The sequence below is a fragment of the Carica papaya genome, chromosome 4 (genome assembly GCF_054855325.1).
Source record: "Carica papaya isolate Zhongbai chromosome 4, ASM5485532v1, whole genome shotgun sequence".
Classification (NCBI taxonomy): Eukaryota; Viridiplantae; Streptophyta; class Magnoliopsida; order Brassicales; family Caricaceae; genus Carica; species Carica papaya.
Window position 1 is genome coordinate 22,830,754 of NC_142312.1, and position 144,179 is coordinate 22,974,932.

At 33.5% G+C, this 144,179-nt stretch overlaps 3 protein-coding genes across 6 annotated transcripts; 1 reads left to right on the forward strand and 2 right to left on the reverse strand.

The window, feature by feature from the left end:
• Positions 1 to 13,560: 13,560 nt before the first annotated feature.
• Positions 13,561 to 70,471, reverse strand: LYK3 (protein kinase family protein / peptidoglycan-binding LysM domain-containing protein). 2 transcript variants are annotated; one of them, XM_088218176.1, is made up of 11 exons: positions 69,527 to 70,466; positions 57,015 to 57,092; positions 49,151 to 49,450; positions 48,237 to 48,382; positions 48,065 to 48,154; positions 47,861 to 47,966; positions 36,454 to 36,605; positions 36,261 to 36,358; positions 36,031 to 36,181; positions 14,674 to 14,781; positions 13,561 to 14,026 (listed from the first exon to the last, which is right to left on the reverse strand). In XM_088218176.1, exons 1-11 carry the CDS (start codon positions 70,116 to 70,118, stop codon positions 13,862 to 13,864), a joined length of 1,986 nt encoding a protein of 661 aa, XP_088074302.1. In that variant the 5' UTR covers positions 70,119 to 70,466; the 3' UTR covers positions 13,561 to 13,861. The 2 variants fall into 2 exon arrangements, with proteins under 2 accessions (XP_088074302.1, XP_088074303.1); XM_088218177.1 differs by lacking the exons at positions 13,561 to 14,026; positions 14,674 to 14,781 and adding an exon at positions 14,801 to 19,122 and having other exon boundaries at positions 69,527 to 70,471.
• Positions 70,472 to 84,975: 14,504 nt separating this feature from the next.
• Positions 84,976 to 88,133, forward strand: LOC110826292 (auxin-responsive protein IAA26-like). Its single transcript, XM_088218178.1, has 6 exons — positions 84,976 to 85,141; positions 85,279 to 85,746; positions 86,317 to 86,576; positions 87,381 to 87,528; positions 87,791 to 87,855; positions 87,945 to 88,133. The coding sequence occupies exons 1-6, from the start codon at positions 85,116 to 85,118 to the stop codon at positions 87,977 to 87,979; spliced, it is 1,002 nt and encodes a 333-aa protein (XP_088074304.1). The 5' UTR covers positions 84,976 to 85,115; the 3' UTR covers positions 87,980 to 88,133.
• A 26,613-nt stretch (positions 88,134 to 114,746) lies between these two features.
• Positions 114,747 to 139,746, reverse strand: LOC110818450 (hexokinase-1-like). 3 transcript variants are annotated; one of them, XM_088218181.1, is made up of 10 exons: positions 139,386 to 139,746; positions 136,750 to 136,793; positions 136,496 to 136,646; positions 136,217 to 136,399; positions 130,956 to 131,030; positions 130,719 to 130,874; positions 130,492 to 130,590; positions 130,260 to 130,390; positions 116,218 to 116,299; positions 114,747 to 115,690 (listed from the first exon to the last, which is right to left on the reverse strand). In XM_088218181.1, exons 3-10 carry the CDS (start codon positions 136,511 to 136,513, stop codon positions 115,343 to 115,345), a joined length of 1,092 nt encoding a protein of 363 aa, XP_088074307.1. In that variant the 5' UTR covers positions 136,514 to 136,646; positions 136,750 to 136,793; positions 139,386 to 139,746; the 3' UTR covers positions 114,747 to 115,342. The 3 variants fall into 3 exon arrangements, with proteins under 3 accessions (XP_088074307.1, XP_088074306.1, XP_088074308.1); XM_088218180.1 differs by lacking the exon at positions 136,750 to 136,793; XM_088218182.1 differs by lacking the exons at positions 130,719 to 130,874; positions 136,750 to 136,793.
• Between the last annotated feature and the right edge of the window lie 4,433 nt (positions 139,747 to 144,179).

Here is a 144,179-nt window from a genome sequence, read left to right on the forward strand (position 1 = left end):
AAGTAGGGGAACGACATGGCCTTCGATACAAAGATTCATATGGGGCTATACCGATGCTGGAATGATACCTGTTATTTTAAGTTAATGCAAAAAGAAGAAGATACTCATACCAGTTATCACCAAAGCCAAGAACGCAAATACACAATATGTCTTCCAATGTCTAAATCATACACTCTGATTGACCATCCGTCTGGGGATGATAAGCGGTGCTGAAGTACAAACCAGATCCCAGAGCTTTTTGAAAGCTGTCCCAAAAGTGAGAAGTGAACCGAGGGTCGTGGTTGGACACAATGGATGAGGGGACTCCATGAAGTCGAATAAGTTCATCAACATATAGGCGGACCAACTTACTGGTGGAGTCTGTGGTTCGAATGGGCATAAATGGGTAGTCTTAGTCAACCTATCTACAATAATCCAAATAGTATTTCGACCATAACAGGTCCTGAAAAATTCAGTAATAAAGTCTATAGTCACATGCTCCCATTTCTATTCGGGAATCGAAAGACCTTGTAGCAAGCCATCAGGTCTCTGATGTTCTGCCTTTATCTGTTGACAAGTGAGGCATGGGGAGACATAGTCAACTAGATCATTCTTCATTCCTGGCCACCAATATTATCGCTTCAAGTCCCCGTATATTTTGGTACTCCCGGGATGAATAGATAACTTGGAAGCATGGACAATCTTGAGTACATTCGTATGTACATCAATGAGGACCCAAATTTGGTTCTGGAATATGAACAATCCATCATTCAAGATTCTGAAATCAGAAGATTCATCAGAAGTGAACTTACCTAGATTCTTGGTGAATTATGAGTCTGTGGCCTGTGCTTATTAGATCTTCATAAAGAGATCCACTATGGCTCGGATCTGGGTGAGATAGGTGTCCTTGCCATAGTAGTTAAGGAGGAGCGATTGTATAATGTCCATTATCTTCCAATTGGAGGCCATGGTTTGAGCTAACATAGCAGGCTTCTTTCAGCTCAGTGCATCAATGACTACATTCCCTCTTTTGGGGTGATAGATGATCCGGTAATCGTAATCCTTTAGAAAATCCATCCAGTGCTTTTGCCTCATTTTTAACTCCCGTTGAAAAAAGATGTACTTGGAACTCTTATGGTCAGTGTTGATTTCAAAAGTCTGACCATATAGGTAATGCCGCCATATCTTCAGGGTAAAAATAATGGTTGCCAATTTCAGGTCGTGGGTAGGGTAGTTCTACTTATGAACTTTGACTTGTCAGGATTTAAAGGCGACTATTGTGTCATGCTGCATCAAGACACACCCCAAACTAATATGAGATACATCGCAGTAAACTTGAAATCTCCCAACATCATTAGGGAGGATTAACACATGAGCAAAGGTGAGATGGCACTTCAGTTCCATGAAGCTTTCACAGCACTCATAATTCTAGACAAAGGGTACTCCCTGTCGGGTAAGTCGGGTTATAGAGGCAGTAATTTTGAAAAACTCATCAATGAATTATCGGTAATAGTTTGCTAAGCCAAGGAAATAACGTACTTCGGCCACATTGGTGGGTAGACTCCAGCTGATTACCAATTCCACCTTGGACAGGTTTGCAGAAATGTCTTCACTTAAGATTACATGATCGAGAAAAAAAACTCGATCCAACCAAAAGGAGCACTTACTCAGTTTTGCATACAGTTGATTTTTTCAGAGAATCTCCAACACTATAGCCAAATGTATAATAAGTTCCTCACTTGAGATTACATGACCGAGAAAAGAAACTTGATCCAACCAAAAGGAGCACTTACTCAGTTTTACATATAGTTGGTTTTATCGGAGAGTCTCCAACACTATAGCTAAATGTATAATGTGTTCCTCACGACTTTTGGAGTACACTAGAATGTCATCAATAAAAATAATGATGTACTGATCTAGTGCGTGCTGAAAATCTCGGTTATTTAGGTACATGAAGGCTGTTGGGGCATTGGTCAATCTGAACGACATCACCCTGAACTCGTACAAACCATACTTGCATTGGAAGGAAGTTTTTGGAATATCTTCTTCCCTAACTCTCAACTGGTGATACCCGATCCTGATATCGATCTTAAAGAAGATTGTAGCTCATTATAGTTAATCGAAGAGATTGTCGATCCGGAGTAAAGGGTACTTACTTTTAACGCTCACTCGATTGAGTTCCTTATAGTCCACGCAGAGTCAGAGGGTACCATCATTTTTCTTTACGAGCAACACCGGAGCGCCCCAAGTGGAATGGCTAGGGCGAACGAATTTTCGAGTGATAAGGTCAGAAAGATGATGTTCCAGCTCTGTTAACTCAACGCAACTCATACGATATGTAGACTTCGAGATCAGCTGGGTTCTAGGCAACAATTCAATCAAGAACTCTACCTCACATGGGGAAGGTAGACCAAGAAGTTCAATAAGAAAGACATCTAAAAAATTACAAACAATTAGTGTGGAACAAATAGTAGGATCAACGTCCATATTCAATCATTAAGAAAATGATAACAATAACTTTTTTTTTTTTTTGGGATCGTAAAGTTACAATTTTACTTTCATAGTCTATTACAACTCTATATTTTTCCAATCAGTTCATTCCTAATATTACATCAATCCTAAAAAATCTAATAGTATCAGGTTTACACATACCTCTAACCCTGAAGTTTTTATTCTACAGTCCTTATATACACAATGAGCTTTTAGTAGTCCTTTAGAGGGAGGTTCCACCACTAACATTTTTCTTAAAACTTTTGGTTTAAACTCTAGATTACAAGCAAATGTATAGGAAATAAAAGAGTGAGTTGCACCAGTATCGATCAAGAAATTGGCATGAGTATTATGAATAGAAAGCATACCATGGATGAGGACATGAGCAGGAAGGGCATCAGATTCATCTAAGTGGTACACTTGACCTTGTACTATGGGTTGAGCTACATCCTCTGATCGTTGAGGGTAGTCTTTTATAAGGTGCTGGGTGCTTCTGCACCAATAGCAGGCGTTATTGATATGCCGGCAGGGCAAGTCACCATACGAGCGACCACAATACTGACAGGGTTGGTTAGCTTGGGCAGGTGGAGCTGTAGGTGGGGGCAGGGCAGGAGGAAGGGTAACTCTGGTTAGCTTGTTTGGAGGGTTACTTACTGGGTTAAGCAATCTTCTTCTAAACTGTTGGGGTTATTATTAGGTACGGACTCGAGCAATGCATTGGTGTTTGACTGAGATAAAATCTTCGGTGAACTGGGCCTGTTCGAGCACCTCCGTATACGAGCTGGGTCTCAGCATCACGACCCGGTCATAAATGTCAGCACGAAGACTCTTAAGGAACTTTCTAACTTTTTGACTTTTGGGGTGACATCAAATGGGCAAACCTAAACAGTTGAACAAAACATGTTACATATTAGGCTACAAATAGGCTTTCTTGGCAGAGGTGCTGAAATTTCTCCTCTTTTTTTTCTCAACATAAGTAGAGAAGAAGTTATCAAAGAAAACATCCATGAAAATTTTCCAGGTAGTAGGGGTAGACATGACTTTTTTCTTGAGCCGCCACCAGTATTCAGCTTCACCATTTAATATGAAATCTGCAAGAGGGACCCTTTATTTTTCGGTCAGGTCTATGACAAAAAAGAACTTCTTTATTTGTAGGATTTAGGCTTCAGCTACTAAAGGATCAGGGCCACCTTAAAAATGTGAGGGGTTAAGTTTCCTAAACTTTGGTATATTGTGGGAGATAGACCGATCTGTGTTACGGAATTCAGGGGCACGATGTGAACAAGGGTTGACCTGCTTCTGTACTACGGCTGCAGTTAATCCTTGGATGGCTCAAAAACATTTCATAGATTCAGCCTTGATCGGATGATCCAGGGCTTCAGGTTGCTTAGTATGCTCTACGGATGGTTTTCCTCGCGTCATTGCTATAAAAGAAAGTAAAACACGAGTTGGAAGTTTTCATCTTGAAAAGATGGCTTATTTCTTTCCTAGATTCTAAAGGGTTCATCTACATAAAGTCTCAGTGCAAGGGATTTAATCAGTGAAATTCCGCTATGAGACTATCTGTGACATCCCAAGTGCTAATTAAGGCAAATGAGTATTAGATACATATTCAAAATAACGAGTGCATGAAAAAATTTATGCAGTGGAACAAATCATTATAAATCACTTACAAATATATATGAGTTTCAATACATACATATACTGAGGTTAGAAGTGCCTGCAAAATATAAAAATAAAATAAAACTTAGAGCCACTTCTTTTACTATGCTATTGGACTCATCAGAGTGCGAGAACAGTCATGCACTTAAACTTGTGGATCCATGGGATCCTCATAAACTTTCAAGGGTAGGTCAACCTGCGGTTCCTCACTTTCTTCCTCATTTGGGGAGGGGGAGCATAGAAATAGTGAGTTCTATATGCTCAGTAAGGAAAACAGTATTAAATTAACATTGTAAGGAAAAATTAATTATTTTATCTTACCATTTAATTACTTCTCTCACATTATGAAAAACTATTTATTTGTCAAGAAAACAATGCGTTAATACACAAAATCAAACATACATCATGCCAAATAATAGAAAAAATCAAATAACTCATAAAATACTCAGATTTTCATGTCATACTTCACGAATTCGTTACAACTTTCATCTCTGATGGCTAATATAGATTTTTAACTATCCAAGTGGAATGACAGATCAGATACAGATACGGAATTTTGCTCAGGCCCATTTCTAACTGGCTAAACCATGGTACGATCTATAATCACGGCCATACCAACCATAGTGGCCCTAACAGATATCTATAGTCACGACATCACTTAGCCACGTGACCCCTACAGATAGTGCGACACCACTCTCGTCAGAGAGTATGTCGTTATCCACTAGGAGTGGTCCTTTTACATCTTTTCAGATCAGATAAGGGAGGGAGAGACAGATACTCCTCAGAGATAAAAAATCTAATGAGACACTTGATGCAATATGTATATCAATACGGATACACTTCGGACCATACAGACTTCATTCCACTTTTTTCTTTTTCTTTTCTTTTATACTTTTTACTTTCACCAATTGCATATTTTATTTATTATATGCAATTTCATCAAATGTCTACAATTCACATAGTGTGCTTAAAAATAAAAACAATTCGACTTATGTGAATATAGAGGAATACATAATAGACAACATAACAATCATATTAAATTATTTTATCTAAAAATACTCTTTAAGATGTTGAAAGAAATACTAGATTACTTACTGAAACCTCGATATTTTTGCCTTCATTGTTCTCATTTCTTTCTCTTCTTCTCTAATTGGACTACTATCTTTCTCTCTCTCTAAATCTTTGAAAAATAGAAGAATGAAAGTGTGGAAAGGAAGGGAAGGGAGAGGGCAATTTATAAAATTTTTGAACTGTTAGATTCGTACTAAGTGGCTAAATCTGGAGAAGATAGAGGAAAAAAGATTTGGCATAAAAAACGGGGGAGGAGGGCTTCCTCCACCGACGACAGTGCACTACCTGAGGTGGTAGTACTCTAGCCGGCGCGATACAGGCTAGCCTGCAGGTGCACAGGTCTCTTGTCGCGCAGGCAGGCCTATTGTCCGCAAGCCCCTGGCGCATAGGGCCTATCCCCACAAGCCTGCTGCGCGGATGATACATGCATAGTGTGCGGCACTTATCAGCGTGCAAGGCGACAAGTGCAGGTCCTGACCCCGTGCCATGCGTACGAAGGGGACGTGCTTGTTGTGCACACGTCCCGTGCTTGCGTTCATACAGACGGGATGTGCGCAAGTCCCGCTGCCACTGTGAGCGCTTGCGCGTGCGCATAATGCCCAACACCCGCGCAGGCAACTAGATTGCTTGCAGGATTTTTTTGCGGGATTTTCTTCACGATTCACTTTTTTCTAAATTTTTCTCAATTTTTATATTTAAATTAAATGCATTAGGATAAAATAAAATTAAATAAAACTTAAATAAATAAAAATTAATCAAAATTATGAATTAAGATAATTATTAAGCAGCGTAAATTAATTAAGTATAACGCGGCCAATGGCCCGAATAAATAAGATTTTCTAATTATTTTAACACAGTAATTAGCGAGATGTTAAACACTTCGAAGGAGACCCTAACCCCTTAACCGCAAAAGTCTAGATCTAATAGATTGAGAAACTTTTCTCTATCTTAGATTTGACAAAAGAACAAAAGGTTCCCATAGCAGCCTTCATGTTAATCGGAGAAGCTGAACATTGGTGGCGGTTTAACAAAGATGTTTTACCCATCCATAACACCTGGGAGGTTTTTATGCACGCTTTTGTTGAAAATTTCTTTCTTATTTATGTTCAAAAAAAGAAAAATGAGGAATTTTAGGACCTCCACTAAGGAAATATGATAGTTGTCCAGTATGCAGCTCGATTTATCCAACTGTTTAGGTTTACCCTTCTAATGATCACCCCTGAGAGTCGTAAGGTCAAGAAATTCCTAAAGGGCCTTCGCGCCGACATTTACGATCGGGTCGCGATGTTGAGACCCAGTTCTTATGCTAAGGTGCTGGAACATGTCCAGTTGGCCTAACACTAACACATTACTCACATTCGTACCCAACAACAGCAACACCAACCCCAATAACCAAGAAGAAGATTGCCCAAACTAGTTAATAGCTACCCCGATAAAAGACTTCGAGTTGCTCATTCTCACATTTTGCCTCCACCTACTAGACACCCTACACAACCTACCCAGCCATGTCAGCATTGTGGACGCTTTCATGGTAATCAACCTTGTCGGCATTTAAACAATATCTGCTACAAGTGCAGAAGTACTCAACACTTCGTTAAAGATTGTCCCTAGCAGTTATAAAACATGACCAGACTAGTAGTCCAAGGACATGTTTACCATCTTGATGAGCCCGGTGCCCTCGCCACTCTAGCTGTCATTCAGGATATACTTTTTATTCACGACACCACTGCTCAAGCCTTGATTGACACTTGTGCTACCCACTCTTTTATTTCTTATTTTTTTACTTATAAATTAGATGTTAAGCCTGAATCTTTAAATGAGGTATTACTAGTAGAGACTCCCTCTCGAGGTCTTTTAGAATCTCATTGTGTGTATAAAAATTGTACAAAAAAGCTTCAGTAATTGAATTGTTAATAGATCTTATACTCTTAAATTTCTTAGGATTTGATGTCATCTTAGGAATGGATTGGTTAGAGAAATATAAAGCAATTATTAATTATGAAAGTAAACTTGTAACTCTTTGTTCACCAAAAATGAAATAAAATTTTATGAGTTTTGCTATTCTCTAACCTTTGAATAAACAGGAATATGGATGTCAATCTCGTCATATATACAATCCCTATGGTTTTTAACTTTCCGGATGTCTTTCTATAGGAACTGCCTGTCCTACCTCCTCCACAGGGGATAGAATTCTCTATCGATCTATTTTCAGGAACTTAACCAATCTCAAAGTCTGCTTATTACATGAGTCGCACCGAACTTGCTGAACTTGAACACCAACTCTCCGAGCTTCTTGGGTAAAGATTCATTCACTCCAGTCATTCCCCTTGGGGTGCCCCGATGCTGTTTGTAAAGAAAAAAAAAACGGTTCTCTCCGATTGTGTATTAATTACAGGGAACTCAACTGAGTAACAGTAAAACATAAGTATCAATTACCCTGTATTCATGATCTTTTCGATCAGTTGTAAAGTACTACAGTCTTTTCAAAAATTTATCTCAGATCAGAGTACTATTAGTTAAGAGTTAAGGAATAAAATATCCCTAAAATGACCTTTTGATGCCGATACGGTCAGTACAAGTTCAAGGTTATACCTTTTGAATTGACTAATGCTCCTGCTGCTTTCATGAATCTTATGAACAAGGTTTTTTAGCATGTATTTAATGAATACATCATCGTATTCATTGATGACATCCTGGTGTACTCATAGAGTTGCAAAAAATATGCAGACCATTTGTCTCGAGTATTGGAGACCCTCCGTCGAAATCACTTATATGCAAAATTCAACAAATATTCTTTCTAGTTGGATAGAGTATCTTTCCTTGGCCATATGATTTCTGGAAAATGAGTCTCTATTGATCCATTCAAGGTTGAAACTATAATTAATTTAAGCCGACCATCAAATGTTGTTGAGGTGTATACTTTTCTTGGTTTGGCCGATTTCTATCGGCGAATCATTAACAGATTTTCAAAGATTATAACTCCATTGACCTGCCTCACTAAGAAGGGTGTAGCTTTTATTTGGGATTAGGAATATGAAGAAAGTTTTGCTAAGTTGAAGTATCGCCTCACCTCTAGCCCAGTGTTGATCCTTCTTGACAACATTGGATGATTTCAGGTTTTCTACGATGCATCTCACATAGGTTTAGAATGTGTGTTGATGCAGCATGGTAGAGTAGTTGCTTATGGATCTAGATAGCTAAAACTCCATGAGCGTAATTGCCCCACGTACTACTTGGAGTTAGTTGTCATTATCTTTGCCCTAAATATATGACGCTACCATTTGTATGGCCAGACATTTGAAATTTACACTAATTATAAAAGTTTAAAATATATATTTTCACAAAAAGAACTGAACATGAGGCAAAGACATTGGATGGACCTCCTGAAGGATTATAATTGAAAAATCCTTTACTACCCCGGTAAAGGTAATGTGGTTGGTGATGTTTTTAGTCAGATAAAATCCACTTTGTTAACTCGAATGACCTCTAATTAGAAGCTAGTTGATGGAATGCAAACACTCCGCCTTAATCATTATGGCAATAATGCCTACCTCACCTAGATTCAGAATTTGCCTGATCTTTTTATGAAAATTTGATAAGCTCAATCCACCGACCCAGAGATAACTTAAAATCTAAGTAAATTTACTTCTAAAGAAAGTAAGTAAGCTCAATCTGTAGTCAGAATGGATGTTCTCAAGGCTGCCCATACCTCTAAGTTATTCATCCACTCTGGAAGTATCAAGATGTACCCGAACTTCAGACACCATTACTGGTGGACTAGAATGAACAAAGATACTGTTGATTATGTCTCCCAATGCGTTACTTACCAAAGAGAGAAGGCCGAACACCAAAGACCTGGTGGTTTATTATAAGGTCTCCTTATTCCAGAATGGAAGTGAGAGTATGTGGCTATGGAGTTTATCACCGGTTTACCTATAACCTATTCCAATCGCAACGCAATATGGATCATTGTTGACAGGTTGACTAAGACCACTCATTTCCTGCCTATCAGAACAACAGATTCTACTAGCAAGTTAGCCCGTCTCTACATCGAGGAGATTGTTCGACTCCACGAAATTCCCTCTTCTATTATTTCAGACAGAGATCCCCGATTCATGTCCCATTTTTAGGATAGTTTTCAAGAAGTCTTTGGTTCGAGATTGTACTTCAGTACTACCTATCACTCTTAAATCGATGGTCAGTCTGAACGTACCATCCAGATGCTCGAGAATATGTTACGCGCTTGTGTTCTCAACTTTGGTGACAACTAGTATGAGTATCTTTCTCTTTGTGAATTTACTTATAATAACAACTATCATTCCATTATCGGCATAGCTTCATATAAAGCCCAGTATAGTAGGCTCTGCCATCCTCCACTTGCTGGAACGAAGTTGGAAACCAGTGTTTCTTGGGATCGTACTACATTCAGTAGACCATTAAGAAAGTTGCCATTATTCACAAAAACCTCGCCACTGCTCAGAGTCACCAGAAAACTATGCTGACAACCGTAGAAGACCACTGGAGTTTGCTGTTGACAACTATGTTTTCCTCAAGATCTTCCCTTACAAGGGCAAAATACAGTTTGCTAAGAAATGAAAGCTGAGCCCTCGATACGTGGGACATTTTCTGATCATGGAATATATCAGACCCATGGCATACTGCTTCGCTCTACCTCCAGAGTTTGCAGGTTTGCATGATATATTTCATGTCTCCATGCTTAAAAAGTACCAACCTAATCATTCTCACATTATTCCTCATCAAGAGATGCAGGTCCAAGCGAGCATGACTTAAGAGGAGTTTTCCATAAAAATCTTTAATTAGATTGATAAAGCTTTGCACAACAAAAGAATCCCAATGGTCAAGGTGCAGTAGCAACATCACACTCCATAAGAAATGATGTGGGAGCTGGAGAGTGAAATGCGAGAGAAGTTTTTTCATTTATTTATAACAAATTTGGATGACCAAATTTTTTAAAGGCGGGGGAGAATATAACACCTCGAAAATTTTTGTGCTTAATTTTTTTTGTAAAGCCTCTATTTATTCGGGCCCTAAGTCCATTAACTATTTAAAGTTTATTTTGTTTCAAATTTCGGATGAAAATGGGTTTAAAAATATTAATTTTATATTCCACGGACAAATTTAATTATTATACATTTATTTTTTCTAAGTACATATTTATTTTTATCATTTATTAATTTTAAAATTTTTAGAAAAAACAGAGAAGAAAAACAGGGAAAAATCCCGTGGCCCCTGTTTTCCATGTCTGCGGGGACCTCACGAGCCATGTGGCCAGCACGAGACATGCGCTTGTGTACACATCCCATCCACACAAGGGGTTAAGCGCATAGTTTGTGCGCAACTCTCCGCGCCCTGTGCGCGTGCAGGCCTTCGGTCAGCACGCGTAGGCCCTTGGCCAACGCGCAGCAGGCTTGGGCGGTATGCTATTGTCGTTTAGACGACGTGCCTTCAGTTTTTACAGTACTGTCGCATCGCCGTCTTCACGTCGATTATCTATCAGTCGCATCCGTTAGTCGTCGAATCACATCAAGTCACTTTTTCCTTCTCTCTCTCTCTTCACAAGATTTCGCTACTTAGCAAAAATCCAACGGTCCCCAGTTTCTATAAATAGGAACAATTTTCTACCCTTTCTTCACCACTCCAACTTTATTCTTCCATTAACTAAAAAAATTCTAGAGAGAGAGAGAGAGTTAGAATGATAAGAGGAAGGAATATAAGAAGGACATGGAAAAAACTTCAAGTTTCTGTAACGAATGTAGTATTTATCTTTACATTCTAAGAAGTATTTCAAGAATAATTAAATGAAATATTAATCGGCTGGTTGCATGTTTGATTATTGTTATGATTTAATATCACTTATGCAAATGTTATGTGTTAATGCATGTTTATATTTTATGTATAGATAAGTAGATAATGTATATGTGATGGCATGATAAAATAATGGAGTTTGATGTTATATCGTAAACATGAAAAATAGTCATCGATATTGGCATGCATGATTTATAAATGACATAATTTGTTAGACTTTTTATCTCTAAGGAGTTCTATTTCTTCCCCATCTGTTTTGAAAAGACAAAAAAAAATCACTCTCTGTAGATGAGGGCGTACCTTTTGACGAAAGTGGTGACGCGATATAATTGTAGGGGTCACCTTTGGCGACGAACGGTCGTGAGTATAGTTTACATGCATGACCACTATGGTTGGCACGACCATGATCATATATCATATCATGGTTTGGTAAGCCGTAAATGTGTTGATGGTTTAACAAGCTGTTAATTGCTAATATAATATAAAATGAATAGTTCATTCTGCGTGACTAGTCAGGAATCTGTATTGCCCTCAGTAGATGGAAGCCGAAATAATTTCAAGCAAAGAATAAAATGAAAAATAGGACCAAAACATGACATAATTTGTTTGATTTTCTTTATTTAATTTATGATATGATTGATCGATATGATATGATTGATAGAGTTTGATATGATTATGATATGATCTGACATGATTGACTTGATACTTACGTTTTCTTTAAATAAAGTAATATATTTTCATAATTATTAAAATGAACTTCCGATACGATTTTTGATATTAAGTAAATAATGTATCTTTTTTTTAAGTTTAATTACTTTTAAAATATTAGTGATGTTATTTAAATATATTTTTTTACTAAATATGTGTAATTCACCCCTTTCTATGACTCCCTTCTTAAATGAGGACGATTGTGAGGAATCAATCGTTAACCTACCTATTGAAGCTTTGAGAATTTCGAGGATCCGTAAACTTTTACGAGTGCATGTTTTGTCACGTACTCTGATGAATCCAACTTTTATAGAGATTTGTATTTAATTTTGTTTAGCCTAAGTTTTGTAAGATTTGGAACTTTATTATTATTTTATAAAGGATTGTAATATTTTATTATACTGCATACAATTATCTTAAATACACTCGTATCTATTTCTGTATCTAATACTCTTATACTTTAATTAATATTTGAGATGTCACACGCAGGCTACAAATGTAATACACCTATTAATGAAATATACTATTTAAATACAAAATTCAAACAAACAATTTTTAATCTTTTTCGAAGTTTACTCCATTGATGGTAGTTCATTTGAACCGTGTGTGACCACTCTAGTAGGAATAAGGCAATAGTAATATATTATCATATTATTCAATAAATAATTATTAAAAAGTTCAATAAAACAATTTTCAATCTTTTTCTACCTAAGTTTACTCCATTCATGGTGGTTCACCTTAACCATGTGTGGATTACCTTTTTAGGAATAAGGCAATAGTATACTGTTCTTATATTATTTTACAAATAAGTGTGAAGAAAAGTTTTTACTCAGCATAACTTCTATCGTGAGAAATGTGCTTCCTATTGTCAACAGGATTTGAAGAAGATCTAAAAGCTTTGAAATATCTTATAATGTAAAATATGAAAATTGGAGAAGAAAAGGTGCAGCTTGAAGATATAACGAAAGTTGAGGAAGAAATCAGTTGTGGAAAGCCATAATGACAAGAAGACTCTGTGACAAGCTTTCTTTCAATGAACTTAGAGCATTAAACGCAGGGCATATAACTTTTCTTAAACTATGACTTTTGAAGTATGGAGTAAAAGATGAGGAAGAAAAGTGCAGGAGAATTTAGGGGACATTAAATTTTCTAGTTAACATAGCATTTACGTGGATATCAAATGGGCAAATCTTCAAATGAAATTGTCCAGAAAGACATGTCTACATGTACATTAGATTTAACAATAATTAGACTATTGTTTATTATAAAAGACTGATTTGAAAAATTTTGAAAGTACCAATTTCATTGACCATAAATTCACAGCTAATGGAATTCTATTTTTATTTTATCTCTAAGGAGTTGCTAATACACAAACACACACACACATATATATATATATGTATGGATGTATATGTACATTGTAGCTACGGCACCACTAATGAGGTCAAGGCTCCATGAATATGATAAACTTCACATGAAAAATATGCTTTAAAATCCAATATCATCAATGCTCTGATTAACGCAAGACCTAACTCATGAGATATTCTCATTATATTATTTTATAAAGATTCTAGGAACATTCTCCCAACTTATTTCTGAAGAATCTCAAAATTATAAGAATTATAAGCTCTTTGTAGAAATTAATTTGATAGCTGATGTAGATTTTTTTAAAAAAGTCAAAGTAATTTAGTTGACATCTACTTACTGCCCCATTAACTTTTAAGTTTTTTCACATATCTTTATACCGTAGTACTATTCAATATTTATTTACGGCTTAACAAAAAAAATTAAAAAGAAAAAAGAATTACTCGTAAAAATATCATATTTTAAATTTAAAAAATATAATATAAATAAATAATCAAACATGTCAAAAGAAAAAGTTTAACAATCAATCCAAACCATTGGTCACATACACTATTACATTTTACATCAAAATTTTTCCATATAAATGAACCTAGAAAAGAATACAACATTAATAGAAGGCAGCCGGCCAATGGTAAATCACAGATAGATATAGGAAATTTAGGCACTACTATTCACACATGATTGAAACTGTAAAGAAACAGACAAGTTGAGTAGAGAGGAAAAGGAGGAGAAAGCAGGAGCACAGATGCTTGCTCCATCACTATCTTCCTTGAACAAGCCCACTGAAAACTTGGCTATTACCGGCAAGAGTAGCTTCCCACTCCACCGAAGATAACAGGATTTGGGACAAGGAAATCACGACTTGCTTCATGTCAGGCCGCAGGATAGGATCCTCATCGACACATTGCTTCGCAAGCATGGCCATCTACGTAAAAAAAAAAAGTACCAGAAGAAATTAAGAGGTGACTCAATATCTTCAAACTGCACTTCCAACAGACATATAGAGGTTTTCTTGCCAGCAGCAAAACCTGGCTAGCACTATAACTAATAGATATAGAAGTGAAACTTAGAGGGACTACACATTCAAGTTTCTCCCATGATCATAGTAATACTCAAGTTTCTACTTGTAGGTTGCAGATTTTGCTTCTTCTCCCACCCTAGTTAAAAAAAAAGGAGCAATTAAACTTTCTTACTAAAGCATTAATATTTCAAGTCCCAATTATCACTGCAGAAATGGATGATAGTCCATTCTTTTATTCCGCCTAAAAATAGTTCTCCACTTGCAAGTGCTAAATTCTTAGATTGAATTTTTCTCTATGTTTCCATTACTTTACTGATGAGGTATTTATACAAGAAGATCCAACTTTGGGTAGGACGCAAATAAGGAAAGAACTCAAAAACATTCCAAACTGGTATATTCTGAACATAAATTATATTCTAAATCTGGGACAGATATTCTGTTTCTATCAATAAGACTTCTCCTAACACCTGTAAGTTTTATATTCCACAAGCCCAAGCAAAAAAAATCTATCTCTTGCCAACAAACACATGGAAATAGATATTGAAAAGTACCTTGAACACACAATCATGGGGATACAAATCCATCATATTAGGATCAACATAATCTTTCATGCTTGACATGCTCATAGAGTCAGGGGAATTCCTAAGAGCTGCTAACATCTGCATCCACAATATTGACAGACATTAGGTTAAATGATAATCAATAGAATCAGTACTGACTTCTTCGGACTTGCAACAAATGAACACAACATACTGTACCAATATGAACCATCAACAAGTCAAACATTTTATAGAATGAATATGCGCATGATACATGAACTACCTCTTTCCTTTGGTAAGGGAGAGCCTCAGGGTAAATGGCAGTTCAACAAGGCATCATTAGCTCACCCACATATAGAAAAAAATGAGGGGGAGGCACTAACCTCCAAGAAAAGAGTTGTAGTGAATCAAGGATTTATCACTCCATAAATATTTTTATGCATATTAACTAAATACCAAATATGAAGGATAAGTGTAGGCAAAACTCATTTTTGCATTCCAGGAATATGAGCTTGTAAGTCAGAATATGATATCTCATGGCATCTGCAACTTTTGTGAGTTTCTAATGTCAAAACAAGATTCATGCTAAGAAGCAAACTTTTTGCAGCATGCACTACAAAAATTCAAGCATCTTTTTTGAGAAATACATGACATTTGTACAAGTTGAAGTCCTGACGAATTTGATGCTTCAGCTAATAGAGCATCCAAAAGAAAGAAAAAAAGTAAAAGTAAAACAAGCTTGGCCTTCATATTAGTTTAATCAGCATTTTATATATCTTTCTCCTTCCTCCAAGCATTCCTCTGTCTTCCCCTTCATATCCACAAGAAAACTGAAAACAAAGGATAGAGGATGCTGCAAAAACGAGTATCTCAAATTTTCGACCTTATTTTCATCCTCTGAATACCAAAGATACCTCCCCCATACTCCCAAGTGAAAGAAGTAGATTTACTTTTTTCGGGTTTTAAGACATCTATTAATCATATTTGCATGCGTATTGCATTATGTGCACACATTTTTGCTTTTCATTCATACATGTATATATGCATGCATGATTTATATACACGTGGTCATCTATATTTCATGATTTTAGGTCATGTTTGGGAGCAGAGGGTAAGGAGATCTTCTCAATGGCAAGGTAGGCAGGCCACTGCCGTAGCCATATAGGTACTTATTCATGAGCCAGGTGAATAAACACCAATCTTTTGGGTAGTATAAGAATATTATAAACATCACCATTAGCTACAATTATCTTGAGAATCTTCTCAATATTTTATTGTGTGATTCATCTACCAGATACCTAGGTATGATATTTGGGTTTTTCCCTAGAATCCCTAGTAGACAAATTAACGCATTGCTTGTAACTCTATTAATTGGCCTACAAGAAAGAGTCCTTTCACTATCGGTTATGGTTGACCACCCATGCACCTACTGATCTGCTCACTTATGATGCCCCTCTTTCTAGACCTGATGACTTCCTCCAACATATGCAACTTTTGAATACTGAGAATAGATGTCAAAAGTGCTACGAGTAATTTATTAGTTGATATGCATCACATAGTTAAAGACTTTATTGTGGTGATTATATCACAACCTTATTCCCTACTAAAAGCATCCAAGATTTGTTTACCTTTGAAGAAGACACTCTGGTTCAGTGAAATTATGTCATCCAGAACCACACTAAATTTCAAAGGCAGCACCTTAATGATTATCATGTACACACTTGTCATGAAGCTGACTGGATGATAGTCTGAGACCTTTTTTAACTTGTTCTTTAGTATGAAGTATTTGAATTGAGGAAAAGGGACTCGTCATGAAATTATATTTTGTAAAAGCATATGATAGGGTTCATTCGAGATTTTTAGATGGGTTCATAGAGCGCAAAGATTTTGTGTCAAGATGGTATAGGTGGATCAAGGGATGCCTATTATCTGTCTCATTTCGTGGTGATTGTGAATAAAAAAGTTGCAAGGGTAGTTTTAGGCATCAAGAGAATTGCAGCAAAGGAATCCACACTCACTTTTTCTGTTTACATTAGTAGTAGATGTGCTAAGTAGGATTTGAGTAGGGGTTTGGAGAGAAAATTACTACAGGGATTTGTGGTAGGAAAGAAAAAGGTAGAGGTCTCACATCTTCAGTTCACTGATAAACTATCTTATTTTTGCAACATGATAATCAGTTCATCAATAGTGCACTTGCACTCATTAATGTGTTCGAGCATATTTCATGATTGAAGACAAAATTTGGTGATTTTGAGATAAACGTGGAGAACAGAACTGTAGCGTAGTTAGTGGAGTCAAAATGTGTGCACATAATGCAATACACATGCAAATATGAGGTCTTTGAATTTTAATTGAATAATCTCCACTCATATCAATTCCATGATACTTGATTTATATATCCGTTTATTTTATTTTTTTGAAATAAAATTTATATATCTATTTGTTAATGGAGTAATCAAAAAAATAACTAACTTGAGTTGGACATGAAATTCTTTCTTTCCTTTTGCTATTCGTATTAAAAATTACTCTAGGAGAAATATTTGTATTTGGTGCAGACGATTTTATAATTACCTTAGTAGCTCTAGAATGTTTCAATTTATTCTGATATTATCTAGATATGCCAAGAGAAATGTACAGTCTAATGACGCTACTACAAAATATTTACTCATACATAAAAATGTTATCATCTCCGAACTCAGCAAACCTGATTGCCCGAATCAGACCTGAAGCCATTTTCCCCCCCAATATTATCAGGTTCAGGTCGGGTTCAGGTTGAGTTAACAGGCATCCAGTAATAGGGTGTGGCAGGCTTAGATTTAACCTATAAAGATCCACCTGAACCCAGCCCAGTTAAATATGATATATATTTTTAAAAATACAAATACCTGAAAAATAAACCCTAACCTAATTTTCCTATAGTCTCCATCATCTACTGCATTCTCCACTCTCACAGCTGCATGCAAGTTCTGTTATCCTCTCTGCAAGCACCGTATCATCTCTGATATATAATCTTTTTTGGCTCTTCTCCACTACAATAAGATGATATTTATTCGTCAAATCTTTCAGCAACCCCTGCTTGCTTTTGTTCAGTCTTCCTCTTCCTCTTCAATTTTACTGCATGTTCACCATGTCCTCCATTCCTCCATTTCTGATTGGCATGAAACCAGAGGTTGATCTATAAACATATAGATAGCCTGTTTATTCCATCTCGCTTGACTACGGCACGACTTTGCTTCGTACCTTACTCTATGACTTAACCTTAGTGGGTCTAACTGACTGGCACGGAAAGGAATGGAATTTATCTAAGCTTAACTCCTTTATCAGACTGGTTGCAACGCGTGGGGATAACTAAATGTGAATATGCCTCAACTAGTTGCCATTGCAGCAACTAGCACAGCCAGATCATCAACCATCTGGCTCAGTGAAACCGGCAAGGAGGAAGCATGATAAGTCAACCAAAGGAATTAGCCATATTGGAAATATCCAGCAAGTTTCACATCTAGGATTCTATGATCACACCCTAGCGAAAGGCAACCTTTAATAGCCTAAGGGGCATAGCGGTAGATGAAAACAAAGGCCGTGTGAATCTAAATGCCAATGACATTTGAACCATGTGTGACCAATCCTTGCGGACAAGGAGGTATGGAATCATTGCGTGCCTAAGTACACAGAATACTTGGTGAAATGGAAAAATCCGCCGGGTAGTGAGGTCTCATGGGAGCAAGAAGATTTATTATGGCAATTCACCTACCCTATCCAATGATATAAAGAGGAGAGCGTGCTGAGGACATCGTGCGATCCAGCGGGGGAGAATGTTACGCCGGCGCGCATGATGCACAGCCAAGCCTTAGACAAGTGCCGAATGCATGCGCGCACAAAGGTCGCCTAGCGCACGTGCAAATATGCTGCCTAGCCGCAGGAAAAATCCCACGGCAAAGGGAAAATTCCGATCCCACGGGAATTCTATGGAACATACAGGAAAAGTCTGGAAGCTTACAGAACATGCCAAATAACACGTAAACGGGCCAGAACATGCTAGAAACCTCCGGAAGCTTGGGGACAATTTTGGAAAGGGTGAGACAAGTCCGGAAGTCTCTAAAAGCCTGCGGAAGCTGATTGCTCAAGGAAGTTCTGGACACTTCCAATCTCTTGTAGGCTTTTGTACATAGTTTTAGAATTATCTTGTAAATTAATGTACACAGTTTGATCATGTAAATCCTAGCCGTCTATTTTGAAGATCTCCTACTATAAATAGGCCTCTCCCCTCATTTTGTACACACATAGCAACACAAGCATATTTTGTAAGATTCTAAAACTCTCAGTAAAAGTTCTCTTATTTCCTCAAGCTCGCTGCTTTCTCTTGCTCTTGCTAATTCTCCTTGCTCACTAAAGCCTCACTTGCTTAATCTTAGCCGCACAGATTGAGTAAGTGCCGCACGGGTAGTCTCGAAAAGATTTATCCTGTGACATTGAAGACATAACTTTTTCAACACAGTAGAGAAGGATGTCCCAATTAAAAATGTACTTCAAATGTAGAGATAACACTAGAGCACGTAACTGATCGAGATACCCAAATATAAAAAATGTAAAGACCATATGATATATTTTTTTTACCAATAATCTACTTTGTCATAAGATCTTAAATAACAGTGATCAGGAAAAAATTTAATACAACAATTCAAATTTTTAGTAAATTTACTCACAAGAATCATATTGAGTGTAAGTTTAAGTAGACTTAATACAAATGACAGAGTAATAGATGACTTTAGTTATGTGGTTCCCGAACACAATAATATTATAGATCGACCCATCAGCAATAATTAAAGGAAAAGATGTTTTGTGTAAATGAAACTAGAAAAAATATTAAGATTACCTGTCATATAATCTGTAGCACCATAATCAATCACCCATTTATTTAAGAAAAAGATAAAACATTTTTTTCTGATTCAGTAAGAGCAAAAAATTTATTCAAACATTCCTGATACTGAGTGAATTTAGCATACTCGCCAGCTGAAATCATAACAGTTCTTTCAAAAGATGAGTTAGCAGTAGTAGCAACAATGTTAAAGGTCTTTGTCCTCCGATTGAGATTCTACAATATCTTATAGTACCGCTTTATATGCCTTTATTCACGGTAATAATAACAAACAATATTATCATCCATTTCAATCCAAGAGTCATAAAAATATGCCACTCAGAATATTTAAAATATAACAATCAGCGACACCTGAAAAACACTGCAAATAAATCAAAAAATCTGAGAAAACATAATACTTCTTCACACACGGAAACCCAAGAGAACCACATTGTCACCACCAGAGCTCACGCACCACCGCACGCGCCGCCGCCGCCGAAAAGCCACGCGCCGCCACTGAAAAGCAACGTACTGCCACCGGAAAGCCATGCGCCACCGCCGGAAATCACCAAAATGCCTCTTTTCGGCCGTAAATCACCACAGAACCATCAAACAATCGAAATCCAGAAGGGGCTTGCAAAAAAAAAAACCTTAAATTACACCAGAAAATTTCAGAAAACTTGTTATCACGCGATCTACTCCACCGCGACTTTTCTCTACTCCGACCTTCTGGTTTCTTGCTCAAAATAGGAAGACCGAACGTCTCTTCATATCCTGACCTCGTGCAAAACTCGACCTGCACGCAAACCAGTCTTCTCCGATCCAACCAACGTGTGAGGATTCAAAACTGCTGGAAAATGGCTTCCTCCACCTCTTCTGTGTGCACCACTATGCAGATTGCGATTTGAACTAGTCGCAGAATGGTGATAGACTTCCTTCGATGCTGGGAATGAGTTGTTCAACTCTTATTAGTTTAACCCCTAAAAGCTCTAACCCTAACCCTAGCTCTAATACCACATAAAGGGTTAGGGACGAAAAATATTGAGTAATTTTTGTATCTTTATCGAAATGAAAGTCGGAATATATATACATGTACAGAGATTTATCCTAATTATTTTCTTCCTAATTACGCTTACATATTTGGAAAGATAATCATACTATTATATATAGGGAATATATATAGTATTATAACAGAAGGAAACCTTAAAATTAGAACCTTAAAATACCTTTATTAGACTCTGATATCATGTCGATTTTAAGAATAAAATTAATAATTTTTTTTTTTACCCTTTACATTGTTACACTTAGGGTATTTATACAACTTTTATTCTACTGAAAAAAAAATTCTTACTTCTATTCTACTAAAAAAGAAATTCTTAGTTTATTATATTTCTAATTATACGAGATTATTATTTTTATAAAATTCTAATTACACAATACAAAATAATAAACTAAAATAATTAAATAATAAAATATGCTACTCAATACTCCCCTTCAAGTTGGTGCAGGGATATCACACATATCCAACTTGCAAACCAAGTTCTGAAAAATAATCCTGCAGTTTATCAATGCCAAAGCATGCCAAAAAAGTGCAGTAAACTGGAACCAAATCTATGAGGCAGTAGCTCGACTCAACCCGACTTAAAACGGCTCGGATCGACTCAAAATAGCTTGGCCTGACTCAAAACAACTCGATCTGGTTCAAAATGGCCTGGGTTGAACTATAAAACGACTCGACCTCGGCTCTAAAATGACTCGGGCTCCACTGGAGTACCACACCCGCTCTCATGCACCGATGGACGCCCAGTCACCAAACCACCACGCGCCACCACCGGAAACCGCCACGTGCCGCCGCCGGCCACCATGCACCATAGCAATATGACTCGAAAACACCATAGAAACTGTTTCACGCTTAGATCCAGCACGTATCTGGTGAAAACACGTCGAAAAACATCAGAAGAAGCTGGAAATCTGGCCTCGCACGATCTAGTTGCCAGTGTGCTAGTTCGTCTTCTTCGGCTGTTCGTGTGCTCTTTCTCTAGTTTTTCGGTCTTCAACTTACACAGACCTCGCTGAAAAACGGTTTTGTAGCCTCCAATCTGGTTGCGCTGATAAGATTTTCTTCTCTTATCGCGATCTATGTTCCTTCGCGCAGATCAAGAAGAGTTAGCCGCCAATCGACACACACGGGCCGTTCACCAACCCATATCTACCCGGACAGGCCGTTCGCGTGCTATGCCTTTCCGGCTAGTCGCCACTCACGCGTGGATCTGGTCTAATCCGCTGCCCACTGCTGCCGTTGTTTCCTCACTCTCTGATCTGATCTATGATGAGGCTCCAATGCTGTTTAGGGTGATGATAAGGATAAATTTGGATAAATTAGTTCTAACTCAATCTATTGTGCTATTTTAGGGTTTGAAGGAAATCCTAAAATTAAAACCCAAAAATAGTTTTATTTTGATCTAATACCATGTTGATTTTAGGAAAAAAAATCAATAATTTTATTTCTTCCTTTCTAGATTGTTACAGTTAAGATATTTATAGAATTCTTATTCTACTGAAAAATAAATTATTATTTTATTAAATTTCTAATTATATGAGATTATTATTTTAATAGAATTCTAATTACACAATACCAAATAATAAATTAAAATAATTAAATAACAAAATATGCTACTCAACATTTCCAAAATCTAGGTTCGGTGAATTAAATGTCAAAGTTGGGTCCTGACAACTTAGTATCAAAGCAGCTCGATCTGACGAAATTCTTGCAAGCTTCATAGCCATGCTGAAAAATAAATGCAAAGTTACGACGTCCGAACCGCAGAAAATACAAACTTTTGAGGGAAATATATATGAGATAGATAATAAAATTTTGAACTTTAGATCCAAAATATATAAATCACAACAGCAAATCTGAACCATAGTGGACCAACGACTGACTATGTTTGTCAAACAGCTAGAAAGACTCACTGAAATCTTGCAAAACAACATGTGGATTGGTGAAACAACTCGCTCAGGTAAGTTCCTCCGCCTCTGCTTTAAATATTGCTAGAGGAATGTTACCGAACCCGATAACTAAAGAAATTGGGGTTGGTAGTTCGGATCAAAGTGGGAATCAAAATGGTAACCCTATCTCAAAAATTGAAATTTCTATTTTTGATGGGTAAAATTCTAGAACATGAATCAGAATATCCAACAAGTATTTCCATGTTTTCAACATCCCAGAAGAGAGAGTAAAATGGAAACAACCTCAATGTATCTTTGAGACAAGACAGAGATCTAGTTTCATGGGTTAGCAAATAATCCAAATATGTTTGAATAGGAAGTGTTCGAAGTGAAACTACATAGAAAGTTTGAAGGATTAGCTGAAGTTGATATTGCAAAGGAATTCAACAAATTGATTCAGGAAGATATTGTCCTCCAGTATCAAGGAAAATTTGAAGAAGTGATGTCTCCATTATTAACAGAGAATCCTGAACTTTTTAAAAAATATTTCATCTCCAGTTTTACAAGTGGTCTGAATAATGAACTTCAACCGATGGTAAAGATGCACAGGTCGCGTACCTTAACTCAAGCATTTGAGTTGCTTTTATTGTAAGAACAATAAGTAGATGTCATCAACCGATACAATTAGTTGAAGCACTCTACAACTTCTTCTAAAGGTAGTGTTCCCATCATTGAAAATTCTTTTAAAATTCAAAATTTTCAAGAAACAACACTTTTGAGGAGTTCAAATCATACGGAATTGAGGAGAAACAATCTTTACTACAGATGTAGAGAAAAATACGCTCTAGGGCATTGGTGTAAAGAAAACTTAATCATGGCAATGGAAACATGTGAGAAAGAAGAAGAAAGTAAAAATGATCAACCTCCAAATGGCAAGCATAAGAATATGTAAAAGATCCAAAAGAGTCCTTCGGTAGCACAGTAAAATATATAAATACAGATATATATATATATAATATACCTATAATTATAATAAATAGTAACAATATTTTTGAACACCAAAAGTTGGAAGCCGAATCTCAACCTTGGGGACAAGGTTGATATCCAAGTGGAGAGAATTGTCAAATCCCAGAAAGATTAGAAAATATATGTATATATATATGGCTGGAAAAATGGGTGCATGAAGAGGATTGTGGAACTAGGCATAAAGGATCTTGGCTAACCCTAAAAATTGAGTTTCGCTAAACCACTCCTTCATTCAAGTGAACTGCCCAACTCTCTCTAAACTGTTTCTTCTTCACACAGTCGATTGTTCATCTTCATCCTCCATGTGATGCGATCGACGGGAAGAAAAGGCTCCTCTGAATGACAGCTCCCGACGCATAATAACGATTGACAATTCGAAAAGACGATTCATGTACTATTTCATATCTATAAATAATAGATTGTAAATCAAAATCAGTATCTTGTAATCTTTTAGAAATAAATCTCAATTATTCTTTTTTTCCTTTCTGTATTCTTCATCTTTATTCTCTCTCTCTCTATATCTGTCTATCTCTCTTATCCTCTCTCTAACAGCTTCTTTCTCTATCTATAGTGTCTTTCTCTCTCCAAAACATTCTCTCTCACATTTTGTATTCTCTCTCAAAAATATTCTCACATTCTCTCTCTACAAGACTCTTCTCTCTTTCCAGAAATCTTAATTTCTTTTCTGAAATTTTCAATTCTGCCCCACACTTCCTTAATTCTAAATTTTACCTCAATCTTTCAAATATCTCAAAATTACTCCCAAATATTTAGACTTTCATTTCTGTCCTTACTATTTCTTTAATTTTCAAATTATCTTCCATATTTACTTAAACTTAATATTTTTCCAAAATCTGAGTTTGGTAAATTAAATGTCAAAGTCAGATCCTGATACAAGAAAATCCAAACCCATATAGAAAACTATTTAAATATCGATTCAAAAATTGATAAGATCTCCCAAGTCCTCATAAGAATAAATAGTATAACTTTAAACTAAAAAAAAAAATTAAGGTTTGGAACCATTTATTTTGAAACTATCAAAGTTTGCGTTTGTACCTTCAAAGGCTCCCTTACTTCTTTCTTTCCAAATCACTAAAATGTAGCCAAAGATATGAGCCTTGGGAGCACTTATCTTGATACATTTCTCTCTAAGCCCGAATCTCATCTCTCACTAAACATGTGATCACCCGGCTTACTCCCAAAAGACTATATGCTAGAGTGCAAAGTCGATATACAAACAGGTGCCACAGCAGAATGTGATTGAAGGATTCCACATCTCCCTTACCTAAGTGAACCCATTTACCAAAACTATCCTCTCTTTATCAGTATGTCCAGGGTTAAGATCCGTTCTCTCGCTGCTTTCCATGCGAAACAAGCCACCCTTGCCGATGCATTTATCTTCCAAGTTTGTCTCGAACCAATCTCCTCATAAGTTCCCATGCTCCTAACTAAGTGAAAATAGAAAGACTTCACAGAGAAATCCTCTGAGTTTAGACTCCAAATCTGTTCATCTTCAGCCTCATTGGAAGACTCTTGGGTAGATATTGGAAAAGCTTTTCATACTCAACAATCTCCAGCTTGTTAAGATTTCTTGTCAAATCAATAATCTCCATAAAGAATCCTTAACCATGGCGCTACTATAACGAGTGACAGCAAAGACCAACGGAAATTGTTACCTAAGTGCCCCTCCTTCAAGGACTAAAGTCACACTAATCATGCCAAAAACTCCCCTCTTTGTAATTCTTCAATCCCACATCGAAAAGATATATGAGCTTTATACACTACTAATAACTTGAATTTGAGACTTTAAGAGTCAATGATTTGGGTTTAAACTGTTGTTGGACTTGTGGTGCTTATCTATGAAGTTTTACTCTTGATAAGAATTTCATGCTAAGTAGAATAGTATATTATTTAGATTTCTAATAATATAATTATATCCTATAATTAGAGTTCAAATAGAATAAGAATAACCAGTCTATATATATCTTCTAAATGTAAACAAAACATAAGTAATAAAAATTAAAAATTTATTTTCTCCAAAAAACTTCATGATATCAGAGGCAAATAAAATTATTTTAGGAATCTAATTTTAGAATTCTTTCCAAACCTTAAAATAGCACAATATGCTGGGTCGGTACCTTTTTATCCAGATATACTCTCATCACCACCCAAAACGGATTTGAACCCGTCGATGTGTTCTATAGTATTTACGGTGATTTTAAGCGGCAGTGGAGATGCTGGTAAAAAGGTGTAGCCGCACTCTAGAAGCGCTGGTAAAAAGTGCAGACACACTCTGTAAGCGCTGGTAAAAAGTGCAAACGCACTCTGTAAGCGTTGGTTAGAAGTGCAGCCGCACTCTAGAAGCATTGGTAAAAAGCTATAGCCGCACATTCATAAACACTAAAAAGGTACAACAGCACACTGGAGGCGACGGTAAAAAACTGCAACCACACATCCTCACGTGCCGGTAAAAAGTGTTGCACATCCCAAGCACCAGTAAAAAAGGTGCAGCCGCACATCCGGAGACGCTAGTAAAAAGTTAAAGCCGCACATCCACAGGCACTAGTAAAAAATTACAGCCGCACATCAACAGATGTCGGTAAAAAAGAACATACCATTACCTTTTTCTGCGCATGTTGAGAGATCTGTCCGGAGAAGACGAGCCAAGCCAACTTTGAGCCATTTTAGAGCCGAGTCTGAGCCGTTTTTCCAAGTTTTTTTTGTCCTCTTTTGGCTTATTGGTGCAAATAGGACATCTGTTATTCATTACTGGGTATTTTTTCTTCTTATTTTTAATATTCTAAAATGACATAAACAAAAAAGATAAGTGTTACTAGCTTTAATAATTCTTCATTTCAAATCAGTCCCGTAAAACTTGATGAGACTGATTATCTTATTTGGTTGAGATCTTATTTATTGTTCATCAAATGTAAAGGATTGCAGGGTTACATTACTGGTAAGGTGAAAAAACCAGATGCTGGTAGTTTAGAATATAATAGATGGGACTCTGAGAGCTCATTGGTAATGTCATAACTCATAAATTCCATGCAACTTCATATTGTCAGAACATATCTGTTGCTTAACACTACTGAAAAAATATGGAATGCAACATCTCTTACATATTCACAGATGGGTAATGATGTCCAGATTTATGAACTTTAGAATAAAGTTCATGGCACAAAATAAGGAGAGATGACTATTTCTCAATATTTTTCTAAATTAAATGGATTATGGCAGAAGTTAGATTACTATCAAGATTTTTAAGCAGATTATTCTGCAGATGCAGTTAAATTTCAGAAATTGATAGAAAAAGAACGAATTTATAATCTTTTAACTGGTGTGAACAACGAATATGATCAAATACGGGTCCAAGTACTTGATAATAATCCATTTCCTCCATTAGAACAAACTTATATTTATGTTCAGCAAGAAGAGAGTAGAAGAAATGTCATGCTTCACATTAGACTAGTTGAAAAGGCTGGATTAGTTGCTCAGTCTTATCAATCCAGAGATATATGAAAGTGTGACTATTGTGGCAAGCCAAGACACACTAGAAAAACTTGTTGGAAGTTGTATGAAAGACCAATTAGAGGTCAGGGAGAAAGAAAAGGTGGAACCACAAGAGCTCAAGCAAATTTTGTTGAGGTTAGGAAAACACCTGGTTCACCATCAGTTGGAGCATTTTTCATAAAAGAAATTTAAAATTTGAAGCGTCTTTTGAGTCAATTTAACTTTTCATCAACTGTTGGCATATCAAATATGGTAAAATCGGTATTGTTCATCCTATTTCCACTCCTGATAATTTGATCATAAACTCTGGAGCTAACAAACACATGACAAGCTATTATAAAGAATTCTTAACCTATTCTTTTTGTACTGAAGAGAATAATGTCGTATAGCAGATGGGTCATACACCCCCGTGTCGAGAACATGTTCCATTAATTCTACTCCTATTATTATACTGTCTTCAGTTTTTCATGTGTCTACTTTTTCTGACAATCTTTTATTTATTATTGCCATAACTAGAGATCTCACTGTAAAATTGAATTTTTTCTTGATCATTGCATCTTTCATGATCTTCAAACCGAGAAAAGGACTGACACTGGTAGACTACAAGATGGCTTATATGTCTTGAATAGACATCCGACTTTAATTGGAAATCAAGCAACTATTAGAAATAAAAAAGTCAATATGGATATACTATAATGGTACCGACGATTGAGACATCCTTCATTTTTTGTTTTAAAAAAATTATATTCTAAATTATTTAAAAGAATTTCTATGGAGTTTTTGTTTTGTGATGCATGCGAACTTGCTAAATATAAGAGAAGCTTTTATTATTTAAGTAATAATAGAAGTATTAATTTTTTTATAACTATTCACTTTGATGTGTGGGGACCTACTCAGAATACTTCTCTTTCTAGTTATAGATGATTTGTTACTTTTATTGACTGTTGTACTAGATTAGCATGGATTTATCTGTTAAAAACAAAAGTAATGTATTTTCATATTTTCAATCTTTCTACAAACTGATATGTATACAATATGGTGCTAAAGTTAAGATTTTGCGAACTGACAATGGTACAGAATATATGAATAGTGAGTTTCGTGCCTACTTGAAGTCAAATTAGATAATTCATCAAAAAGTTGTGCTTACACCAGTGAACAAAATGGGGTTGCTGAAAAAAAATAGACACATATTAGAAGTAATTCGGTTACTAATGTTCACAATGAATCTAACAAAGAGTTACTGGGGAGATGCAGTTCTCTCAGCTGTCTATCTTATCAATAGAATGTCTTTACAAATTCTGAATTTTAAAAGTCTTATGGAGGTTTTGCAAGACAAAAATTCCTACATTGTTCCCCCAAAAGTGTTTGGATGTGTGTATTTTGTTCTTATTAGAAATGTGGATAAGCCAGAACCTAGAATTCTTAAGTGTGTATTTGTTGGATATTCTTCTATTCAAAAATGGTACAAACGTTATCATCTACCATTTAAAAAATATTTTGTAACTATGGATGTTACCTTTAGAGAGAATGAGTTTTACTTCAACTTAAACCCAACAACTCTTCAGGGGGAGAATGAAAAGGAAGAAGTGATAACTAATTGAGTAATGATTGAGAATCATATTCACGGGGAGAATTTTATTATAGAAAGTCTAAGTCAAGAAGATAATGTTGGATGTCTAGATAAACTAGACTTGAAAATGTATTCAATGAGAGATAATTCTGAAAAAGCTGTCATACATTGTCCCAAGTCAAGAATCTTCTCTGATTCCAGAAGATACTGGTGAGTTATCTTTTTCTTGTGATTTATCATATAAACTTGTGATTTATTATATAAACCTATTGTTATTAAAAAGTGAATGAGAACTTGCACTAAGCACCTTATATCAAACTTTGTTTCCTATGACTCTTTATTTCCCTCCTATAGAACTTTTGTCTTATCTGTTTCCTTTATGTCTATTCCACAGGATTGGAGAGAAGCTCTAGGAGATCCCAAGTGGAAGAAAGTCATGATTGAAGAAATAAGAGCATTAACAAAGAATGAAACATGGAAACTTGTTTCACCTCCACAGGGAAAGAAGACAGTTAGTTGTAAATGGGCATTCACTATAAAACACAAAGAAGACAGATCGATCGAAAGGTACAAAACTAGATTGGTGGCTAAAGAATTTACTCATACTTATGGGATTGACTATTAGGAAACATTTATACCTGTTGTGAAGATGAAGATAATTAAAATACTTTTGTCTTGCGCTGCTAACCTTGATTCGGATTTACAGCAGTTTGATGGAAAAAATGCATTCCTCCATGGAAACTTAGAGAAAGAAGTGTACATAAAAATTTCATCTGAATTTGAAGATGAGAGGACGTAAAGAAAAGTTTGCCAATTAAAAAATGCCTTATATGGATTGAAGAAGTCTCCAAGAGCATGGTTTGAATGGATTGAAGAAGACAGTTAGCTGCAAATGGGTATTCACCGTAAAACACAAAGAAGACGAATTGACCGAAATGTACAAAACTAGACTGATGGTTAAAGGATTTATTTAGACCTATGGGATTGACTATCAGGAAACATTTGCACCTGTTGCGAAGATGAAGACAATTAGAATACTTTTGTCTTGCGCAGCTAACCTTGATTGGGATCTATAGCAGTTTGATGGAAAAAATGCATTTCTCCATGGAGACTTAGAGGAAGAGGTGTACATGAAAATTTTACCTAAATTCGAAGATGAGAGGACGCAAGGAAAAGTTTGCCAATTAAAAAAGACTTTATATGGATTGAATAAGTCTCCAAGAGCATGGTTTGAATGGATCGAAGACAGTTAGCTACAAATGGGTATTCACCATAAAATACAAAAAAGACGGATCGATCGAAAAGTACAAAGCTAGATTAGTAGCTAAAAAATTTATTTAGACCTGTGAGATTAACTATCAAGAGACATTTGCACATGTTGCAAAGATGAAGACAATTAAGATACTTTTGTCTTGCGCGGCTAACCTTGATTGGGATCTACAACAATTTGATGGAAAAAATGTATTCCTCCATGGAGACTTAGAGGAAAAGGTGTACATGAAAATTTCACCTGAATTTGAAGATGAGAGGACGTAATGAAAAGTTTGCCAATTAAAAAAGACCTTATATGAATTGAAGAAGTCTTCAAGAGCATAGTTTGAATGGTTTAGAAGAATTATGATTTCTCTTAAATATCAACAAAACAATGCAGATCATACTTTATTTATCAAACATTGTGAGGTTAACGTCACTCTTCTCATTATTTATGTGGATGATATTGTGGTGATTGGAGACGATACAAAGGAGATGGCTCGGTTGAAAGAACTTCTTACTCAAGAGTTTGAAATAAAAAATTTAGGAAAATTGCAATACATTTTGGGAATTGAAATTATCAAATCCAATAAAGAGATCTTCATTTCTCAAAAGAAGTATATCTTAAACTTATCAGAAGAGACTGGTATAATGAGTTGCAAGCGGGCATAATCACCCATTGAGAGCAACCACAAATTACAAGCAGGTAGTGGTACATCAATTGACTTGAGAAAATACCAGAAACTAGTTGGAAGACTCATTTATCTCTCACATACTATACCTGATATAGCATGTGCAGTTAGTCTTGTGAGTCAGTACATGCATGATTCTCGTGAGACTTATTTACATATTCTCTTCCGCATGTTATGATACTTGAAGTTTACACCAGGAAAAAATCTGCTCTTTTCTAAGCATGGTCACCTTAAAATAAAAACATTTGCAGATTACTGCACACTTGTAGGAGACAACTTAGTCACATGGAAAAGTAAGAAACAAAATGTGGTTGCTCACTCCAGTGCTGAGGCAGAATATGGACCAATAGCCCAAGGAGTATGTGAAGTACTATGATTGTAAAAGCTAATGAGGGAGTTGAAACTACTTAAAGATGAGAAACTATCCCTATTTTATGACAATAAAGCAGCAATTAACATTACTCATAATCGAGTTCAACATGACAGAACAAAACACATTGAGATTGATCGACACTTCATAAAAGAGAAGATGATTTATGGCTCTCTATGCTTATATCATATATCTTCGGACGAACAGGTGGCTGATATTTTCACTAAAGGACTACGCAACAAATCTCTTCAGAACCTAATTTGCAAGTTGGGCATGTGTGATATCTTTGCGCCAATTTGAGGGGGAGTGTTGATAAAGATTTCATGTTAAGTAGAATACTATATTATTTAGAGTTCTAATAGTATAATTATATCTTATAATTAGAGTTCAAATAAAATAAGGATAATCAATCTATATATATCTTTTAAATGTAAACAAAACATAAGTAATAAAAATTAAAAATTTATTTTCTCCAAAAAACTTCACTTACAAATGGTATAAGAGCATGTCTCAGCTTGGTAACTCCGAGCTAGTGCGGTTTAAGATCTTATGAATCTTTGGATTGTAATTTATAATTGTGATATGTGCACCTAGTAAGGATGCTGAAGATTTGAGATAAAGTCACACATGACTAATAACTTGAGTTTGAGTTTTTAAAAGTCAGTGGTTGGTCCAAAAGATTGTTTGGCTTATTTTGTTTGAGCCCAGGGCGCTACACTCTCTCCCTTCCTCACCTTTCACTTAATATATTGTTGAAAATCCCCTCTCCCCTTGCAAATTCTCTTCCGTATCCTTACATCATATGGGTAATTATGCATTCTTCTGTACCAAGCTCTTATCTTCCTTTTTGAATTTATTCACAATTGCTCTCCTCCATAAACTATCATGCTCCTTCATAAGCCTGCATAGCCACTTCCTTGAAGAGCCTTGTTTAACTTAGTGAACAATCTCATTTCCAAACCACAATTCTAAAGAGGTTGTTTCACCATATTCCAGCGCATAAGGTAAAACTTATTTTTCTCGTCAGTATCTACCTAGAGAAACCTACATTGAGTGTTTTTTAATCTTCTTCCACACAAACTGTGACTATTAGCTTTTAACACATAACATATGGGGATAATGATCAAACTGCTTTCAATGAATGACAATCTTTAGTAGGCAATAGATTTCTCCTCTAACCTGACAAGTGAGATTCAAATCTCTCAATAGTGGGATCCCAAATTGATAATCTTTATACTTGGCCACCAACAATAAATCCAGGTATTTAATTAGGTGAGTTTTTTACATCCCAAGATACTAACAAAAGAGCATGTGTCCCTACTACCACCCAACTACACTAACTCTAACTTTATTAAGTTAATGTTGAGATCGGATATTACTTAGAAACTTAGTAACACACATCTATCATTGACGAGGGATATGGGATCTGGGACAGAAAATAGTAATATATCATCTAAAAGAAATACATGTATCACTTTTACTACCCCTTAGCTTTGTCCAACCTTTGAATAGCTCAAGATCTCTTGCCCTTCTTAACAGTTTATTGAACGCCCACATTAAAATTATAAAAGTAGAAGGGATAAGGGATCATCTTGTGTTAAACCCTTGGAGGCCTTAAAGAAAGGCAATGAGCCCTCATTCACCATTGTTGCAAAAAGAGGAGGAAGGAATACAGGTCTTCATCCATAGGCACCATTTTTCTCCAAATTCCATTTTATTCAGTATGCAAAATAGAAAATTCCAAGCCATATAATCATACACTTTCTCCATATCAAGTTTATATAGTATCCTACAATAAGTTATCAACCACTTTATTAACAATCAAAGTTGCATCCATAATCTGTCTCCCTTTGACAAAGGCATCTTGACATCCCCCACCACCCTTCCTACCACCTTTATCAACCTTCTAGCTAAAGCATTTGTAGTAAGTTTATAGATATATCCCACAAGACTTATTAGGTCAGAAGTCCTTAATGATTGAGATCTCTCGACCTTGACCTATGTCTTTTTTAGTATTTTATTCAATGTCTTCATAACAATAATAAAAATATAGGAAGTACGGAATTACCTTACCTTAGACCCCTGGTGGCCTTGAAGAAAGATGATAGGTCCTCACTCGTCATTGTTGCAGAAGAGGGGGAAGAAATACAAGTCTTTAGGCATTATCTTTCTTCATAATTCATTTAATTCAATCTAGAAAACAAAAAACTCTAAGTCCCATATTCATACGCCTTCTCCATGTGAAGCTTGCATAGCACCCCATTCACACTCTAATTCAATAAGCTATCAACTTTCTCATTCGTGATTAGAGCAGCATCCATAATCCATTTCCCTCCAACAAATGCATCTTAACGTTTTCCCACCACTCTTCCTACTACCTTTATTAGCTTCTAACTAAAATTTTGCAATAGATTTGTAGACACATCCCACAAGACTAATTGTCCTGATGTCTTTAATGATTGAGACCCCTCAACCTTTCGAATAACCACAAAAAATATAGAATTGAAGCTCTTCACAAAAAACAGTGGAATTCTTTAAATAATTCAATTAAATCCTCTTTTAATGTTCTCCAAAACTACTGAAGAAATCAAATATTTAATCCATCCAAACCCAAGGTCTTATCGCCCTTATAGCTCATAAGACCTTCATGGATCTCTTCCTCCAAGAACTCATGTTTTAAGAACACTCAGTCCTGCTCACCCTCTTGCTGAAATATAGCTCTAGAATAGGTCCAAAAGAAGTATCCTCAGTTTACAATCATTCTGTTGACTACCATAATTTATTATTTAGTATTATATAATTAAGATTTTATGAGAATAATAATCTCATACAATTAAAAATTTAGTATAATAAGAATTTTTCTATCAATAGGATACGAATTCTATAAATACTCCAAGTATAACAACATTAAAAGTGAAAAATAAATTTTTTTTAATTCAAAAATCAACACAGTATCAGAGGCAAATAAAACTATTTTAACCTTTTAATTTCAGGGTTTCCTTCAAACTCTAAAATAACACAATAGACTAGGTTAGTACTCATTTATCCAAATCTACCCTTATCTCCACCGTAAACAGCATCGAAGCCTTAGCACAGATCAAATCAAAGAGAAAGGAAACAGCAACGGCGGTTGGCGGATCAGAGTAGATCTGCGCGTGAGTGGCAAGCAGCCAGCGAGGTATAGCATGCGAACGACCTATCTGGGCAGATATGGGTCAGTGAACGGCCCATGTGTGTTGATCAGCAGCCAGCTCTTCTTGATCTGCGTGAAGGAACGCAAATCGCGATGTGAGAAGAAAATTCGATCGGCGAAACTAGATTGGAGGCCGCGTAACCTTTTTTCGGTTAGGTCTGTGTAGGTTGAAGGCTGAAAAATCGGAGAAAGAACGCGCGAACAACCTAAGAAGACGAACCACGCGCGGCCGTTCAATTGGGATCTACAATAGTTTGATGTAAAAAAATGCATTCCTCCATATAAACTTAGAGAAAGAGATATACATAAAAATTCCACCTGTATTTAAAGATGAGAGGACAGAAAAAAAAGTTTGCAAATTAAAAAATGCCTTATACAGATTGAAGTAGTCTCCAAAAGCATGATTTAAGAGATTTAGAAGAGTTATGATCTCTTTTCGATATCAACAAAGCAAAATTGATCATATCCTGTTTATCAAACATCATGAGGGTAAGATCACTCTTATCATTGTTTATGTACATGATATTGTGATTACTGAAGATGATACAGAGGAGAAGGTTCAACTAAAGAAATTTCTTATTCAAGAGTTTGAAATAAATGATTTAAAAAAATTACAATACTTCTTGACAATTGAAGTTGTCAGATCTAAATAAAGAGATCTTCATTTTTTTAAAAAAGTATATCCTATACTTACTAGAAGATACTGGTATAATGGGTCGCAAACCACCAGAATTACCCATTAAAAGCAATCACAAACTACAAGCAGATAGTGGTACATCAGACAACTTAGGAAAATATCAGAGATTAATTGGACGACTCATTTATCTCTCACATACTATACCTGATATAGTATATGCAGTTAGTCTAGTGAGTCAGTACATGCATGACTCTCGTGAGACTCTGGTAATTGCGTGCGGTGGTATTTTCGACAGCGGTGCGTGGCGGTTTCATGCAGTGGCGCGTGGTGGTCTAGTGACTAAGCGTCCGTCAGCGTGTGGTGATGCATGAGCTAGTGTGGTACTCCAATGGAGCCCGAGCCATTTTAGAGCCAATTCTAAGCCGTTTTAGAGTCGAGACCAAGCTATTGTGGACCTGCCCGAGCCGTTTTGATGCCGAACCAAACTGTTTTGAGTCAAGCTGAGCCGAGCTGCTGTCTGACATATCTTATTTCAATTTGCAGCACTTTTTTTGGCATCCTTTGTCACTGGTAAACCGCAAGACGACTCTTCAGAGCTTAGTCCGCAAATTGGGTATGTGTGATATTTCTACACCAACTTAGGAGCGGGGTGTTGATTACTATATTTTATTATTTAATTATTTTAATTTATTATTTGATATTATATAATTAGGATTTATAAAAATAATAATTTTATATAATTAAAAATCTACTAAAATAAGAATTTTTTTATCAATAGGGTAGGAATTCTATAGATACTACAAGTGTAACAACATTAAGGGTAAAAAATAATTTTTTTTTTTCCAAAATCAACACATTCGAAGAAGGATTTAACCCCTTCCCTCAAGGTATCTTTGTCATTCATCACGTAGTCATGAATTTTCAATTCTTCCATGTAGTTTATTCTTATGTAATGATTTGTCATGTCATAAAAGAACTTGGTGTTTCTATCCTCCTGTTTTATCTATTTGACTCTTGATTTATTTCTCTAAGTAATCTCCTCCATCTGAATCATACTTTCCAACTTGAGATATATTCTTTCTTTTATTTTGGTCCTCTAAAGAAAACCTATTCTCCCCTTCACACTATCAAACCTCTTTAGTTTATTGAATAGACTTTTACTTTTCTCGACCCTCCACCCAAATTCCTTACACTATTGTTTAATCTAAGTTAAATTACATGAACCTAATTCAAGAATTAGAGTAAAAGGAAAGATGTTGCACCAATCATGAACTTAATCATGATGTTCTCCTCAAATATGCACTGATATAACTTACAAGAGATGCCAGTGAACGCCTTTCAAGATTTTTGGTCATTCCCACTCCTTCTGTTCGAATTATTGCCTCCTTTCCAGATATAATCTCAAAAAGGACAACACCAAATGCATAAACATCACTTTTGGTGGTTGCGTGGCCATCGCTTAAGTACCTATGAAATATCAAAATGGAAGCAATTAGGAAGTCAAGTCAGGATCATAATAATCAAATAAAAGAGTTAGATTACATACTCTGGTGCTAAATAACCAAATGTACCAACAACTTTGGTCGTTGTAGCTTCTCCATCACAAGTTTTCCCAACAAGTTTTGCCAAACCAAAATCTGAAATCTGAAAGCAGAAGAAAGATGTTTTCGAAACATACACTAATTTAAAGTAAAATATAACACAAAATCAATTTAGACATATTACTAAAATCTTATAACCTTTGCCCTGAAGGAACCATCGAGCAAGATGTTGCTTGTCTTGATATCACGATGAACATAATGAGTTTTAGTGTGTTCATGGATGTATTCCAGACCCCTTGCAGCATCAAGTGCAATCTGAACTCTCATGATCCAAGAGAGTGATGTATGACCTTTAAATAAGTAAAGATTCCCAATGTTGTTACCACATGAATGCATGATTCACTAAAAGCAAGAATTGAAAAATTATGAGGATCAACAAGCAAGAAAAAAAACTATTAATCACAAAAAGATGAAATAGTTTTTTTTTATCTAGCAAGAATGGAGATCATGACTAGTAGAAGGTTACAAACATGTAAAGTACTCAATTATGATCCTATGTTGTTCAGATGTTGCCTAACAATCCAACAAGAAAAGGAAAAGCATGAGTGCAATACCCTAATTTTGTCCGTGTTAATTTTTCAGAATTTTTGAATAATAATAATTATTATTATTATTATTTCTATTATTATTTGTCTATTTATTTATTTACTTTGTTATCTAAACCTCTCTCCCATTTTGAAGTCTAAAAATCCAAACCTTTTTATACTCAACACAACAATTTTTTATACTCGAACCATGAACTTTCAAAATCTGAAACTCAAATTATTGATAGTATGTGACTTGAACTCTTATATAGGACTCAATGATCACAAATATTTTTTATTTGGGATTTAAGTACCACATATATAATTGAAAACTTAACAAGAATAAGAGAATGGAGGAAGAGAGATTTTTCTTCTATATTTCATACGAACCTTTGCACTATATATACTAGTGACATACATGGAGTGAGCTATATATGGTTATTAGAGCTCAAAGAGAATATTTGCATCGTAATGAGAGAGATAGTTCTAATACAAATGGAAAGTGAGGATTCTGGAGTTGTAATTGTAAAAAAGCATTTGAATGAATCTATAAGGAGTGAAAACTAAATAAAAAATTCAGTCAAAATAAATATGATAGAATCTGCTCAAGATGCTAAAAAATAATCACACAAAAACACCAAAATTTTTAACGTAGAAAATCCCTTAAATGTGAAAGATAGGAACCACGGAACCTCTCCGGATCAAAATAAAAGAGCTCCACTATAAAAATTAGTGTTTACAGCAACTATAAGCAACCATAATAATGCTCAAACAAATTCTCAACAACAAGAGATAAACAAGAGAATAGAGAAATATCACCAAAATAGTTACTGTTCATACAAAACGGATGCGTTTTGATTGTTCAAATCTGATTTCTACCATTCAGATCATAGAACAACTTACCCCGAACATACTCACCAAATTTCAGCCTCATCAAACTACAAATGGGCTGTCCGATCATCGAAAAAAGTTATATTGGTCGGTACAGAGAAGAAAAACGTGAAAAGTAACTTTGAACTGAAAATATCAAAAATCTAACGTCCAAAATGAAGAACAACGAGTTTTCTAAATACTCACCAAATTTCAGTCTTATCCAAATGAAGATGACCATCTGATTATAGAAAGAACCAAAACACGTTGGATATAATTTTTTCAACAAAAATTCCCTTTTTGTTCTCTTTATTTTTTATGGTTGAAAACTTGTTTTTATACAGTTCCTTATGGTTAAAGTGGTATATTATAAAAACTCTAATAGCCCTAATGGATCAAAAATAAGTGGACTCAAAAAAGATTTGAACTTTCCACATAAGAGGGAACCCAAAACCCAACAATTCTCCCCCCTCCGAGTATCTGGAGTAGTTCGCCAAATCGGCAACCATTCAACATGCTTCAAATTTCACTCTTGGTAAAGCCTTTGTGCACATATCATAACCATTATCATCAGTATGTATCTTCTCAAGTTCAAGCTGCTTAGAATCCAAAACATCACGAATCCAATGATACCTCACATCAATGTGTTTGGATCTACCATGAAAAATAGGATTCTTACCAAGATGAATAGCACTCTAACTGTCACAAAATAAGACATATCTCTTTTGTGTAAAGCTCAGCTCATTCACAAACTTCTTCATCCAGAGCAATTCTTTACAAGCTTCAATCGCTGCAATAAACTCAGCTTTTGTAGTAGACAATGCGATGCATTTCTGCAACCTAAATTGTCATGTCACAGTTCTCCTTGCAAAAGTAATCAGATATCCAAAAATAGACTTTCTTGAATCTGTATCCCTTGCCATATCAAAATCTGTATAACCACTGAGAATAGGCTTCTCAATCCCAAAATACAACTTCAAACTAACAGTAGTACAAGAAATCTCAAAATCCACTTCACGGCATTCAAATGTTCTTTTCTTAGATTAAATATAAATCTACTAACAGTACCAACTGCATGAGTTACATCTAGTCTAGTACAAACCATAGCATACATCAAACTACCTATTGCAGATGCATAAGGAATTTTCTGCATGTCTTCTTTTTCTTACTGACTAAAAGGAGACTGTTTGACACTCAATCTGAAAGACATAGCAAGAGGTGTACTTACAAGTTCTGGCCATATTAAATCATTGCAGTACCTTCTCAATGTACTTTTCTTGAGATAGCCACAACTTCTTACATTTTCTATTGTGAGTGATTCTCATGCCAAGAATGTGCTTTATTGGCCCTAAATTTTTCATTGCAAAAGATTTGTTCAACTCTTTCTTCAAGCTATCAATTCTAAAAGAACTAGAACTCACAATGAGCATATTATCAACATATGATCAGAAGTAATCTTCTTGTACCCTTATTGAACCATAACTGACTCAAACTTCTTATACAATTGCCTAGGTGCTTGTTTCAACCCATATAAACTCTTTTTTAATTTACAGATATAATTTTCTTTTTCTTACACCACAAAACCTTCAGATTGTTTCATGTAGATTTCTTCTTCTAAGTCACCATGAAAGAATGCTGTTTTAACATCCATTTGTTCAACCTCTAAATCAAGACTAGCAACTAACCCCAAAATAACACGAATTGATGACATCTTGACCACTAATGAGAAAATCTCCTCAAAATCAACTCTCCTTTTCTGACCGAAGCCCTTGAGAACTAATCTGTCTTTGTATTATGGAGATGAGGAATTCTCTTCTTGCTCGACTTTATAGACCCACCTATTTTTCAAAGTTTTTCTATCTTTAAGAAGTTTAACCAATTCAAAAGTGTGATTATCAGTTAAAGATTGCATTTCATCTTTCATAGCTGCAATCCATTCTACCTTTAGCTCACTCTCAATTGCATCTTCATAACATCACGTTCTTCTTCATCTGTTAAGAGTATGTACTCATTAGGTGAATACCTAATAGAATGCGTTCGATCTCTAGTAAATCTCTTAAGTGGAACTTCAAGTTCCTCAACATGTGTCTCTTGTTGAACATCAACTGCCTCATATTTATGAGCACCAATCTCATCTGTATTATGATTGTCATTTTGCACATCATGATTCTAAACCTCAACTACATCAGGCATATGAGTTGTAGAAAATGGGTTTAAGTCAATCAAACCACTAATATGAGACTTAGATTTCTCTACCTTGTCAATATCTTCAATGGTCTAATCTTCTATAAAGATTACATCATGACTTCTGAAAAACTTTCTTTTGAACTTGGTCATAGCATCTGTAACCAAACTCATCTTGTCTATAACCAATGAAAATACACTGCCTAGTCTTGACATCTAACTTGGACCTCTCATCTTTAGGAATATGCACAAAATATTTGCAACCAAACACTCATAGGTATGCATAAAAAACATCTCTACCGTACTAGAATCTATTAGGAGCATCATTTCCCAATGCAACAGTAGGAGTTAGATTGATTACATGTGTGGCAGTATATAAAACTTCACCCCAAAAAGAGTTAGACAATTTAGCCTCTCAAAGCATGCATTTGACTCTTTCCATCAATGTTCTGTTCATCCTTTCTGCCACACCATTCAACTCAGAAGTTTTAGGAAGTGTTTTCTGATATTTGATACCCTATTCTCTACAATATGCATCAAAAGGCCCACAATACTCACCACCATTATTAGTGCGAATACATTTCAACTTCTTTCCAGTTTCTCTCTCAATAGAAGCTTGAAATTCTTTAAATGCACCAAGCACTTAATCTTTTGACTTTAAGGTGCGAATCCAAAGTCTACTTGAATGATCATCAATAAAAGTCACAAAATAAAATGCACCACCAAATGACTTATTCTTTAAAGGATCACAAACATCTGAATGTACCAGCTTAAACAAATCATTTTTCCTGGACGGAGAATGATGTTTGAAAGAAACCCTCTTTTGTTTCTCAGCCAAACAATGAGCACACCTGTCTAACTTTACAACTTTTAATCCTGAAAGCAAATTCCTTTTAGCTAGACAATCAAGTCCCTTCTCACTCATATGACTCAGTCTCTTCTGCCATAATTCTGAGGAGCTATCACCTTCAACTGCATTAACAAGATCTGTAGAGATTGAAGCTTGTAACCAATATAAACCCAAAGCCTTCTTTCTACTACCCACAACTAAAGAACCTTTGCTGAGTTTACATTGTCCATCATCAAAAGTGTTGCAATAGCCATCATCATCAAGCTTACTAGTGGAGATCAAATGCAATCTAATGTTTAGAGCATGTTTAACATTCTTGAGCTCTAACTCTATTTCACTTTGGGTCTCTAAACAAATAGTTCCAATGCCTATCACCTTTGATACTCTATCATTACCCTCTTCAAAACTCCAAAATCACTCGGAGTATAAGATGTGAAGAATTCATTCCTTGATGTAACATGAAAGTATGCACCACTGTCAAGAACCCTAACAGCGTCATCATAGGCTACATTGATTGTAATCTCTTAATAAACTATAGCCAAATCATCATCTAAACTGGTAGCGGCAACACCACCAGTATTGTTGTCATTTTCCTTCTTTTCTTACTTTCTTTTGTCTGCTTTGTTCTCTTTCTTCCACTTGTAACAATATTTCTTAACATGCCCTATTTTACCACAATGATGACATTCAAGGTTCTTGTATCTTAATTTTGATTTACTCCTGCTCTTACCTCTATTATGATCTTGACCCTTACTTTTACTTCTCCCTCTATTTTCAGTAACCAAGATTTCTGACTGTAAACTAGATGTCCCCTGACTTCTTCTTCTTATTTCTTTATTCAAAACGTCAGTCATTGTATACTGCATGGTTACAACACCATTAGGAGCAGAATTAGTCAAAGATATACGAAAGTTTTTCCATGACTCAAGAAGTGTAGTCAATAACCAAAGTTCAATAACATCCTCATCAAATTTGACACTCATGTCAGACAGTTGATCAAAGATACCTTAAAATTCACTTACATAATCAAGTATAGAACTACCTTCTCTATATTGTAAGCGTATAACTTATTTAAGCAAGAATAACTTATTGTTTCCAGTCTTTGAAGCATATAAAGTTTCAAGTTTTTCCCACAAAATTTTGACATTTGTTCCATTAGCAATATGATTCAACACATTATCTTCTACCCATTGTCAAATAAAACCACATACTTGTAAATTCTCAAATTCTTAATCTTCATCAGATTTAGACTCAGGTTTTTGAGAAGCAAACACAGGTAAATGCAACCTTTTCACAACAAGAAGATCCTTTATTTTTCATTTCCACTTGTAATAATATGTGTCATCCAAACAAATTATTTTACTCACATTCACCTCCATCATTTAAACAAGCAGAAACAAAATCCACAATCAACCAATGAATTAGTGAACCTGACTCTGATACTACTTGTAAAAAAGCATTTGAATAAATTTATGAGAAGTGAAAACTAAATAAAAAATTCAGTCAAAATAAATATGATAGAATCTACCTCAAGATGTTAAAAAATAATCACACAAAAACACCAAAATTTTTAACGTGGAAACCCCTTCAATGTGAAAGATAAAAACCACAGGATCTCTCCTGCTACAAGTAAAAGCGCTCCACTATAAAAATTAGTGTTTACAGCAATTACAAACAACCACAATAATTCTCAAACAAATTTTCAACAACAAATCAACCAAACAATAAGAGATAAATAAAGGAATGGAGAAATATCACCAAAGCAACTATTGTTCATGCAAAACGGATGCGTTCTGATTGTTCAAATCCGATCTCCACCTTTTAGATCAAAGAACAACATATCCCGAACATGCTCACCAAATTTCAGTCTCGTCAGAGCACAAATGACCGTCCGATCGTTGGAGAAAGTCAAATTGATCGGTGTAGAGAAGAAAAACGTGAAAAGTAACTTCAAACTGAAAATACTAAAACTTCAACCTTCCAAAATTGATCTCTACCGTTCAGAATGAAGAACAATAAGTCTTCTAAATACCTACCAATTTTAACCTGATCCGAATAAAGATGACTATCTAATCGTGGAAAAAACTGAAACACATTGGATGTAATTTTTTTAACAAAAATTCTCTTTTTGTTTTCTTTGTTTTTGGTGACTGAAAATTTGTTTTTATACAGTTTCTTAGAATTAAAGTAGCATACTATAAAAACTTTAATAGCCCTAATGGACCAAAGATAAATGGACTCAAAAAAAATTTGGGTTTTTTCACATAGGAGAGAACCCAAAACCCAACAGTAGTAAATATTATGGCATTGTAATTAGTTAATATTTTCCTTAAAGATAGTGCATTGAGGTCCTTCATGCCAATCTTATAGATCAATTTAATGATTTATTATTGTCGAGGGCTCTAGAAAATGCATCAACTAGTTGATCCCCATAAGTCATATGGTATATGTTTAGACTTTTTCTTTGATGAAATATCTCTCAATTTGATATGTTGAGTCTTGTCATGCTAAACAAAACTATGTGTAATATTAATTGGTTGTCATAATACAGTGTTAGACCATTTCTTACATCCTCAACATATGTAATAACTTATCCAACCAAAGAAGTTGACACACACCCTTTGTTATTATTTGTATTCTACTTCGACACTAGACTAGGTAACCATAGCCTACTTTTTACTTCTCCAGAGAACGAAGTACCCCTACAATAGTGCAATAGACAAATGTAGATCCTATTATCAAGACATCCCTTCCAATCTGCATCAATTGAGTCTTTCCACTTTAAGGAGACCATACTTGGAGAAGAGTAAACCTTCATTAGGAGCAAATTTTAAATATCTAAGAATGTGGTAAACTGCCTCGAGGTGTGATTCTCCAAGTTCATGCATATACTGGCTCACTATACTTAAGCATAGCTATATCTAGTATGGTATGATAAGTATAAAAGTCTTACAATTGGCTAATGATGCCTCCTAATTTTAATTGGTTTACCAATATTACTTTGAAACCTGTGACTGGTTTAAATGGGAGGGTCATCATTCTACAACTCAACATAGTATTTTCTTCAAGGAAATCTAGAATATTTTGCACTGGGAGATAAAAGCTTTGTTCCTCGTCTTGCTACCTTGATGAACCAAAATATTGTAGTTTGCTCAAATCTTTATCCCAAATTCGAGCTTAAGAACCATTTAACTTTGTCATATCTTTTGTATCATCTTCTATTATTACTATTTCATTAACATAAACAATGAGTATAGTGGTCTTACCATCACTTTATTTGAAGAATAAAGTATGATTAGCATTACTGTAGTGGTTTCCCAAATGAAGTCACTGTTGTACTAAAGTTGGTAAATTATACTTTCGGAGATTGCTTTAGACCATAGCATGTTTTTCTTCTAACTGCACACTTTACCCTCACTCCCCTTGACATCAAATCCAAAGAAAAATCTTCATATAGACTTCCTCATTTAAGTTTCCATGCAAAAAGGTATTCTTAACATCAGGGTGTTGCAAGTCCCCATAGTAATTAGCTGCATATGATTAGAGGATTCTTGTAGTATTCATTTTTGTGATTGGAGCAAACTTCTCTAGTGGTCAACCTCGTAACTTCGATAAAACCTTTTGCCATTAACTAGGCTATAAATTTGTTAATTGTTCCATCAAATTTAAGCTTTACAATAAACATCCACCAGCAGCTTACTGTTTCTTTTCCCAAGGAAGATTAACAAGTTCTCATGTAACTGTAGCAGAGAAAAATACTGTTTGAATCCCAAAATGTGACATCCATACTACCAAATAATTTTCTAATGAAAAGGTGATAGCATTTATAGCCTTTTCGTACAGCAGAATATCTGATAAAAATACAGTTGAGAGCTAGAGATTTTAATTTTCTCATGTTTCTCATATGGACAAAACAGACACACCCATAGATCTTACAAGGTGACAACGTAGGAATTGCTACTTCATAAAATTTCTAGGGTCTTTCAATACCCAATGTTCTTAAAGCCAATCAATTGATAAGATAGGTTGTTGTCAACATTTGATCCACCCTATAGAGCTTTAAAACCCTCATAAAGAACATGAGAGCTTTAGCAATCTCTAGTAAGTGTCTATTTTTTCTTTCAGCAACTCCATTATGAGCATTAGCATTGATATAACTAGTTTGGTATACTCTCCCATGGAGGTCAAGGTACATATAAAAGAAATCATTCATGTATTATGTGTCATGTATTATGTGTCATTGTGAGAGCAGAAAAGTTTGATTTTGGTAGTGAACTGAATAGATACCATCTCATAGAATGACTAAGAAAATACTTCATTTTTTGCATGTAAGACGCACCCATGTCATTTCAGTACAACAACTCTCTTTAGCATGACATTGTTTATCACACTGATTACAAGTAGATGATCTTTGTCCGACATACCTTGGTTGCTGGTCCTTGGCTGTTCAGGGTCTATCCCAGCAACCAAAGGGTGTCTATGCTAGTTGGATGATAATGTTTTCGTGACTCTATACAAGCTGAACATAGGAGTAGGCATGTTGTAGTGAAGGTAATGGATCTGGACCAAGAACTTGGACCTGAATCTGGTTATATTCTATATTAACACTAGCAAGAAAGTTATAGACCCATTCTTTTCCCAATTAATTTTTGAAATTTTGCTGCATCTAGAGGACAGGCGAGTTGAAAATCTTGGTAAGAATCTAATTCCTTCCATTGACCACTCAGCTCAACAAAATATTGGTTAAGAGTCATCTTACCTTGTTTCACAATTCATAAATTTGTTCATCAGTGCCGACTTGGGAGTATGTCTGAAATGCAACATTCAAAATTTTATGGCCACTATCAAGAAGCAAATAGTCACAAAAAATTTGTGGTTGCATTGAATTGATAAGCCAAGACATAACAAGTGAATTTCCACATTCCACTAGTTGAGCATAGGGTCTGTACCAGCTGGTTTGTATTTCTTGTACCGTACCTTTTATCCCAGGCTTGAATGAAGAATAAGCAAGATCTTCACCATGCAAGGTAACTGGTTCCTTCTAAATTTATTGGGCAATTTATAGAGAAGAATTTTTTTTAAAGGCTCAAACTTTCCAGCACTCACCTCATTATTTTTTGCCAAATGTTCTTTGTCCAAAAGAGAAAGATCAATAATAATTACACTTACTCACTAAAAGAAATATGTCCCCCTTCAGTGCGACTGCCTCTCTGTGTCTAAGATTCTGTGTGAAAGCTAGGCGTCACATGGCTGCCTTTCAGTATGTCAACTCCCTCTTCAAGGAGAAGGAATGTTGGCTTGAAATATTTCTTCTTGGGCTGCTGCAACAAGCATCGTCCAACAACTAATATCACCATGTTGTTTTCCAGACATCGACTCTTTTCGTCTGCATCTACAAGCAAATTCTCCAGCGCTGCAAAACATCCCGGCAATAGTTACCCACTTCTTTCTGCAAGGGAGCTCTCATAGGACAGCATAGCTCCAGTTATCTTTGATTCTCTCTTACCAAAACAGAAACCAAGCAAACGATTGAGTAAGACAATCGGTCTTTGTCTGCAATCCTCAACTTGGTTGTGTTAAGTCGTTGCTACTTTCTTACTAGATGCATGATTGAGCCAGACCGTTAGTCTCTGTTCATTGGTTCTTTCGATCCAGAAACAACAGCCACTTGGAAGAACCAACTGAAACAACAAGCCATCTAGAAGAGTCGACTGCCTAGCATCTAGTAGGAAACTTTCTGAGATAAAAAGTATGAACAGAACCAACTGAACCAACAACCCATCTAGAAGAGTCGACTGCCTAGCACCTAATAGAGACCTAAAATCGCACAAAGCCTGTTCTGACTTCAGTTTACGCGTACCGTAGTTAGACTGTTATGGATGCAACCGAATGTCCAATTGGCTGTCTAAACGCGCAGCAATCATGAGTATGACTCTGATACTATGTTGAAAACTTGACAAAAAACATAAAATGGAGGAAGTAAGCTTTTTGTTGTATGCTTCATATGTACTTCTAGACATTTATATACTAGTGATTTTGTTGATAATGATTCCATGTTATGTAGGATATTTTATTATTTAAAGTTCTAATAATAAAGTTATATCATGTAATTAGAATTCTCTTAAAATAAGAATAATTCACTCTATATATATCATAAGTGTAAACACAAAAAATAAAAAATAGTAGTATATTTTTCCTAAAAATCATCAGACTTGTATATGGAATGAGCTATATATGGTTATAGATTTATTTCAGAACTAAGAATATTTACATCTTAATAAGAGAGAGATGATGATACAAATGGAAAGTGAGGATTCTAGAGTTATTGCAAATATTATGGAATTACCATAACGAACATATAAATGCGTATATCTACCTTGTACATTTACATGGGTATTTAAATAACTCTTTTATTGTCAACCTGGGATAAATATATGTTACCAGTATTTGTTGATAATTCAATAGAATCTGAAGTTATCTGATACAGTTATAAGATGACTTCAATAGAGCTAAAAATCATCTGCTCGCGATGATAAAAAAATTTTACTTCCACTACAATTTACCATCATGTGTCTACAATGAAAGCCTTGGTGTTACCAATCTCTTTGCAACCTCCCTCTAAAATAGTCTTCTCTAGAAAATCATCATAGTGCTAAACATTTAAAGTGTGTTTATAAATAAAAGGGTAGCCTTTCATGAAAGAAGTGAGAATTTGACAATTATTGGTCAAATCACATCAATAGAATAATCGAATATTAGATACTAAGCCATTGATCAAAAATCAGATAAGCGAGAGTTTTAAAAAAATCAAAAGTTAACTGCTATGTCCTACAATAATATCAGTCACAAGATATTTGATCTTGTGATATTATATACAATTCATCTGATTAACTGGTTAACTTAGAAAGAAATAACTAGTTAAACTTGTGTTTGTGCATATAAATATCTCTAGCATTGGATTTAATGTTGCACGTGATTAAGAGATTTAATTGATGCATGCAATCATATTGAATAATGAACAAATCCTACATTATATTAATTTAATAATTATAATAACTAAAACCTTTCATATTGATTGAATAAAATGTATTTATGAAGGTGTACCATGAAACTTTACCCTTGTTTTGTGGATCATGTAAATGACTTCTTAGTGAACCTTTTTGGGCATATTCATAAATAAGAAAGAGCTCGTCATTGCTAGCTGCATAGCCAATCAGTTCTACCTTTGACAAAATTAAACAAAAACAAAATGTGTCAAAACCTAAGGAATCCAACAAACTTTCCGATGTAAGGAGAAATAGAATTTGACTTAGACGATTACCAGATTTGTATGATGGACCTTGCAGAGGACTTTCATCTCTGACATAAATTCTTTTGTTTTTGTAGCAGTCATTCTTTTTATAGCAACCTCCTGGGAGGAGTCAAATTCAAATCACTAATTGATAGAACGAAGCTCACTATAGCTAGGAGATGTAACTAGGACTAAAGTATACCTGGTCCCGGAGCAGGCCATAATATACTGAACCATAAGTTCCATGGCCAAGAAGACTGGAATCAGAAAACCCATCAGTTGCCGATAGGATTTCTTCATAGGTGAAAACAACAGGCTTCTCCATTTCGAACACATCAGTATTCAGAGCTGTAAGAAAGGTGACAAAAATATCAAGCCTAATCAATCTTTTATTTTTCACATCAAGTCAATCTTTTAGTACTTTATAATCTTTCAACAGCTAAAACGAGATATGTCATTCTCAGAAACCAAGGAATTAATTCTTACATTTTTTTAATATCAAAGCCTTGATTAGGTCTTGTTTGTGTTTACATAAGCACCTTGAGCCAAAAGCCCTTTTTATTTTCCATTGCCTATTTTAACTCACTTAGGTCTAAATTATCAAAAGAATTTTGGTCATGCTATGTGTTTATATTCCTCCTTAAGCACCAATAATCTTTTCCTATCATGAGAGTTCCGGTCAGGATTCTGCAGTATGTAGTAGCAGTTCAGGATTGTCTCACCAATGTCAGAAGACCTCCATGTTCTCTTACAGAAAAAGAGGCCAACTACGGCTTTGTTTATTTCATGTCATTAGTTACAAGAAAAGATTGCATATTACATGGAATTAAATGCCAGAAGCAAGAAGAGAAACCAAGAAAGAATACTTAATAGATCTCACGGTGCTCGAATTTCTCTCAGATTTCATTTGACCAAGCAATGCAGTTATGTGCGTGTTTGTGTGTATGTATGTGTAACTTTTAAGAACTACTGGAGTAGACACTAGGAGCCTATGGTCAAGAAAATTATGTGGCAAAAAGAAAAAATACAAACATCCATGCCATGTAAGAATGCACTAACTGGAAATTTCAGAAAGCAAAGAGAAGTAATGAATATAAGCAATCTGGAACCTGTTACCTTTGGGAACAGTAATATGGTGACCACTAGATTCTCCATTTGTGGGCTTCCAATCTCCAGACTTGCAGCAGATATATCGTCCTGAAGCACAACAGAAACTTCGCTTCCGAAGAATATGGAACTTGTGAGAAATCTTCCCATCAGCACCTTTCGCATGACTTCCGCGAGCTTCACGGAAGCAGCTTGACGACCTCAAGCAGACACAAATAACTATGCACAATATAAGTAGAGCAAGTCCAAACCCTAAACCACCAATTATCCATCCATATGGAACATGAGCCTTATGATTCACTTCACCAGCTGCCAAAAATAACAAACCTAGAAGTGATTCCCATTTCATATAAGGTGGCACTTGTATCAATGCTTTATTCAAAACCCTTGGTAGATGCTGAAAAATTAAGTAACAATTCACAGAAATTTCAGTGATCCAAAAGAACCAGCCATTATTTTAAAACTATTATTCAATTTTAAATAGCGCACCAAAGGTCCACCTAAAAGCATATCATAGAACTATCGTCTTGTCAACTAGCTATATTGCTGCAAACTATTACCAAACTTTCAAAATATTGATAGAAGAAAACTCAGTTTTTGATTATTTCGAGGAAGCTTATGATGGGAAAAATTAGGATTTTTGTACAAAAATAATCATGAGGATTTGGCAGTAGTCAGAGAAGATGGATTTTAGGCTGCCTTCCTTCAATGTCATTTGTTGTTTTGCTGAATGGCAAGCCTAGATCCTGGTTTCATGAGCAGAAAGGATTGAGACAAGGGAATTTTCTTTCTCCTTTCTCTTCACACTAGTTGAGGATTCTCGAGTCTGACATTATCCTACGAGATGGTTGACCCCCATCTGTAATTTACTAAGGATGCTTTTTTTTTTCCTCTCCCATGATTATAATAGGCTTTTTAATGCATTGGAGTAATCCCTCAAGTGTTTGAATATATTTCAGAGTTGCACATTAACCTCAATGAACGTGGTTGTAAGCACCAATATTTGCACAAGCTAATATCAAAAGCACAATCATGAGCACCTACGAGCTTTACTTAAAAGCAAATGGTTCCAGAAGAACCAGGTTAGAAAACCCGAATCTTAGAAATTTAGATCAGGTTTGCTATCAAATAGTTCTCATGCCTCGCAAGTGGCATATTTCAATCATAAAGTGTCAAGTTGACTGCAAGTTTCATGGGCCAACTACAAGTACCATGTGCTAGTCATAAGCAAAAGCTAGCATGTGCAGTCTCAGAGGATCGTGTTCTACTCACATACCAAAAGTGAGATTTTAATGGGGAAAGATCCAGAATTGGAATTTAAAGAAAAAAAAAAAGGACACATGACTAACTTGAGAATAGGGTTCTACATTTAGAGAAAATAGAATTAAAAAGGCCTGGAACAGGAAATTGGTCCTTAACAACAGAAGGTGTTTTAGGCAATTTTTCCCATCACCTAGGAAATTGGTTGGTTATCCCCCTTATCTTTGATAATGTATTGGATTTCCTCGATAGCTTACATGTTGCTTTTATCACCGCTTACCTTGATGCATTATACTCTATTATTTGGAGACAAATTTCAATTCGCATGGGATCTTAGTCTTCATGGAAAATATTCTTATGTGTTCTGTTACGTGCTTATAACAGTCTTGCATGTTTAAAAGCCACTCCAGTAAGCAAATAAATTGCCTATATTAGTAGGAACGTGATATCTATTCGAAGGATTAGGTTCCCTGCCATATTTCCTACTGCATAACCAGTTTCTAGACCCTTCATTGGGATGAACATCTAGATCTCCGGCAAGGACAGACAGTTGCACAATCCTAAGGATTCCTGGCTATCACTGAGTGGCAAATCCTTGTTATACTCCTTAAGCCAGCTTGCGAATTAGTTTTATACTCTCTAAGGCTTCAAGCCCAACATTGTTATTATCACATTGACATTGACTATCTGTTAAATCCCACTGGTCACACTGGCTATTCTATTGGAATAAGACATAGATTTCAAATATAAATAGAATGATTCCACTCTTTCTACTCTTTTTATTATAATAATATTCTCTGTTGATTTTTGAAGAAAAAAAATATTAACTTTATTTCTCACCCTTTATGTTGTTACATCTGGATATTTATAAAATTTTTAATTTACTGATAATGAAATCTTATTTTATTAGAATTCTAATTACATGATATTACTATTCTAGTGAAATTCTAATTACATCATATTAACTAATTAAATAATAAAATAATTTAATAATAAAATATCTTATTCTACACCTTCTTCAAGCTGGTGCAATGATATTACACATGTCCAACTTGCAAACTAAATTGCAAACAAATGGTGGACTCACATGGAAGAGTCGGAAAAGAACCAAAAAAAGCTAGTCGGAGCAACTTGCGTGTGGAGTAGCTGGATCGGTGCCAGATCGCAAAATCAAAGGCGGATGTGCATGGAAGAGCCAGAAAAAAGGCCAGAAAAGGCTGGTTGGGGCTGCTCACGAGCGAAGAAAGCAAATCTACGCCAAATTGCAAAACCAAAGGCAAACGCATGCGGAGGAGCTAGAAAAAGCATCAGAGATGGCTGGTCAGGGCAGCTCACGCGCGGAGGAACCAGATAAGCGTCGGTATTGCGAAACCATAGGCGGATGCACGCTAAAGAGCTGAAAAAATGACCAGAAAAGGTTGGTCATAGTGGCTTGCATGCGGAAAAACTGGATTACCGCCGATATCCCGAAATTTGACCCGAATCTGAGAGAGTTGGACCTACAGACGCGTGGAACAAGGAGAACAGAGGTCCAATCGCAACTAGGTCACACGTAGGAAGGAGATCTACTGGTACGCAGCGCAATTTGAGACCAAACCGGGTCAGAGAATAAGATTTAAACGGAGTCATGCAGCGATCTGTGAAACTAGACCCCGTGCACAAAACCAGAAGGCTGGATCACGTGCGACATGACCAAATCTATCCCCATCGGGATATTCTTGCAGCAATGCGACGATTTTCGAGCCAAATAGGGTTTTCCGACGACTTGTCGCTCACGCACTTTTGCTTCTAGTGATGCGTGTTGTTCACGCCCCTCTACTACTGGTGTCGCATGTAGCTCACGCACTTCTGCTACTGGCGGCCGGCGGACACAGGAAGAGACCAAGAATGTGTCTCTGAAACTGTTTAGGGTGGTGATGAAAGTAGATCTAGATAAATGAGTACCAACTTAACCTATTGTGTTATTTTATGATTTGGAAAAAAAGATCCTAAAATTAAAATGCTAAAATAGTCTTATTTTGGCTCTGATACTGTATTGATTTTTAGAGAAAAAAAAATATTAACTTTATTTTTTACCATTTATGTTGTTACACCTGAAGTATTTATATAATTTCTAACCTACTGATAAGAAAACTCTTATTTTATTAGAATTCTAATTATATGATATTACTAATTTAGTAGAATTCTAATTACATCATTTTAACTAATTAAATAATAAAATATCATAATCAACACTCTCACACATTGTGGGCTCATGGTTCCTTATTAGCCTAATGGCATGGTGAAACAAGAAACCCAATTCCACTCGAGTTGGGAGAACATCAACTATCAACCACAACTAATTAACAAATATTAAGAGGTATGAAAAGAGCTTGATATGACCATGGAAACCCACAAGAAAAGAAGAATAAGCCCATTCGGTGATGGGCAAATCCAGTCATGTATCCTCAGCCAATTAGGGGAAGAAGCTGGGACAAGCCTATGGGAAATTCCCTTAAACTGTGAGGGATCTTTTCCCAAACAAGAAAATATTCTTACCTTAAAGTTTTTATCCCAAAACAGCAACCAAATTTAAGGAGAATCACCACTGAATCCAAAAGATCCTCCTTAGCTGATCTTAATCTTTCAAAAAGAGAAAACCAAATCTCAAGCATTTAAAGGCATGGACTTCATAGATTTAGGAAGATTCTGAACAGATTAGGTGTCCACTTTAAAGCCGGCCCTACTTTTCCTTTTCTTTACTGAAGAATCTCATTAATTAAAGAGGGATTTTCATCAATAAAGAGGTTTTCTAAAAGGGGCGACATATCTACACTATTTGGATTAAATCTTTCCTAATTATAGTTTTCTCATTATTTTATTTTTGATTTGGTTTCCTAGTCAAGCTTGTACAATTAATTAGGAGATTTTATTTACTTATATTTCACTTGGCCTTCAACCATAAATAAATCTCAAGAATTTGGTTGTAATCATTCAAGAATTCAAGTTTGAAGTCAATAAAATATAAAACTTTCTACATTTTCAACTAATGAGATTTTCTCCAACTTTTTTGTTGAGTGAGAAATTGGTGTCTACTTATCAAGGTAACTTGTGGCCTTTTCATCAATCTCTTTTTTTCAATAGATATTAATTAATCAAGGTTTTTTTTGTGGCATTCTAATTAATTCATTTATTTTTATTACCTTAATTTCAATCACATGTTGATTGTAAATTAAGTAAAAAGAGTTTATCCAGAAATCAAATTTTTTACGCCAATTGAAATTATGAAAGTTTTTTGCATTCGTTGATCTCGGGTTTTGTATCAGAGCTTCTTCTTGTTATAATGGAATTCTTGAAAAATGTCAGTAACTCTTGGTCATGGGAGCATATGTCTACCTATTGACTTCCCGTGTAGTTATCTTGAAATTGTTACTAAGATGCCCTTTTGCATGTGTTTGGACCTAAAACTCGGTAAGATATCTCAAGTATTTAATAGGCATACGACATTGGAAGTGCCACGTACAAGTAGTTAACATACATCGACTATCTAATAGATGTATATCACTCACAATAGTGCACATCAATCTCCCTGCAAAATGGCAACTTCCAAAAGTTCATTTATTGCATGTCTTTTGATTTCAAGGAAAAACACCAATTTTGAGTTTAGCTTGTCTCGGTACCGATGCCAAGACCAAGAAGAATTGTAGGAAAGAGATCACATCACCACTTTATGTATTGGAGGAATAAAGTCAAAAGGACCTTCTGTGTGTTTATAAAAATGCATGAAATGTTGTGTCTCGTGTATAAATTCATGGATGCTAATATCATGTGCTACAGCTATTATTGTTCTTGGATTGCATCATAAGAGAACCCCAATAGTCGTTTGGAAGTGTACTCTAAAAACCTAAGGGAGACTACAAAGAAAAGAAAATTCCAAACAAAAAGTTGATAGAAGAAGCCTGGAAATAGATGAAGTCATTCATCAAAGAGGTGGTATCCAAAATTATAATCCTGATAGAGCAGCAGGTGAAGAAATTCATGATTTATATGATAGGAATGGAGAAGGTCCAAGGAGAAAAAAAACTTTTTTTTGAAATAAGGCCCAAGGAGAATTAAATAAAAATGAGAAGTATCTCCATGAAAAGAGTAATGCCAAAGCAAAAGCCAAGACCAGCACAGGCATTGCTGCATAAAGGACGAAGAGCAAAGGCTTTAAGTGAGAAGTCCCACAAAGGCAATTTTCCAATTTGTGCAAGTCACTGGTAAAGTTTTTTGAGGACGAAATCCTACTAAAATCCAGGCTGCTTCCGAGCTCCTTGCCTAGGAAGTTCGATAATAATGCCTATTGTACCTTTCTTCAGGTTGCAGTCTACTAAAACCTTCATGAAGCAGGAGTTCGAATTGAGTAAATGTTGCCAAGAGCCTTACTACTTGCTCCCTTGCTACTTTATTTTTGATAAATTGGATAGCCATTGTTATCTTTTCAATTTTTAGATGACAAGTAACTAATTTTAATAAGGATCATACGGCAACAAACCACTATTGATAAATGTTAAATCAAAATAAAATCAAAAATATAAAAAATACCATTAATCCATTTTGACATAAGACCCACCCCCAAGTTCTATAGTGATGAGTCTGCTATCCTGATCATGATTTTTCTACCCCAAGAGGAAAAGGTCCTTCCCTTTGGGACCAGTTGTGGGCAAGAAGGGTCGGAATTTTTTGATAATCATTATTCGTCATTTCAAGAGATGTAGGACAGACTGACTTTTCTGGCTACCTTTTGGGCTAAAGCTCACAGCAGTTATCCCAACCATTCTCTGACTGAGGTCCACTGGAACTGGGGACAATTGTTGCCCTCCCACATCTTGACCATTTTCCTTTGTCTTTATTGTCCATTCTAGTGTTACTGTTTGGAGGATGTCTTATTCTCCATGATTATATTATCTTCCTTTCTCTTAATATTACTTCTTCTATCAAAAGAATAAAAAGGATCCCATATTTTCTTCAGTTACAGCTGACTTCACCGAGGGCTGCAAACTCAAAACCATTATCCTCAAGGTTGTGTTTTGTCTAGGCAATCCAGACAGAAAAAACCAACTTAGATGTGAGAAGCAGAAAATTAGCAAAACTCGGATGTGAGAATCAGAAGGTCAATTCATCTGTTCTTGCCTCGTGGATCGTAACGGAGTTGATGAATGGCACCACAGATATGGAAAAGCAATGGTCCTATATAGCCAAACTGCTTAGAAGCTTTGCACATCTAACCGTTGATGTTGGACAATCCATTTTTTCACTTGAAGAGAAAAGAGAAAGTAAAAGAAAAAAATGGAAGAAGAGAACCAGTAAGTTTGGATTGCTGCTAGAGAATCCTTCATTACAAAAACTTGATGGTCCCAACCAAATTGCATGGTCAAGGTCTTGCACATCGGTTATCATGACTACAAGAATATGTTACTGGAGACAACCCTAAACTAGCCAATGGTAATCCTATGCTCAACTGATGCAAACTATATGTCTTGGCTAATTAACTCAACAGAACCGCAAATGTCCAGTGGGTACTCAGGACTGCTCATAAGATTTAGAATTTGCATCCCAAACTATTCTCAAGTTGGCAGTGTCTACAAATTTACAAATCATAAAACAAGGTACATAAGGCCAAACAAGAAGAGATAACTGTAGCACGGTACTCCATTGGGCTGGGATAATTGTGGCAAAAATTAAACTACTATTGAGGCTTCTAGGCAACATGTTCTAGTGATGCTTAGCTGATAGAAAAATAAAGAGTCTATAACTTCCTTGTTGGTTAAACACTGAGTATGACCCAATTTAGTCTAAGTTGACAGGAAGGATCCCTACCTTTACTACAACTGCTTATTCTTATGTGGAAAGGAGAAGAATCATAGAAGTGAAATGATCCATCCACAAAGAAGGGCTGGTTACTGGAGTCTCTAGTGAGTAACAAGAAAACAATAACATGTAATTATTAAAAAGGATCGCTTAACATGTAACTATTGCGGTTAACATGAGATTAACATGAGGTTAACAGGAAAACAATAAACTTTTCTAATAAGGATCTCTTAACATGTAATTATTGCGGTTAACATGAGATTAATATGGTAAACAGAGACATATAAGAGAAACTTGTTAAAAATTTAATGGCCAACCAATGAGGGATTTTGGGGGTAAAAGAAGTGATTCTACATCCTACAAGCACATAAACCTAAAACAATCGAATCACCATGTTAGAGAAATCGCCAACACTCCAGAAACTTTCTAATGAAGTGATACAGATTCTAAGACGTCTTCTATCTCTTGACTAACAATTCAACCCCAGCAGCTTCTTCAAACTTTGTAACATGAAGCCCTAACTTTCTCGCCGATTTTAGAAAGCAAAATGGCAAATGGGTTATAGATTCAAGGGCCTCTAATCATATGGCAGGCTCTTCTGATAACTTTGATACTTACACACCTTGTTTGTTATAGATGCAACTTGTCACTTGACATTAGCTTGCACCAGAACCAATCAACTGCATTCAAAGAAACTAGCTTCCATTGCTTTTTTTCGTTTTTTTGAAATATACTAGCTCTCATTGCTTTACTTCAACATACATAAAGGAAAAACAAATACCTGATATATTGTCGACCGATGGTGCAGGAACAGGGGCAGGGGGAATGTCCTTCTCCATGGGATAAGGCTCTCCAGGAACTACAAAATGAAATGAGTTAGTAGTAAATTATCAACTAAAAAATAAAGCTAGGATATAACAAACTTCATATGGCTATTTTTAAGGAATATAAGTGATAAATAAAGCCTACTCTCAACAGCCATGATTAATCAAATATAACCATATAGTTCAAAACATGCATGATATTGACATTAATATAGCAACAAAACCAAATTTGGATTTAGCATAAATAGTTACAATCAATTGTCAAAAGAGGCTATTTTTCCTTCTAAAGACCATACAAATGGTTTCTTAAACCTGTGAATAACAATGAATTTTATTGAGAATAACACTCGTTTCTAGGATTCTCATCCTGAACTTGTTCTAAACAAGTGCAAGAAAAAACTCCTTGGGAGAATATTATTGATTAGATCATTGTGCTATTTATAACTTTCAAAGAATTAGGTTGCAGAAACCTAAAAATATAAAATACAAGAGTAGTAGTATACATGGACATATTATAAGAGTATATTTATCCCTTTAACCCCGCAAGTTGTGCGAGGTAATATGTAGAGTTTTGATCCCAAATGATTAAACCTTGTAGAAGAAATACCCTTGGTGAATGTACTAGCTAACTGAATTTGAATAGCAACATAGCAAACATCTAACTGCCTACTTGAACCTTTTACTTAACAAAATGAATGTCCAGCTTAATACGCTTAGAGCAGGCATGATTAATCGGATTAGGAACTATATAAGTAGTAGCAATATTGTCAGAAAACAAGAGAGGGGTATTAGATGCAGCCAAAAAAGCTCGTTGAGCATATTCTGTAACCAACATATATCAGAGACTGAAGCAACAACAGCACGATATTCGATTTCAGCACTTGAAAGAGTCCATACTCTGCTTCTTTGAGCACGATGATATCAAATAAGTGCCAAGGAAAATGCAATATCCCATGGCAGACAAATATTAGGCAATCAAGCCAGTTGTCATCCAAGTATCCTACTAGATGCATAAGAGAGTAAAAAAATAAAGTTGGATACCATAATTTAGTCCCACAAATATAGTTTAAAATATGCTTAATAACCTAAAAATGGTCCTTACAAGATTTATGCTTGTTCTGACAAGCTTGATCAACAGCAAAGGAAATTTCAAGACAAGTTAGAGTGAGATATTGCAAAATCCCAACAATACTACCATAGAAAGTAACATTCGAGCAAGGAACTAGTACCCTTACCAATCTGACCACAAGATTGAACAGGAATTGCAAGTGGCTTTTAATTGTTCATTCCATAACAATGCAATAAACCCATAGCATATTTATTTGGTTAAGAAAAAGACCTTCACTACTTTGAAATTTTGGATAACGAAAAAATAATGAAAGGTTCCCAAATTAGTCATCAAAAACTCCTATCTCAATCTTGCAAGAAGAGACTGTAATAAATAACTAGAAGAGGCAACTAAAATGGTGTCATCAACATAGAATTGTGTAGAAATATATGAAAAGAATCAGAAGTTGATTGCATATCTTTAAAATTATTACTGCACATGTTTAGGATGTATTACTGTGTATATTTAGGAGTTATTACTGCATATTTAGAATTTATTGTTATAATTTTTAGGAGTTATTACTATTAATTGTATAGTCATTTACTCTTAAAATTAAAAAGAGAAAATAGGAATATAAAACTCTATAAATTTAACCTTTTGTACCAACTAATTATACCAGAAAATAAAAAAGAAAAATCTTCCTTTTCCTATCTGCATTCATGGTATCAGAACCACAGTTAGCTAGCTTGGCCTGAATAAATTTTTTCTCTCCTCTTTTTTCTATCCTTTTTTTGGTTCAGTTTTTTTCTTATGATGTCACAAACAGTCATGCCTGGAACAGTGAGGATAGACAACACCAGTTTCACTGCCACATCTCCTAAAAATACCGCGGGGATGCCATTACCGTCAAGGTCTGTAATCCTCAACGGAATTGAAAATTTCCTAATATAATTATCCATTCACAAACTGAACGGAAAAAATTATCTGGAGTGGGCGCAATCTATTAAGTTGGTGGTCGATGGCAAGGATAGACTTGGTTATCTCACCGGCAAGACAAAGAAGTTAGAAAATACAAATCCAACATTGCAGCTTTGGAAGTCAGAAAACTTTTTTGTAATGGCCTGGTTAATCAATTCCATGGAAGCTTCAAATAGGAAAACATATTTATTTCTTCCCACTGCGAAAGATATGTGGGATGTTGTCCAAAAAACGTATTCAAATCTTGAAAATTCTTCACAGATCTTCGAGTTGAAAACAAGGCTTGGGCAGATGAAGCAAGGTGATTGTGAGGTTTCTGAGTATTACAACGAGATGAAGGCATTATGGCAGAATCTTGATCTCTGCTATAAGGATAATTGGGGTTGTGCAGTAGATACTGTCAGTTATTTGAAAAGAATAGAGAATGACTATGTTTTTGAGTTTTTGGCAGGATCAAATAAGAGTCTTGACAAAGTTCGATGCTGCATTCTTGGCAAAACTCCACTGTCATCGATTCGGGAAGTGTTTCCAAAGGTGCAATGAGAAGAAAGTCGACACCAAGTGATGTTAGGGGAAAAAAACTCATCTGCCCCAAAAGTTTCAGCCCTAATGACCAAAAGCAATCATAATAATTCTCCATTCTAGGCATGGGGAAATAAGAAAGGAAAAAAAGTGTGGTGCAATCACTACCATAAACTACACCATACCAGGGAAACTTGCCGGGAGTTACATAAGAAACCTCCCTAATTGGAAGCCGAGGACTCCCAATCTACCAAATTGTGACCCAAAGGTCTTTCACTCCATCACTGAGCAGAATGGGAACACGAACCCCTTGATGCAACACTTTCATTCAGTAAGAAATAGTTAGAACAACTGTATAGACTTTTTCAGTCCACACAATTCTCTAATCATGTACCTTCCTCTTATTCCTTAGCCCATAAAGGTAATTATGTTCAATCTATTGTCTTTAATGTGTCAACTATTCCTTTTTGTCCATGAATAGTAGATTAACGTGCCACGAATCACATGACAAGTTGTTCTAAATTGTTTTCTTCTTATAGTTCTTGTGCAGGCAATCAAAAAATTAAGATAGTCGATGGCTCACTCTCAGCAATGGCTGCAATTGTTATCTCTAATACTCTTGTTCTTCAAGTTCCAAATTTTTCTTACAATCTTTTTCTGTCAGAAAAATAACTCGGAACTTAAGGTATTGTGCTAAATTTTTTCTAAACTATTATAATTTCAGGATCTAAATACAGAGATGATGATTGGCAATGCTAGGGAATATGGAGGCCTCTATTACTTTGATGATGGAAATTATTTATGTCAACAACCGAAATTCTCAAGTCTTGGAGCATGTTTTAATTCTACTAGTGATGAAATAATGGTATGGCACTATACGTTAAACCATCCTAACTTTCAATATTTAAAATATATATTCTCAAACTTGTTTCGTAATAAAGATTTATCATTACTGTAATATGAAATTTTCCAATTAGCTAAACACCATCGTGAATCCTTTCTTACTCAACGATATAAACCATCTATGTTTTTTTTCTCTTATTCATAATGATGTGTGGGGATCTTCTAGAACATTAACCAACTCTGAAAAAAAATGGTTTATAGCATTTATTGATAATCATACACGTCTAAGTTGGGTTTAAAAAATGGTTTATAACATTTACTGATGATTATACACGTCTAAATTGAGTTTATCTACTTAAAGAAAAATCTGAAGCATAACGTATTTTCAAATATTTTTATAGTATGGTTGAAACCCAATTTCAAACAAAAATTAGAGTGTTTCGGAGTGATAATGGAAACGAGTATTTTAATCAAATCTTAAGGTCATTTTTTTTAGAAAAAGGAATTGTTCATCACAGCTCTTACAATGACACTTCTCAACAAAATGGGGTAACAGAAAGAAAAAATAAGCACCTTTTACAATTAGCTAGGTCATTGATATTTACCACTAATGTACCTAAAATGGGAAAATGACTCTTACTACTACACATCTAAGCAACAGTATGTCATCAAGAGTTTCGAACTTTTAGACATCTTAAACAGTTTTCAAAAAGTCATTTCCTATGTCCTAACTGACCTCAAATTTATCGTTAAGAGTCTTTAGATGTGCTGCATTCGTTCATATACATAATCGTATGAGATATAAGTTAGATTCACAAGCAATAAAATGTATTTTTTTAGAATATTCTCACACAAAAAAGGAGTATAAATGTCTTGATCCTACCAAAAAAAAAAATTATCACAGTTGATGTTACATTCCTTGAGTCTTAAAGCTTTTTTAGTTCTCTTCAACGGGGAGAAAGAAATGAAGACTTGATGTTTGAAAAAAAAATTGAAAAAAATTTTGATAGTTATACAAATAGGAAACTACAACCTTTAATCTTGATATTCTGGATAAAGAAAATAAGGGACTCACCTTAGTGTCTGAACATAAAAAAAGACACTAGGGAAATGGATATGCACACTTCAATGACGAAAGATTGTTCAAAAAGGCTTACACTAAAAGAAATTCGATTCAAAGCCAAAAGAAATGCAGTTATGTCTCCTCGAAGGCAAGAATCTGATCCATTATCAAGATTCAAAAAATTGGGTACAATCTCTAAGTCTGTAGAATCTAAATTTTTTCTCCATTCAACAATTGCATTCTAACCTTTTAGACCTCCTCATTGTTCTTAGGAAAGAAACCCGATCATGTACTCAACATCTTTTATCAAATTTTGTGTCTTATAAGAATTTATCATCTTCTTACCATACTTTTGTCTCACAATTGTCAAGTGTGCATATACTTAAATCTGTACAGGAAGCACTCAAGATTCCTGAATGAAAGAAAGTTGTCCTTGAAGAAATAGAGGCTCTAGAGAAAAATGGTACGTGGGAAATGACTGGTTTGCCTAAAGGGAAATTGATTGCTGGGACAAGTGGGTTTTCACTGTAAATTCAACTTAGATAGATCCTTAGAACGTTGTAAAGCAACGTTAATAGCAAAATGATTTACGCAGACATAGAATTGACTATCAAGAGACATTTGCCCCTGTTACCAAATTGAATACTATTCGAGTGTTATTTTTTGCAGCTGTAAATTCATAGTGGTCATTGTTCAATTGGATGTTAAAAATGCATTCTTCAACGGAAAGCTAGAAGAGTAAGTCCATATGAATGCGCCGCCTGACTTTGAAGATAAATTTAGAGGGAAAGTGATGTGAGCAAGGAAAGGGAAAACTCCTATGGGATTTTCTTTCCTAATCCCTCGAGAAATCTTTCTTAAGAGGGAGAATCGAGCAAGGGAGGCAATTGATCCTAAATTGCAAGCTTATTTGAGAAAAGAGGAAAACTCTTTAAATGTTCAATCTTGCGAAAAAAGAAAACATATTTAAATTTCTTCCCCTAGATCAACCATAATTAATTAACATCTTCTTCTTTATTTAAAAAGTATTCTACAAAGAGATATCATATCTATCCTATTTTAGTTATAATTTTCTTAATTTTGTTACTTTCCTATTCTATTCTACATTTAATTTCCTATGTAATTTTTTTTATTAAATTTAGAAGATTATTTTTCTTAGTATTCACATGCCCTATGCTATAAATAGCTCATCAATTCCTACTTGTAATAATTCAAATTTGAGAATAGTAAAATTATGAAATTTTAGTTTTCAACGTGTGAGCTTTCTTCAAGATTCTTGTTGAGTGGGGAATTGATGTTTACTTATTAAGATAACTTACGATGTTTACATCAATTTCTTTTCTGAATTAATTTTAACTTATTAAAGTTTTTTTTGTGGCATCCTAATCGATCCATTTATTCCTATTACCTTGGTTTTTACTCCCTCGTTGAGTGCGGGTCAAATAGGGAGGATTTACTTAGAGTTTTGATTACTGATGTATATGCGGAGCTTTGGATTGTGTTGTTGATCCCCGGTTCCGCATCATTTGGTATCAAAAATTAAGTTCAAGCTAAATCTTACAATCTTATATCTTTTATATTTGTATATTTCTTATTCTTCATAGAAAAAAAGAAAAAAAAAACATACTTTGCATCCTTTCATACACATAAAAAAAAATTATATCCATATTGTCCTTCTTGTCCTCTAAATTTCTTTCTTTCATTATGTTTTTGTTCTATTACATCTTTAAGTAGCTAATTTGCATCCTCTTTACTTAGTATCACACATAAAACACACATTAGCTTCATTCGTGTGTTTGAACTCAGTTATTTCTATAATTGTTTTACCATTGTCTTTTCCTAGGATTCCTTGAAGCGTTCTAAACAAAACTTTATTACCTTGATTCGAGAGAATTCAATTCTGACATTCAGCTTAAAGGAAGGAGAATGAGGAAAATACAAGAGTGAAACACATGAGGGACTGTTATTTTCTTTACGAACCATTCTTTGCAGATTTTTACAATGATCTTATACAACATCCCAGCCGATAACATTTTCTCAAATAAGACAGAATGGATAAAACGCCAACATAAAAAATGTTTGATTCGATGACAAATCGTTTTTAAAGAGGGATAGGATGATGTGAGCAAGGAAAGGAAAAACTCCCACAAGATTTTCTTTCTTAATAACTCAAGAAATCTTTCTTCTTAAGAGGGAGAATCACCCAAGGGAGGAAATTGACCCTAAATCGCAAGTTTGTTTGAGAAAAGACGAAAATTTCTTCAATGCCAAATTTTGCAAAAAAAAGAAAATATATTTAAAGTTCTTTCCTTAAATCAACCACAATTAATTAAAAAAAATTTATTTAAAAAGGTTTCTACGAAGGAAGATCATATTTATCATATTTTAGTTATAATTTTTTTAATTTTGTTAGTTTCCTATCTTATTCCAAATTTAATTTTCTATGTAATTTTTTTATTAAATTGAGAGATTATTTTACTTATTATTCACATGACCTATACTATAAATAGATCATCAATTCCTACCTATAATAATTTAAATTTGAAAATAATAAAATTATGGAGTTTTAGTTTTTAACGTGTGAGGTTTCTTCAACCTTCTTGTTGAATGAGGAATTGATGTTTACTCATCAAGATGACTTGTGGCGTTTTCATCAATTTCTTTTCTTAATTGATTTTAACTTATTAAAGTTTTCTTCGTGACGTTCTAATCAATTTATTTATCCCTATTATCTTGGTTTTCACTCTCCTATTAAGTGCGGGTCAAGTAGAGAGAGTTTACTTAGAATTTTGAGTTTTTGATTACTGATACATCTGCGGGGTTTTGGATTGCATTTTTAATCCCGAATTTTGTATCAGAAAGTCTGTAAGCTGAAGAAATTATTATATCACAATAGATGAAAGTAGTCTCCCCGAACTTGGTTCGAGAGATTTATCAAGTTTGTTAAAAAAAATATATAGTTAAAGACAATCAGATCATATAATGTTTGTGAAACACACTGGTGATGGAAGTATATCTATCTTGATTGTATACGTGAATGATATAATACTTACCGGGAATGATGATGATGATATATGTGGGTTGAAGAAACATCTTGTCTCAGAATTTGAAATTAAGGATTTGGGGCCTTTACACTACTTCCTGCGTATGGAAATTACAAGGTCAAATATGAGAATTTTTATGTCACAAAGAAAGTATACTCTTGACTTATTAGAGAATACGAGCATGAGCGGTTGCAAACCAAGTGATACACCCATAGATCTTAATCAGAAGTTGGAAGATGCTCCTAATAGAGTTCCAATTGATAAAGGTAGATATCAACGTCTTATAGGAAAACTAATTTATTTGTCCCATACAAGACCTGATATCGCCTTTACAATTAGTGTCGTCAATCAATATATGTATTCACCTTATGAGGAACATCTGAAAGCTGTATACAAGATTCTCAAGTATTTAAATACTACACTGGGAAAAGGGTTGTTGTTCAATAAAAGTAATAAGAGTCTAGAAGTCTTCACAGATGCAAACTGGGTAGATTCAGTTTCAGATAGACGATCAACCTCTAATTACTGTACGTTTTTATGCGAAAATCTAGTTACTTGGCGAAATAAGAAGCAAAGTGTGATTGTTAGAAGTAGTACAGAAACTGAGTATAGAGTTATGGCAAATGGAGTTTGTGAGGTATCATAGATTAAAAGATTACTTGAAGAACTAAGATTAGATGCAGAAGCTCCTATGAGACTATTTTGTGATAACAAATCAACTATAAACATTGCGCACAATCTAATTCAACATGATCTTACAAACACATTGATATTAATAAACATTTCATTAAAGAAAAACTAGATAATGAAGTTATTTGTATGCCGCTTATGACTTCTGAGCAACAAACAGTTGATTTTTATACCATGTAGAAATATATGGAAAGAATCAGAAATTAGAAATATATAGAAAGAATCAGAAGTTGACCGCATATCTCTAAAATTATTACTGTATATTTTTAAAATTTATCACTGCATATTTATATAAGTTATTACTACATATATTTAGGATTTATTGTTATAATTTTTAGAAGTTATTACTATTGATTGTGTAGTCATTTACTTCTAAAATTAGGAAGAGAAAATAGAAATGTAAATCTTTATAAATTCAGTATTTTGTACCAACTAATTATACTAAAAGATAAAGAGGAAAAAATCTTCCTTTCCTGTCTGCGTTCAAATTGTATTATAGCCATACGAGACCCATGTTTGTTGATAAAATAGACGTTTCTCCTTTGCCTGAAGTGAAACCTTGAGTAGAAGGGATGTAAATAAAGTCTTGAAATCAGCTCAAAGGGCTTGTTTAAGACCCTAAATGGCCTTTGAGTTTACAAACATAGGAAGGATAATTAAAGTCCTCAAACCATGGGGCTGCTTCATGTAAACTTTTTCTTTAAAAATGCCAAAAAAACGTTTTTTACATCAAGTTGATGAATAGCCCAAAGTGAGAGATAACAACTGAGAAAACAATACGAATGATAGGTGGCTTGATAACTAGAATATATGTTTCACAAGCAATGCAAGGTTGTTGTCGCAACCCTTGAGCAATTAAACGAACTTGAAACAAACCGTTAATCTTCTTTCTAACCTGGTATACCGAGTGGCAACCAACAATATTAGCTCCTGGTGGTGACAAGACAAGCTGTAAAGTGCTATTGGAAAGAAGATCACCAAGCTTGATTTTTCCATGGCTTGCCTCCATTGAGGGTTTTTAATAGCTTGAGAAATAGGATTTGGGTCTATCAAGTAAATTAGAGGAGGTAGCAATAGCAAGAAAACTATCCTTGACTTTTGTTTAAGATATCCCATGTAGTTTCAAATGAGCCTGGATGAGGATCCACGACCAGAGAATAGGAAGAATGATTAGTTGTCATAGAAACTAGTGGAGGGAGGGGCAGTTTTTGTATTGCAGTAAAAGTAGGAGACAATAGTTTTTAGTTGAGACGAATAACATAGGTAAAGAGGAACAAGAATTAGAGGACATATCTTGCAATACTATGGTTGTAGCAAATAATCATAAACGTCAAATAGCCTCAGGGAAAGAAGAGGTCTTGGAGGTAATTGATGAGCCAGTGGTGAGGACGAGAATGGAACCGAGTCCTTAGCATAATAAACTCCTATCTCGAGAAAACCACATCTTCAGAAACAATAACCTTTTGCATAGCAATAATACAATAATAATAACCTTAGTGATAATCCGACTATTCAATAAATACATATCCAATAGTACGAGAAATAAATCTATCATTAATCTGATAAGATAAACTGGAGTAACAAATATAACAAGAAACTTGTAGTTGATCATAAGTAGGTTTCTTTTGTAGAAAAGCTTAAATGGAGTCAAATTCTGAATTGAGAAGGAAGGAAGTCCGTTGTTGGCATGGACAATTGTCTTGAGAGCTTCGACCCAAAAAATAAATGGTGTAAAGACTTGAAGAACTAGTGTGTGAACCATATTTGTGGTTGAAATTGCTTAAATTTTGCATTCAAATTCATATAAGTTTACAAAGATGTCATAACTCTGGTTTGCATAGTAAAAGCCCACATAAAATGAGAATGTTCATCCAGAAAAAAGAACATAATATCAACAACCAAAGAATAAAGAGTTGGGGAGGTCCAAACATCAAAACAAATGATGGAAATAATTCATAAACATGAATTTAATACTCGAGAAAACATAGCCTATTGTTTTTCCCTATTAAACAAGAGTCATAATGAAAGAAATGACTTTAGACATAAGTTTATTTTCAAAAAAAAAAAGTATAAGATATATATTCACAACCACCAAGGAGGTGCAATCTAAATAAAAAAATTACACATCAAGCAAAATATCTATCAAGTCCCCACAATCCCCAACAAGCTAAAGAAGATGACCTCTAAAACTAAGATTTTTTTAATATGTCAAAATTCTACTCAAACCCCTTAAAAAAAATTTAATTTCTTTCTTTACAGATGGTCCACAATGTAATCAAGGGAATAAGACTTGCCCTCTTATCCCTATTGACCCCATTCCATGCCTTAATCTCATCTCTAATCGAGGCAACTATCACCCAATTTATACCCAATAGATTATAGACCAGAGTCCATAAACGATAAGCAAAAGGACACCATAACATGATATGGTTATACGATTCTACGTCCCTCTTCTGCAAGTAACAACCATTAACCAAAATTCTTTTCCTCATGATCAACTTATCCAGGGCATGACCCTAGGCATAAGATAGGGACTAACAAAACTCTATAAATTCTAGATAGTACACAAGAATCGCAATGCTTTAAACAAGAATGCCAAAGCTCAAGCGATGGTAAGTTAGCAACACAAGCTAAATAACTGAAAGAATGAGCAACGAGAGTACCAGGTGGAAAAGAATATAATAGGCAATTGCATATGACAATAGGCACAAGAGTCTTGAGGTCACTAACACAGAAAACAAAAAGATCAAATTCAATTGAAAAAGTTATCTTTCCTAATACACTTCATTGATACGAAATTAGTAGTAAGGAAGGGCATAACAAGAACATTGTTAGGGTGAATATTTTGACAAAAACTATTTAGAAAGGAAGAACCAATATGAGACACACAACAGAAAGAACCATCTCCAAACATCACTTGAGATATATTTGTGGGAGACATTTTTTTGAGATAAATATATTTGTGGGAGACATTTTTTTTGAGATAAACGTATTTGTGGGAGACATAGATTAGGAAATACTTGGTATGGCAGTCATATGAACAGCAACCATGATGTCAAGAAACCAAGATGTTTCATGAGGCTCCCAGAGTTGACAGGCAACAAAGGACGTTGAAGAGAATTAGCTTGGGTCAAGGAAAGCATGGACACCTGCTTGAACAATGAAGAGCATTATTTGGACAAGAATTGACATTGAAGGGCATTTAAGAAGTGTGTTGAGGTCTGATTGTGGATAAGAACAAGATGAGCAAATTGTGGACTAATTTCAGCCGTGGCCACGTGATCAACGACAACCATGTGCATTTGAGAAAGACGGCTTACATCCAAGTTGAGAGAAGCAATTAGTGTTGGTCCAAGACTGTTGAGGAGCGGTTACAAATAAATGTTAGAGGACACTTATCCCTTTACTCCCAGAAGCTATGTAGGGTAATAAGCAGAGGTTGGACCTCAAATGATTAAACCTTCCTGAGCAAGAATAATGATTGTAGTCGGAAAGAGAGAAAAGAATCTATGTTTTACTTTTTAATCATAACTTGTGATCTCATACCATAAAAGGGTATATAAAAGCTTTCTTATGTGTTTCTTATTGATACATTATTATGTTATTCATAGCTTACAAAAGATGAGGTTGTATAAAACTAACGACACAAATATACAAGAGCACTATTATACATAGAGTATATAATCATTTATTAACAAATTAAATATAGTAATATATTTGGTCCTTTATATTCAAGGATTATATTGATGCCAATTCCAGACCAAGACTATGCTACATCTCTCTTTCTATCAGTGTAAACCTAGGCAGGCGACAGGAATCCATGTTAGAGGGTTGTGGACCATAGAGCAAGGAGGACCAGCCTTTGGACTTAGGCTGATAGATGTATATGTGATCAACCGACTTGTATGCAACTGAGCAAAAGAAAAGGTCAATAGATCCCCTCTGGACTATTCTAACAGGAAAAATCAGGGGACCTACATATGCATGTGGAATCAAGCCCATTACTTCTGTAATAAACTGATTTAAGGTATCTCTTAAATGCTTCAAGCTAACTGCATTTCCAAAAGCTTTCCAAATAATTTTGATCACACAAAATTTTCAAACAAAAGCCAGTTACTTAAGCATAATTCTGTCTTCCATCATAACCACAGAATAGGGCCGTCGATCATGAAAACTTCACAAAGCACATTTCTTTTCCAAATTGAAAACTATGTAAAAAAAAATAACATTAAAAAACCCCAGGTCTTAAAATCATCCAAACGTATATAATTTACCACCAACCTGAATCCAGCGGTATGTAATAGAGAGCACCAACAGTGACATTATCAGGATTCTGAATGCCATTGATCTCCTCGATACTATCCATACTAACCCCAAACCGACTGGCCAAGGACTGCACGCTATCCCCATCTCGCATAACATAACTCATGATATAATTCCACAACCCACTTGAGCAGCCACAGAAGAGTCTTAAAGACACCACTGCCCCGATCCTAGCCTTCCTGGTGGTGTTGGGCAAGAAAGCAAGCCCATCATAAGCTTGGGAAACGACGTCGTAGACATAGCCGCTGCCGGATCTGACAGTGAAGGTTGTGTTGGTTGCATACTGATGGATTGTTGACAAGCAAGAACAGTTCTTCTTAACGAATATGTAGTCAGCTTGGAGTGTTATGTCTTGAGGCAAGACATCAAACATGCTCTGAATAATGGGGAGAGTGTGGTTTTGATTATTTTTGAACGCCAAAAAGGATGTGCATACACGGGCTGTGTCCGTACAGTTCATGGGCGTCGGATATGAGGAACACGGCGGTTGGAAGACGAGGGGAAGAAGCAAGTAGAGCAGGATGAAGAAACGAGAGCTTAAAGGATTCATTGGTGCTTGGAAATTAGAAAAAAGGAATTGAGAGAGAATGAACTGGAACTAAAGAGGAAACCAAATCAATTTTCTTAGTAGGTAGATTTAGGAATGGAACAAGTAAGAAATATTGATTTTTATTCTCTTTGGTTTTGGTTTTGGTTTTGGAAACTGTTGGAGAGATAAAAATAAAAAAATGATGGGATGAACTGTTTAAGGGGGCTTGAAGGGGAGAAGAAGGGAGTGAAAGCAGAGCATATCCTTGTTTCTTTCTGTTTCTGGTAAACTGCAGTAAAATGAGAAAGTGACTTTGAGGGACAAGACAGCTAAGAAAGAGGAGAAACAGACAGGTAGCCAGCGAGTGCTAGTTGGAGAAGACACTTTCTTATTTTCCTAAACTGATATTTTACTTTCCTAATACAAAACAAAACTACTACTCACTTCACCATTAAATTAAAAGCTGCTTCACAGTTTGACATTTATATTTTTAATTTTTTTTTTTCTTCTTTTTGTTAAATGTAATGAAGATATGAAACATAACACCCACATTTTCATATTTACTTATTTCAAATGAATACAAAAGCAATAATGAAAATAAAATTATGCCTCCACTTTTTTTAACTTGCTTAGTTTAAACAAGTCTATATGTTTATTTTCTAATAATTAAATTCCTCAATATTTCACATTAAAAAAACTGAATAATCTTATTACTTCAGTAATTGCATAATCATTTCTTATTTTTTCATCCATCTCAATGGGTATGTTTGGTTAGTTTTTTAATTGTTTTAGCCTATTTGACTCATAAGTAAATGACATACGGGTTTAAATTAAAAATTATTAGAAATAAATTTTTTTGTTTTAATAAAGTCAAATAATAAATCATATTTATTTTTATATTTTAAAAAAAAAATTATTTGTGGAGAAAAAAATTAAAACTCTTTATTCATATATTTTTTTATTCTTTTATCAAATTTCGAGTTAACAATTATATTTCATATTTAATGAATACTTATTATTTACATAAATCTTATAAGTTAATTAAAATATATTTTTGATATAATTTTTTACTTATTTTACAAAAATTTAGAGTCATAAGCTAGTAAGTCTCGTATATAAATATACTACAAAAAAGTAAACCAAACCTTAATAGATAATAATACATATTAATATTTTTTAACTTCATAAATCTTATTCTAATTTAATACAATTATTAATTATTTAAACAAATATTTAGTAAAAATATAATTAGAGTAATAGAACAATCACATATGACTCATGGTGTCTGGTATAAAAAAAAAATTACTCATTTTGTTTAATGAAATTTTTTTCAAAATATTAACTATTAGGAAACAAATAATAATTTCTTACTACATTAACCATAATATATTACTAATTATTCCTAATCTAAATGACATGTATTTTCATTCCTTTCAATGAGGGTATGGGGCTTGATCATTATTAGAGGTGGTATTATATGTGTTTTTATTATGATATTGTCTTATAATTGGTGTATAAATGTCATATAATTAATAAAATTACAAATTTCTAGTCAATAAAATTTATTATGAATTATTTTACTTCTTAAAAAATATTAGTTATTAATGAGTGCTCTTCTCACTTTTATCACTTGTATAATGTACATGGTAAAATAAGAATATTTTGCACGTCCTAAAAAGTTATTCATAACATTTTGTCTATTGTGAACTCTCTAAAGATTTTAATTGTTATTTTTGTGATTTTTACTATATTTTTAAGATCGTCATCCAAGGATGATGATTAGAAGAGTTAGAAAGATAAATGTATTATATTATTTTGATGTGGTTTTTTTTACAATAAGAAGACTCAAATTTGTAAGCTGTATGAGTTAAAATTATAGTTTATAACAAAAATACAATGGTATCTTAGAATATGACATCCTAGTTATTTCCATCCATATTTAAATATTTTTTAATGTACTTGTTTATTCATATTTTACATATGTTTCGATTAAAGTGTGACCCTAAACCTATAAAATACATTTTTGTTAGTCATTCTCATGAATGTCTTAATCTTGTTAAAAGAGAAAAAAAAAACCTCACATAAGTATGTGATATTTATGGGAAAAAAGAAAATACTTTATTTAAGCATAAATCACCTATAGGGAGAGAATATTACAAGTGAATATATTTTTTGTCAAATTTACGAACAATTACCTGAAGTAATTTTGATTTGTGAGCGTTAGAGATATAATTGCTATGTCTAATATCTAATTATTTGTGTAATATATTGAATACAATTTTATTTGATAATTTATTCTAATATGTAACTGTAATATTTTTATTATCATATTTATTATCTTATTGTTTAATTTAAACGATAAAGTTCTTGATTAAATTTAAAGACTTTACATCAACATGAATATCATAATAATTAGAGTAAATTTTTTATGATTTAATCTAAAATATTTTTAGTTATTGGATTATCAAAATATGATATTAATGATCCGATAAAACTAATATATATGTGATGGTCTCTATAAGATAAAAATTAATTGATTTCATTAACTAAATCACATATATAGATTATGTATGTAAAGGCCTAGAACTTTAAATGGAAAGAAAGTTATAAATTAAATGCGGAAGCGAATAAAAGAGTTAGGGTTTGTATTCTTTACACAATAGTTTAAAATACCCAATAGGAGTATGACAATATCCGTTCTAAAAGATGAATTGTAATTAAAGCAAAACGAACAAATAAATATCATAAAACCACCTTTATTAATATTTGAAGGGTGTCCGAGTGATAAACTACTCACAACCCTCTTGCTGATCAGAATGTAAATCTTAATTTTCTTGATCTAAAATAGTTGATGAAAGTGTGAGCTACACTAACCCAGTAAGAATATCACATTAATCACATATATGGAAAACTAAAGATTGATAAAAATAAAAAAAAATAACTAATAGAGCCGTTAATTTAATGTAAATTCATTTAAAACAAAAAAAAAGTCATTTACTCCATATTTACATAACAATTTTTTCCAAAAGTAATTTATGAATACTCATATCCATGCACATTTTTTTTTTCACATTTAATATAACAAAAGACGATCATTTTCTATTTTTACCCCTTATTGATACCCCTAGGGTCCATAGGGATGTTCCTTTACTCATGAACCTAATATTCAATTAAACAATTAACTGGTCGTCCCCATACCTCATATGATAATAGGTGCTAAACATTCCACCACTTCGATATCCCATCCAGTATGAGGGTGAATCATATCTCCCAAACATTAACAGGTAAGGGATTTCTCAACCCCGTGCGACTGAGATAATATTCACAGTAGGGTTTGTTATATACCATACTCGTCCGTCATTTACGGGGTACCCGATAAGTCTTTCACATACAGATTTTTTTCAACATAACAATCAACCACGTAATATTAATAGCTCATTTTATATTCACATATCACTTAAACAAACGATATAGTTTAACATAGCCAAATAACTAATAATCGAAATACCGATAAACAATGCAGAATGAACCAAATAACCAAAAAGATCCTAAAAACTATCAATTCAATTACGTACAGTATAATAGTAAATAAATATAGGTAGTACAAAAAACTAAATAAGAAATCAAAATAAGTGTGAACTAATTGGTTCCAACTCCATTAGTGATATGTAATTATTTTCAGGGTTCTCTATTTTTTTATAAAAATACATTATTATCGATTATTAAGCCTCAATTTTTCGTAACGGAGAATATAGTGATTGATCCTTACCCGGATCGGTATTTCGGGATTAGGTTTTCGTTACAAGTGTTTTGGTTTTTGCAGAAAAAATTCAAAAAAACTAATACTCGTTAGGAAGCGTAGTAGATAGTACGTATAAATACGGAGAATATACGCTTCCTAACGAGTATTAGGTTTTTTGAATTTTTTTTGCGAAAACCAAAATACTTGTCACATACCTAAAATACGCTAGAAATCAAAAATTGGTGTCCAAAACTCATTACGACCAATTTTAGGGTTTTGGCACGGCAGCTTTGTCGTGCTTCAACGCTAACTCCACCGTCCATGGCGGCCGTTTGCCTCGATATAGCCAGTTTTGGGTGACTTTTGGGCAGTTTTGGCTATATCCCTGCATAAAAATACATTAGGGGTCTTATTTGGTCAGAAAATCACAAAAAAATCGAACCTACCAGCAGGAGACCTCTGGGTGCAGCGGCTCTGTCGGTTCTCATTTACGGTTGAGGTTCTTTTTTCGACTAATCTGCACAGAAAAAGACGGTGAACACAATGATCAAAAAATCATATGGAACAAGAATAGGGAAGGGGTTCATCGGAGGGGTTTTAGGACTTTGGCCGCCGCAGCTCCATCGGGCTTCGCCCGTAGTTTTTGGCTCATCTGCCATCCCATTTGCTCTGATTTCTATGAGGGTGCTCGGAATCAAATTTCAAGTAGGTAGGATAAATTAATGCCTTTTTGGCAGTCAGCGGTGGCTCCAGTATGGCGATAGTCGGCTGTCAGCAGTCGACCTCCTTTTTCGGCGTTTGATTTTTCTTCTTTGGCGGGGGCTGACGACTAGGGTTTGGGTTCCCGTGTGATGCAAGCTATTTATATCCATTCTGCTTTGATATGGGTCGTCCATCGCGATCGATCTCATCCATCCAATCACGCTTAAAGAAGAAATGAATTTGAATCGTTCATCGCAATTTGATCACGACTGTCCGATCGCGCTTAAAGGGAGAACAAATCTGGACCTTCCATGCGCACAGCATCGATCTTGGACCGTCTGATCGCGGGGCACGCTGATCATCGGTGTGGCATCTCGTGGGACACCGACGTCGACGTGCCTCGGCACGCGGTGTGCTCCAGTTCGTCAAGGTTTTTGACTGAGCGATCTTACGTAGCACATTTTTTTCTATTTGCACTCTAACATCATTTTTCTAATTCTTCTTTCAAAAACACTCATCGAACCCAAATTTTCACCCATTTTTTTAAAAATTATTTCCAATTTCATCCATAACATATTTTTTTCCATAAATTCAACAAAAATTAAAATAAATTATATATATTTTCGAATGTTCAAATTAATTCCATGCCAAATTTCAGTTCCGATTTTATAATGCAGATGGAGATATAATCATTGAACTGACCCAATTGATAATTCCTAATTGTTAATATTATCTTAAACTGTTAATAGAATATTTTTTTAAAATGATGAGATGTAAAAATTTCCTTTAATCTGATATCATCATAGTAATTAATAAGTCATTTATTATACTTTTATTCTTAACATCTATATTCATAGAACTATAGTTGAAAGAATATTGAGTGCGATTAAATACTTATAGAATTACTTATTGATCAAGATAAAATATGTCAACTTTTGTAATAAGTTTAAGTTTTATGTTGTCATTTATTATAACAACTAAATTAAAACTTTGGTCAGAACAATTGAATAAAAGAATAAAAGAGTTTCTCATATCATTCATTAATCAGTTATAATTAATATAAAATATAGTTGGTTATCTATTGGAATTTGACAGTAAAACTATATCCTACAATTAATCCGGAGCAATAATTACGGAAAGAAATATTATATTATTCTTTAACAGATTATTAAAAGTAATTGTACACTTTTTGTTATCTGTTCGTTAAGGAGTATTACTAAATGTCAATCTTAATTAGTAAATTAATTTGAACGATTTTCTACATGTTTAATATTGAATCTATGAGTTCGCATAATAACAAATATTCTGAATTTTGCTAAATTGATAAATTATTTTAATTATTTAATAATTAAATCAGAAATTTTAATTTAATCAAATAAATAAAATTTTTTATTTAAATAGAATATTATTATTTTTTTACTAACACATAAAATATAATTAATATTGAAGACAAATTGAATTTTTTATTTTAGAAATAAAAAATTAATAGTTATAATTTTTTGTTATTATATTATTAATGTAATAATATAATATGTATGTCTATAATAATGGAGATTATTATAAAATCTTATTTGAAATTGAATTGATTTATAAAATTATTTTATTAAATAATAATAATAAAAAAGACAACACATGAGATATATATATAATTGGGTGTTAAAAAAAAAGTACAAATTAGTTTGAACAAGTACGGGAAGTTGGACTTGACAATTATATATATGATATATATATATATATATATGTAATTGGGACTTATACAGGAAGAAGTCCAAATTAGGAATTAATAATTACCCATGCCACCTATATATATATATATGTGATATATATATGAGTATGGATTGAAAAAATTAGAGAAGAGAATAAAAAACCTAGCCGCACGCACACCAAAAGAAAAAAAAAATTGAGGGAATTTTTTTAAAATTCTGTTAAAATTTTATGAGAAAATTTTAACACAAATATTATTTAATTTATTCAGATATTCTGTTGATCAAAGAGTTGATTAATAAATATCGATTTTAGTATGGATACGCATAAAATATTCGTATTTTTAAATAATTTAATTGGAAATCTACTCTTAAATATATTTTAAATTTGATTTTTAGCATATAATATAATTTTAAAAATACAAATAGATCATATTAAAGTGTTTTATATCTTTCGTTACGTGTTATGAACATATCGTAATTTTTTAGTGGGAACCAAAATATTAATACTTAAAATAGTAAAAATAATAAAAGTTTTGAACATATGTCAAATATTTTGGAACCTAATCTTGGAGAGAATAAGAAACAAAAGGAAAGAAAGATGGGCTAGAAAATAAATTTGAGGGCCCAACTCGCTTTCCTTTTTCTTTTCTTTCCCTTATTTCTTTTCCTCTTTTCTATGCGGCAGACAGACATAAAACAAAGCCCAATTTCCTCTTCTTCGCCTCGGCATAACCTTGCACCCCTTTTAAGGCCAGCTCCTCCAAAACGGTGTTGTTTTGGGAAAAACCCGTCAAGCACATTTTGAACATCTTCTTCCTCCCCTGGTATAGACAGAAGCGAGAAATCACCCACAATAAAATCAGACGGCTGGGATTATTCCACAAAACTAACTACCATGATAAGACATGCACCTTAGTTGCGTCTTATCAGATTCCCATGAAAAAAAAAATTTGTCCCTCTAAGAAAAAGCATCATTACAAGTACTGACCTCTCATGATAAAAAGCTAATCTTTCGATTTGACATTCACTTCACGACTTGCTGCCCTCCTCTCTCTTCTTCTTTTTCCATGGAACTTTTGATGATCTGCAGCCAAAAAGGCTACTGATTTTTCTTACCAAACGAACGACTGTGATAAATATGTTTGTTAACAGGTTGAGTAGTACCAGGTGTAGTGGATAAAACCTGATAAAAGAACTGAATATTGGATGGCCGCACGATTCAATACGACACTGCTTGTCTATGTCATTTTTTTTTTTATTTATAAAAAGAAGAAGATAGTTGAAAGGTTTTTTATTATTTGGAATTTGGTTAAATAAGGTTTTTCCCCTCTTAAGGTTTGCATTTAATTAAGTTATATATATATATATATATTTAATAAGCATTAACTTGCATATTGTTATTTTTGTTTTCAGAAAAAAAAAAACTTTATAAATTACCAAGTCATTATAGTTTGCCTCCTTCATCAATTATCATTATATGTGGAAATGATGAGCAACCGTGGTAACTACGAGAATTAAGGACATTTAGGATATAACCTCTTGTATTGTTAAAGTAAGAAATTCATATGTCAACAATGCAATATCTTAATCGGCATGCAACAATCTTACTTAGGTAATGGAGAAATAGAAGATTTTTGAGCTCCTTAAAACACCAATTTACATATCTAAGAAGATAGTTGTAATATCTTATTAAGTATTTGAAAATTAGATTAGAGAAAATATATAGCTTTTAGGTACGAGAAGACATCTATCAAAATTTAATAGATGGGAAGAAACCAACATTCCAAACAATATTTTGTGACATATAGGGGTGTTGTTAGACAACTCAAGATGGGAAAGGTAAATTAAATTATTAAAAATTTAGGCTTTTAATCAAATTTTTAGGTTTTTTTTTTGACATTAAGTCTAAGATAAATAAGTTTATTTGTGTGAATATGTTTACTATTTAATATGTATAAAATGTTTGAATGATAGAGAAACTTATTTTTATTAATTTAGTTATCACAAATATTAATGATGATTCGATCAAATTAAAAAATGTGTACGCTAATGAATATTTCTTGAAGTGTGTATTTGTGATGTAACAGAGACATGATATCAAGTAATAATAAATAATAATTAAAGTAAAGATGATAGAAAAATAGTGCAAATTATTTTACGGATGTCCAATCACATCACTTGTGCTTACATTATCTTTCTAAAGCTAATGAATTGAGATTCTAATATTTTTTCTAAAATATTACAACAAGATAGTTGATCATAGTGTCTAATTCAATAATCATTCATATTTTGTCGAACACTGAAGTTTAATTAGTAGAGAGTAAAACTTGAACATTTTTTAGTAACATGATAAAATTTGATATTTCAAGATAATCTCCCATGATCCTCTTGTTACTTTCTCTGTCTCTATAACTTTTTCTCTCGAGTGAAGAGCGCAGAAGCTATTTTTTTCTCCAAACAAACCTCAATTTATTTTTTTCTCTTTTAGTAAAAATTAATGGTGCTTAGTGTTTTTTTTTTAAAAAAAAATATTAGAAAGTTCAGGGAATAGTTTGGAACATAAAAATAGATTTATTATTAAATTACAAGGTCAAATCTCAAGAACTAAAATAGTAATTGTTCTAAATTAAATTTTTTTTTTTCATTTATGAAGAAAGGAAGAGAGAGCCAAACAAGACATAAATTTTTAATAATTTTTATTTTTGAAATTAACCAAACTAATTTTTCTTAAAAAAATTAAAAATTAAAAGTTTGGGGACTATTTTATAACAAAAAAAAAATGTATATTGAAGTGCTGAATTTGTAATTTGTCCTTAGAAAAAAAGTTAAGGAAACATACTATAATTTTCTTATTATTTCTTACAACATCACATGCAAAGAAACTATATACCAATCCTAATACTAATTTAAACAATTAGATTATAAATTTATTTAAAGAATCAATAATTTTTCTACTTACAAACTAATAGCATGAAAATGGACTAATAATAATAATAAAAACAAAAGGAGAACTGTTATCTAATCTAAAAAACAAGACGAATATATGCCTCAGGAACAGTATCATTTAGGTTGAGGGAATTGATTAGGTCCAGTGTCTAAAATGTCACTTTCCTAAAATAAGTTCTTTCAACACTTCTCAACTTATATATATAATTTACACGTGAAATTATATATATATATATATATATATATCTTATAATGCATTTATTGGAAAGAAAATTAAATTGGGTGGGTGTGGTCGCTGAATTATTCTTGATAGTCGCCATTATTTGTGTTGAAAATAAAATATTTTAATTATTATTATTTTTTTCCTAATGAAACTTTGCACACGTGAAGCATTGTCACTTGTTTGAAAATCTGATGTTTGCAATTTCTTCGTGCGGCAAAATTCTGGTATTTATTAGGATAAAATAAGAAGAAACTAATGGGACATACAAAATAATATAAAGATTAAATGAATTACCTAACTAGTTGACTACTACATGTTTTGAAAGAATAATTTTTTTTTTGTAGAATTTATTTCGAAAAAAAAAGTTTGGTTATGAGAGTATAGAGAGTTATTTTATAAGATGATAAAATTTGGATATTTGAATAATTTCAAAATATAATTTAAAGAAGACCAAAATATATGATTTTATACTCATTTTTTTTTTAAATATTCAAATTGTACCATAATTTTTTTTTTACATTTAAATTAACCTTTAAAATTTAAAAATGAGCAAATCAATTCCTCATTATCAACTAAAATTAATATCGTCAAATATTAGCATACGTGAATGATGATTTTATTTGTTTTAATCAACATGATTCCCATGTAGATGACACGTGAGCTCCACGTGGACTCATATAAAACAAACAACTTACCCTCTAACACATTTTTTTTCTTATCATTTCATCTTCTTCAATCTCTCTCTTTCTCTACTCTTTATTGCACCATATGTTAAAACATATTCAAAATTTTCTCATTTCACATCTCTTTTGAATGCTTCATCGTCATCATCACCATCTTCGATTTGATCATTAATATCTGCAAAGCTTTGTTTCTTGTGCTTGAGATTGTCGCTTAGTCTAAACCAAGATCTCCATTTCATTGTATTGGTGCCTTCTAGTTGTTTCAAGCATGGATCTTAGTTTCCTTGGCTTTATTTCTGATTTGCTTACAGATTCTCAAACCGTAGCATTTACTAAGTTCTAATAAGTTTTTTTTTTTAATTTATGTTTTTTCTTTTGCAGGGTTCTATAAGTTTGAGCGAAAAATCCGTGGTGGTTTTTTCATATTAAATCAATTTGTGTAATTTTTGTTTAATCTATGCTTGGGTTAAATAAAATTTTACCTTTTTAATTGTTTCTGACGGTGGCAATTTTAAAAGAAAAATAAGCATGTAGATAATAATACATCGAAGACTATTAACTTATTTTGGTCCATTTATGGCTATGGAACTAGGGATCTTATCATTCTTTTATATGATCGAACATTTTTTTTTTTTTTGTGAACTTTAGTATATTATTGTGAAATAGAAAGTTGTTGTTCGTTTGAATTGTCTTATTTCCTAAGAGAGAATGCCTGTTATTGTGAAATATTGGGGGTTGGAGCTCCACCACTTTACTCAATTTTAACCCAGCTAGTCAAGCTAACTTGTAACTGGGGATGTTTTCATGGAAACGATACACATTGGTGGAGAATAATAGGTGCTTGAAGACAAGATGGAAGAATATAACAAGCGAGAAAATTTTATATGGATCCAAGTGAATATCATGTGGATGCATGTGTCATCTACATGGTGTCCACATTGATTAAAACAAATGATCATATATGTTGATATTTGATGATGTTAATTTTTCTTAATAGAGAACGAATAATTTGCCATTTTTAAAAGTTGACGGTTGATTTAAATACAAAAAAAAAATACTTATGATGTAATTTGAATATTTTAAAAAAATTAAAGGTTAAATAAGATATTTTGGCTATTTAAATAATACATTATAAGTTTTACTTGTCTTAATGGAATCTAAAATATATTGTTTCAAATTCAAATGGAACATGTTATGAACTTAATTTCAATTTTTTATAACTAATATCTACATTTTGCAGTTAAAATAAATTTTATTTTATAAATAAATTCCATACATAAAGTTTATTTGCTGCAATATGATGAGTTGAAAAAAATCAACAAATATTTGACTAATTGAATAGGCTAATTATTAGGGGGTAGGATGTGTATTTTTGTTTCTTAAATAGAGGGAGCTAATTGTAGGATATGTCCAAACAGAGGCTGGTTAATGTAGTTTATTCAAAATGTAATACCTGGCCCCGGAATTTGGTATGTGATTAATTTTAACATTTACAAATGTATAAAAATTTATTTTTAAGTTAATTTATTTTAAATTTGGTTGAATTTATGGAAAAAATAGGTTAGGGATGTAATTGAAAATAATTTGAGAAAAAAAAGTGAAAATTTGGGTTCGGAAGGTGTTTTTGAAAGAAAAATTAGAAAGCAGGGGTTATAGTGCAAATAGAGAAAATTTTGTCACGTAAAACCGCCCAATCAATAACCCCAATGAACCGGAGCACACCACGTGGGAAGGCATGCTGACGTTGGTGCCACGCGGGATGCTACATGGGCAATCTGCATGCTCTGCTATGGAACGACCCAAGATCGATCTCGCGTGCGTGGACGACCCGGATTTATTCTCCTTTTAAACATGATCAGACTGTCGAGATTAAATCGCGATGAACGGTCCAGATTCATTTTCACCTTAAACACGATCGGACGATCAAGATCAAATCGCAATGGATGATTCAGATTCATTTCATTCTTAGGTGCGATCGGACGGATGAGATCAATCACGATAGACGACCCAGGTCAAAGTAGGATGAGTATAAATACCTCACATCACACGGGAACCTAAACCCTAGCCACCAATCCCTTACTAGAGAAGAAAAATCAAACACCGGAGAAGGAGGCCGACCGCCACTGCACCAGAGCTACCACTGAGTGCCAAAAGAGGTACAATTCTCTCTAACTGCTCGGAATTTAATTCCGAGCATTCACATGGCCAAATCGAAGCAAAAAGGATGGTGGGTGAGCCAAAAATCCCCGGGCGAAGCTTTGCGGAGCCGTCACGGCAAAAGTCCAAAACCCTTCTGATGAGCCCCTTTTCGATTCTCGTTTCACGTAATTTTTCAATCATTGTGTTCACTGTATTTTTCTGTACAAGTTGGCTGAAGAAAGAATATCAGCAATGAAAGAGAACTAACAGAGCCGTAGCACTCGGAGATCCCTCCGCTGGTGAGTTCAGTTTTCTGTGGTTTTCCGACCAATCGAGGCCCCTGATGTGTTTTTCTGCAGGAATATGCACGATGGTGCCACTGTGTTGGAACCCTAGAATTGGCCGAAATGAGTTTTGGTCACCGATTTTTGATTTTTTGAGTATTTTAATGTACATGGTAAGTGTTTTAGATTCTGCAGCGATAATTCAAGAAACTCGGTACCCGTGAGGAAGTGTAGTAGACAGCGCAACATCCTAAAATATCGATTCAGGTAAGGATTCCTCACCATTTTCTCCGTTACTGCAAACTGAGACTTAATAATCGATAATTGTGTGTTTTTATTAGAGAACCTTAAAAATAATTACAAGTCACTAGTGGAGTCAAAACCAATTAGTTCACGATCGTTTCGATTACTTATTTATTGTCCTGTATTGCCTATATTTGTTTACTATTATTTTGTGCATAACTGAATTGATGGTTTTTAGAGTCTTTTTGATTACTTATTTTTCCTGCATTGTTTGTCGGTATTTCAATTATTGGTTATTTGGCTGTGTTGAACTATATTGTTATTTAAGTGAACTGTGAGTATAAAATAAGATATGGTTATTGAATAGTTGATTATTATATTGATGGAAATCTGTATGAGAAAGATTTACTAGGTACCCGGGAAAGGGCGGACGAGCCTGGTATATAGGGAACTCTACCGTGAACGTTACCTCAATCGGACAGGGCTGGAAAGTCTCTTACCAGTAATGTTTGAGAGATATGATTCACCCTTATATCGAATAGGGTATCGAGGTGGTAGAATGTTTTGCACCCATTACCGGACGGGGTATGAGAACGGTCGGTTAATTGTTTAATTTGATATTGTATTCACGAATAAGAGGACATCCTTATGGACCCCAGAAGTATCGGTAAACGGGTAAAAATGAAAATTGATCTTTTTTTATTATTTTATATGTGGTAATAAAAAGTGAATGGATATAGTTTTCATAGTTTATTTTTGGACAAAAATTTATTATGTAAATATGAAATAAATAGCTTTATTTATAGTAAATGAATTTATATAAATTAAGGGCTCAGTTGGTTGTTTTTTATAATTTTAACCAATCTTTAGTTTTTTGTATATGTGATTAGTGTGATATTCTTATTGCGTTAGTGTACATCACCATTTCATTAACTATTTCAGATTAAAATGATCAAGATTCAGATCCCGATCAACAAGAGGGTTGTGAATAGTTCAACACCCAAACTCCCTTCAAAGCTAGTAAATGTCGTCCTATTTCGTTTATTTTTTTAATTTCCGTTAATTTTTTTAAAAGAGACATTTTTATAGGCTTATTGGACATTTTAAAATATTGTGTAAAAAATGTAAAACTTAACTCTATCATTTTACTTTCACATTTAATTTATGAATTTATTTATATTTAAGTTTCGAACTTTTACACAAAATTTTAAGAGTTAGTTTTTACTTTTTATTAAATTGTTATAAAAATTATAATGTAGCTTATATCTATCATACTTATAATTTTTTTAAATATTTTAAAAGTTCTTCAAACATGTTTTGATGAAAAAAATAATAGAAGATGTTTGAATAAAAATATTATTTTTGGTGCTTCAAGTGCATAGAACTTTAAAAACAAAATATTAAATATTTAAACACTTCACAAGTTTAAAAGAATTATAAGCTTAAATAAATGTAGACTTCTTAACAATACATAAATAGTAGAATCCAAATTCCAAACGTCCTCTTACGATGGATGGAGAAGAGAAGAAAGGAACTTGGGAGGGGCAGATCTCGCGGGAAGGTAAAACAATCAGACGGCTGCTATTGATTGAAGAAAACACAGGCGATGATATGATGGGAGGGTCATCTTGAAATCCAAACTCCTAAAACCCCATTATGGGGAAGTGTGGCCGAGAGCAGACAAAAATCATGGGATCTTCATGTTACCCACGATAAAAAAAGAAAGAAAGAAAGAAAGAAATCCCATCCATCATTTTCTTGAGCCTGAGACTGAGCCTGAGCCTCCTAAAAAGAAGCTACACTTTTAAATTAATTAAGCCTCAAGTCTCTCTCTTATCCACCCTAGTTTTTCTACTTATTAATCCAGATAATCAATAACTGTGTTTGCTGGCAACCCATTAATTAATGTTTTATTTATATTATAAATGTTTAGATACATATTTCGTATAAAGAAAAATATTAAAGATGTAATTCAACATCAACCCACATCCATAATTCATGTGTCTGGTTAGAAATAGAGCCAAAGGGGATGTTTGTAGTGAGAATAGGTTTTGGTTTTGGGCGTTTTGGGTTGTTGAGAGTTGAGGAGGGAATCTATTATGCTTTTTTTTTTTTTTGCTTTTTTACTTTTTACTGATTCTCGTCTATATCACATCTAATTCTAAACCAGCTTCATCACCTTTCTGCCTTTTCTCTTTGACTCTTTCTTTTTCTTATTTCTCTTCTTCTTATACATTTTCTCTTTTAATGGTTTCAGGTCTTCGCTGATTTGGGTCTTCTTCTTCTTCTTCTTCTTCTTCTTCTTCTTCTTCTACCTTTGCGTTTTTCTACTGGACCCTTTTTCTGTTTCATGATTTCAGGATCTCCATCTTCATGGTTCTAAGTTTTCTTTAAAGCCTTTCTTCTTTTCACTTTTGTTTCTATTGATTGTTCTTTTCCCATTTCCGAGTTATACATACATATATATATATATATTCATATATTTTCTGTTGGAATAATAATATGGTGAACAGGGGTGAGGGGTCTCCTCCGCTTCTCACTTTGATAAACAAAGAGTCACAGTGGTTAACTAGGAAGGATGGAGAAGAGAGACGCCATGGTAGCTCAGAGGAGAAAAAGCTTGAGCTCAGGTTGGCTCCACCAGAACAAGATTGGTCCAACACAGTCGCCAACAACAAAAAAAGTGAACATCAGTCTCTTCTCTGCCTTGGTTTCTCCTCTTCAACCGCCAACAATGTAAACCAAAACCATCCATGGACGACTCACCACCACAAACAACACAACTCTCCTCCTCCATTTCTCCACTTTTCAAGCACCCCCACAACGGGAGGAGTTCCACACCCACAGCCCTGCTTGCCTGTTATGGTAAAGGAATCGTCACAGCCGTGTTGCACTAAATTGGTAGACCTGCAAAATGCAGAGAAGAAAGCGTTTTCACCATCTCCTGCAAATACAGCTGTTCTCAACACCTCTCAGAAAAGGTACTCTACCTTTTTCTCTGTATGTATCTATATATATTTATATATTTATCTTTTTTGACAGAGGATATTCTCATGCTCAGACTTTAGCCTCATGCCTCACACTGCATGTTTTGTGGTCCTTGAACTCATGAATGTCTATGTCTATCCGCCATTAAATTTCTTTTTTTCTTTTTCTTCTGTTTTTTAACTTTTTATATATGGTAAAAGCATCTCTATTTTTGTCATGTTTTTTAATTTGAGCTCGGCAGATTTGTTTTAGTTTTTTTAACTTCACCAACTAACAAGTATTATTATTATTATTATTTACTATTCTTGTTGATATAGTTATTATCTTCCTGATGATGGCTGTTTTATCTTTTGTTTTAGCAACTTAATCCGCTTGCTTCCTGATTTGTTTAACTTGTGCCTTTTTCCCTTTTGCTGTTTGCTTATCAATTTTTCCCAAACCCACTTGTATATCTCACTCTACATATCTTATCTCTAACTATTGTTTAGTAGTTTTTCTAGCCTATACTTGAAAATTTTCTTTGAAAGCTCATGATAATTAATAAATTTATGTTGGGAGACCAGAAGTGCTTCTGGTCCAGTGGTTGGTTGGCCTCCAATTCGATCATACAGGAAGAATCTTGGTACCAGCAGCTGTTCAAAGGCAGCAAATGGGGACCAAAGCAGTGATGAGAAAGCAGCTGAAGTTAGTTGTAAGAAAGGCATGTTTGTCAAAATCAACATGGATGGAGTTCCCATCGGGAGAAAAGTGGATCTCAAAACCCACGACAGCTATCAAAAGCTTTCTACTGCTGTTGATCAACTCTTCAGAGGTCTTCTTGCAGGTATTCTTCTTCATTGTCTTCTCCACTTGGGTATGGAATACATACCCTTTTCCTCTCATTATTATGCTTTTTAGGTGATAATTGGAATATGAGTAGTTCTTTTTTTTCTTTGGTTCCTCTTGTTTTTATGATATTAAATAATTTGACTGAATCGATTAGAAAGAGCTCAATCAAGTGTTTATATTCTGACGTGCCTCTCACGGCTAAGTTAATTAGGTTAAAACGTGAATCAAATATTTATACTCCTACTTGCCTCTCATGAGTAGGTACACCTGTGTGAAGGCGTGAATTAAAGCATAGGTTAACCGGGTTTTGAACTTGAAATCAGGAAAACTTATGGTTCTGATATTATCTTAAATAATTGACTGGATAGAATGTCCAGAATATTAAACTTACTGAAAAAATAAATCTTCAATATGCACCCAATTATACAAAATTAAGAGCAAAACAGGAAAAGACATCGATTTAACGTAATTCGTCAAATATGCTTACATCCATGTGTAAGATCGAGAAGAAACTTTATACAATAATGAAAATTGAGAATACATTACCAATAAAATTTTAGGCTCTTATATAAATAAAATATTAGGTTTTTCCCATAGAATATTTTTTATATTATTCCTGGGTGAGAAATTTTATATTATATGTATATTTGTTAAATCACGTTAAATTTTGTATCTTTTTTTATTTTACTCTTTATTTTGTGTAATTGTGTGCGTATTGGGGATTTATTTTCTCAACAAAACTGATAAGATAGAACCGAATTAATTTTTTATAGCTTATGGTTGTTCTTGTATTATGTAGCTCAAAGAGATTCTTCTGCCTGTGGAATCATAAACAAGGTAGAGGAAGAGAAGGCGATTACTGGCAAATTGGATGGAAGTGGGGAATATACGCTCGTTTACGAAGACAATGAAGGAGACAGGATGCTTGTTGGGGATGTCCCATGGCAGTAAGCATCTTTTTATCACACTGGATCTGATGCAGTTTTAAGATTATTCTATTATGTTCTACCCCCCCCTTTTTTTTTTTATTCCAGTATTTTAGCCTATAACCGAACACTCCAAACAACAGAATTAGATTCCTGCTCTTCTACCCTCATTTAATAATCTATTATGTTTCCATCATCTCTTAAAAACTATCATTACCAACATCATCAATCTCCTCTTTCCTGCATTTTACGTTTAACACTGTATGTATTTTAAAATTTGCAGCATGTTTGTATCGACAGTGAAGAGGCTGCGCGTACTGAAGACTTCTGAACTTTCCATGCTAAGCCGTGAGTGTGGTTCGATTATTTATTACGGAGAGCCATAACTCAGAGTTATAAAAATCTAAATATGGAATTGGGTGTTTGATGTTTTGCAGTTGGAAGCAGCAAGCAAGACAAGATAAACACTTGACAATGCAGTGGAATGAAGAAAGATGAGTTTTGTTCTTCAAGATTCTCCCTCAGGACTTGATTTGATTTGTGTTTATGTATCTTTTTTGACATATTTTGGCTTCGCGGTATTTTGTGTATGGAACTTGCAGCATATGTACATGTTTTTTTCTCCATCTTTTTTGACCCTTTTTAATTTAGCTTACTATGCTCTTTTTACATAAACTCTCGAGGAGTTAATGGATAATGGTGTAAAAATTGCATTAATTTAATGATGAATTGAAATTTGTTAGGACAAAAAACAGAGGAGCATCAGATTTTCTGGTACAAAATTGTATTTAAAGCTGATCCTAAGAAGGGAAGAGGTGTTAATGAGCTTTTAAAAAAAATATTATTTTTATTTATTAATTTAATTAATTAGTTAAAATTATTTATTTTTTGAGTTTTTTTTTTTTGTTAAAAGACGTTCAATTATAATTGATTATTTTACTTGTTTTCGTTAAAAAAAAAAATTAAACATTTAAAAGAAATAAAAAAAATCATAAATAAATAATAACAAAAAAAAATCAGAAACTCAGGAAACAAACTTCAAATAATATTAGGTGATTAGTGAGTTTGCAGCCTTTATAATATAAAAGAAAAATTCTCTTGATGAAACACAGAGTTTGGTAACGAGAGGAAATTGAAAGCAGCAAGTAAATGAAGTTTTTGGGAACAGTGAGTTGTCTTTGTCATTGAGACTTGCCTAACTTGGATGGGACCAACCTTATTATTCCCAAACGAAATTTCTACATCTTTATCATTCATCTTCTTATAACATTTATCTCTTTCATTTTCTTCTATGTCTGTACTTTTTAAATAATATGTAAATTTAACAAGGTGGTAAAGTAAGTTACACGTGAGTTTTAGTTCGAAAGAGATAAACAATAATAATGCACCTACAAGCAAATCATACGTGAAGTTACATACAATTACTCTAATAATTTAGTTCAAAGATACTACTTCTAATTATTATTTGATTAATTAAAGATTTTAAGTTTTGTTTGTTTTATATATTATTTGTCGCAAACGGATGTTGAAATTCATTATTCATAAATCTTTAATGGAATAGGCAATGCAAATATATCTCATATTAGATCACAGCAGTTTGACAAATTATCTCTAAACATAATTCATAAATCTCCTTAGTAATAAGTATATGATCATATTAAACCATAATATAATTGATATTGTAATAATTCGTAAATACTTATTAAATGAAAAAATTCATTAAATTTACTGAAAAATAAAATTTTTGGATAAAACTTTTATTGTATACATCGCTTGATTCAAATAGACTAATATATATTATGCTATCATGATAGAGGTTCTATCTTATCATACTTAATGACAATTAATAACCTCTAATCAAGATATATGAACCAACTTGCCCTGTCTCAATGCATTCCTTTTTTTTTTTTTTTAAATTCAAGTGTGAACTTGAACAAGTCATGCTTGAAGACTGTATCTAATCAGGTAGTAGTTAAGAATAAAACTAACCCAACCCAACTCATTATTATGTATGTATATGGTTTATTATTATTTAAAAATAAAAACTGACTATATTAACTTTACTATCAATTTTCTTAACACTCTATTAAGTCGATCCTACAGCTAACACATTCTTTGCTTGTTTATGTTGCTTACTATATTGTATGTTGTTATTATCTTGCTTTCATTGCTTGTTCTTATTGTCTCATTTCTTCTTGCATCCTCTCACCGAGTCCCAATCTCTGTCTTTTAACTTTAACTCATTCTCACCTCATGTTTAAACTATATATATATATATATATATATTTCAAAAACTAGACAAATTTTGTGCTATCTCAAAAAGCTAACAAAAATCATTAAAATTCTTGAAAAAGATAAAGCATATAAAACTTTTTACCATATAAACAACAAACAAAATCATTAAAAAGCTTAATAAAAATAAAAAAGCCTTATATTTCATTGATTAGATTTTTTTTTTTCTTCTCTATGAGGTTGACAAGAAAATTTTGTTGTCACTGAGTGTTGGCGGCGATAATGACAGAGAGAATTGAGCGAAGAGCAGAAGAGAGAGAGGGGGAGGGGAGGGAGAATTTGTACAGAAGTTTTCTCTAGAGAGAGAAATTTTCGAATTGATTTTCTTTTGCAATTTAAGTATAATAGTGTTGGTATTAATGTTAGAAATTTTTGAAGTAAATTCAGATTTATAATACTAATATCTCTAATTAAAAAATGTTTTTTTTTTGTTTGTTCTCTTTCTTTTAGTAACATAATTAATTGACTAGTAATACCTATAACTGTTTCAAACCCATTAAGATATTTTAAAATCTTATAACAGGTTAAACAATTTCTAGAGTTTTTTTTTTTTTTTGGTTGCAAGTTGGTTTCCTATTTTGAGAAAGCACAATATGTCAGGTAGATGTCTCACAAATTCTATACATTCAACCTGATTTAATATTAAAAATTAAAATATCATCCGATCTAATTGTAATAAAATTGGTTAGCTATAATTAAATTATTTAATGAGTCACATGTTAGAATTTATGAATTGTTATATGAATTCTTCAATCTTGATAGGATGATGACTAAATCTTGATCTTGATACTTACTGAATATTGAGTACCGAGGATTTTGATGATCTTGATTCTGAATATGGAATAAATGTTTAGAATAAATTAAGAATTTTATAACATTTTTATTTAGAAATTCATGACAAATATTATTTTTGGGACAAATTTAAAAAACTTTTCCCTGAAATTCAATAATATTCCTAGGTGAGAGCTTAATCTTGCGATTCTCTGGTTTTCCTCTTAATTTTTTTGTTGTCAATGGGAGAGATTGGCTGAATTTTAGAACAAATATAATTCTTTTCTCAGCAATAATCGACTCAAGTTTAAGTTAAAGTTGGGAAATATTTTAAAATTTTGGTAGAATATGTACTTATTTAATTACATAATCACGTGATTTCTATTAAAAAATAATAATAAAATTAATATCGTATGGAAAATTCAGTGCGAGATATAAAAAAAATTATTTATTGCATGTTGTATTAGAAAATAACCGAATTCGATAATCTCTTAGGAAATTTCTAGTGGAAATGAACCAATTCTTTTGAAATTTTACTGGGTTTACGTTTTAGGATAGAACAAATTTTTTAATAACTCAAATTTTAGGTGTGACTTAATTAATTTAATAAATTTATTGATTTGTCCAAGGTTATATCTGTAACAAATTTAGAATTTGCATTATTATTATTTTTTTAATTTGCACTTACTTTAATTATGAGAAATTCAAGTTCTTTATATAATTTGGAATTTATTATTCTAATTTTATGTGATTCTCCATGAGTCAACTTAAATCATTTTATGTAAAATTTTTATTGTTTTCTAATTAAATAAGTACAAACGTAGAAATGAATTCTATACATTTATAACATGACCTAAATATTATTTTTTTATCTATACTATTCTAAAATATGCAATTTATCCTTATATTTTTCTTCTCATTTTTGTTATTTTGATTCCTATATTTTTAAAAATTCTTTGTTTCATTCCTTAACTGTTAACGATATTAGTAGAGATATTACATGAACTCAGTCAACCGTAACACATTCTGAATCGGTCGTCATTCACGTCAAATGCTACTATCCTATGACTTGGTCTTTTTAATTCTAAAATAATAAATTAGTCTAGTTATAAAACTCGTTCAGGTAAAAAAATCCTAAATGTCCATGTTTTATATAACTACTAGAGATTTTTTTTTTTTCTGTGATAGCATGCCAGACAATCTCTCTACAACTATCATTGCCTTTGTTGGCATCAGTTGCTTCTATCTTTTTCCACCGACCCTCAACAGCTTCATACATCAATTCCCATACTTCACATTTTTCCATGCAAACTCAAACAACTTCTCTGGCACCATCTCCTCCAAAATTCATACCTTTTGTACTTATATGAACTAGATTTGAGTTATAACAACTTTTCTAATGAGTTTCTGACAACGGTTCTTTGCACGTAACTCTTTATTTTATGAACATAAAATTTAAATTTTTCATTGGAACAATCTTGCCAGAGACCTTCATGAAAAACCTAAACGTTCTCTTTTTTTATAATAATAACTTCATGCAGAATTTTTCGACAACCATAAGAGACACATTAATGATTTTTCTTATCTTAGCCAACAATTATATTCATAGGTCAAATCTCGCAGAGCATTGGTGATGCTTCATTGATCTTGACCAAGGTGTTGCTGTTGAACAACTGGTTGATATCTAACATAGATAACAACCAACTCAGAATATGTTACGTGGCTAACCTGAGTCCATGCGTTATCATCACTAACATTGCTTATGAATAGAGATTATAATAGAAATTTTTTAAAAGGAAAGAAACTAAAATAATAAAAAAGTATATAAACTAATTAAAATATTTTAAAATAATATAAAGACCAAATTAATATTTTGACTTTTTAACTCGATATCCTCCAATTATAATTGTTACTATTACAAATTAATTTATCAAAATTATTTAATTTAGATAACACTCTTATTATAGAGTTGATGATTTAAAATTCAATCTTCTATCCCATGTACAAAAAAAAAATTAAGTTAATTTAGAAGGTGTTAAAGATTGACTTTTTTTTCTTAGACTACCATTTTTAAATATTAAATTGATTTATAAATTCACACTTAATTTAACTATAAAGCGATAAAAATACTTTCAAAATTAACTAATATTAGGGTCATAAGAAACTCTTTATGAAATTAAGATAAGACATGTTAAATTTTACAAAGTACAAATAATAAAAATAATGTCATATGAAATTTCATATAAAATTCCATGCGAGATTCTTTTTCCAACAAGATTTGATGCCCTAATTGAAGTAATAGTAAATTCACGAATGAATTTCACAATATTTTAAAATTATTGTAAATATAATTTCTACCCAAATTTGGTTAAAGTTATTTTTGATGAAATAAAAGCTGAAATAATGTTTAAGAAAATACTAAAAAATGATTTGATCAAATAATATTTTACCAATAATAAGACTAAAAAAAATATCACACTTAGATAATGTTTTATACTAAATAAGTAATTATTAAAACTCTACTTTAACCAAATACTTGTTTTACTTTTTCAAACTTAAAATATTAATCAAGTCTAAAACCTGCATTAGAAAAAGTGATGCATTTCGTACAGTTTTAAACGCTATTTTGAGTCTATTAGTTTGGAGAAAACCACGTACGCAAACACCTTTCCAGCTTAATCTAGCAGAAGCTTTAAACTCATCGAACATTATAAGTTTAAATCATCCAACAAAATAAATCAATCCAAATATATATATATATATATATAATAAAATTCTGAGAAACTAGCAATCATCACAAATTTCATTTATGAATGGAATACCGTGCCATTTGAATTCCACAGGAAGAAGAAGGAAAAAAAAAAAAAAGTACTTGGAGATTACACAGGACAATCTAAGAGCAGCACTCCTTGTAAGTAAAATTTCATTTATGAATGCGTCAAAAATTACGAGTCATTTAGAGAGAATCAGCTCTAGAAATTACAGAATAACTGCAGATTATCACAAATTCTATGCAAATTATAACCCAATTAAATTAATAAACCATCCTTTTTCCTTCTCAATAAGATTTACCCATATGCATATTCCAATTATCTTTTTAAAGAGATCGTAAAAAAATTTTGACCAAAAAAAAAACAGAATTAGTTCCCAGTTCTCTTTTTAACTTTCTTTCTGGAAAAGAGAATCAGACCTGTAAAATCATGAAAGAGAAGAAGAATACGCAGAAGTCTACATATACATACATGTATAATTATTAATTACCTACCTTTTGAGCTTTTGCCTGGCTTCAACCTGCGTGCCATGTGTCTACGCACACGCCGTATAAGTATATAAAAGCTAGAGTATAAAGAGTATTCGAGACATAGGCGAGATATTTTCTGCCAAACTCGGCGGTGGTGCCACCAAATTTGGCAGAAATTAGGAAGAGATATCATATCCGTTGTTAGCCATTGGAAGTGAACCTCCTACGAAGGACGTCTTCTTAATATATACATATACATGTCGTTTTTTTGTTTGTTAAATATTCTATTAACTTAAATTCCCACTTCTGTTTGGTGGTGGTGGTACGTAAGCATTAATTTCTACATAAAAATTTAATGTTTGATTTTTTTTTTTTTTGGGAGAAGATTGTTATAATTTTTCTCATCAGCCTTATAATTATAACACGTCTTGGAAAGAATTAGGTAAAGGTATAATCTCAGTATGCAAAAGTAGCTTACTTAAAACATGCTTGACTAGTAAATAAGTAATTTAATTTAAGTTTATGTCAAACTAAAAAATAATAGTAAGAGATAAGTGGATTAGAGTTAAGCAATATTTTAGAATATGAATAGAAACTTTTTATCAAAGTGAGTTTAGAGGTTGAACTAAGAGGTCAAGTGTCCTCAGAATAAGTTATTTCATAACTTTTATGTTTGAATAAAACCTAGTTGTGATTTTTATTCTTAGTGAAGTTATTTGAGTTTTTTTTTTTTAAAGAAAATTACGAATGGTGATATTCAAGATTTAAATGGTCGATTGTGTCATGAACCATACCCTGTTTTATAGAGTAATTACCAGAGTATATTTACTTAAAATACATAAACTCGAGTTAAGTAAAATAACTTAATTTTATTAATCGTAATAGAATTATAAAAGCGTTTTATCCTTTAAATCTAATACATGAACATACGTACAAGACTCTAATTTTTTTTTTCTTACATCACAAAATAAAAGTACGAAATACTAAACTTAATATAAGGGTCTAACTTAAAAAACTTTTCTCTGCATTACCACTCATTCTGCAATAATATCTTCGGTATCTAGAGGATAATAAGGGAGTGAAAAAATATTTCAATAAATAATATTATAAAATTGCAACATAGTACATGCAATATATAATTTTTTTACACACAATAAAAACATATGTCATATACTATTTCTAAAAAAATAGATATATGAATAAGAAAACGAATACACAAATCAAAAAACGAATTCACGATTGTTTCATTGTATAATTCATCACTATTATGAAAGATCAATCAATTACTATACATTATACATGGACACACATACTAATCACAGGTTCCTCATCTATCTGAACACGGAACGACATACATGAGTACCTTAAAACACTGTTAACCCTAGAACACTGAACGATTAGGCTATACATATCACATAATTTCTCCATACACCCAAACATAGAGCAGTTATGTTTGGGTACATACTTGTCACTTCGCCAATACACCCAAATACGAAATATTATATATGACTATATTGAAACCTAGTATAATACAGGTACTTTCAGAATAACTCATTTCTATAATGAGTGATGTACACGTATTAAAATCACATTTCGAAAATACAACGTAAAATAATACTTATATCGAAGTAAAATTTTAACATATACTTAATAATATAAAAGTATAAATTAACATTTTTCAAAAATTTCTAAGTCATGATATCATAATATCTACTTGTACATTTTTATATTCAAAATACTTAAAATACTTTAAAACTACGTAGGTTAATGAATCTATAATATCCACTTATCTTAGGTCTTTAACAGTCGTATTTCAAACCTTTTAATTTATTTGTGGAGCATGTAATCTTAATTCCGGCTGAGTTCAAGCTTAATTTATGATATTTTCCTCTAAAAAATTCGGCAGAGTTTCAGGATGATTTTGATCACTTTTTTGACTTAAAAATATCTAATATAATACTAAAAAATTAATCTAAAAAATTAAAGATAAACTAAATTTTAAAACTTAAGAAAATACTTACATTTCTAACATTTTTTAACCTTATTTTGACTGTGAGCTTTTCTTTCTCTTTTCTTCCTCTTCCTTTACCCTCGTAAATTTAGTAGTATTTTCTCAAAATTTTTATCTTAAAATCTTACAATACTCTCACAAAATCACACACTTCATGCTTATTCTCCTTCACTCACCTCTATGCTTCTCACTATTTTTCTCTCATCCACAATGTCTCTTCCTCCATTCTCCCATCGTTTATATATAGGAGTGGGGAGCCATAAAAGAAAAACTGCCACTAATTCGTCATGCTACTTTATTTAAAAGTTATCACTTTTCACATGTCATTTTATCTAAAAAATTACCACTTTTCACATATTATATCATCTAAAAAGTTGTCATTTTTCATATGTCATTTCATCTAAAAGTTGTCACTCTTCATTATATCATTTAATCTAAAAGATAACACTTTTTATTATGTCACTTAATCTAAAAGGTTCCTACATTTTTTTTTATGTCTCTTAATACTTATTCTAGCTTGTTCATCCTTATCCATTATTTTTTTATTTGACTATAAACTACATCTTTAATCTTATTATATATTTCTAAACACATATAAAAACTAAAGTAAATATATCAAATACAAAAAATTAACTCGAGGGTATTTTCGAGCTATCACATTCATCTCCCCCCCTTACAAAGAAATTTAGTAACCATATATAGAATTATTAATGGCCATAAACATATGAGGGTACTTGGCCTTCATTTCCTCTTCCGGCTCCTATAGAGCTTCTTCAGTTGACTGATACTAGGAGAGTACCTTCACTAAAAAGATCACCTTGGACCATAATATCTTCTCTTTGCGATCTACTATCTGCATAAGAAGTTTAATATAGGACAGGTTGTCCTAAAGTGCAAGAGATTCATATAGGAGTACATGTGATAGACCTGAGTGATATTTCTTTAGCATTGACATATGGAAGACATTGTGTATGTTAGATAATTCAGGTGGGAATGTTAAACGGTAGGTGATAACTCCCACTCTATCTAATATCTCAAAAGCTTTGATAAATTTGGGACTGAGTTTTTCTTTCCTCCCAGATCTCATGATCTCTTTAATTGGTGAGATTTTAAAAAATACATGGTCACTTACTTCAAATTCTAAATCTCTTCTCCAATATTTGACATAATTTTTCTACCTACTTTAGAAAATGCTTCATGATCAATTTCACATTTTTTATAGTTTCTTCCATTACTTCAGGTCCAATCAATTTTTATTCTCCAATTTTTTTCCCAATAGATAGGTGATCTATAGATTCTTTCATACAAAGACTCATAGGGTTTCATTTGAATGTCGGACTGATAGTTATTGTTATATATGAACTCAATCGAAGGTAAATGATCGTCCCAATTACCTCACATCTCAATAACACAGACTCATAACATATCATTTAGAATTTAGATTGTCCGTTCTGATTGACTATCCATCTGAGGATTGAAAACCGTACTAAAGAATAGCTTAATTTTCATAATATTTTATAGACTGGTCCAAAACCTTGAAGTAAGGTGGGGATCTCAATTAGAGACGATTGTAATTAAAATTCTATACAATCTCACAATCTCCTTCATATAAAGCATGGCTAATTTGTGTAGTGTGCCATTTATTCTGATAGTTAGGAAATGAGAAGATTTAATCAATTTATTAACGATAACCTAAATGAAATCATGTTGGGATCTTTTTTTAAGTAGATCCATCACGAAATCTATGGTAATATATTTTCATTTCTACGATGCTACCGGTAATAGCTAAAGTAGTCCAGCTAGCCTCTAACATTTAGCCTTCACTTGTTGGCATGTTAGACATTTAAAAATGAATTCTGCTATATTCTTCTTCATCCTACTCCATCAGTATTTTGTCATCAAGTTCTGAGACATCTTAGTATTGGCAAGGTGCATAATAAATCTAGAGCAATGCACTTCTTCTAATATCTCATTCTTCACACTACTATTATTCGACACATATAACCTATTTCTAAACCTTAATACACAATCTTTTGATAATTTGAATTCTAGCTTAAGTTCCTTCCTGACATCTTCTATAATCGACTTCAAGGCAAGATCAGATTGTTGAGCTTCTTTAATTTTCTGTACCAAAATGTGTTGTACCTTTATATTGGTTAGGTATAATCCTGATATCTTATATAAGACATTCAAGTTCAACTTCTGGAACTCTTCTACGAGTCTCCACTCTAAGGTCATCATGTGTGCAAGAGTGCAAGTACTTTTCCTATTAAGTGCATCTGCAACCATATTATCTTTTTCCAAATGGTGTACAATCTTGTAATCATAATCCTTAAGTAAATCAATCTATCTCCTAGTGTATATTAAGTTTTTTTTATAAGAACAAATACTTCAAACTCTTATAGTTTGTGTGAATCTCGAAACTCTCACCATATAGATAATGACGCTGAATCTTTAAGACAAAAACTATAGCAGCTAGTTCTAAGTTATGGGTGGAATAATTCTGCTCGTATTTTTTTAACTGTCCGGAACCATAAGCTATCACTTTTTCGTATTGCATTAACACGCAACCCAACCCTTACTTTGAAGTATCACTGTAGATTGAAAATTCACTAGTACCATTAGAAATAGTCAATACTAGGGCTATTGTCAACCACTTCTTTAGTTCTTTAAAATTTTGTTCACACTTGTCATTCCACTTGAACTTTTTGTCCTTTTTTGTGAGCAGTGCTAGCGGAGTAGTGATCTTTAAAAAACTCTCAATAAAATTTCAGTAGTATCTAGTTAAACTGAGGAAACTCCGAACTTCAGTCATTGATGTAGGCCTTTTTTAGTTTATTACCTTTTTTACTTTAGTTGGATCTACTGATATTCCATCTTTTGAAACTATATGTCTGAGAAAGACAACTTCCTTTAACTAAAATTCATAGTTCTTAAACTTGGCATACAATTTTTGTTTCCTAAGTATCCCAAGCACTATGGCCAGATGCTCTGCATATTCAACATTGCTCTGTGAATATATTAGTGTATCATCAATGAAGATGATGACAAACTTATCCAAGAATGACTGGAAGACTCTGTTAATCAAATTCATGAATGTTGCACGAGCATTTGTTAGACCAAAAGACATGACTAAGAATTCATAATGGCCCTACCAGGTCCTGAAGGTAGTCTTAGGAACATTTTGTTTTCTTAATCTTTAATTGATGATATCTATAACGTAGATCAATCTTTGAGAATACTTGGACTTCTTAAAGTTAGTCAAATATATCATCGATACGAGGCAACGAATACTTATTCTTATAGTAACTTGGTTCAGTTGTCTATAATCGATACAGAGCTGCATGGTACCATCCTTATTCTTTACAAATAATACTAGGGCTCCCCATGGTAGTACACTTGATATAATGAAATCCTTATAAAATAATTTTTGCATTTGTTTCTTGAGTTCCTTTAGTTTAGCTTTTCCCATTCGATATGAAGCCTCGGAGATAGGGTTCTTACTAGGAATTAAGTCAATAAGAAATTCAATCTCCCAATCTGAGAGTAGACTTAGAAGATTTTATGGGAAAACTCAAAAAATTCCTTCACCACAGGTATCTGTTGTTTATTGACTTCTTTACTTTTATTCTCCATTACATAAGCTAAATACCCTGCACATCCTTTCTTATGTAATTGTTGAGCTTGAATGCAAGATATGAGACATTGATATTGGGGCTCTCTAATTCTGTTGAATTTGAAGGCCTTGTCATTGGGAATATTAAAGGTCATCATCTTTTCATGATAATCTATATTGGCATGGTACACTACTAACTAATCTATTCTTAATATGATGTCAAAATTATGCGTATCTAAGAGTATGAGATTTATTGGTAACTCTCTGTTGGCAATCCCACAATACATGCTTGGTAGACTGAACTAGTGGTCAAATCTTTATTGACTGGGGTAGAGACTACTAATACATAATCTAAGGATAACTGTTCATTATTTAGATGCTAAGCGAACTCTGTGATGTAAAAGAGTGTATAGATCCTGGGTCTATTAAGACCTTAGCTAAGGTACTCGAGGTAGTGAACATACTTTGGATCACTTGGGAGGCTTCAAAATCTCTCTTTGTAATGACATATACTCTTCATTGAGTTCTTGGCTTGATATGCTCTTTGTTGATAGGACACTCCTTACTTCGATGTTGAGTACTGCCACATTTGAAACATCTATTTATCAACTTAAAGTATGGTCTACTACCATGGTTCTTTCCACAATAAGAGTAAATCTGCTCTGGCTCTTGTGCTGGAACTATGAGACCATTCTTTTGCCTCTTATTAGGTTTTTGTGGCTCATAGGCATCCCTCTTATTGTTTGATATGAATGGTCGAGCCCACTAGATCTGTTGTGGGACTGAGTTTGTAGCCTCTTATGCAATTTGGGCCTGTTTTAGTGCTTCTTGGTAGTCATTAATCTTTCAAACTGAGATTTTATTTTAGATCTCCTTACGCATGTCTCTCTGAAGCTTCATGGTTCATAGGCTTTTATTTGCTACTAAATTGGGCACGAGCTGAGACAGCTCTATGAACTTGTTCACATATTCTGCCACCCTCTTGTATCATTAATTTAACTTTAGGAACTCTATTTGCTTTTGTTCTCAAACAAAGTTAAAGAAATACTTCTCATAAAGAACCGCTCCAAATGTTTCCCAAAGAATCAGTGTCATCAGGGATCCCTTCTTCAGGCACCACTAGTGTTCTGCAGCTCTCTTGAACATGAGTATGGCTAATTATACCTTTTGCTCTAAAGTGAGGCTGAGAACCTCAAACATCTTCTCCAATTCCATGACCCATAGCTCGCCTAATATCGGGTCAGGTACTCTAGTGAATGGTGGTGGGTTCATACTCTTAAATCTTTCAATCAGTTTATCATTATTTTTCTCCATTGGCTAAGTGTTACTAGTACTAGCATTATTATCGTTAATAGCATTTTTACTATGAATTATGTGCTGACTTACCACCATAGTCAAGCCTTCGACTATATGCATGAGTTTATCTAGACTATGCTCGATCCAGTCTTCCGGAACCTGATATGTTTGCTCTCTTGGTATCCTTGTCATTTTCTACATTCATAAAATTCAAACTTAGAGACATTTCATTATGTTTCACAACTCTATCTAAGTCTCATGTAACTTTAAGCCTTGTATTTAAGGGATGTTTTAGAACTGTGCTCTGATACCACTTGTGATAGACCATACATGTCTTATAGGTTAATGATCAGAGCTTATTTACTTAAAGTACATAGATTCAAGTTAAGTAAAATAACTTAATTTTATTAATCATAATAAAGTAGCAGAAGTGTTACATCCTTTAAATATAAAATATGAACATATGTACAAAGCTCTAAATTTCTTTTTTGCATTACAAAAGAAAAATACGAAACAGTAACCTTAATATGAGGATCTAATTTCAAAAATTTTTCTCTACAACATCACTTACTCTGCAATGGTATCTTCGGTATTTGGAGGGTGATAAAGGGATTGAGATAAAATATTTTAATAAACAATATTATAAAATCACAATATAATACATAAAATATATAGTTTTCTATACACACAACAAAAACTATATTATATATTATTTCCAAAAAACAGATATACAAATAAAAAGACAAATACACAAATCAAAAAACAGATTTATAATTGCTTTATTGTATACTTCATCATTATTATGGAGAATCAGTAAGTTACTATACATTATGCATAAACACATATACTCATCACTAATTCTCCATGTACTCGAATACTCATCATTAATTCTCCATGTACTCGAATACATAACAACATATATAAATACCTTAAAACACTGCTACCCCTAAACACATAATGATTAGGATACATAGATTACATTGTTTTCTCATACACCCAAATACGGAACGGTTATGTATAGGTACACATTGATCACTTTGTCAATACACCCGAATATTGAACGATATATATGATCACATTAAAGCCTAGTATAATACAAGTACTTTCAGAATAACTCATTTCCATAATAAGTGATGCACACATCTCAAAATCATATTTCGAAAACATTAAGCAAAATAACACTTATATCGAAATAAAACTTTAACAAATACTTACTTTTCAATACGAAAGTATAAATTAAACATTTTCTAAAAATATATAAGTCATGATATCATAACATCTACTTGCACATTTTTATACTAAAAATACTCCTTAACAGTTGTATTTCAAATCTTTTAATTTTATTGTGGAGCATGTCATCTTAATTTCGGTTAATGTAACGGCCCCGAAAATTAAAAGAAAATGTATATATTTATTCTAAGTGCGGAAGCGAAATAAAATAGATTATGATTAACATCCTTACACAATAACCAAAACGAATTAAACGTATGAAAGAATAAATTAACTTAAAGGAAATACTATGAATGATGCTATAAGGAAAACTAATAAATTCTTTGGCTTCTACTCACTGTCTTCCGGCAGAACGGGCTCGGAAACCAAGTCCTCATGATCTGAAATGGTTAAGTAAGGAATGAGCTACACTAGCCCAGTAAAGACATCACACTATCTCATTATCACAGAAGTAAAGGTTGGTAGAAAACAAAAACGACCAATTGAGCATAATTTATAATAAACTCATTTATTAATAAAAAAAACCTTTACTGTCTACTTACCTCGGTGAGATTTCATGAAAACAACTTATAAGAAACAATAACATCATAAACATCATAAGATCATGCTCACTTTGTAACATAACACATATCATACTTTTGTATTTCAATCATCAGACAACAAATTTTCTCTTTTATTAGCCTACTAGTATCCATGGAGATCCATAGGGGGTCCCCGCTACATGTGAACCATTCACATTAATAATTTAATTCTAGGGCCGTCCCCATACCCCGTCCGGTATGGGCGCCAAAACACATAAGGTCTCCATAGCCTGTCCGATATGGGAGACCACATTCCCGGTAGGGTTTTCTAGGGACCCGGTCCGTCCACCATCTCCCAGGATATCTAGTCAGGCTGTCGACATTATTTATTTATCAATTCGCATACCTTTTTTCATTCATTTCTTAATCTCAATTATCCAATTAAACATAAACACGTAAACTAGTAATGGACACCAAACAAGGCAACACAACATCGGGTTCATAATAATTCAAATCATAATAAATAAAACCATGATTCATGCATACGAAACCATAGAATAAACATATCAGGCACCATACTGCATTTAAAATTGTAAAATAAATCAAACAACAACTGACTGAAAAATACATCAAATTTGGGCTCCATTAGCAACCTTAATTAATTATAGATATCTATTAATTTATAAATACTGTTTTATCATTTATTAAGCTTTAATGCCGTAATAGGAAATAGGGTGAGAGATCCTTACTTGTCCAAGGGATCAGTCATCCTGATGGCCAGGAAGTGGGAAGACTTGGTAAGCCGGTCAACAATTACCCAGATGGTGTCATGTCCTGAACGTGCCTTGGTTAATCCCGTTACGAAATCCATGACGATATATTCCCACTTATACTCCGGGATCGTTAAGGGCTGAAGTAACCCGCCTGGGCGTTGATGCTCTACCTTGACCTACTAACATACTAAGCATTTATATACAAAGTCAGCTATGTCCCTCTTCATCCCATTTCACCAAAACCGGGGTCGCATGCTTTGGTACATTTTGGTGCTTCTAGGATGCATAACAAACTTGGAGCTATGGGACTCTGTCACGATGTCTCTCTTTAATTCACTGTCGTCTGGAATACACACATTGTCTTGGAACCAGAGTAACCCATCAGCAGAGACTCAGAATTCTGAGCTCGCTATCTGTTCTGCATCATTCTTACGGGCTACTAGGATGGGGTCGACTAACTGGGCTTCCCTAATTCTTTGTATTAACTCGAGCTGTACAGTCCGATGACCCAAACATGTGACTCTCTTTAGGTCCTGAAGCCGAACCTGTTGTGTGGCCCCAATTTTCTTGCGTTCTGAAATCATTAAGTGGGTTAAGATACCTGCACTTTTCATGCTGAGGGCATCTGCCACCACGTTGCCCTTATCTGGATGATACAAGATATCATAATCATAGTCTTTAAGGAATTCCATCCACCTTCTCTGACGCATGTTGAGATCCTTTTGAGTGAATATGTGCTTCAGACTCTTATGATCGGTATAGATCTGGAAGGTCTTTTCGTATAAATAATGGCGCAATGTTTTCAAGGCGTGTATGATTGCGGCAAGTTTCAAGTCATGAGTGGGGTAACTCTTCTCATGATTCTTTAACTGTCTGGACCCATAGGTTATGACCTTCCCGTGCTGCATCAAGACACAACCCAGGCCTAGATAGGAGCCATCACTATAAACTGTATATCCCCCCGATCCACTCGGTAAAGCCAGTGCGGGTGCAGTGGTCAGCCGATCCTTTAATTTTGAAAAACTTCTCTCACAGTCCTCATTCTACTCAAACTTGGCATTCTTCTTTGTGAGCCAGGTTAGGGGAGCCGCTAGATTAGAGAATCCTTCGACAAACCTGCGGTAATAACCTGCCATTCCCAAGAAGCTACAGATCTCCTTGACTGATATCAACTTTTTCCAGCCAAGTACTGCTTCAACCTTTTCAGGATTCATTGACACTCCTTCCTTCGATATGATGTGTCCTAGGAAGGCGGTCTGCTCAAGCCAGAATCCATACTTACTCAACTTTGCATATACCTTCTTCTTTCTAAGGACCTGCAAAACTTGGGCTAGATGGTGAGCATGCTCTTCTCTACTTTTTGAGTATACCAAGATGTCATCGATGAACACACTAACAAATTGATCCAAGAATTCTCTGAAGACCCTGTTCATCAGGTCCATAAAGATGGCTGGGGCATTGGTTAGCCATAATAGCATAACCAGGAACTCATAGTGTCCGTACCTGGTTCGAAAGGCCGTTTTGGGGATGTCATCTGTTCTTATTTTCACCTAATGGTAACCAAATCGCAGGTCTATTTTGGAGAAGACCTGCGTACCCTGCAGCTGATCGAAGATGTCGTCAATTCTGGGGAGGGGATATTTGTTCTTGATTATGACCTTGTTCAATCCTCTGTAATCAATACACAGTCTCAACGTTCCATCTCATTTTTTGGCAAACGTGACTCCGGCACCCCAAGGAGACACATTGTGTCTAATAAAACCAATGTCTTGCAATTCAATGATCTGTTTCCTTAGCTATTCCATCTCACCGCGGCTCATGCGGTAAGGAGCAACCGAAATGGGCTAGGTGCCTGGTTGTAGGTCTATAGTGAACTCAACTTCCCTATCCACTGGCAGTCGGGGCAGTTCGTCCGGAAACACATCTGGAAAGTTTCAGACTACCAGAATCTCTTGGATACAAATTTTCTTCTTGGGCTTGCCTAGTTAGAGAAAATAGCAAGGTTAAAGTACTTGAAAATTAAGGAAACTTGCCATCAAGGAATAAGTATCAAATGATTTTATTAATTTATAAATGGCTCCCGATTAGGAGGATTGAATACAATCTTCTTATTAAAGTAATCTATGGTGGTGTGATACGCCACTAGTCAATCCATCCCTAAAATTATATCAAAATCCCCCGTGTCTAACCCTATTAGGTCTACACTCAGTTTTCTATTTACTATCTCCACGGCACAAGCCCTGTAGATAACTTCTCCTAATAGTGTTTCACCCCTAGCAGTAGACACAAACAACATTGAATCAAGTTTATCAGGTGATACATTAAGTTTGGATGCAAAAATATGTGAAATAAATGAATGCGATGCACCAGTGTTAAATAAAACATGAGCAATATGGTCAGAGATAGTGTACATATCCTGTACCACGTCCGGGTCGGCGTCGGCATCCTGTTGGGCGAGGCTGTAAACCCTGCCCTGAAAAGGAGGTCTTCCTTGGTTCTGGTTCCTCGGGCACTCTCTCGCATAGTGCTGGGCACTACCACATATGCGACAGGTGTTATTGAGGCGATAGCATGGTCGGTCCCCGTGATCCCTGCTGCAGTGCTGACAGATCTTGCCACGTGCTGCCCCTGGAGCCTGAGGGGGAGCCTGGATCGTCGGTCTAGACCTCTTATTTTATTGGACATGTGCAATAGGTGCTGGTCTGCGGGGTAGAACTGAGGGTCTGTGACTCTCTGATGACTGGGAAAGGGTGTTGAAACTCCTCTCCACGATTTGCACTTTTGCCAGAACAGCTGAATATGTCTTGAGCTCTATTACCAACAAGTGCCGTTTGATCTCTGGGCGGAGGCCCCACTTGAACCTCCTAGTCTTTCTGCCCTCATCCATCAATGTCTCAGGGGAGTATCAGCCCAGCTCTAGGAACTTACGAGCATACTTCGACACTGTCATGTTTCCCTGGACCAGCTGAACAAACTCCGTCTCTTTTAAATGTCGGATGTGCTCGGGGTGGTACTCTGCATGAAAGGCTACTAGGAACTGCTCCCAAGTGACAGGTATGGGCAGGGTGGTCTGCTTGAGCTCCCACTAACGATCTGCTTCCCCCACCAGTATATAGGAAGCAAAAGTAACCCTCTGCTCAGGAACCACTCCTAAGGTCTTGAAAGCCTTCTCTGTCTCCGCCAACCAGTACTAGGCATCTTCAAAAGAGGACTCCCCTACAAAAGTGGAAGGGTTTAGTCTCCTGTACCTCTCTACATAGCCTGGGTCAATCAGGGAAGGAGCTGAGTCCCGTGGAAGAGGGACTGGGCCGGGCTGAGGATAGACTGGAGGGCCCTGTGGTGGCACCTACTGATATAGTGGGTGCACCGGATCACACTGTGGCGGTGCCGGGCAATACTGTGGCTGAGGCATCGAATTATACTGCGGCGGTGGTACCGAGTGGTACTGTGGAGGAGCAGGCTCTTGCCGGGGTGGCTCAGGATCCGCTCGCTGCAGCGGTGGCTCAAACTGTGGTAGTGGGGGAGGGTCGGGTAATTCCCTTCTCTCCTCTTGACCTTGTCGAGCAGCAATGATTCTTTCGAGCATCTTAAATATTCTATCAACATCCTCTCGAAGCAAATCATCCTGGGCTGCTCGGTTTAGTGAGAGTCTCCCTTTTCTCATCTCTCTGCACCTGCATTTCACAAGGAAGGGTTGAGTAATAATTCTCAGTTTGGTATTCCTCTAAGTATTATTGTGTAAGGGACGGGTCCGAGGAACGCGGCTCTGATACCAACTGTAACGGCCTTAGAAATTAAAAGGAAATGTATATATTTATTCTAAGTGTGGAAGCGAAATAAAATAGATTATGATTAACATCCCTTACACAATAAGCAAAACGAATTAAACGTATGGAAGAATAAACTAACTTAAATGAAACACTATGAATGAATACTATAAGGAAAACTAATAAATTCTTTAGTTTCTACTCGCCGTCTTCCTGCAGAACGGGCTCGGGAACCAAATTCTCCTGATCTGAAATGGTTAAGTAAGGAATGAGCTACACTAGCCCAGTAAAGACATCACACTCTCTCACTGTCACATAAGTAAAAGTTGGTAGAAAACAAAAACGACCAATGGAGCATAATTTATAACAAACTCATTTATCAATAATAAAACCCTTTACTGTCCACCTACTTCGGTGAGATTCATGACAACAATTTATGAAAACAATTACATCATAAATATCATAAGATCACGCACACTCTGTAACATAACACATATCATGCTTTTGTATTTCAATCATCAGGCAACAATTTTTCTCTTTTATCAGCCTACTAGTATCCATGGGGATCCATAGGGGGTCCCCGCTATACGCGAACCATTCACATTAATAATTTAATTCCAGAGTCGTCCCCATATCCCGTCCGGTATGGGCGCCAAAACCATAAACCTCAATACCCCATCCGGTATGAGGGTGAAACGGGTCGTCCCCATACCCCGTCCGGTATGGGCGCCAAAACACATAAGGTCTTCATACCCCGTCCGATATGAGAGACCACGTTCCCGGTAGGGTTCCCTATGGACCCGGTCCATCCACCATCTCCCAGAATATCTAGTCAGGTTGTCGACATTATCTATTTATCAATTCGCATACATTTTTCCATTCTTTTCTTAATCTCAATTATCCAATCAAATATAAACACGTAAACCAGTAATGGACACCAAACAAGGTAACACAACATCGGGTTCACAATAATTCAAACCATAATAAATGAAACCGTGATTCATGTATACGAAACCATAGAATAAGTACATCAGGCACCATACTGCATTCAAAACTATAAAATAAATCAAACAACACCTGACCGAAAAATACATCAGTTTCAAGCTCCATTAGCAATCTTAATTAATTATACATATCTATTAATTTCTAAAATACCGTTTTATCATTTATTAAGCTTTAATGTTGTGATAGGAAATAGGGTGATGGATCCTTACTTGTTTCGGAGTCTAAAATCGGGTTCTCACTGCGCCTACGGGCAGTCCCTAGATTCCCTGAATTTTTCCCTGAAAACTGAAACACACTCCCGATACCTGCACATGTCCCTAAAAAACCCCAAATCAGACCCAGGGCCCTTTCGGCCAATTTTAGAATTCCGGCATAGCGGCTCCGCCGTGCTCCGGCAACGGCGCCACTGCCCGCGACGACGATCCACTTCAGGTTGGCCGTTTTCTGCCGAATTTGGCTAAACTTGCATTGGTTCCTATGATAAAACACCCATAGGGCCCTTGGTGGGCAAAAAAATTACAGAAAACTGAGGCTTACTAGCGGCGGGGCTCTCGGGTGCGGCAACTCCTCCGGTGCGAGTTGCGGTTTGGTGTTTTGCTCCGGTCAACCTGTAGAAAAAAGGACTGTGGTATAAAAATTACATCGAACGGGAACCGGGAAGGGCTTCATTGGAGGCAAAAACTGAAGAAACCTGCGGCGGCACCGCTGGGCTTAGGTGGTATTTTCTGGCCAATTGGCTAGTGGCTTGGCTCCGATTTGGCCACATGGAGGTTCAACATCGAAAAACGAGCCAAGAGGAGAAATTTTACCTTGTTTGGTGGCCGAAAAATCCTCTGGTGCGGCGGCGGGTGGCAGCGGCCGGTTCCTCCGATGGCTGGGGTTGGGTGTGGATGCGATTATTTATAACTCTCTCCTTTTAATATGAGCCGTCCATCATGATTTAATCTGGACCGTCCGATCATGATTAAATTAGAAATAAATCTGCAGCGTCCATCGTGATGCGATCTGGGTCATCCGTGCGTGATCAAATCTGGACCGTCCGCACGCGTGAGATTTGGGCCGTCCACGCGCGCGGGAACGGATCTGGGTCGTCCGATCGCGCCCACGCGGATCGCCCACATGTCTCCATCCTGCGTGGCTTCCTGTGTCAGCGTCCCTGCCACGCGGCGTGTCCTGGTTGGCCAGGGTTGCTGACCGGGCTGCTGACGTGGTGCTATTTTTCTAAATTGCATTTTGACCTCCGATTTTTGATTTTTTTTTTCAAAAATACCATCAGAATCTAAATTTTTACCCATTTTTGCCAAATTCAATTTCAATTAAATCCCAAAAATAATTTTACCACATTTTATTATTATTATTATTTTTATTTCTATTAAATTAAATTAAAATCTTATAAATTAATTATTAAAATAAAATAAAATAAATAAAATTCCAGATTAAATTAAAATACAATAAAAATGAAAATAAAAGAAAAATCTTTGGGTGTTATAGTTAAGTTCTGGCTTTATTTATAACATTTTTATTTCAAAAATTCAGCAGAGTTTCGGGATGATTTTAATCACTTTTTTAACTTAAAATATCCAACACAATACTAAAAAACTAATCCCAAAAATTAAAGAGAAAATAAATTTCAAAACTTAAAAAAAAAACTTACATTTCTAACTGTTTATAACCTCATTTTGATTGTGAGCCTTCTTCCTCTTCTCTTTCTCTTAATTTGCTCTCACAAATTTAGCAAAGTCTCACCAGGGTTTTTATCTAAAAACCTTACAATAACTTCACAAAATCACACACTTCGTATTCTTTCCCTCACCTCTATGTTTCTCACTCTTTTTTTTCCATCCACAATGTCTCTTTCTCCATTCTTTTATTCCCTATTTATAGGAATGGAGAGCCATGAGATAAACTTGCCACCATTCCGCCTTGTCATCATCTAAATGTTGTCACTTTTTATTAAGTCATTTTTTCTAAGAGTTTACCACTTTTCACACATTCATTTTATCTAAAAGGTTTCTAGTTTTTATATGTCACTTTATCTAAAAGTTATCACTTTTCATTATGCTACTTTATCTAAAAGGTTCCTTCATTTTTTTATACCTCTTCATACTTATTCTAGCTTCTTTATTTTTATCTATCATTTTTTTATTTAACTATAAACTATGTCTTTAATCTTATCAGATATTTTTAAATATATATAAAGACTAAATTAAATATATCAAATACAAAAAGTTAATTCAGTGGTATTTTCGAGCTATCATAGATTGGCAAAAAATAGATTTGGGTTATATAAGAAAAATGAAGATAAATTTAATATGCTTAAAGAGTATGTTCAAAGAGATATTTTTACCTAGATAGAGCTTACAATAGGGTAAGCTTAAGTTTTTGGGGTGGGTCCCCAGAATAGCTTAACAACTTCAACATTCTTAAATTGCTTAAGTTATCAAATAAAGATCTAATTTTCTTATTATCAATACTAGAAAATTAAATTAAACAGTTAATGAAAATACAACATATATCTTTGATACTCTTTCTCTATATATTCAAACAATATATTCTTTCAACCAGACGGTTAATAGAATTTCTAGTTATATAATTTTAACTTTAATAGAGTTTTTAATATATAAAATTGTGACACATTTTTTATTACGAAGGACTTTTTAATTAGGCTATTATTATAGTTTCTATTTAAATAATTTTTATTACTACAGAATCTATAATCATATTTATAGTTTTAAATACATTATAATTAATTAGACAACAGAAAATTAATTACAACATATAGATTTTAGTTAGTAACTAGTACAATTCGGGTATGTCAGTTTTAATTTAAATAAAAATTTAATTGAACAATTAGTAAATTCTTAATTATGAAACTTTTAAATTTAGAAAAAATTTTACCTAGCTGTTCATTAGAAAGTAGAATTTCAAATTTTCTAATGAAGTAGAATTTCAAATTCGCTTTAGTTTTCTTAAATTTATAAGGGTACACCACCAATTTAATTCTGAACTTTGATTCATTTTTTCTTAAAAAAAATTAAGTCATTGAACATATCTTTTATTATAAAATAGCTTGTGGACTTTTTATTTTATTCAAAGTCATTGATATTATTTATACTGAAATAACTTATTTTGGGAGAAAAAAATTTAGACTACTAGATTATATGGATTATCAGTTAATATTTATTGCATTTATTATAAGACCGAATTACCATTGTGCGAGTATTTTATTTTAATACACTTTTATTCTATCTGTTAGAAAACAATAAATAATAGTTTTCGCATGATATCAATAATTTTCATACTGACTTCATTATTTTTATTCTTATATTTTTTCTTTGTTATTTTTAAACCTGAACTAAATTTAATGTCATAATGATCTCTCTAGAGTATAACGTTAGATCACGCAATTAATTAATACATGTCTAGCTCTTATTAATTTTTAATTTTATTATCAATATGAAATAATTAACACAAATAATGAAATATTAAGAAAAAATGTTGATAAGGATTTAATTTTATGGTTCATAACAACATAAACTTGGAAAATGCAAATGGGTATCTATTAAAAGCTTGAGTTGGTGTCTTCATGGCTAAAAAAAATAACAAATAAATACCAATGAAAATTTGTATGATAATAGAGGTAGTAGTGTATACATATATGTACATATGTAGTGGTAGTGCAGGAAGGAAAATGTCAAAAGTGGGGTGACAGAGAATCCTTTCTAAAAATTCAACCAGAAATTCATTTCCATATGGACTAACTTAACTAAACACAAATTTGAGGAATTAATAGTTTTGATGAGCATCTCCACTTGCATTTTTCTATTGCAAGAATCATCTCTTCTTTGTCAAAACTTAAATCAATGTGTTCTTCATATATTGCCTTTATATGTTATATTTAATAAAAATTTAATCATACTTTTGATATCTTCTTAAAATTCACTATAGGGTAAATTATAAAATAAATATATATTTTTATTAGCTTTTATAGGGAATAACTATATATTCTCTGCCAGTAGAATATTTTTTAAATAAAATTTTCTGTTTTAAATGATTTACATATTATTATTTTATACATATTTTTTCTTGAAATTTTTAAAGATACTTTTTCTTTGTCTTATAACTTCCTTCATGATAACAAGATTTAGGTCCAAAATAACATTCTTAAAAAAAAAAAATGAGAGGAAATTGCTAAACATAAACATAATGTCTAAATGATGGTTTAACTTTTTGAAATCCTCTTTAATATCATTGCCCTTTTTGATGGATGCCCACTTACTATATAACCAGTGAAATAAATAGAAATTTGGTTTACATGAATTTTATGCATTTATATATATATATATATATGTAAGTCAACGACCTAATAATATAAAGTGTATGGAGTAATATATGATTATTGAGAATTCAAAAGTGGTATGATTTCAAGGTTGCTTCTAATTTCATCATTGTCGGACATATGGCTTCCTTTTCAAAATGACTCAGTCTACGCATAAACAATACAATTCTTCTTTTTATCACAACATTGTAACTTGTAATCATTCATCTCACCATTCTTCTTCCTTTACACAATAAGAAAGAAAAAGAAAAAGAAAACTCCTTAATATCAACCTTACTAGAACTCTCCTTTTCACCGGTGTCCAACACTATCTTCCCACTCAAATCACAAGTAAATTTTTTTGTACCAAAATAAAAATGTCACGATCTAATCCCTCCCTGCCGACCCAATTCATTTTTCTTTTCTAAATTATTTCATCTTTTCTCTAAATAGATGAAAAAATCTAGTAAAAAAAACGTAAACTTTTAAATTGTATTTGTGAATCTACAATATTTTAAAATTTATTTAGATATTTAAACGATTAAAAAATTTTGTGTAGATACTTAAAATATTAAGAAATACATCAAGATGTTCATAATACAGAAATAATTTATAACTTTAGATAAATGCTGAGTATTTAAACTCGTATTATATATGTTTATTACAAATTGTGATGTAATTATGATTACATAAAAAAAATAAAAATAAAAGAATAATTAAATTACAATATTAATTATAATTCTTTTCGTGCAACAGAGTAGAATTAGTAAAAATTGATTATTGACTTAATCATATTACAACAATGGTTACATCTAAAGAAATATGTTTTAAAATGTCTATTATTGTTTTTAAAAATACAAAATTTGTTATAAAAAGAAGTGATGAGCACTTTGGTGCTAATTGTTATATCTAATTGAGATTCGACTCAAATTCAAACTAATTATTTGAAAAGACAAGCCCTTTCACTTAGCTTTTGAATAAGTAATCGAAATTTTTGAGTGAGTGATGATATACTATAAAGCGTACTACCAAGTGAGAGTGTATATGTTTTACTATGGGCTCTAAAATAAGAGTTTGGATCAACTTAAGAAAAAAAAAAAAAAGTTAATAGGACTACATATAACTTGGTTTTAGATAAGCTCTTACATTGATCATAAGTCCTTTTTCCTATGATTTTCAAATAAAGAAGTCTCCCACCCTTAAGGCCAGCTTTAATCACTTGTAATCCTCCACAAAAACTCTAATCTATCCTTTTAAGAATTTAAATTCAATTGGCATCAAGTTTTAAAATTTTAGAGTTTAAATTTAATTTATTTCATTAAAATCTTTGCATTATACTTGAAGATTATAAATTTAAATTTCACCGAAAATATAAATTTTGTCCTTTTATGAGTGTATTAGGAATTGACGGTGATAAATCTATAATACTTGATTTAATAAGAGTAAAAACTTATTAATATGTTGGTTCGACTGTAATGAATAAGTTGGACAAAATCTCAGTGAATTTATTATGTTTCTTTGTGAAAAAAATATTTTGTAATGATTAGATTTCTTAAATTGGAGTAGATACAATGAGTCAAAAATCCGATATGTCATAAATTCTAGTGTTTTATGAGTATTATTTATAAATTTTCTCTTGATTTATTTATTCATATTGCTCATTCTAGTTTTACAAAAGAATGAATATGTGATGTTTGGTGAGTTGAAAAATTATTTATCTACTCTTTTGCAAAACATATATACACTGAATAAACACACCGCATATGCAATATATATACACTGTATATAGGGCGATGTATACTCATTACATATATAGCGTGTATAATACACTGTACAGACATTACATGTACAAATTCTATATGCAGTATGTATACTTTATATACATAGTTTATACGTGTACGATATGCTATCTAATTGATGCTCCAGGACTCCATTCTCCCTTTCCTCCGAATTATTAAGTTTCGAACGAAGACAATCAAAATTATTGTTATTATTTTTTTACTTCTCTCTTTTCCCTCTATTAACTTGGAAGTAAAAATATCCTTAACAAATCTTGTGTATTTTTTTTTTTTTGTATGATTATATGTACATTGGCAAATTTATTTTCTAAACAGACTTTTCAGGAAATTTAGCTCTTGGGAACTGATTTGAATCCTTACAAGAGAGAAAAGAACAAAAGGAAGGATATATGATTGAATCAGAGGTCGACAGTTTCTCTCTTTTTTCTTTTTTATTTTTCGTTTAAGACCTTTCCTTGTGCTTTTGATGCAGAGAGAGAAGTGGGTTGTTCTTTTTGTTTGTGACATGAAACAGAGTGCTACAAGCGATATTGATATACATATAGATACTTTTCTATGGTTTCCTCTAAAACGTTCATATCCCAATTTGCAAATACTAGTTTAATCACGACCAACTTCACTATCACACTGGAAGAAGTTTACATCATTACAAATTTCATTATTGACCAAGGTTTTCCTCTTTATGGTAATGCCACCTTGACATACATTCCACTTTACAATGATGGGGGTTGCCATGAAATCCATAAAAGATTAATTTGTTTAAGCTCCATTCGTCTGCAACTACCACAAACTTTAGTGAAGACAACCTGGTACATCCTTTATTCTTTCAGCAATGTAAACCTATCAACTACAATCGGGAAATTTGTTACACTATCTTAAGCTGGTTCTGAAGCCATGAGCCCCATATCCAAAGACAAAGGAACAAAGAACCCGCCAAGTACAATCAGATTCCACAGCAAGGATAGTAATCCACAATGGGGCTAATACAAAATGCTCCGTTTACCATTTTCTTATTTAGTATAAATCACAGGAATTTGTAATCACTGGTGGAAAAGAAAAAAAATGGGATTAGAATTCTGGTTGAAGCTGCTAGCAACCCAAACAGCATAAGCCCTTATTAATTTCAAAATTGTGGATGGGTTCCAAAACTTGGTAAGAAAGATGGAAAAAATATTGCAAAACGGCTTTATTCTTTTCAAGATTCGTCAGCTTGACAATACTTGCTGTGGGAAGCAGCGAGAAGAGCAGCTCCAATGCCTGAGCCATCATTGGCGTGCTCAATTACAATGTGCTCGGATACTTCTGAACCAAGTAATTCACATAGAGTATTCTCCAAGCTCTTCCTAAATTCAGTGTAATGTTCAAATAATCCACCATCCATGGCTATCACTGATCTTTGTTGCTCCCCCGTCTTGACCGTGTCTCTTCCTATCTTCTTTAGGATGCCGAAGAGTCCAGCAGCCGCAAGCCGTGCTCCACGTGTGGCCACAATGTTGCAGACCTCTATGACAACTTTTCTCACCTTCAGGGAGGAATTAGATATCTGAAACATGGAAAATAGTGTAATACACAATATGATAGTGCAGCAGCACGATAAAGATTATAACTACAATTATCATCATATCTCATTAGTGGTATTTTGTCCTTTCATAAATAATTGATGAGAATGGGAATCAGTTTCCACATGCTTGTGTAAGATGCATGTTATCTTCCTTCACTCACAGCAGTTGATCAATTAATTGACATATAAGATCAGTTTAGTTCAGCATCTTCTCATAAGAACTCAAAGATACTTCTCTAAATCAAGTTTCAAGCACCAATGATAAAGAGGGATCCATGGAAGGCAGGAAATCAGCCCACGTAATTGAATGCAAGACCAAGAGGTCAATAGTAGAATGATAGAAGTTCATTCAGAGATAATTTGGCGAAAGTGGAAGTCTAGGAGAAGAATTATTCGTAAAGTAAATAATAAATTGACTGCTGGGAGAAATATAAAACATCTAGTCTATATACAGGTGGTTGGGTGTGCATGTGACATATAAAGAGAAAGTCTAAAAGACTAAAACGTACATCTAGAACATCTTTCAGTTTATTTCCCACAAGTTTAAGATCAGGAGACATATCATGGTGCATCACTGACATGTCCGGTGTCCTACACAGAAGATTTAACAGTATCATTATTGAGCAGGTATCAACATTTTATACTTCCACCAATTCAAGTTGAAGAGACAGGAACAAAATTTAAATGGATAAAAATAAATTTTCAGTGCTAGAGGAAAAGGTTGAGTTGAGCTCATGCTTTTTTTCTTCTTTTTCTGAGAGAAAGTTTAGCCCATGGTAGTTAATGGAATATTAAATTTTCCCTTCATCTCCATTATCCTTCAGAAATATGTAGTATGTACAGATCAGACATCTTGGTGACAATTAGTAACAGGCACTATAATGCTACCTAACTGTAATAAAAGTGCAGTGCAGCACATGAAATTCGACAAGTTAGTGACTACAGCACATAACAACCAAGAAAAAGATTCCAATTTGCCAGTGATAACCAAGATGTACCACACTAACATATTATGAGATGACTAAAGCCATATTAAGTCTACCTGGTAGAAAAATTCGATCTTTTCAAGATTGCCTTCATGATGACGAAGATTTCATTTTGCTAGGCAATTGACACAAAGGAGGGCACATACAAGGCACAAAATCATAAGGCACCTCCATTAAAAATGCTAAACACATCCATTAAAAATACTAAATTAACAGTTCATATATTCCTTCTAGATTGTCCAAGAAAAAGGATGCCTGCAAACATGCATGCATTGTGCAAATACATAAATGAATCAGCAAGAGGGCATATGCCTCTTTTAGACACTATTTGGAGGAAACATAGGAAAGCTAGAAAACATCCGTTTCAAGATTAACATCCTGTCATTATTATGGTAGTTTAGTGGTTAAACAAATTATGGAATTGCATTGACCACAATTTCTTTGAAAGCTACCAATCATTGATCATAACCATAACAAAATTTGAAGGACTTCAATTGGTGAAATTAATGAGAAGTCATAGTGACAAGTATGGAAACCCTTCCCCCACCCCCCCGCCCCAATAACTAGTAAGTTAGGTAATGGATAGAAAAATTTTAGTAAGTCTACGATTAAAGAAAAAAGAAAAAGATGAAGAGATTAGAAGGGTAAAAGAGAAAAGGTGGGGGAAGAAGAAAGGAAAAGAAATGTTGGAGAAAAAGGAAAGAAACCAGAATTTAGATAAAAAGAAATTCTTCAATTATATTCCAATAATAAATATCATCTTCATTACATCCAATGCTTTTTAATGGGCAAAAAAGTGGTCAAGGTTATTCTTTAGGGAGTTAGAATGAGTAGATTTTATAAGGGGAGATATCCCTCCTGGACAAGGTGCTTCTTTAATGAGAAGAATTCTTTTTTTCCTCCTTACGAATAACAAAGTCCAATATCAAACTTTCCTCATTTTAACACCAAGAGAGATGCCTAAATTTTAATCGAAAGATGCATTCTTGCAGTCAACAGCTTTCATTAACTCATCAACTCTAACAACAATCCCAAAAGGGACCCATTTGTACGGTTTATTTGCCACAAGGACGTCCAAAATCTACCCAGCCACAACAGATGCTTGTTGAGCCTCTCCTACCATGGAATTAATGACATTACTCATTCTTTTCCAATACTTTAGCAATCAACAAGTAGATACTCCTGAACAACCTAATAGATCTAAAGTCACAAAAGCTAACTGACCCTTTCACATTGGGAATTAAGACGAGAAAAGAGGAATTGCGGCTTACCATTCACACGGAATTCAGTGAAGAATCCGTGGTGTGCTCCTTATTTAGACCCAGTTTTGCTGTAAGAAAGCCATATTTACACCCCCGAATTGAGGCTTACCATTTACATGGAATTCATTGAAGAATTCATGGCCTGCTCCTTATTTACACCCGAATTTTGTTGTAAGAATACCTTAGAGAATCCATCCGCTTTGAGCACCTTGTTGCCATTGCAGGAAAAAATAACATCATAAAATTATTTAGCCAAAAATGGGATATCTAGAGAGCTATTTTGAAGAGGAATTGCTGATAAAATTCCAGACCATCCAATTTCAGCCTCCACTGCTCTGTTACATCATATAGGTTCTTGCTGGAAATCTCATATCAATCTTGTCATCAAACAGACTCCCCAACTATCAGCCTCGAACTAAGATTTTTCCAGCAATGAGCATTTTCCATTCAATCTAAAAACTTAATTTTTTTGTCCCCCACCTTGCTCCAAATTATCTAGGTTGTTGACACCAAGCAACCACTCTCAAAATCTGGGATCTATTGCTTTGGACTCATCCCCAGAGATCAAAATAATGTTTGATCTTGGATTATCTCTCCATCTAACTAGAAACTAATAAGAGGAGAAGTGATCACCTCTATATTGAGTATACTATTTATGATACTCCAATCCCACATTATAAAGATAATAGTTGTTGAACTCTATGTAAGGATAAAATCATATACCGCCAACAATCTAAACTTGAATATTTTAGCGTCAGTGGTTTGGATATAAAAGATTGTTTGGACCAGTAGTGTTTTAACCCGAAACGTCATAAATAGTATCAGAACACATGTCAACTTGGTGACTTTAAAATAATACGATCTTAGACTTTATGGGTCTTTAAGTTGTAATTTATGACCATGATGTACAACTGATGAAGACATCGAGGATTTAAGTGGTAAAAATTGCAGTACTTTAATCCTATATCAGAAAAATATGTAATTGTTAAGCTCCATATAAGGGCTCGAGTCACATACTACTAATAACCTAAGTTTGAACTTTTAAGAATCGGTGGTATCATTATTAGGTTAGAGATATTTGGATGCAGGATCTTACAACTGATATCGGAATACATGTTAACTCGATGACTCCGGGTTAGTACTACCATGAATCATATAGGGCCTTTGTATTGTAATTTGCAATGATGTGATATATGGTTTTAATGAAGACGTCAAGGATTCAAGTAGTAGAGATTGTGATACTCAAATCTCACATCAGAAAGATATGTGATTATTAATGTTAAGAATGGTTTTTCTTATTGATATGCTAGATGCAAAGATGAAATAAGGTATAAAATGCAAGATAGAGCAAGCAATGACATAAGCTAATATAAAGGGTTTAGACAATACAAACAATAGAATTTAAACAAATGGTTACTATTTTCTTTTTGTCGAGACAGCAAGTTATTAGGAGATTATGCAAATTAACTCAAATACTTGTTCGCACAAAATATCAATCAAGTTGCTAATGCATAGACTCTTACCTCATAGAAAAAACAACTGAAGAAGGGTTAAGGCTTTTGGGTTGTTTGTCTTGGCTTTCAACTCAAACTAGAGGCCTAGCTTGTTCCAATAATCTTGAATGGTGTTATTTTCCCAAATAAGTATGCTCTGATATTACTTAATGTAGGACGCCAGTGATTAGGATACAAATACTAGTAAATAAAGTTATAGACAACACCTTTTAGCAAGATAAGGGGGAAATAGAAAAGATTAGGGGAGGAAAATGAACAAGTACCTATTAGCAAGGTGGACAGCTCGTTAGAGAGTTCATACTTTTCATGTATATTTTAGAAATGTAATAGTTGTACATATTTATGTAATTATGGTATAAATTATTTTTCTTTCTTATAACAATATTTCAGCTAGGAATAGTAGATTTTTGGGGATATAAATCAAAATTATTCCTATTTAATGAAAAGTTTATCAAGGGTAAAAAATTCAGCTAAAAAACGTGATATGATATCAAAATCTGTGTTTTTCTCCAAGTTTTTTTATATTTTCAATTTTGTTTTTCTTCTGAGTGCTTTAATAATTTAGATAACTTGTGATCTTTGTCTTAGAATCTTTGTTATTTTTTAGTTTCCTTTCGTTTTTAAAAAAAAATGACTTCTAAAAAAATTACGTTCAATTTACCGAAAAAATTATTTTATCTGAGAATTTCAGTTTCAACTATTTGTGACAGAAAAGAATTATAAGGTCCTATAGATGGAAGTGATCCAGCTCCTACAGATTTTGAAAAATAACTTCAGTGGAATGTAAAAAATGCTAGGGTGATGACTAGGATTTTACGATCAGTTGATTCTCTTATTGTACTTAATCTCAAGATATATAAGAATGCAAAAGTCATATGTGATTATCTCAAAAAGGTGTACAATCAAAATAACAGTGCAAAACGTTTTCAGTTGGAGCATGATATTATTAATTACTCTCAAGGAAGTCTCCATTCAAGATTATTTTTTTTTTATTTCAAAATTTATAAACTGAATTTACTGATATTGTTTATGCTGACATACCTAATGCATCTCTATCTATAATTCAAAAAGTTCATAAGCAGAGTAAGTGAGATCAATTCTTGGTGTAATTGCGCCCCGATTTTGAAAATATTCGCTCAAACTTTATGAATCGTGTTCCTTCTCCTTCCTTGGATCTTTGCTTTGGAGAATTGCTTCGTGAAGAACATCTTTTAAGCCAAACCACTTTTCAGCAAGAGAATACTGTCAATCTTGCTTTTGCAGTGCAAGGAAAAAGAAAAACCAAAGATATGAGCATAATACAATGTTATAGTTGCAAAGAACATGGTCATATTGCTACCAATTGTGAAAAAATGTCCCACACATCCTCAAAATCGCAAAGTCAATGCTTTTCAATTTGCCTTAAACAGTTTTCCTTCAATAGGGAAATCTTCAACAAGTATCAATAATCAATTTGCTGCATCACCTGTATCTATAAGTCCTATAACAACTCCATCAATATCTGCACTAGTTGTACTTACTTCTGAAATGATACAACAAATAATTTTTTTAACTTTTTCAACCTTGAGTCTACAAGGTAATGATACTATATCTCAATTTTGTCTTGTCGATTCTGCTGCTTCAAATTACATGGTCAACTCATCTCATATACTTAAAAATGTTTGTAAGTATCATAGTTCATCATAAATTGAGATTGTTAATGGTAGTACTTACCAATTACTGAAATTGGGGATATAAATCAAGTTTTCAAGAATATTTTTATAGCATCAAGGTTGTCTACTAGTCTTATTTCAGTTGGTCAATTAGTAACAATTATGATGTGCATTTTTCTCGGAGTGACTGTCTCGTGCAGTATTAGGTGTCAGGGATGACCACCGCAAAGGGGCCTAAAGTCGGGAGATTATTTCCTATTCATTTTTTCATTTCTCCTGTCTTATCTTTTACTTATATCATTATTGACAATAAAAGTGAAATATGTCATAAACATTTAGAACATCCGAACTCCAATATTTTATCTCATTTTCTGAATTTTAGTTTGTTGGACAATAAAAATTCTTGTTCGAATATTGCTTTTGATTATTCTACATGTAAATTAGGCAAGATTAAAACACTTCCTTTTCTTTCTATTGGTAGGCGAGCTGCAAAATATTTTGATGTTATTCATAATAAGTACAAGTAATTTGTGACATTTATAGATCATAACCTGTTTATTTGAGTGTATTTTCTTTGTGTTAAATATGAAGTGCTATCTGTTTTCAAGATTTTTTTTATCTTATATTGAGACTCAATTTTCTAATGTATTAAAGTCTAAAGATCTAATTATGGTGAAAAGTATATGTCTCATGCATTTCATAATTTTTTTTTATTTGAGAAGATAATTATTTCGTAAAGATCATGTTTATATACACCACAGCAAAACAAGGTTGCTAAGCGCAAGAATCGACATCGTTTAGGTGTAAATTGTACTTTGCTAATTAAGGCGTGTGTTCCATCAAAATATTGAGTTGAAACTTTGTCCATAGTCATTTATTTAATTAATAGATTGTCATATCAGATGTTAAAACTTGACTCCCCTTACTATCATCTTTATGATAAACAGCCTAACTACTACAATTTACATACATTCGATTGTGTTTGTTTTGTACATTTGCCTTCCCATGAGTGTTATAAACTTTCTGTTCAATCTACTAAATGTGTTTTTATGGGATACAGTACTTTTCAAAAAAGTTTTGTTTGTTATGATCCTATATCTAACAAATTTTGTATATCTAGAAATATTATGTTCTTTAAGAATTAATATTTCTTTTCTACCCATCTGTAGTCATCACTCGTTAGAATTGTTACTTTTCACCCTTGAGAACTCACAATGTTTTGAGTGCTTTAAACCTGAATGTGTCTATCAACCATGTCAACCGATTTTCTCTTTTCTGAGATTGCTCTGTTACCTAAGACTGCTCTTCAACCTGTATTTACTATTTCTTCTGAGGCTGTCCCTCCAGAGCCTATCCTTTGTTGATCTACCAAAGTATGTCGTCCTCTTAATTGGTATAGTTATTCTTCCACTTTGTCATCTATTCTTATTCCATCATGTTACTCACAAACTGTCATGCATGAGTGTTGGCAGAAAGCAATGAAGGAGGAACTCCAAGCTCACCGAGAGAATCACACTTGGGACAATGTATCTTGTCCTCCATCTGGTCGACCGATTGGATGTAAATGAGTTTATTCAATTAAGCTTCATTCAGATAGAACTCTAAACCAATTTAAAGCTCGCTTAGTTGCTCTTGGAGACAAACAAGAGTATAGAGTGGACCATGAGGAAACTTTTGCACCTGTAACAAAAATGACAACTGTGCAAACTATTATTGCCATTGCTACTTCCCAAGGCTGGCCACTTCATCAGATGGATATAAAAAATGTTTTCGTCCATAGTGATCTCAAAGAAGATATCTATATAACACTTTCAACTAGTTTATTTTTTATACCTACATTAGATGTGTGTAAATTGAAAAAATATTCATATAGCTTGAAACAGGCTCTCAGAGCTTGGTTTGACAAGTTTTGGACTATTTTACTCTAATTTTCTTTCGTGCAGAGTAAACGACTTATCTTTGTTTCTTCGTGTTAGAATATTATAGAATATTTTTTAACATAATAGTATGATTATATTTCCAAACATGTAAGCTAAATTAGAAATAAAATTATTAAAATAATTTATGTTGTTTACCATATATGAATCCGTTTATATGTATATATATCCTTACTTTTGTTTCAATAAAACATAAGAAAATATTCAATATTCCTTTCTCTAATTCTTACATGGTATTAGAGTTAGGGTTAGGGTCACAGTTTTAGGAGTCAAATTTCATCAGGCCAAAAGAAGGGTTAAACAACCCATTCCCAGCGTCGGAGGAAGTCGATCAGCGATCTCCAGCTAGTTCAGAGTGCAGCCATCATGGTGGTGTATGCAGGAGAAGCCGAAACGGTAGTTTGTCTGGTGGAGTAAGGCTGTGTGCGTCAGGTTTGCCAGAAGAGTGTATTGCTGGAGAATGAGTGATAACAAGTTTTCAGTGAGTGAGATAATCTCAGTCATGTAAAAAAATCACTGAACATAAATTAGATGGCATAAATTATTTAAAATAGAGCAAAACTATTAGAGTTTATTTACGCAATATTGATAAAGATGATCGCTTGACTCCAGACCCTCCCACTAATGAAACTAGATAAATCTACCTAAGAGATGATGCACGATTGTTTCTATAAATCAGAAATTTCATTAATAGTGAGGTAATTGACTTAATTAATCATTGTGAGTTTGTTAAAGAACTGATAAATTATTTAAAGTTTCTGTATTCAGGCAAAGAAAATGTGTCCGACATGTATGATGTTTGTAAAGTTTTCTATCGTGCTGAAAAGGAGGTCAAATCTCTCACGGCCTAGTTCATGAAATTTAAAAAGACATATGAGGAGAGTAATGCACTTCCATCGTTCAGTGCTGATATCTAGGTACAACAAACACAGAGAGAACAGACGACCATAATCAGTTGCTTGGTTGATCTTCCATATGAATTTAAGACTGTTAAATCTCAAATCCTATTTGGTTCTGAAATCACATCTATTCAGGAAGTTTTCAGTAGAGTGTTACACACAGAGACTATTACACCTAATCAACATACTAATATTCTTATTGTTAGAGGAGGAAAAAATAATAAAAGGGGAGGAAACAGAACAATGGATAGTCGATATAATGATTCAAATAATATTGTTTGTTATTACTGTCATAAGTAAGGACATACGAAGCGGCGCTGCAAGAAATTACAGAATTGAAATTAGAGAACACAAACTATGAATATTGCTACTGCTAGCTCATCTTTTAAGAAAACTATTGTGGTTTCAACTGATGAGTATGCAAGATTCTCTCAGTTTTAAGAATCTTTGAAAGACCGCACACCAGCCACTATGTCTGCTGAATCAAGTAAAAAATGTCTTATCTCCTCATCAAACAAATGGGTGATTGATTCTGGTGCTATAGATCACATGATAAGTAACTTTAATATTTTCTCTAGCTTTTGATCACACAGAGCACCATCTTCTATAACTATTGCTGATGGGTCAACCTATAGTATTAAGAGTTCTAGGACTATAAAACCAACTCCCGCCATTATCCTGACCTCTGTTTTAAGTCTACCCAAACTTATTTTTAATTTGATTTTTGTAAGTAGACTTACCAAATATCTTAATTGTTGTATTTTTTTTCATTGTCTTTTTCAAGATCTTATGATAAAGCAGATTATTAGTAAAGGAAATGTATCAGAAGGTCTCTAATTCTTAATAATTGGGTGCCTCGATCAATTGTCTACTCTAGTATTGTCTCTCCATTTGAAACATATTGTCAGTTGGAGCATCCATCTCTCACTGTGTTGAAGAATGTGTTCTCAGTTTTATGATATATCTTTATTAAATTGTGAGTCATGTCAGTTTGCAAAATATCATCGTAACTCGTCAAGTCCAAAAATTAATAAACGAGTTAAGTCTGCTTTTGAATTAATTCACTATGATATTTGGGGTCCATGTACTGTTATATCTAAAACAGAGTTTAATTATTTTGTTACTTTTATTGACGATTTTTCTCGAATGATTTGAATATACTTTATGAAAAATCGTTCTAAAATGTTTGCTCATTTTTGTGCTTTTCATGCGGAAATCAAAACTTAATTTAATGTTTTTGTGCATGTGATAAGAAGTGATAATGCTAAAAAATATATGTCAGACCCATTTCAGAATTATATGACTCAGCATGGGATTCTTCATCAGTCTTTTTGTGTTAATACACCATCTCAAAATGGGGTTGCTGAGAGAAAAAATAAGTATTAACTTGAGATTTCTCGAGCCCTCTTGTTTCAGATAAAAGTCCCTAAGCAGTTATGGGCTGATGTTGTATCCACTGTCTGTTTCCTGATTAATCGTCTACCGTCTGCAGTATTTGAAGGTGATATTCCTTATAATATTCTTTTTCCAAATAAGATATTGTTTCCGATACAGCCACGGATATTTGGTAGTACTTGTTATGTTCGAGATGTTTGACCAAATATTATTAAGTTGGATCCCAAAGTCTTGAAGTGTCTTTTTGGAATATTTTCACCTACAAAAGGGATATTGGTTTTACTCTTCAAATCTCAATAAATATCTAGTGTCAACAGATGTAATCTTTTTATAGAGTATACCATTTTTCTCCTCATAATCCAGTTCTACAGATCAGGTGAAGGACAACGAGTAGCTCATTTATAGATTTCAGAACAATACCTCCATAGAGCAACCAAATAATGGTATTTCTTCTAATGTGTCTTCTGAATAAATTGATGATGGTATGCCTCAAACTTAAGAACAACCACCCACTATTCATGTTTATTCCAGAGGAAAACAGAGTAATGATACATGTCATGCACCAGCTTTTTCGTCATGTGATCCTTCCACCCATGATCTTGATCTTTTCATCATTTTTCGTAAAAGTACACGTCAATGCACCATTCCTCACTTTCCTTATCCTATTGTTAACTTCATTTCATATGATCATTTGTCTCATTCGTCTAGCTTTTTAATTAATTCTATAGATTCTACTTCCATACCCAAGGCAGTTAAGAATGCTCTGAATCACCCTAGTTGCCGTAATATCATGTTTGATGAGATAAATACTCTTGATGATAATCATACCTGCGATCTGGTAAATTTTCCCAAAGGAGAAAAGGCTGTGGAGAACAAATGGGTATTTGCAGTCAAAGTGAATCTAGATGGCTCTATGACAGGACTTAAAACTCGATTGATAGGAAAATATTATGCTCAAACTTAGGGGGGTGGACTATTCTGATATATTCTCTTCAATGGCAAAACTTACTTCTGTCCATTTATTCATATCTATTCCAGCCTCCAGAAACTGGTCCTTACACCAGCTAAACATTAAAAATGCATTTCTTCATGGTGATCTCTTAGAAGAAGTGTATATGTAGCAACCACCTGAATTTGTTACTCAGAGGGAGTACGAAAAAATTTGTCATCTGAATAAATCTTTATATGGTCTGAAGTAGAGTCCCCGTACGTGGTTTAGCAAGTTTAGTGAAGTAGTATGTGAATTCGGATTGAGGATGAGCAAATATGATCATTCAGTCTTTTATACACAATCAACAACTGGTATTATACTTTTTCTTATTTATGTTGATGATACTGTGATTACAGGAGATGACTATACAGGAATATCATCTCTCAAGTTATTCTTGCATACCAAGTTCAATACCAAAAATTTTGGACAACTAAACTATTTATTGCGGGTTGAAGTAACAAAAAGTAAGAAAGGGATTTTTTTATCTCAGAGGAAATATGTACTTGATCTACTTGCAAAAACAGGAAAACTGGGAGTTAAGCCATGCAATACGCCTATTCCATGGTACTAAATGTACATCTTACAAAAGATGATGGTGATCTCCTTGATAATCCAGAAAAGTACAGGCGACTTGTTGGGAAATTTAATTCTCTCACTGTGACTCGTTCAGATATTGTATATCTTGTCAGTATTATAAGTCAATTTATGTCTACACTTACAGTTAAACATTGGAAGGTTCTGGAATAGATTCTGTATTACTTAAAAAGTACATCGGGACTCGGTGTAATGTTTAGAAATCACGGACATACTCACACTGAATGTTTTACAGATACTGATTGGGCTGGATCGAAAATTGATAGGAGATCTACTACGGACTATTATGTTTTTGTTGGTGGGAATCTCGTATCATGGAAAAATAAAAAGTAAACAGTTGTATCTATCTCAAGTGCAGAGTCTAAATATAGAACTATGACCCAGTACACATTTGAAGTCTTATGGATATATTATCTTTTAGAAGAAGTTGGTTTGAATCCCATATCTCCTACAAAACTTTGGTGCGATAATCAGGCTGTCCTTCATATTGACTCAAATCTTGTGTATTATAAGACAACCAAACATATCGAGATTGATTCACTTCATCCAGAAAAAGATTCAAGAAAACTTTATATCTATTGGTTATGTGAAGACAGGAGAACAACTTGGTGATATATTCACAAAGTCTCTGAATAAAACACGGATTGAGTACCTTCGAAACAAATTACGCATGATTAATATTTATACTTCAGTTTGAGAGGGAGTGTTACAATATTATAGAATATTTCCTAACATAATAGTATGATTATATTTCCAACTATGTAAGTTTAACTAGGAAGAAAATTATTAGAGTAATTTATGTTGTTTACTATATATGAATCCGTCTACATGTATATATATTCCTACTTTTATTTCAATAAAATATAAGAAAATATTTAGTATTCCTTTCCCTAATTCTTACACTTCGCAAAATAGCTAGAGGTTGTGTTTTTTTCTTGTATATGTAGATGACATTATTATCACAAAAACTAATTCTTTATTGAATTAGTCTCTCACAACATCATAAGGATTCTTTTCGTATGAAAGAACTTGATTCTCTTACATATTTTTTAATATTAGAGGTTCATTTTAATTCTTCTGGTGTGTTCTTACATCAACACCAGTGCACTCAAGATCTGATTGTTTTGGCTGGCCTTCAAAATTATTCTTCAGTTGATACTCCATTGGAGATGAATGTAAAGTATCATCGTGAGGAAGAGGATCCTCTTCCTGATCCTACTACATTATGAAATTGGTTGAAAGCTTGAATTATCTTACTATTACACGACCAGATATCTCATTTATAGTTCAACAAGTCAATTAATTTTTTACAAGCTCCACGTCATATGCACTTGGCTGTTGTTCGTCACATCATTCGGTATCTTATAGGCTCGCCTGATCATGGCTTATTCTTTTCGGCCGATTCTCCAATATGTTTTATTGCATTTAGTGATGCCAATTAAAATGGATATCCTGATACTCGTCGTTCTGTCACTAGCTACTATACATTTCTTAGAGATTCTTTGATATTTTTGAAGAATAAGAAATAAGATCACGTTTCAAAATCTTCCACTGAATCTGAATATCGAGCCATGTCTACAGCTTGCTCAGAGATTGTTCGATTTTGTGGGCTACTTGCCAAACTTGGGTTTCCTCAATCCAATCCTACTCCTTTTTATGCAGACAGTACAAGTGCTAATCAGATCGCTACCAATCATGTTTCTCATGAGTGTACCAAATATATCGAAGTGTATTATCATTCAATATAAGAAGCCAAGGATACTAGTGTAATTTCTCTTCCACATGTTTCTTGTAATCTCCAAATAATTGATGTGCTTACAAAATCCATGACCAGACAACGTCATCAATTTTTTGTAGGCAAATTGATGCTTCTTGATTGATCAACATTAATTTGAAGGGGGATGTTAGCAAGGTGGATAGCTCCTTAGAGAGTTTATACTTTCCATGTATATTGTAGAAATGTAATAGCTGTACATATTTTTGGAATTATAGTGTAAATTGCTTTTCTTTCTTAGAGCACTATTTCAGCTAGAAATAACATATTTTTAGAGATGTAAATGAAAACTATTCCTATTTAATTGAAAGCTTATCAAGGGCAAAAAGATTTAGCTCAAAAACTTGATAGTACCAAATATATTGAAGGTGATTTTATTCATCAAACATATGTGTTATTTATAATATTACAAGACATGAGCATGTAATATATTTATCCCTTTAAGAAGAGAGAAAGGAGAAAGGTGAGATAGAAAAGAGAATGAAAAGAGGAAGAAAAGAAAAAAAATGGTTGAAAGGAGAGAGACCAAAAATTAAACAATAAATGCTTCAACTCTATTCCAATATTAGATATTATTTGCACCACATAAAATGTTTTATGTAGAAAAAGAAAGGGGGTTCAAAAAGCCAAAAGCAAGCTTGGCAACCTAGATAAGTACCACTTGAGATTGCCATTATCTTTTTGTTCAATAAGAGGTGGCAGAGGTTGGAAAATGCCAAATTCAGAACTTTACCACCTCCTACCACCATCTTTGAACTCATGAAAGGGTGCAAGTTGGCAACTTATGGTTGCCACCTACTTGTGCCCAAGCAAACTCTAGCACTTAAATGACTAGTAGAAAATAATATGCTATATCATTCTACCACTAGTGGGTGAGATTTCACCTCATCCTATCAACAGAACTTAAGGTGCCACCTCAAAAGAAAGAAAATAAAACAAGAAAGTACAACCAAGGTACTGATATTGTACTTTTACTCTTGTAAGTATAAGTGAGTTTAATGTTTTTCAGTACTTGGGACAGTCCTCCATCAAAATCCCCTTTCCAACTCTCCATCCATCATTGGATCCCAAAAGAATTATCTTGCCAAATCCTAAGAGAAACCTGGAGATGTGTTAAGAAAGCCATCTAACTGCATAAACTGCAGTTTCAACATCCTTTCGATGGGTTCTTCACAGCTACAATTGAAGAATTTACTCCTTAAGGATATTGCATCAATATAAAATGCAATAAAACATTTATCAGCCAGAAAGACTGCAACTCCATAAACAGTTCCCAGACATTTGATCTATCTTCTGCAGCTTCCATGTCCAACTCAGGAATCACAGTTGTAACTTTCCTATGAAAGGACCTTCTTAGCAAGAGAGTTTTCAGCAAGCCTAGGAACATAGTGCCCTAGTTGGACAATATTGAGAGGTTGGGACATCTAGAACAACCAAACACCGATAATCACTTTGAACTATGGAGTGCAGGTAATAACAGCAAGTGAAATCATGCAAACAGATCTTGTCAGGAAAAACTAGCAGCTAACTGTATCAAGGAAAATTACTGCAATATGAATGGCACTTTAAGTTTTGGTGGAACGCTTCCTCCAAAAAATGAAGCTTCTTCAGCCAATCTGCAAAGAACTCTGCGAACAATTTCTCCCAAATACATACCAGATATTATCTTCTCAAAAATCTGTGAGAACCAACCAAAAAATTCAAAGGAGCAAACTTATGATTATCCGCCCAAATGCAAAGAAAGACTAGACATAAAAGAAATATAACTTGTGAATTGACCTGTTCACCAGGGTTTATACTCTCTGCATCCAGAGCATGATCATACTCTGTTAGTGGAAGATGCGACGTCTGAAAGTTACCCCACTCCGTGTTGACAACCTGTAATAACACATTCTCAGTAACTCCAAGATTCATTTCACAATTTACAATTGGTTCAACTCAAACAATAATCCTTTCCAATAGTTAATTGCTAGATAATGAATAATATATATGTACACACAGCTAACCATCTCTCCAGATTTAGGTAGTGGACCATGCCATTTTGGTATTGCTTGCACACACTCCACATATGCTGCATTTGTTCCAGTACCTAAGATGACTGAAGCAACAACATCCTTATTGGTATACCTACCTCCGGCTAATGTTCCAACTGTGTCATTTACCTGGCGTTGATTGCACACATTATCGTAAAATTGTGAAATCGTGAGATAATAATAGCAATAACCTAAAGAGCTAGAACATACCAGAGCTGATACATACATATCAAGGCCTTTCCTTTCCATGGCTGCATTCAATTTTACTACCACATCTTGGCCAACCTATAAATTGAGAAATTAAGAGAAGCAGGAAAGAAAACCTAGAAGTGAGAAGCACGGATGCAGCCATCTTTATCAATTATAACACATCCTAAAGATTTTAAGCATGGTTTAAAATGGAATGCAGCTATGCTCTCGATATATAATGGGTAAGTCTTAATTTGTAACAGAATTATTTCTTTTTAACAAACTCATCTCAGATACGAGCTCTTTCTTATGCATAAGTTGTTCCTAAGAAATGAGACTCATCTTTGCTGGAAATATAAGTAAATGAAAGAATATCTAACAAATTGCTTAATTTCAAGGATGACAGATAAAGGCATAGAGAAAAGCTCTGCACATTAACTCAAAGTCAAATGTTCAGGCATGGTATGCTGTCGCGTAATTTGTACACGAGAATATAATGCAGCTTAATAAGCACACATAACCCAAATAAATACCACCTTGTAAAAACTAAACAAATCCAAAAAATGTAAATTACAGTAATAAATTATATTTGACAGCAAAAGTTGAAAACTCTAGTCCTGCTCTATTATTATTTTTTTTTAAAAAAAAAGGATGCTATGGTTATATTGTTATTGTCCTGAGTTAGAGATCTAGATATGGCTATATACAGAACAGTCAGGAGACAATTAGCGAACTTAGAAGCCTCTCTACCTTTCTTACCTATTATGACAATGAACAGGGGCTTATCAAAGAGAACCAACACCCCAGAGGTTTTAGTAAGAAACTGTAACTGTCACGATAACTTTCTGCTTGGCTTTCATTCTCATCCCAAAGAATTTGCATCATCAGTTACAAGGCAAATGAGTAACCACCCACTTATATAGAAGCACCCACCTACATAAACACAAAAGAAAAAATGAAAGGAACTTTTTGAAAGTCGCAAAATGACCAAATTTTAGGAGTTATATTGGCAGCTGTAAATTAGCTCAGTTGTAAAATTTATAAATGTAATCTTTGGTATTAATTAGAGTTGACAAGGAAAAGGTTATATATGTAGAGCTATTTGTATAAATCCTTGTACAGCATTATGAATTTACATATAGTCTCATAGGTATAGGCCGACTGCAACCTTCTTGAGCAATTGTTCTGATACCTAAAAATCTCCATGGAATTAGAGCAAGATCCCTAGTTTCTTTTAGCAGAATCCCCTAGGCTTATAAATTGCAAAACACCGCCAGTGCCTCCATATTTCTTTTCTAGTTTGTAATCTTATAATTGGGACATGTCTAAGGAGGACAAGGCAATAGCCACTGATGAACAAGGTGATGGTTGAATAATTTGGTTATTCAGTGATGATCCTTCTCCCCAAATTAGTCTAATTAACTTGAATGGAACAAATTACCTGGCTTGGTTGGGATCTTTTCGGCTATTATTCAGGCTCAAGAATTGCAAGACTACATCACTGGAGACTAAAGAAGCCAAAAACGACTGATTCATCTCTTAATAAATGGAGATAAAAAAACTCTCTTATTATTCCTTGAATTATTACAAAATAAAGTATTACAAAATGAATCCGAGGACTACTCAACAAAAAACTCATCATGACTCTCTTAAACAGTGGTAGTTCACATTTAATTTTTAGAATCCTCTATGGTGTTATGATCACAAAATGAAGTAGTGCACCACAGACCCCTCACGGTGGTAGTGGCGAATGGTCCAAAGGAGGCTAGTAAAGGAGAATTTATGGGAGTCCAATGGAAGATGCAAAACCATGTATTTTGCTACAATTTCAGAGTCATTCAGTTGGAGAGCTGTGATATGATCTTGGTGGTGGATTGGATGAGATTATACAACCTCATAGTTTTTTATTTTGCTGAACCCAAGTTGAGTTTCCAGATGGAGGAGAAACTGATAACACTAAATGGAGTAAAGATTCCAGATAAGTTGACCAATTTGTCTGAAGAAAAATTCAATAAGATGATGAACGTTGGAGGCAACCATAGTACCGGGACAGTTTACTGTCCATGATCTATAGAATCTGACTCAACCTAGAGTCGAAGAATTTTGCAAGAGGATGGCCAACAAATAGAGTAAGTTTTACAAGTATTCAGTGATGTCTTTGAGGAATCTTGAAGATTTTTGTGAATTATAAGGAACTCAACAAGATCAGGATCAAGGATAAATTTCCAATCCTATCATAGATGGTCTCCTAGATGAACTCCGTGGGGCTGCAGTCTTCTCAAAAATCGATTTAAGGTCAAGTTATATGAATGAAGGAGGAAGACATCTACAATACGACATTTTGAACTCATTACTATGAGTTCAAAGTTATGCCATTTGGTTTGACCAATGCTCTTGCCACCTTTCAATCTCTCATGAACCAACTATTGGAAATTACTTGAGAAAATTTGTATTGGTTTTCTATGATGACATTCTGGTGCACAGTACTTACCCGGATCAGCACAAAAAGTACCTGGGATTGGTGACAACCCTACTCATGCAACAAATATTGTTTGCCAAATAATCCAAGTTCTGCTTTGCTCAAAAGGAAATTGAGTACTTAGGGCATCTCATCTCTAAACAAGAGGTTAAGATATACCTTGGAAAAATCAAAGTAATGCTAGCATGCCCTCTTCTAACTATCATTAAGGGTCTCTGGGGGATTTTAGAGCTCACTGATTATTATAAAAAGTTCATTCACAACTATTGAACAATTAGTAAACCTTTGACAAACATGCTGAGAAAAGATGGGTTCAAATAAACAAAAGAAGCAATGAAGAATTTAGAAATATTAAAGGAAACAATGTCTAGTGCACCAATGTTGAGGCTGCCGGATTTTTCCAAGCCATTTATCCTTGAGGCAGACGCTTGTTGAGTAAGGATTGGTACTGTACTTATGCAAAGAACTAGTCAATTCCTTATATCACAAGGGTCGCTACAAGAATAACTAGGGGCTTTTTAATATGAGAAGGATTTACTTGCTGATGTGAGACAAGGCAGTTGAGAGGACTTCCCGAGCACCTGAGACCCTTCCCGCAAGCATAGCCACATGGACGAATCCCAGGACGCAGGACATGCAACCAGCAAGCAAGCGCACAAACAAGCAGCCCGCGGAAACAGAGGCCGTGAAGAAACCCGCGAGAGTGAGATTCCTGCAGAGACGAAAGCTACACCCACGAGCGAGAAAAACATGGATGTCGGCCCAAATTCAAGTTCCCAAGAGGCCCAACAAGTTACACACATAGACTTTCAAGAAGATGGACTTGGACACCTTGGAAAGAAGATCAGGATGCCCAAGTTTCTCACAATAAGGAGGATTTCTTTCTTGACAAAAGAAATATGCTATAGATTTATTTAATCTACATGGTATTGAGGACTATAAGCCCCTAGCTACTCCTATCGAAACCTTTGGTCACATTGATAAAGGCTCTAGTTTCTTGCTTTTAAATGTTACTTCATATTGCAGCACTCTTGGAACTTTGTAATTTCTTGCTCTAACTCACTTCGAGATCTCATTTGCTATCAATCAAGCTTGCCAATACATGCATGAACCTCATGAGGACCTATTTCATGTTGTAAAGCATATAGTACATATGAGATACTATATATGAGGACCTCTGACTGTACTTTGATTTCCCTACATGTTTAGTATGATACTTGGATGCAAATGGGCAGGATTCCCTGACACCCCCTAGGTCTATCACAGAGTACTGCATTTTTTTACACCAATTTGATCTCTTGATGTTCCAAAAGTAGGTCAGGGTTTCTCATTTCAGTGTTGAAATTGAATATCGTGTTGTTGCCACTATAGTTGTTCACATATCCTAGTTATAAAACATGCTCCAGAAGTTTCATTTTACTTCACCTGAACCTCCTACCTTATTCTGTGACAATGTTAGCACTGCTTATATGACTTCTTATCAGGTCAATCATGCTTGTTCTAAGCATATTGAACTGGACATTTTACTTTGTTCAAGAAAAGGTACAGATATGACAGTTAGTAACACGGTATATTGTCAATCAATATCAATTGGCCGACACTTTCATCAAGGAACTTTCTTCTGTACGGTTTAATCGCTTGAAGTCTAACCTCTATGTTAGCCCCTACATAGCTTGGGATAGGTAAAAGGATAGATATTCTCATATAGAATATACTATTTAATTTGTCATATATTTGTATATATCATCACTCTTTTAATCGTTCAGGTCTATAACCTAATGCCTTGTAAGGTTATAAATAGCATGTTTATGTGATTAATAAAATCACTCTCAAATATTTTTTGAAACCTGTTTAGATAGTTATTGTGATTACTCAAGAGTGGTATTGGAAGTGTGGTTGGTAAAGATAGTTCCCCTGTAGTATGATTTAGCCGTGGATTGTGTAAGATTGAGACAAATTTTACTTTTGACAAGAGAGTTTGTGCTGTAATCAACTACCTTAATTAGTGATGATGTTGCTTCCTACCAAGGAATCTTATCTCATACTCAGACCACTTAACTTTGAGGTGCTTGTTTTTCCAATGAAATTGCATCATAGAAATGATAAGTGGGTCAAATTCTCTCACAAGGTGAACAATACTACCCGTAGTCCTACTTCTCCAGGATGAATAATCCACTCACCATAATTTATAGTGTTTTGCCCTATGCATTAAAAATTTCTCCCTCAAACAGTGGTTAGGATAGGGTAAGGGACCTTACCCGTCCCTTACCCTACCCTACCCTTCGTACTAAACTTAATCTAAACAAAATAGAACAAAGCAGATAGATCAAATCAGATCCTAAATCTCTTGCCCCAGCCATCTTCTTCTTTCGATGTGCGTAACAGCTATAGGCTTGCCCAAAAAAGGAACCAACCTGGCCATTTGAACCACCTAATTCTTTTGATTACTTGACGTTTGTAGACCCATGTATAATTAAAAACATAAACAGAAAAATGTGATACAACAAGATCAATCATAAAAACAAGAGTAGCCTACTATGAGGAAAATGATTAACTCCATCTCAAACATCATGCACGACATTATGAAATATGAAACAGTAATTAAATTTTCATTGCATGAATTGGTTAAAACCAACCAAAAAAAAGGCAAACATGACAACATTCAAGTAAAAGCAGATGAATAAATTCAACTAAAGATTTGAAAATGAATAATGTTTCAATCAAAGCATTACTTTCACTTCATGCAAATTCAAAAAATGACACTGTATTAGACTAAAAGAAAGGCTGAGAAATTAGAACTGACTGTATCTTCTACATTGAAGCCTTTCGTCCACCTAATGAGAGTCCCAGAAGCAATGGATGTCTGCATCACAGGGAATGAAAAGGTAAAACCCAGCTCCCTCTTCCTACCCACAGCTGGATGAAAATCTTCACCTTCTTGAGCAACAAACTTAAGAACTTCTTCGACAATATAGCCAAAAAGTTCCTGAAATCACAAGAATTTTTGAAACTTATGAAAGAAGTTATGCATAAACTAGTCTAATTCAAAGTTGAAAGTAATTTTGAGAGCACAAACACTTACATCTGAGGTCCCAACCATCAAGTTGGGAGGGATGGATACCTCAGTAAATTCCTGAGCAGCAAGACCACCACCCTCCCCTTTCAAATGCACCCGTAATATACGAAAATTTGTTCCACCAAGATCCAAAGCATAAAATAATCCTTTCTCATTTCTGATATGAAAAAATTAAGCATAAGGACCCAAATTGCTATAATCTCCTAGTGAACTATCTAGATATGAAAATTTAACAAGATTACAGATGGAGACAAGTTTACCCACTGTGGCTAGTGAAACTATTCTAGCCAATTATAGATTGCAACTTGTAGTAGGAAGAGAACAAGAGTCAAAAAGCAGTCAGCTTCATATACGATTAGCAAGACCACCACCCTCCCATTTCACATGCACCCATAATAGACAAAAATTTTCTCAACAAGATCCAAAGAATAAAATAATCCTTTCTCATTTCTGAGACGAAAAAACTAAACATAAGGGTGAATAGAAGGTTAATTTACAATAATCTCCTTGTGGACTATCTAGACATGAAAATTTAACTAGATTACATATGGAGACAAGTTTATCCATAGCTAGTGTTCTAGCCATTTATAGATTGCAACTTCTAGTAGGAAGAGAACATGAGTCATAAAACAGTCACAGCTTCATAGATGATTCCGGATTGTAATTCTACGTAGTAAAGTGCAGGAAGGATGAATAGAAGGTCAATATAACTACTCACTATGTAAAGGTAAAACTTGGTGAAAAAATGAACATGTCAGTTACAAAAGGCTTATTGACAAGCATTTGATGAAATACGTTGTGAGAACCAAAAACCTGTCAATAAATAAGAATAATTTCTGACTAATTGCAAAAAAAAATGTAGAACCAATAACTAATCCCAACATTGAAGTATTGCAAAAACTCATATAAGATTAAAAAAATCTCAAATACTCTTGATCATGAGACATGAAACTACTTGACCTTTAACATTATGTTTAGGTAAAATTAGTGAATGAATATACATGATTAGTTACAAAGACCTTCTGACAAGCATTTGCTTAAATAGGTTGTGTGAACCAAAAACTATTAATGAACAAGAACATACTCCAAAAATTCCCAAAAAAATATAAAGTATCAAATTAGAACTAGCAACTAGTTTCTCAACATTGAAGTACTGAAAAAGCTGATATAAGCAAAAGATCTCAAAGACCTTTGATCATGAGACATATAAGTACTCGATATTTAACATTATGTTTAGGTAAAAATTGGTGAAAGAACAAAATTAGTGCAAAAGCTTTTTGGCAAGCATTTGATGCAATAGGTTCTATGAAACAAAAGCCTATTAATAAATTCCAACTAACTCCCAAAATATACAAACTTGTATCAAATTAAAAATAGTAACCAATCTCAACATTTAAGTATTGAAAAACTATGAGGAAAAAAATTCAAATACCCTTGATCATGAGATGTATAACTACTCGATCTTTAATATATGTTCAATTAAAAATTGGTGAAAGAATGAACATGATTAGTTACAAAGGCCTTTGGGCAAGCATTTGTTTCAATAGATTGTAGGAACCAAAAACTTATTAATAAATAAAAATATATTCCAACTAATTCCTTGAAAAAAATAAACTTCTATTAAATTAGAACTAGTAACTAATTCCAACATTAAAATATTGAAAAAAACTCATATAAGTAAAACATTTCAAATTCTCTTGATCATGAGACATATAACTATGTGATTTCCAACACTATGTTCACGTAAATTTTGGTAAAAGAAATTTTGAGATAAAAGATTTGGTAAAAGAATGGGCATAATTGGTTACAAAGGCTTTTTGACAAATAGGTCGTGTAAACCAAAATAAGTAAGAACATATTCCAACTAATTCCCAAAACTCTAGACTTGTGTCGGATTTGAACTAGTAACTAATCCCAATATTGAATTACTGAAAAAAAAAATCATATAAGTACAAATTCTCAAATACCCATGATCATAAGATATATAAGTATTCGATTTTTAACATTATGTTCAGGTAAAAATTAGTGAAAGAATGAACACCGTTAGTTACAACAGCTTTTTGATAAACATTTGCTGCAACAAGCCATGTGAATCAAAAACCTATTAATAAATAAAAATATATCACAACTAATTTCCAAAAAGATATAAACTTGTATCAAATTAAAGCCAGTTGTTAATCCCAACAATGTAGTTAAAAAACTCATAAGCAAAAAATCAAACGCTCTTGATCATGAGACACATAACTCTCACTGTAAATAGAACCAATATATTTTTTCATAGAGACAAGAGAAGATGAGAAAAGGAGTGGCTCTTAAGGGAAATGAAAGGAAAAATGTTTCCCTTGTTTGGATAACTAAAAATTAAAGAAGATGAAGAAATGAAATGATTATTGCCATATTTCATTTGGTTTAACTTTATAAAGAAATGGAAATAATTGGTTATTAAGAAAATAATGATTAATACCCTTTATTAATCGCTAAAATAATGATCTGGTCCCAGTACTATTTGCTTTTGTTCAAATTAGTCTCTGTATCAATTTTCAGTTAAACTAGTCTTTACGCTTTTAAAAAATTTTCAATTTCATTAGTCCAAGTAGTAGTTGAATGCACGTCATATGTCATATGGTATTAAAAAAATATGGATGTAGACCTGTTTAGACCTATCTACATTTGGATAATAAAATTTCATGAACTATTGAACCCCCAAAAAAAAAAATAATTAATTATGTCTGATTAAATATTTATTGATTCAAATTACATACAAATTGTCAATAAATTATAGATTGTTAATATTATCAATATTCTTCTTCAGCTACATCATTAGAATTAGAGACCAGAGAAAGATATAAGAGATAATTACTTCAAGTAAATTTAGTCAGAGAAACAGATGGCCAACCTCTGTCCATGAGACGGAGTGCATTTATTGTTTCTTCTTCAAACATCAAACACTAACTCTCGATTCCTCTCCTTGCCTCGCCTCCAAATTCCCAGATCTCTTAATCTCCCGTATTATTTCCATATCTTCCCCTTTCTTCTTCTTTTTCCGGTGAAACAAACAGAGAAAAACAACGAATAGAAACAGAAAACGTGTAAGCCATAGGAGGGTTCTAATAGTAGAAAAGGAAGTGTGGGACAGGAGGGGGTGGTGTAGGGTAATACACTCCTCCGCCGCGGCCTCCACCTCCACCGAAAAGTGGTGGTAAAAATAGGGAGACATGATTTTGCTAGCAATTAGCTTCTTTTTAAAGCTCCGGTAAACAATGTTTTTTTTTTTAATTTGTGGATTGTTCTAAATTGGTCTATATCTTCATTTTTTTATTGTCATATCAAATGATATACATAAAATTTAATTTAATATTTAATTAATATTTAAATTAATAAAAAAATATCACGTATTACTAAATTTCATATATGTTATCATAAATAACAACAGTACTAACTTCTATTAATAATAAATATTAAGTCAAAAAAATTTAAATGTTTAAAAATTAATTTGATTAAAAATTAAAAAAATAAATTTAAAAATAAATGATATTATTAAAAAAAATTATGATTAAAAAATAAAGTAAATCAAAGTATTAAAGAAAAATTTAAAGTATTAAAAAAAATTAAATCAATTTATTAAAAAGAAAATAAATGATAGTGTTAGAGAGTAAAAAAATTATATATTTTGTAATTAATTAATTATTTATTTCTTTTTTTATTGTAAAATTATCTATATATAATGCTGTAATATTCAATGGTATATACATTAATAAAAAAAACTACTCTTAACATGCTATTAGAGTTTTGAGTTAAAAAATTTCTAAAACCTAAGGTGGCCAGCCTTCATAACCAGCCACCATCACCACTCTCGGCTTTTACAGTCGACCACCAATTTAATTACACCTCCTCAGCCACACCGCCTACTTCAGTCGACTTGTTCCTAATCTTACTTCAATCAGTTTTATGTCGGAGGTAACATATCGAAATATAGAAGGATATTCCCACGTAGAAAATTTCACCTATGAATTTTAGTCAATTTAGGTTGTCTATCAATTCATAAGAAAAACTATCTACTGGTCTTAATTAATTCAAATCATCCTAAAGAGAAACTCAATCGCATTTTATGTATCGAACCAACACCGAAAAACCTTACATTTGATGCCTAATATAAAGAAGATTTCATGATCATGACATGCCTCTGAAACCTTATGACTCCATACATAAACAAAATTGTAATAGTCCTTCCTACAACAAAGATGGTGTGAAATGCAATCGGTGAAACTTAATTTGAAGTCAAGGACGCCGCACAAATTTATGATCTAATAGTCAGAATATGGTCTACAAAATAAGGACATAAGTCAATAAATAAATATTTTAATATATTAAAAAACTAGTGGCAGGAACTAAACGAATACTATAGTCTAACTATGAATTGCAATAAAGATGCAACTTGTCTCAAAAGGTTTGTAGAAAAAGATTGAACATATCAGTTGAGCATATCAATTTCTGGCATGACTAAACGCAAAATATGATCAAGTACGAATATAGATTTTTTGAACAGAGAAAATATCATCACTTAAATGAAATAATTTCTATTGGAATATTAAAAGAAAGTAAAAAAGAGATCATTCTCGAATCTCGTCCCACTGATAATTCATCCCTAATCTCACAAGATTTGTAAACAAGTTCATAAGCTAACCAACGGGAAAAAGAAGCACCTACTGATCTCATAATTTCTAAGATCGAGATTGAACGACTGCGAAGTCAATTGGAAAATTTTGAGAAGTCTATAAGTACGAGTGTAATAAAACACTCAAATATACCTTCTTTTTCATACAGTAAATGCCTCAGATAAACTTTTCCAAAAATTCTTGGATTGTAGATTTAAGAGCCATTGGATCATATGACAAATATTTCTAAGTTTTTCAATATATATGTTTCTTGTCCAAGTAACAAGAAGATTGTCACTACAGATGGCTCCCTAAATAACATTGCACACAATGGGAACATTGAGCTTAGTTCTACCCTTATATTAGAAAAAATGTTATATGTCCCTATGTTGTCCATTAATCTCGTGTCAGTAAATAAATTATCACAAGATTTAAACTGTAAAGTAACATTTTATCTTTTTTTATTGTGACTTTCAGGATTAGAATTCGAGGAAGAGGATTAGACATACTAAGGCCAAACACGAACTCTATGATTAAGATACACCTAAGAGAACCGTCACAACCATTACACCAACCCCATATATGAAATTTGGCTACATTACAAGAACTTTTGCATCCATCATTCTGCATTTTAAATGTTATGTTTCCTTTATTATTTACAAATTAAGAATATAAAAATTTACGTTGTGATATTTGTGAGTTTGCAAAACATAAAAGTTTATCATTGCCTATTAGTAATAACAGAAGTTGAGTTTCATTTTCATTAATTTACAATGACATTTGAGACCGTCTCACGCACTTAATATTTCTGAGCCTAATAATTTTCTTTCATTTATTAATGGTTGCACTAAAGTGACCTAATTATTTTTACTCAAATGTCAAATTTGATGCTAGTCATATCATACTGCAGTTTTACCATATGATAAAAACCTAATTTGGAACACCATAAAAGAATTTTATACCCATAATGTCAAAGATTTTTTCAATCATACACTTTCATTATTTTTCAACCAAGAAGGAATTCTTTATTAATCATCCTGTATCCATATTCCATAACAAAACAGAGTAGGAGAACATAAAAATTGTCACTTTTAACCACAACTAAAGTTTTTTTTGCCAAAATAATGTCCTAAAATAATATTGGGGCAAAATCGTCCTTACTGCCACCTAAATGATTAATTTTTTGTCTACAAGTGTTTGTAATTTCAAATGTCCTCTTGAAACACTTTAACAATTTTATCCAACTGTAAGTATCACAAAACATTTTATTTCTTAGACATTTGTGTGTATTACTTTTATTCATCTGCCCATCCAAAAATTTTATGTGTCTATGGATGTTACATTTATTGAATAAGGATTCTACTTTACCCAACATTATCTTTAAGGTTAGTTTATATTAAAACATAAGGATACATAATTTTCAATAAACTCTAACCTACCATCTTTGCCACACACCTCAAAACCATTATCACAAAAAAATGTCCAAGTCCACCAAAAAATTCACAGTAATAGAATATTTGAAGTCACTCGAAAATTCATCACTATAAAGAAACCTTAAATATCCATCCTCTCAAAAGATCATACCAAACCCCATATTTTTTTCATGTGAATACAAGGAAGAAGATGTCGAGTACTGATACAAAACTAGTCAAAAAATCTAATAATGATCTTAGAACTAAGGTAAGTCTCGGAAAACCTATGTAGTCCTCTGATAATGATATAACTATTGTACTTCGTTAAAGTACAAGAGAATGCACTAAACACCTTTTATTTTATATCTAATAATTCGTATCATTTGATAAATACACACTAATTCACAAAACTTTACTCATAAGTAATGAGTATATCTATAAAATAGTATTTGAGATATTATCCTGTAAAAAATTAGAAATTATTATTAATATGGAAATGCATGCACTTGAAAAAAATCAAACTTAAGAAGTGATGAATCTACCTAAAGGAGAAAAATATATGAGAACTAAATGGGTTTTCTCAACAAATATAAAGCTTATGGGATAATCGATAGGTATAAAACGAAATTGATGGCAAAAAACTATACTCAAATATATGAGATAGACTAGTAGAAAACATTCGTATCAATAGCTAAGATGAACACTGCATAAATTTTATTATCATTAGTTGCCTATTTTAACTAGCTATCACGAAACTTTGATGTAAAAACCATATTATTACATAGAGATTTAGAAGAATAAGTTTATATGAATCTTCCACCAAGTTTTGACAGAGATGCAGGAGGAAATAAAGTATGTAAAATAAAAAAAATAGTATTATATGGACTCAAACAATCACCAAGGGCATGGTTTGACAGATCCATAAAGGTGATGAAAGATCTGCGATTTAAGTGAACTTAAAGAGATTACACTATGTTCATCAAACATTCAAAAACATAGAGAGTTACAACTTTCCTAATATACATCGATGATATTATCATAACAGAAAATGATGAGAATAAACAACTAATACTAAAACAATGTTTAACAAAAGAATTCGAAATCAAGAAATTAGGCAAGCTGAAGTATTTTTTAGGAATTGAAATTGTCTATTTTAAATCTGAATTTTTTATTTCACAAAATACATTCATGACCTGTTTAAGGATATTGATAAGTGAAAATACAAACTACAAGCACATTTATTGATCCTATCAAAAACAAGAAATAGTAGAGGAAGATAAGTCTATAAATAAGAAAATGTATCAAAACTTAGTTGCAAGAGTAATCTATCTATCCCACACAAAACCACACATCACCTATATAATAACGATTATAAGTCAATTAATACTAATACAAGAAAAGTATACATATAAACAACCTACAACATACTACGATACTTATGTTAAAAAAGAAAGAGAAGTTACTCTTACAAGCTTATAGTGATGCAAATTATGTCGGGTCAGTTGTATAAAAAAGATCTACTACAAACTATTGAACCTTTTCAGTGGTATTCTAATCACCTAGAGAAGTAAGAAAAAAAAATAATTGCGAGATCAAGTATGAAAACAGAGCAATGACACAAGG

What these genes read in the sequence shown, in the direction of transcription:
- LYK3 (XM_088218176.1), bottom strand. Translation starts at nt 70,118, where the DNA reads ATGAATCCTTTAAGCTCTCGTTTCTTCATCCTGCTCTACTTGCTTCTT. An exon ending in ATCGGTCGACAATATATCAG is followed by an intron (nt 49,451 to 57,014) that starts GTATTTGTTTTT and finishes TATTTTTGGCAG; the next exon opens with CTGGTGAAGTGAATCATAAG. An exon ending in CCCATGATTGTGTGTTCAAG is followed by an intron (nt 14,027 to 14,673) that starts GTACTTTTCAAT and finishes TTTTTTACGTAG; the next exon opens with ATGGCCATGCTTGCGAAGCA.
- LOC110818450 (XM_088218180.1), bottom strand. An exon ending in TACCTAAATCTGGAGAGATG is followed by an intron (nt 130,591 to 130,718) that starts GTTAGCTGTGTG and finishes GTGTTATTACAG; the next exon opens with GTTGTCAACACGGAGTGGGG. An exon ending in AAAGTGCCATTCATATTGCA is followed by an intron (nt 116,300 to 130,259) that starts GTAATTTTCCTT and finishes TCTTCTGTGTAG; the next exon opens with GACACCGGACATGTCAGTGA.
- LOC110826292 (XM_088218178.1), top strand. Translation starts at nt 85,116, where the DNA reads ATGATTTCAGGATCTCCATCTTCATG. An exon ending in CTCAACACCTCTCAGAAAAG is followed by an intron (nt 85,747 to 86,316) that starts GTACTCTACCTT and finishes TTGGGAGACCAG; the next exon opens with AAGTGCTTCTGGTCCAGTGG. An exon ending in GTTGGGGATGTCCCATGGCA is followed by an intron (nt 87,529 to 87,790) that starts GTAAGCATCTTT and finishes TAAAATTTGCAG; the next exon opens with CATGTTTGTATCGACAGTGA.